This window comes from Melospiza melodia, chromosome 11 (genome assembly GCF_035770615.1).
Source record: "Melospiza melodia melodia isolate bMelMel2 chromosome 11, bMelMel2.pri, whole genome shotgun sequence".
NCBI lineage: Eukaryota > Metazoa > Chordata > Aves > Passeriformes > Passerellidae > Melospiza > Melospiza melodia.
The window spans coordinates 27,424,931-27,565,938 of record NC_086204.1 but is presented as its reverse complement, the minus strand read 5'-3'; the positions used below and the strand labels follow the sequence as shown (position 1 = coordinate 27,565,938).

The following is a 141,008-nucleotide window of genomic DNA, read 5'->3' as shown; positions in this document are numbered from 1 at the left end:
CACCTTCTCTCTTGCTTGTCCATCACTGCACTGCTCCAGCCTGAAAGGTTGATGGGGAAGAGTGTGAAACTGTGACAGTGTTCACAGGGGTCCCAGGATGAGGGAAGAGATGAGGATCTGACTCCATGTTTCAGAAGGCTTGATTTATTATTTTATTATATATATAATTATTTATATATATATAATATTATTATTTTATTATTATATATATTATATTATAAAAATATCTTATATATATTACATTAAAACTATACTAAAAGAATAGAAGAAAGGATTTCATCAGAAAGCTAGCTAAGAATAGAATAGAAAGGAGTGAATAACAAAGGTTTGTGGCTCAGACTCTCTGTCCGAGCCAGCTGACTGTGATTGGCCATTAATCACAAACAACCACATGAAACCAATCCCAGATGCACCTGTTGCATTCCACAGCAGCAGATAACCATTGTTTACATTTTGTTCCTGAGGCCTCTCAGCTTCTCAGGAGGAAAAATCCTAAGGAAAAGATTTTCATAAAAAACGTCTGTGACATGAAACTGTTTTAAGTCCACAGATAATTGATATTCTCATGGATGCATGGATGTGTAATAGAAATACACATTAGAAAGCTGTTTCTGAGGGCTGCACTGACCAAACCCAACGTTGGACCCCAGACAGGTGGAAATGAGTACATGTCTCCCAAGGCAGATGGCAGAGGTGGGCTGAAGGCTCTGCAAGGGAGGCAGGATGTGACCAGTCCCCAAAATGCAACGTATCCAACCCCACCAGGGCTGGCAAGAGACAGAGCAGAGCACTGTGAGTATCTCATTGCACCACCGAGCGTTTCCCCAGTCCCCAGCCCCATCTGCCGCCCAAATGTCTCTTCCATGTGGGAATGTTAAATTTGGATGCAACTCTTGAACCAATTCAGTTAAACCGGGGCGAAAGGTTGCCCGAGCGTTTGTGTTCTGGTGTGGATCATTTATTTTGGCTGTGCAAGCAGCTTCCTGAGCTGGTTAACCATCTGCGCGGCCCCGGCCGAGGTGTTTGTTTTCCTAGCAGATTGCCCTTACCCGTGAGAGCTGAAACCCATCTCCTCTGCTCCTCATCATTCATGGGCTCTCAGGGAAGGGGCTGGCCAAGCCTTGGGGTGGAAATGAGCAGGGTGAGAGCCTGGATCCTCCCTCTGTGCCTGGCTGTGAAGGGTGAGCATCTCCTTGCTCCATCTCCTCGTGGTGCCAGGCTGACTTTGGGCTCCTTTCTCTCAGGATGCTCTGAGGCAGTGGCCAGAGATGCTGAAAGGCCCCTCAGCTGCACAATTAAACCAAATCACATCCCCTCTGCAAGCACAACTTCAGCTGTAAATGTTCATGGTCCTGTTGTGCACAAGCTCTGCGAGCCACTGGTGTGATATGGGAGCATTTCAGAGATGAAAGAGAGAAAAGTGGCTCTGTTGGGCTCTGTGGGCAGACCAGGAGTGTGAAGGAGAAAGTGTAAATTGACTGTGACCGTGGTTATTTTTATTGGTGTGGTTCTCAGGTATTTCTTTTTTTATTTATTATTATTATTTTAAATCACCTCATAATAATTTTCTGGTTTGGTTGCTGTCTGTTTCTGTAAAAGATCTTGCTGGTTTGCTTGACCTTTGAACAGCTGGAGGTAATTTCTGCTGGGATTTTTTTTTTCCCAAAAGTGCTCCTGGTGAGCCTCCTGCTCCAACAGAGAGGCTGATTTGGAGAACTGTTTGGTCCACCACTTGGCCGGCTGAATTTGGATGTTTTGCAGAAGTTTTGGTCTTTAGCTGGACCATGCTGAGGTGGTGCCTGTGTCCAGCAAGATGCATTGCATGAATCAGAATGGTTTGGGTTGGAGGGAGCTGAAATAAATAAGAAATAAATGAAATATACTATAAATAAATGAAATATATTATAAATAAATGACAAAAACCATTTCATTGTTCCTCTCCTTGCACCCTCTGCCACCTTCCACTGTCCCAGGTGCTCCAAGCCCTGCCCAGCCTGGCCTGGAGCACTCCCCTTGCTCATTTACAAACACTGTCTGCTTTTATTTTTGTGGCTGCATTTCTGCATTGCTCCAACTCTCTCAAGTCAATTTTAACGTTCTGACATTGCCACTTAGGAGTTCTGCAGGAATAATCTGTTTCTCACCTCATGAGGTGCAACTCCCAGGCCTGATTCCAGCCCTCAGTGAAATCCATCCCAGGGGTGCTCATCCTCCTTGGGTCCTTCCCAAGGTGTTGATTTACAGGTGGATTCCAATGGAATGGTTCATTATTTGGTTCTTAACATTTCCACCAACCATGCCAAGCTCTCCCTCCAATCCCTCCCTTGAGATCCAAAAATAATCTCTTGGATGCTTTTAGGTGAGGAAGATTTGGGTCGGAGTTGCCACAATTGAAAAAATCGACAGGCATATTAAGTTCTTAAAACATAAAATATTTTTACAACTTTTAAAGCTACAAACTTCGAAAATTGTTCACTTTTGTTTCTTGAAGTGTCTCAGAGCAGAGAATTTTTTGGAATGGAAAATATATTTGCAGGCTCTTATTTGTGGTGTTACCCTCAACAGTTTTCCTTTCTCTGAGAGGTGTTCCTCAGAAAAGCTCCTAAAGGAAAGGTTTATTTCATTTCTTTATAATATATTTCATTTCTTTATAATATATCTCATTTCTTTATAATTTATTTCATTTCTTTATAATTTATTTCATTTATTTATTTCATGTATTTATTTATAATCCCATTTCCAGGCCACAGCATGGGTATTGGTGCTCCAAAGCCACAAGGATCAGCCTTGGGCCAAAGCCCTGGGCAGTGTCTGCAGGCCCCAGAGGAGATCTATGATGATGTTGAGGAGCTGCAGGACAGACTGTGAGTGTGGCCCTGGGCTCTTGCAGTACCTGTGCCTAGGAAATGTCATTTAAAATCCCTCCTGCAGCATTCCCCCATGTCACACTTGTGTCTTCCAGCAGCCACGGCTCAGATGCCTCCAGTTCCTTCACTTCAGACAGCAGTAAGTGGGGAAGCTCAAGCAGAAGCTGCTTTTAATTTGGGCTGGTCCCTGGGAGATGCTGGGAATGGTTTTGTTTCACTTTCAGCATCTCCAGTGTCTCCTCCTGGCTGGGTTGCTCTGAATTCCCATTAAAACCAGTGGGGAGTAGTGTGCATGTCTAGCATGGAATTCATTTGAGCAGCCCTGAAGAGTGAAATGGAAAAGGTCTGGGTGCAATTTGTCCAGCAAACCTCACCTTATTGCTACTGAACTTGTCCTAATGGCATGCCTTGGTTTTAAGTTTCAGGAAACAGCTACGAGGAAACGTATGAGGATGTTGAGATTGGGGGTGATAACCTTGCAAAACCAGAGTAAGTTGCAATTTCTTAGCCTGTACTTTGAAATTCTGGCCATTCAGCCTTGATCTCACATGCCAGGTACTGGCTGCAAGCCTTTTTCTGTATTTTTTTTCCCTGACTCAGCTGCAGAAAGCTGTTGTGTGGGTGGGTTTCCTCCCTTCTTCCTCCCTCTTTCCCCTTTAGCTAACACTTTGGGAGCAAAAAGCCATTACCAAAATTAAATCCCAGAGCAGTGAGGGGGATTTTTCTTCCCGTAACACTCTCCATCCTTTGGAAGTGCTGCCCTCCCAGACCCATTCCTGCATCAACAGCACAGCCTCACTTGCCTTCTCCTCGTCCCAAGTGTAGCTCAGAATTGGCTGCACCTTTTTTGTGTGTGCCAAAAGAGGGGATGCTCGAGGGACAAACAGGACAAAATGCTCACATTTGAGATCACAGAAGGCTGCAGAAGAACCTGATGTGCTGCAACTAACCTGCAAACAGCTCATTTTTTATGTAGCCTCTCAAGATATTTGCTTTCCACGGGGTGTGTTATAAAACCAATGAGTTTTGCAGCCTCTGGTTTATGCGCTGCCTGAGCTTCCCAAATGGATTAGGAGGTGTAAGGTGAATTTTAGTTGTGTTTTGTGGGTTCCCTACCCTCATGCAGTAAAAATTTGCCTTTGAAAGGAGCAGAGGCAGCCTTTGGGAAAGGCATCTGTGGCACAGGATTGCTTGGAGTGCATCTGGTGGCTCTCTCCTGAGCAGCAGTGTGGGAGGAATAACAAGGTGTTGCTGAGCATCTGCTTTTCCCTTATGGATGAGGAGCTTGCACTGGCCTGCATCTGCATCCCAGCCCAGCCTGTGTGTGACAGAGAGAGGGAGGGAAAAGGGAAAGCTGAACCCCCTGGAGGTGGCAGGATGGTTATTAAAAGAAGGAAATGTGATGGTGTTCACAGGGGTCTCAGGATGAGGGAAGAGACGAGGATCTGACTCCATGTTTCAGAAGGCTTGATTTAATTGTTTTATGATATATATTGCATTAAAACTATACTAAAAGAATAGAAGAAAAGGTTTCATCACAAAAGGCTGGTTAAGCTAAGAACAGAAAAAGAAAGAATGATAACAAAGGTTTGTGGCTCTGCTCTCTGTCTGAGCCACCTGTGATTGGCCATTAATTAGAAACATCCAACATGAGACCAATCCCAGATGCACCTGTTGCATTCCACAGCAGCAGATAATCAATGTTTACATTTTGTTCCTGAGGCTTCTCAGGAGGAAAAAATCCTAAGGAAAGGATTTTTAATGAAAAGATGTCTGCGACAAAGGAAGTGTCATTTCTCTGCAAATTGTCCGTGGGAGTCGCGTGGTGGGGGAGCAGCAGCTCCTCCATCCCAAGGGAAAGGTGTTCCCACATGGATCAGGCACATCCCCTCCCCTGGCAAGAACATCCCTGCCTCTTCTTCACCCCCCTGCACATGGATGCAGGAATTAAACTCTCTGGTTGACTCACAAAGGGAGCAGAGCATCTTGCTGGGGCTGCAGAGGAATTTCAAGGTCATTTGGGACCAAATTCAGAGGTTTCAGAGGGCAGGGTCCTAATCTCCAAACCAGCCTTTCTGTGATCTCTCTATTGATCCCACGGGCAGGATTAAGTGTGCTGAGACACATAAAAGGTTTTTAATGGTCCTTGTGCAGGGTAATGACCCCCAGGGGAGGACCTGGGCTGCCTGCAGATGCTTTACAGGAAAATTGCAGTGTAGATTTGCAGCCCTTTGTAAACTTCAGAGAGAAGTGTGTGCCTTGGACCATCCTCCTCAAGGACACACACACAATGGAAATGTGTGGTGGAGGGTGGCCCAGAAGGTGCCCCTGATGTCCCCTTTAAAGGTCTCTGCAATGCTTCTGGGTAATGCTGCCCTTTCCTCAGGAGTTTTCACTCCAAAGATAACCTGGATCACCCTCTGGTTGTTGGGTCAGAGAAGAGGAGCTTCAATTAACACAGAAAAATTTAAAGCTAAGCAAAAATATCATCTTGGACTTAATAATTAAGCACCTTTTCCTGTGCTGGTGCTGATCCCAGTGAGTCTGTGATCCATAGGATGCTGTTAACACTTAAACTCTTCTGAGCTGAGGTCCAGGGTCTGCTGCCCTTCCTTTCCCTGCCCCCAGAATCTCTGGGGCTGCTTCTGCACCTTCTGTCCCTTTTAATTTAAAAGCTGTTTCTCTTTTGGACAGAACAGAAAAACAAAAGAGATTTGGAAACCTGTTTAAGATAGAAAAGTTGAAGCTGAACAATTTCAGGCTCAAGGACAACCTAAGGTAAGAAAATGCTGGTGGTCCCATCCCTTCCCCCTTCAAACCTGAGCATTCCTCCTGGCAATTATTGGAGAGCAGGAGGTCTAGGAGTAAGGAATACAGATATTTTTTTGGAAACATAGGCCAAAAGTGCTTCTATCAACTCACTAGGAGCTACTATGGTCAATGGTCCATCTGTGCGGCTTCTCCAGAACCTTTAGCATCAGGAATCTCCTGGAGCTGGTCCTACAGCAGTTTCCAGGTTTTCATAGATTTTCTGTGCCTTTGGTACCTTTCTGATGCCTCAGCATGGCACAAGGTGCACAGGGGAATGTAGGAAGGTGATCCCTGCTGCCAGGATCAGGGACAGCCTTGTTGATCTGGGGTTTTATTCCAAGTTCCATTCAGAGCCAAGAGCATCTGCTGGAGAAGTTTAACAGTGAGTTTTCATTCTAACAGGGTGGGGAATATGGTATAACTTCCTACAGTGCCTTTTTGGGTATTCTAATATGCAAAACTGCCCAAAAGTTTCCAGGGAAATTGCCTTTTCCTCAGGTGTGCAGAACCTGCAGATCCTGTCCTCCACTGCTGCCTCCTCCTGTGCACAGTGCCTGAACTCCAGGAAAATGCTTCCTTTTCTTATTTCTTTGGGAATTCCAGGTTAAACATTTCCTCTTTCATGTCAGGAAGGTTTTCCCTACAAACCTTTTCACGTAAGATGCCCTCCAGCAGCTCCTTCAAATACAAATATCATAATAGGGAAAGACCCACCTGATATTGTGCCATTCTCCTGTTTCAAAGAGCCCTTAAAGCTCCTGAAATAATCTTAGATATCTACAGAATTGTCACCTTTAAATTCTTGGACAACCCCTGATGTTGGCAGACTTACAGGAAGGAATTGCCACTGACTAAAAATTCCAATTGTCCAGCAATCCCCTTGCTGTTGAGAAGGGCAGCAGGAGTTTGGACTGTTCTTTGGATGCAGTGTAGACCTTTCCTGCTTGATAAACATGTGGCTCTTATTGCTGGAAGTGCTTATTTAGCAAGGGATATAATTTTGGGAAATGCTGTTGGTACCGTGGAGCCCTCGACCTGTCTCTGTCTCTTCAGCAGCATCACTGACAGCTTTTTGGGGCTCCTTGTGGCTTTTTGGGCATTGCTGATGTGCAGATTTGTTTCTAAAAGCCTTTTTTCTATCCACAGACTGGTTTCCATTTCAGTACCAAATTTAGGTAAGCACATACCTGTACCTGACTCCTGGGGATTTGTGTGGGTTTGAAGAGCCAAATGTTTTGTACCATCAGCCTGGTGCGCTGTGCCTGTCTGAAAATCATGTATTGTGGCAGAGGTAGCTTTGAAGACTTGACAGAGATTTGTGTTTCATTTGAGAGTGGGGGTTTTGTTCATTTTTGGGTGGTTTTGCTTTAAAGAAGAGGATTCCTCCTGCAGATTTGGGTATATCCAGGAAGGTAAAGTGTGAAACACTTACCCATGCAGAGCTGCTGCTGGCAGTGGTGTGTGAGCCCATGGTACTCTAGCTTAAAAAAAAAATAAATAAATTCCACTTTACAAAGAGGTTTACTCTTTGTAAAACTCTTTATTCCTGCGTGCTGGAGAGTCAAGTTCCTCTACATAAACAGAGTGGACACAACCTCAACCCTGAGAAGTTGAACATTGGAGTGAACATACCCAAGTCCTTGTGTTGGGAGCACTGCCTGGGCTGGCTGCAGTGCAAACCTGGGGCTTTGCTGCTGCTCCTGCTCCAGCCATGGAGCTGGATGGCCAAACCCATGCATAAAACTGCCCACAAACACAACTAACCAACCCAAGCATCATTCCTTGTGCTGGACCTTTGCTGGGTGTTTGGGAGCTCCGAGGTTCCTTTTGCATTTCCTTGGCCCCTTTGGGTTGAGCAACAAGCAGCAGCCCCAGTTTTCCTCTGCAATGGATTATTTGGAGTACCAGGCTCAGAGGGACATCTCCTAATCATTTTCTGTCCTGCATTTTGGTTGACAGCAGCTGTGTCCCAGGAGGACAACGTGTATGATGATGTCGAGGTGGAGCAGAGAGAGACCAGGTGAGGAGGGTGCTCTGTCCTGGGATTGTCCTCAAGCCAAGGAGATTTTCCTCCTGGCACAAACCTGTGCCTGGTACTGTAACCCACTGAGGGTCATGATCTGGTTGGGATTCATTCCTCTGGAGACAGTCCAGGTGCCCTCCCTGTGTGTGTTTAATTTGGCAGGATCTGTTACCCAGTTAGCGCCAGAGACGTGAAAAGGAGAGAGCAGCTCCCTGAAACACGTGAAAAATCTGATCTTTTTCCTAAGGAAGGAAAACTCCGTCTCCCAGACCCGATTATCAGCCCTGTCCTGGCAGGCTCCCTGTCAGAAAAATTACTTTTAATAGGAACAGCATGTCCTGGTGTCTTGCTGCCAGATGACTGCGGTGGCTGCGCGTGCTGGTGTAAATCACAGCAAGTGTTTGCATTTCAGTGCAGGGTGTGGGGGGGAGATGGAGAAAAATCCAGGCCCTGTAGGCACACAGGGATCTGGGGAGGGGACACAATCTGCTGGGAAAAACCTGAATTCCTGCCTGTTTGCTCCTCTCAGAGGGAAGGATGACAAGTACAGAGTCCGGATGCCAAAACTTTGGGTGGCAAAAGAGTACAAGGACAAGAGGAAAAGCATCGACGGCGTGGAAAGGTCTTGATTTCCATTCTGTGCTCCCATTTTGTCTGAATTTGTGCGCATCTCTGAGTGCTTTCAGAAGCAGGATGTCCCTGACTGCACAGGCATTTTGTCCTGGTTGATAGTCCAGGATTTCAGGAGTCTTTGCAGAAAATATCTCAAGGGTGAAGCAAACCCTTGGATCTGAGCTGAGCATAAGGGGAGGATACCCAAAAGTCTTATCCTGAAGTTTTGTCATGACTTTCCACTGAGCTGAGCCAAAAGTTGTTACTTCCTACATATTTGGCTCCTTTTTGCTACTTTAGTAGATTTAGATTAGATTTTTGGAAGGACTTCCTCCCTATGAGGGTGGTGAGGCCCTGGCACAGATTGTCCAGAGAAGCTGTGGCTGCCCCTGGATCCCTGGAAGAGTCCAAGACCAGGCTGGACAGGGCTTGGAGCAACCTGGGATAATGAAAAATGTCCCTGCCCATGGCAGGAGGTGAAACCATTCTATGATTGTAAGATGCTAGGATTTTGGCAAGAGCCTTGTATTTTAAAGTATTGATTAGTTGGGCTGAATTCATTGACTCTTGTGTGCCATTTGTGCATAAAAGCAAGATTTTTTTTTTGTTGGTTTTTTTTTGGTTTGGTTGTTTTTTTTTTTTTTTTTGTTATTGGTGCTGCAAAAATTCACATGGAGGTGAAGGATTTCCTTTCCCTTTTAGACCACAAAAACGTGCATCACGATGACCTTTTTCATTACCTAATACCTGGGAATTTGAATGTAAATCAAAGACCCATTTTTGGGTTCTCACCACAGAGTTCCTGCTTGGGGCTGCTCGAGCACCACTGGTTGTGCTGTGCAGAGTCTCAGATGTAACTTTACAGACCAACACAGAGTCCATGCAATTTCAACCTTCCCTTATTGATCACAGGTGCTGCCCAATGAGGAATCTCTTCACAGCTTAAAAGTCCCTAATTTCAGCTCTTGTTTCCCTTCCTCTTTAATTTTAAGTGCATCAAAATGAGCCAAGGATTAATAATTTATTACAAATGGGTGGGGTTTTTTTTTTTGTTTAGTGTTTGTTTCCTTAGTTTTAAAATGAATGCTGCAGCTGTAATTTTGTCTATCAGAAAGAGTGGCATCCCCATATGCAGGAAATGCCCCACTCCCTTTTAGTGGGTTATAAGAACTTGTTTTCCACTTTACAATGCCATATAAATGTCTGCTTGGGGCACTTTCTCCTCTGTGTGCTAAAAATCCCAAAGAAAATCTGGAGAGCTGTGTCAAGCCCCACTTCCATAAGCGACTCAGGATGAGAGTTATCTGGGGACCCTTAATTTCTGAGCATAAATAAAACCAGAAGGAGACAAACTGCTGGGGGGAAAGTGAATTGTTGACTTCCATAAAAACGGGGCTGATTTGAAACACTCAATAGAGAGTTTATTTGTTCCCACGCTGCTTACAGAACAAAGAAAAAAAAAATTATCCCAAATGGAGATAGAAAATGGCTCAAGTTGTGCCTCACTAAACTTGAGTTGTCTATTCACCCTTTTCTGAGAAATAGGGATGCGAACTTTGTGTGGATTGCTATTCCAAGAGTTCCTTGCAGACAAGGCTGGAATCAGGCTCTGGGTTGCAATTTCAGATGTGCCAGGAGTTATTTAAATGCAGCTCAGAAATGTAAATGTATGTGTGTGTCTCTCTCTCTTGTTGCAGAAATATCTTCAAATTCAAGAAGAGCAGTGAAGAAAAGAGCAAGAAGATGGACAAAGAAGAGAAGTTGTTTAGAGAGACATTTATGGTGAGTGTCTTTCTAGCTGTGTCAGGGGAGGAAAGCAGCTCTGTGGCTTGTTTAAACTACTCATGTTGTTGGTCCTCAGCTGTGCTGGAGAAGTTTTCCACTGACCTGTTGCCTTCTCACCTGATCTGGGGTGTCCAGAGGAGAAAAGCAGCTCTGTGGTTTGCTTAAAAGACACCTGGTGGCACCTTCTTGGTCCTCAGCTGATGTGTTAGGGTTTAACTGTTGTATTTTCAAATCCTGTACTGCACTAGTGTATGACTCTAAACTCCATATAAAGCATCAGCTAACTGTGTTCACATTTTGGTCAGACAAAACAATCCCTCTAGGCCTGATTTTCAAGGACACCTTACTGCCTCAGGCCCAGAGAAGTACAGACAAAAGTGAATTGAGGGGGAGCAAACTGGTGCTGAGTTATCTCCTCACATGGGGCACCAATTTGTCAGATTAAGCCCTTTTCTGACCCAGAGATGGACAACTGAGAGGTGTTTTAAAAACTTTTATTTCATTTTCAGTCTCATGCGAAGGGTGAGACAATACAACTGTTATAATTCACTCCATCACTATCAGAAGCCAACTACTTCCTAACTACAATATATTATAAGTGTTTTTTGGCCTATCAGCTTTTGCCACACCATGCTGTAAATGCCCTAAAGCCAATCATCTAAAATTACCCCTCATGGGTCTTACTTCAGTGCATCTTTCATAGTTCTATTTCCCAAAAGTATTTAGTCTTATTTGCAAGGCCATCCTTTGAAACTTTTTCCTAGTTCCATTTCTCTCTCAACAATGTCTGTCCTATTCCATGGCATTTCTAAGTCAGCATTTCTTGTCTCAAGGTTTACATGCTGTGTGAGCCTTCTGTCAGGCTTTGAGAATTTTTCTACAAATCCATTTCCCACAATTACCTGAGGGTGTGATTGGAGGACTAATTGATATTTAAATGGACCAAACTTGTAATTGTCTGAAAAACTTGTGACCACTGTCCATCTTGGGTGTAGCCTCAAGGAGGCTCCTGACTGCCCAACATGTACCTATTGAAGGCCTGCAATAATACAAAAATGTTGTGGTGTTGTGAGTCCCAGGACGAGGTGAGAGATGAGAATTAACTTTAAGTTCTTAGAAGGTTGATTTATTATGGTATTATATGGTATTATATGATATTATAGCATAGCATATTACAGTATAGTATAGTATGGCATATTATAGTATATTATAGTATGTTATATAGTATAGTATATTTATTATAATATATTTATTATAGTATATTAAAAGAAAAATATACTAAAACTATTATAAAAAAAGAGAGGAGCCATCAGAAGGCTAGACAAGAATGAATAATAAAAACCTGTGACTCACCAGAGAGTCCGACACAGCTGGACTGGGATTAATCATTAAGTAAAAACAATTCACATAAAACCAATCAAAGATGCACCTGTTAGTAAACAACCTCCAAACCACATTCCAAGCAATCAGATAATTATTGTTCACATTTCTTCTCTGAGGCTTCTCAAGAGAAAAATCCTAGCAAAGGGATTTTCCATAAAATATCATAGGAACAAATACCCGCTTTTATTTCTTCAGGTTTTATTTCTTCAGATTTTATTTCTTCAAATATTATTTCTTCAAATTTTATTAATTTTGTCTAGCTTCAGTTTTAGGTAGCCATTTCAAGGCATCAGTCGCACTGCTCTCACCTGGATCTTCATCAGAGGCGTTGTTGGGGTTTTTCTCCCCAAAGCCTCACGACCCACCCCGAAATCTCCTCCTCCCTCCCTCCCTCCCCGGCGCCCTGTGAAAGCTGCACACACAGATACAGAATAACCCCTGTCCTTTCCTGCAGTACCACGAGGAGATCCGCGTGCTCGCCAGGGCCCGCGCCGCGCGCTCGGTGCGCAGCCAGCGCCGCGCCGACCTGCCGCTCACAGCTGGGGAACAGCTGGATGTCATCGACACGCACGGCGCGGCCCACGGCGCCCAGGGCCACGCCGTCATCTGCCGCAACGCCCAGGGCAGATGTGAGTCTGCAGCCCGGCTCCGGGTGACAAACCACCTCCCAAACCACCTCCCAAACCACCACACGGCCTAGTGAAGCTCAGTGCTGTTAGGAGTGATAGTGGAGCCCTGGGAAATGTTAAAGATAGTCTTTGAAAATGTGAGGCTTTGTGTTTTCTCAGATCACTGCACCTGCGTAAGCAGTACGATGAACAATATAATTGTTAGATGTGATGATTGTTTAGTAATTAAATATTATGTAATCATAAGAAGAATCATGAGAAACTATGTTGGAAATTTAAGGGGGCTATGTTTAGCTGAAATCTGTACAATAGATTTTTTATACAATCTGTATACAATAGAACAATATAAGTTTAATAACATGAACGTTATATAACGATAGACTATAAAAGCATGATCATCTCAGATGTATGGTTGGAATCAGATTTGGGTGGAAAACTACCCCAATTCCCAGAGCTCTTAATAAAAAGCACCACATATAATCGATTATGTGTTTTTGAACGCTAACAGGAGGGTAGCTAGTCATACAGGGAAGTATGGATAGTTTATACAGCAAGTTTATGGATAGTTGGGTGGTTGGGGTGAATGTGTAGGGTTATAGTCCTGAAAGGTTGATGAGCAGGAGGAAGATCATGAGGGATGTTAGAATCAGGGCTCATTTGTGTCCTTTTTCATCTAGAGGTATTATTAGTTGTTTTGTAACTAGGTTAACAAACCATAGCTGGAGGGTTGAGAGTGGGTTAGTGATTCATCGGTTATCCAGGGATGGTAGTAGGAGGGCTGGGAATGTTATTGAGGTGAGGATTAGTGGGATTCCTAGGAAGGATGGGCTTGAAAACTGGTCAAAGAAGCTGAAGTTCATGGTCAGGTTCAGGGGGTGGTGCTTGGAGCGATGGGTAGTTTGTTAGAGGGGGGATTTATTGATACGAATGACAAAGGTTTGGGCTGGATGATTAAAGAGAAAGTGAGTCATGAAGTGAGCATGATAAAAAATCAGGGGTTGGGGTTTAGTTGAGGCATATAATTAAGGGGGGGAGGGTCCCTCTTTCTTTTGCTTAAAAGGCTAATGCTGGTTCATAGCTTCTTAATGATTAGGATTAGGATTTTGCTAATTCCCTTCCTTTTTGCTAATTCCCTTCCTTTTTCCTCCTCCCGCAGATGGGTACGTTCTGGTGGAACACTTGAACTTCAGGTAATCTCTGGTTTTTTTTTTTTTATTTATTATGATGCACATTTGTCAGAACCCAGGAAATTCCTCTGGCTGCCCTGGAGGGCTCGAGCCCTTGGCACAGAGCCCAAGACCCCTGTGCCTTTGATTTAGCCCTTGGAAAAAACAATTATCAACCTTTATATGAAGAATTACAAGTCAACAAAGTTTAAGTAGAATAATAGTTAGTTTGTCACGGGGTGAAAAATAGATTTTTGAGGTTTTTGAGTGGGGGCTCAGGGTCCCAAGGTGGAGGAATTTGGGTGTGCCTTGTCCTTTTTCCTTCTTTTTCTTGGCCTCCATCTTCTGGGTGATGTTGGCATTTTTAGATTGGTTTAGGGTAGAAACTCACTGTCTAACATAGATGATAGGTATTGGGAAGTTATTGTAAATAATGCACACGTAGTTTTTAGTATAAAAGATAACTCCAGTGTGCCTCAACCCGACCTGCCAGACAGACTTCATCGGGTCAGAGAAAGAATTTTATAGATAAGAAACAATAAACAACCTTGAGAAGGAGAACAGAAAAATCCTGACTCCTCCTTCAACTGCCAGGCTGGGAAAAAAGAAGTTTGTACATATCTCAGAGTCACTGTGACCAGCAGAGATTCTGAGACATATTCTCCTCTCTTTCCTGTGTGGGGATAGCTGGAGAAACGTACTTAAAACTTCTGAAGGCAGGGGGAGTTAATGTAAACAGCCAGTATGAAATATTAAATAAGTATTTCCAGTTGTGCTCTGCTGCTGGACATGTTTCCAGTCCAACTGCAGCTAAAAAAAGCCCTGTCCAGTCATGACTTGTGTAAATTGGAGATTCCTGACTTGCCTTCAGATATGCCATATTAATCCACATCTGCTGCAAACATGGGCCACTCGTGCCTTGCCTTGCCAAAGCACGCCCTTAAATTCCCTGCTGCAGCATTTCCTTGCATGCTCATGCATAATTCATAGAAATTAGCCTCCTCTTACCCAGGTGGCCCTTGCTGGGAAAACTCCTTTATTTTTTTTTTTCTTTGAGACAGACAGTACTAACTGCCCTGAGAGCTGCTGTCCCCTGGAGCATCCCTGAAGGTCTCCTGTGCTTGCTGCATCCCTGACAGCCCATGTTGGTCAGCTGTGGGGTGGTGATGGGAATGTAAATAAAGCTGGAGTTTTGTACACTGTTTAATGTGCAAGAGATGTTTCCATTTTTTTTTCCCCCCTGCCATTTATAACATGACTTCACTGATTATTAGTTATTTTCAGTATTTCTCACTTTTTGGAGTACCTTGTTAGTCAGCTCTGAAATAGCCAATTTATTTCTACATTTTAAGGAAAAGAATAGTGCAGTTTAGTGGCTCAATCTCATTTCTGTCAGAACTGCAAGTTTCCCCAAAAGATTTGCTCTTTAAAAAGCACACCCTATAAACTGGAACTGGTTTTGGTCTTAAAAGTATTGGGAGCAGTAGTATGTATCACCAATCTTGCTGTGTTAAATATATAAAATAGTGGAAAAGTTGACTCATTTCTTTGCAAAAATAATATGAAAAAAGAGTAAATAAAGCATTCAGTCAAAAATGACTTTATTTTTTTAAGCTAACTTAGGCATCCCAGATATGTAAAAGCTGACTCCTGGCTCCCAAGGACTCACAGCAACAGGGAATTGCCCAACAGTTGCCCCTGTGTTCAGGCTGCTCTCTCTCCACTGTGGGCCTGGAGGATGATTACTTATTTTCAGAAAAATGCTCCTAAATGTAGGAAGAGAAATATAAATTGCTAATGGCTTCTCCTCCATGTATTCAGTAGATACCTTTTCAAAAGCAAAAAAAAATGTGGATAAAGTTTTTACATGGCTTTGAAAGAAAATAAACCCTTAAATCTGACTGTAGTATACAGCTTTTACCCCTTCCTGGCTCATTTTAGGAGCCCATATCAGTTTGCTCATAAATATCCTAAAAATGTAAGATGTTTTAATTAGAAATTATTAAATGTTCCAGGCTTAAGAAAAATAAAAGCCCTGTTTGCCACAGGGCCATTTCAAAGCTGGCATAGGAGACATCAGTAAAAAAACCAGAGCAAATATTTAACATTTACTTTTAAGTCTATACAGGCGTTCTTATTTATTTTACCATGTGGTTACTATTAAGTGCATTGGCCTGCATCCATCCTTGCAGCAAAAAAAAAATAAAAAATAAAAAATAAAGCACTGCCCTGTAAGCATGCGCAGCTTTGCAGCCCTGCCAGCCCAAATATTTGGATTTTTCTGGTGGAGAGGGAGAGTTTGGGGAGCTGGCGTGCGTGTTTGGCTTTGGCACAGGCTGGGACGTGCTCTGTGCCCTTCACCTCCATCCCTTCGCAGGGAATTGGCCCCAGGGAAGTGATGGAGACGGTTTCTCCTCAGGTTTTGGTTTTGGTTTTTTTCTCCATGGTGATTTTAGGATTAGAACCTTGAAGAAAACACCCCCTTCCTCCACTCCTTCCTCATCCTCCGCTCATTCACAACACATGAAGTCTATTCATCACCCCCTCTGTAAGCACTAGGGGCAAATCCCATATTAGCCACATGTGCAATCTCTTTTTTGCCTCCCAAGGAAGTTATTTAACAAGTTTTTCTTATTTTAAACGAAGGGGTTTTTAGGAATCTCCCTCTGTATCCTGTGACAGACGTGATGCAGCCCCAATCCTGTTGGTTGTGGGGTTGTGCCCAAATCCCTGTGACCCACAAACTTCTGCACTGCCAGGGGCAGCTGATTTAATGCAAGGACGCCTTGCAATACCCTTAGAAATGCTTTTTATTCCTCATGGACACATTCCAGTGCATGCAAAGAAGAAAAGAGCTTGCTATGGGCTGACTCCAGACAATACAAAAAATGCTTTAGATACAGCAACTTAGATTTCCTCAATTAAACCACAGGTTGGCTATATTTAGGTCAAGAGATTGGTCAGGAAATTAAACTCATCCTTTTTTTTTTTTTTTTCCTCTTTTATAGTCTTATTGGTACATCCTAACCACATCAAAACTTACAATAATTCTCATGTGAGGGCTGAGCCCTGTTCCTCCACGTTTCTCCTCAAAGGGGAAATAATCATGATAACAGCTGTGAGTTGATGAGCCTGAGGGAGAACTGAAATTGTGTAAAAAGGGGATAATTTAGGGACAAATCTGGGGCACTCCTTGCAGCTGTGTGCTTGAACTGGCGTTACATCCTCCTGCATCACAGGCACAGAGGAAACAAGTGCCCAGTTTTGTCCCCAGCACTTTCTCTGCAATGAAATGTTATTTTTGCATGATGTCTTTAAAATGCTTTCCTCTCTTTACTCCTCGCTGTAAGGAGTGAAGATCTGAGTCAGCACATGTGAATACATGGGCCTTGCTCCTGGCATGGATTTTGGGTTGGGGAAGTTGTTTAAATTCATCATGTGGAAATTTTAACTATACCCCTTACCCCTTTGCCCCCCACCAAACCCTAAGGGTATCTGTGGTCCCACAGCTGGGATGTGCAAGGATCTCCATAGGGAAACCCCACCAGCCAACCCCAGCCTGCAGGAAGGGACTGTGCAGAAAGGAAATCCGAAGGATTTGCTGCTTTTATCTCTTTTCATCTCTGAGTTTATTAAAGTGCAAATGTCAACCATGGAGACAGCTATCACATGCAGTGCAGTACACCGAGAAACACTTTCCACACCATAAATGGAAGGAAAAAGGCTTCGTTGTGATTATCTGATGCACAAAGGACAGAACTGAACCAGGGCTCTGTGCCCTTCCATAACAAAAATACTACAGCCATGAATTGGGAAAGAAAACCCTCTCCAGGCCCTCAGTTGATAAAATAGAAAATATCGAGAAGGATGGAGTGTTTATTGAGCTCAGGTTTTTTTTTTTTTTTTCTGAGATTCATCCTAATGATACGTTTGAAGGGATGCTTCTACTCAGAACTTTTTAAAGTTCAGTATCTTTTTCTTAAAATCATAATACATATATTATAAATCATAAACACTCCTTAGAGTATGAATTTAAGAACTGCAGAGTATGAATTTAAGTCCAGTTTACCTCTCTCATAGAGCTGAGGTTTGTCTGCCCAAAGATGCTGGGCCAAGGACACCACAGAAATCCTGGGATTCAGTTTTGCTTTGTGCTCTAAAAGAAAAAAAAAAACAAAACAAATGCATTGAGGTACAAACCACGTGAATATAACATGATACAGAACACATGAACATGCTTTCAGCAACAAGAATAAATATTACCATGGCTACAGGATCTACTTCACAGCTTTGTGAGATGAGGATAAATAAACTATTTCCAAACTTGAAAAAAAAAAAATTATCAGAGATGAGTCTTACAAATAAACTTTGATTTTTAAATTAAGGCAGCTTCAGCAGGAACTTCAAGGCTTTTGTTAAAAACAGACTTTTTCTAACACCAAAAGTGTACTCGTGCTTGCAGGTAGAGCTCTGATTCACAGTCTAGTTCTCCTAATTCTGACAATTAAAATGACAATTAAAAGATCCGTGCATCGAATACCAGGTGTGCTCTCTGCAAAAGTCAGTGTTCCATCAGTAGGTGTCATGTGGGAACTCTGAAACCCAGTTCACCTCTCAGGCATGGGACTGAGGTACCTCTGGCTGAATCATTAACTCCATGGCCGAGAGGCAGACTGGGAATTCAGAATTACAAGAAGCTGTTGCAATTTTTTTTTTTTATAAGCAAATGATGAAAAAAGGGATATATAAGGGGAGGGCTAAGGAAGCCAAAGGAAAGCACTAAATGAAAAGCCCATACCAAAGTAAGACCTTAAGAAAGGTGACTCTAGTAAGGTCCATCATATACCTGGAACAAAACCAGACCCTAAAACTTTCCAGGAAAGGAACAGCAGGAGCTCGAGCGGGGGTTGGCTTGGCTCATCCAGATGTGCGATTCTTCTTCCCTCTCTCCTCTCAGCTAATAAAAGGGTGAAGCCAAATAATTGCACAACAAATGGTACTTCAAGTATTTAGAAACACGGCCTGCATGTCTCAGAGGGGGGATCCTGCACGAGCTGGGGAAATTGTGCACCTCGTGAAACAAAGCTGCCACTTCCAGCAGCCGCGGCGCGCAGCGAAGGCACGAGTTCATGTCCTGCACTCAGCTCCCTCCTCCTCCTCCTCCTGCAGGGCTGCACGCTGACAGCAAGAGCAGTGAAATGAAAAGGAGTAGACAGAAGGGTTATTTTGTTCAAACCTCATCAATTCCAACACAAATGCCACTATGATCATGCACAGAAATGTATACGCAGCACACGCTAACCAGCTGGTTCGCGTTTTTACAGCGCTGCCCGTGGACTCCCCTGTGCTTGTACACACCTCGTGAAATGCTGAACTGGACACACAGCTCAAGATGCATTTCTGACCCATTGAAGAAAAAAAAAAAAAAATAAAATATCCTGCTGCCTTTACCTGCTCAGCTCCAGCTCCTGAAAATAAACCTGCCCCAGACCCCATCAGCAGCAGGGCTTTGGCCAGGGGGGTGGAAGGGCAGGATTCTCACAGGGCAGGACTCTCACAGCTCCTGATGCCACTTCTCCTCCCATCCCTGGCCAAGGCCATGCCGAGCCTGAGGGGGTGAGCTAAGCTACTCATGGGCTTTACCTAAAAGAGGGTGTAAAAATAGCATTCCCTTTGTCCAGGTCCTCTCAGAGGCTGGGATTAGTGAAGGGTGGCAGTGTCCAGGGCACAGACCTGCCCTGCTGGAAGAATAAAGCTGAGAGGTCAATGACAGGGATGCCACCTACATTTTATATATATGCATATATAATATTTACATATACATAGCTTCCAACAAGAACAGCACAAGGTATTTCTGAATTAACTCATCCAGGAGCTGGAGGTTTCTGTTGGAGCCTATCTGAACTCTTCATCCTTTGCATTTTGTCTCTCTCCCCCCTCGGGCTGAAGCAAAATTTGGGTGAGCTTGTGGCTTGCAAAGCACAGCTGTTCAGTGGCTTCTGAAGAATTGCACTTGGAGTAATTCAAGTTTCTGTAGTTCAAATATTGTCTACCCTGCTTTTCCCGACGCTTGTGCATGCACCAGCATAACTCAAAAAAGAGCTGACCACAGTGTAGCAGTGTGGAAGTTAAACTCTTCCTCTGGAAAATGTAACTGGAGGTCAGCAACTCCTCTGTAGCTGGGAAACACAACACAGTCTATTTGAAGGTAAAATAAATAATAAAAAGAAGTGAAAGTCCTCAGAGTGTTCCAAAGTGCAGCACGGATTTGGGCAAGGCTGTGATGGACCAGTCAGTCCAATGTGGTCACTGGGGAGGTGCTTCCACCAGTCCTGCTCCCTCCTCTGCCTCTGCTGACCCTGAGCAGGGAAGGGCTTCATCTCTTTGTGCCTCTGCATATGGAAAGCTGAATAACTCTGCCCTGAAGGACTGGTTCTGCAGACCCACACAGCAGTTAATGTTTGCACGGGTCAGAGGAGATGCCAAGTGCCACAAGGGGCTTATTCTACAGCCTAGAAATCCCACCTGCCTCCAGGAAGGAAATATTTCCTCCCAGGGGCATTTGCTGCTGCTTAATACTATTAGTTCTGCTGGGTAGGAAATCCCAGAGGACAAGAGTCAATTTGAAAAAAGACATCAGTACATCTACCTGCTCCTGAGCCCCAGACTGGAACACACCAGCCCCTTATCAAGGGGGCTGCAGGTGCTGCCAGGGCTTGGCAAGATGCTCAGCTGGGAGTGAAGATGTGAAAAGCCTTTAACATTTGAAATACATTTCACTTCATTTCATTGCTGTGTCCTGGATGGAAATTAATGCCTGGCCCTACAGCTGCTCCTGCTCCTCTGCAAAGGGGTTCATCCCCATCACCCCAAATCTCAGCCTTGATACAAAAGCTGCTGAAGGGCAGGGGTGCTCCTCAGCTTTGACTCTGGGGTGGGGTTTGGTTTTTTTGTTTTTTTTTTTTGTTTTTTTTTTTTTTTTCCATGCAGGAGTTTGGATTCTCCATCCAAACTCACACCACAGCACTGGGGACACAAATCACCTGGCAGCCACCAGGCACAGCACCAAAGCCATCCTCACCCCAGAGTAGGTATTTAATAATCATACTGTAATAAAAGGCTCGCTACAAAACCTAGGAGCACTACAAATATTTCCAGTATTTCTTACAGTCCAACCACTGCTGTGTTGGATTTAGTGTTCAAGAGCAAAACTGATTTTTTTTTCTTTTTTTTTCTTTTTTTTTTTTTTGGAAGCTTTCTACTTTGTGCGGCTTCTGGAAAAATTGCAACTGTAAAGTCACGTTAGTGAGGATCCAAGCACAATCTGTAACAAAAGTAAGGCAATTTTGTGGTTCTTTTTAAAAAAAAAGGGACTTCAAACTGAAAAAGTCCATTTAACTGCCAGTAGATGGCAAAAATATCCCATGTTTGTCTTGATTACCTTAAATGATTAGTAAAAAAGGCTTAATTTGTTGTTCTTTTCCTTGCTTCTCATACAAACTTGCAGAAAGTATAAATTAAAGTGCAACTGTACAAAAAAGAAAACCCTAGGAAAAAACCTCAAGGGGTCATATGAAGCTATCAAAAAGACAGATTACATTTTTTTTCAAGTCGAATGACTGCATACCTGGGACCAGCAAAAGTTCTTTGCTTTGTTTCTTAAAACAGAACACAAAGGAAAAAAAAAAACAAAACAACAGAACAAAACCAACCCCCCCACCCAACATATTTTTGGCAAAGCTTTCATAAAGCATTTGTTCCTTGATTAGACTATTACTTCATAATCAAGTAAATGGAATTAAATACCATATCAAAGCCAAGCAGATGCCAACGCTGCCCATTAGATTAATCCCGTGTAATAAAAAATAATAACTCTTTTAAACAAAGAATTTATACATGCATTAGGGTTTACCCTTGGGTAACAAGAATTTAACCTTAAAAATCCCCGCAGTTCATCTTGAAAAATAAAACCCCATCCTTCAGACAGCCAGTAGCAAAGGAACAGTAAAATTCCGGGTTGGGATATCCCTGCCTGGTCAGCGGAGCAGCGAAGGTCACAGTCCAGTGGGCAGCAGCACAGGACAGGAGAGCCCTTGGGCAGGGGCAGTGAGTGTCCAGCAGCAGGGAAGGCAGATTTGGCAGTGATTTTGGGGAGGTGACAACAGGCAGAGCGTCCTAGGGGAGAGGTGAGAGGTGAGTGCTCCGGAGCTGTGCGCTGCTGATGCCTCCTGCCCATCAGGGATGGTCCCAGCGCTGGGGGAAGCGCTGGGTCCTCAGGGGGGTGATCCAGATCCTGTCCTCTGCTCACCTGAGCCCTGCCTGGCATTCAGCCCCTGGAGCCCGTGGGGAGGCAGGGCAGGGGGAGCAGGCTGCAGGGAGGGGAGAAAAAGGCAATCCGCCTTCAGCTCCGAGCGTGGCGAGCAGCTCAGTGCTGTCCGGAGCCCTTGGGCAAAATAAAGCACCTTAGGGACACTCCCCTGCAAAGAGTGGACAGGGACAAAGACTGCACCTTAGGGACACTCCTCTGCAAAGAGTGGACAGGGACAAAGACTGCACCTTAGGGACACTCCTCTGCAAAGATTGCACCTTAGGGACACTCCTCTGCAAAGACTGCACCTTAGGGACACTCCTCTGCAAAGACTGGCAAGTTTGCACCAGGACCTTTGCACATCCCACCTTCCCTGCCCATCTTCAGCAGAGGAAAAAAGAGAGGGGAGGGAGGTCATATTGCACTAGTGCAGAAGCATCTAAGCAGCTGCTGCTTTGGGGAGGAAAGTGTGAGAGAGGCTGGCAGCTGGGTGTGAACGCTGCAGAGCTGCTTCATCACCCTCCACTCCATCTCACAGGGCTCCTGGTCAGCCCCTCTGCCCTGGCTCAGCCCAGCTCTGCACAGCATCAAGGAGAACATCAAACTCCCTGCAGGAAGCGTGGCTATGCCTCCATTACCTCAGGATGAACCAGGGGGGAGGTGTTTTCCAAAAACTCAGTGATAACATTTGTTACTTTACAACCTTAACATTTCCCATGGGGTTCACAAGGAAAGAAGAAAAAAGAGTATTGGATACATTTCGCCAGGCACAAGGAGAGAAGTTAATTTCCTTGGTGCCTTGCTAGAGGGGAGCATGTTTTGGGTCTGGACTTGGCTCTGTGGGGCAGTGAGGGGAGGAGGAGGAGGAAGAACAAGGAAGCAAAAGAAAGGAGGGGGCGGACGAGTCGGCGCAGATCCTCACGGTGCGCAGAGGGGGCCGTCAGCGGGCCAGGGCCATGATGAGGCTGGCACACATCTCAAAGAAGTCCATGGTGTGGCTGCCCAGGCGGGGGGGCACTGAGGGGATGCTGCCCACGAAGGAGCCGCTCAGGGAGCCCATCAGGGACTGGCACTCGGTGGCCGCGGCCGCGTCGATGCTCAGGCGCGGCCGGTGCAAGCCCGCGGCCGAGCAGGAGCGCTGGGGCGTGGAGGAGCCGGACCTCTGCTCCATCACCTCGTCTAGAAAGGCCAAAAACAAAATAAGGGAGAAGGGAGAAAAAGTGGGGTTAGTTCTGCAGCTGCAGTGCAGGTGTGGTAATGAAATGGGAACAGCAGCAGAGTTTGAGAGGCGCGAAAGGGCCCCTGCTGAAATGACATATGTGTAAGCGCTTCAAAACACAGAGAATGGTTCTTAAACTTCCAGCCTCGCCCTTCTGCATGTTCTCCATCTCCTACTCACCATCAATGCTTTTGAAGTCCAGCAGATAGCTGCGGTTGTCCACCTGGTAGAGCTGCAGGCTCATCTTCACGTAGTTGCCGGTGACGGGGTTCTTGCGGCGCACCCGCAGGTGGTAGGCGTTCACCACCTGCAAGGGAAACCTGCCCTCAGCAGGGACACTCCAGGCACCAACAGGAACACTTCTTCCCTTATTTTTTCTAAATATGAGTAAGACATCTTCTGGGAAAAACAGTTTCTCAAAAGGACAACCACTATAAAATGAAGCAAGCGGCCTTGTTTCCTCCTGTCTTTAAATATTCTTCTTAAGGCTGTGATTCACCAGCTGCTGGCTGAGGAAGCTGCAGTGACCCATCTGCCAGGCACAAAACTGATGTTTGCTCCCCACCTCAGCAGCAGCCATGGCCACATGGACCAAAAAGTCCACTCGTGGGCCCACATACATGGACAGTGCTCGTGAAATCAGGACAAGCTCTGAAATCAGAGCAGCCTCTCCCATCAGCACAGCCAAACCCAGTGCCTGTGGATCAGCCTCAGGCTGAGTATTTCCCCTCTCTGCTTCCCACCTCACAATCTGCTGCATCTCATTTACAATGAGATCTTTTCTCTGTGCTATATTTATGAAGCAACTGTGTGGATGGGAGAGTTAATTCTGATGAAGAGTCACATCTGAAGTTATTCTTAGGGTGGGAAAGGCTATTGTGAAACCTCCTCGTATGAAATAAGCTGCACTGCCTACACACAGAGATGTTGGGCTGAGTTGGTTTTTGAGGCTGTAGCAGAAATACAGCAGGTTTGCTCACTCTCTGTAAAACCATGCAGCTAAAAAATGTCTGGCTGGTGTAGGCAAATGCACCTGGCCATGGTCCATCTCCTGCCTGGTGCAGGGAAATGGGGTTTCTGGAAGCTACTTGGTTTTAAAAATGCAATATTATCAAAAATAATGAGGAAGCAGGAGGTTTCAAAGAAGTAGAACAGTGAAATTCACACAGTACAACACTTAGGACCTGGAGGGAAGAGGAAAGCTCCTCTGGTGATGAAAATCTGGGATGAAATTCTCCTTTCCTGGCTCTCAATGATGCCAAAGGCCACAAGCCAGGAGAGTTCACTTCAGGGGCTGCACCAGGATTTGGGGAGTCAGGCACAGCAGCAGAGCTCCAGGGCTAACTTAGGGATTTATTATTCCAACTTTGAAAAGGACTGTGACTAAATGTTGCACAGCCCCGGAGAAATACCTGCAGTGAGTACTGCCAGCTAAAACATCTGGATTTAAATCAAGAAGCTGAGCCCTAAACTGAAGAAGCAATAAGTGTCTGAATACACATCTGGTCTGTGAGCACGCTCCATCTCCATCAGGGAAAGGCCACAACATCAAAGATACAAATTCTGCACCCAAGGCTCCCCTGCCCATCATCTGTGCATCCTTTAGGACAATTTGCACTGTACCATTTCTGTCCTGACAGGACCAGACAGAAATAATGAGAGTTCCTCTGCTCAGGAGCACTCGAGATGACCTCGCAAGGAATTAGCCACTAAAATTAGAAATGTGAACAGCTCCTCTGATCCCCGCAGCTAAACAAGGCAGAATCATCTTTCCAGCTGAAGTCTTGGGGCACCTTATTGCACACCATAAAGAAACACCACAGATAAGCACAAATAAGCACAGCTGGCACCTTAATTCAGTGAGTTTGCCTTAACAAGGAATAGCAGGGATGATTGCAAGTTGGGGGTATTTATCTGGTGTTACTGTCATAATTTCTGGAAAAATCTCTTTGCCCGGGATTTTGCTCCTGGGAAGCTGAGAAGCCTCAGAGAAAAATGAAAATAATAATAATTATCTGATTTGCTTCTCCTGTGTTTTGCTGCTTTGGAATGTGTTTGGACATTGTTTACCAACAGGTGCTTGTTTCATTGGTTTCACGTGAATTGTTTTGACTTAACGACCAATCACAGTCCAGCTGTGTTGGGACTCTGGAAAGAGTCACTAGTTTTCATTATTATCTTTTTAGTATTCGGTCTGTATTCTTTCTCTATTCTTTAGTATAGTATTCTGTAATATAACATATATATTTAACATATATATTCTACAACATAACATTATATCTATTTAACATATATAGTATTATATATATAATATATAATATAGAATATAGAATATAGAATATAGAATATAGAATATAATATTATTATAATATAGTATATAATAATATTCACATAATATTATATATTTAATATCATAAAATAATAAATTAACCTTTTAAGAACATAGAATCAGATGCATCATTCCTTCCTTCCTTCCCTTGTTGGGAGTCCTTAAAAATACAACAATCTGGAAAGAGGTGAGGCATTTATCTGGAAAGAGGTGAGGCATTTGTCTGGAAAGAGGTGAGGACTTTATCTGGAAACTGGTGGGGGCATTTATCTGGAAACAGGTAAAAATTAAGGGTAAAATTAAATGCATTAAAAACCTGGAAACAGGTGAAGCTCCCTGAGTTTATGGAACAAAGGATGCTGTAAACCCCTGCCAGCACTCCCTACCTTCCACTCGAAGTCCAGCTGCTTCATAGCGCGGTACACCTCGGCCATAATGTCGTAGGGCTTGCTCTGGCTGCGGATGCCCAGGTGCCACTTGGCCTTTTTGACAGTCAGGGGCTTTGGCTTGGTGGTGTTGAGGGCGTCCAGGGGGCAGCGTGCCTTGGGGCTGTCGGCGATGAGCGGCGGCATCCGCTCGGGGTGCGGCTTCACGCCCGGCGGGATGTGCAGCGCGCTGTCGTCCATGAAGGAGCCCGTGGGGGGGCTGGAGGCCAGGTAGAACTCGCTGGCCTGGTTCATGATGCGGCGGTTGTCGATGACCAGGTGGTAGGCCACGGCCAGCTGGTCCTGGGGGTCGCCGCTGTACAGGCTGTTCATCACCTCCGACTCGGTGCACTCGAACTTCTCGCACACCTCGCGCACCGCCTCGTCGTCGATGACCGTGGCGTCGTAGGAAGGGTCCTCCGGGAACAGGTAGCTGGGCAGCTCCTCCTTGAACCACTCGTGTTCCCTGGGGAGGGCAGAGGGGAGCCTTGGTGTGAGAGGGGAGGTGGGGAAAGCACCACCAGACAAGAATAAACCCTAGCTGATGAATGGGGAGCAAAACCCAGCTCGGTACAGGGACATTGATGGCACTCTGCACACTGAGTTTGAAGTGAGACTCAACACTTCCAATATTCCCTTTTTTTTTTGATACAGAGCATCAAACCTACCCAATTCCCATACCCAATACCCAATTCTCACTAATTTACAATGAGGTGAATGATAATTGCCTAAAACACACACAGTGCCTTGTCTATAGGCTCTATGTACTGACAGCAATATCGCCTCATGTGCTGCCTCTCTAACACGTAATTAAGTCCTCTCATCCTAAGTAATTAAGGAATAAAATAAGGAAGTTTGCATGGGTTTGCTTGAAGGGTAAAATTAAGGCTGTCCATTGAAAATGCATTAAAAACCTGAGAATTCCTGGAAGTCCTAATAGGGTTTATGTTCATGCTTAGCACATAGCTACATGTAATTTACATATTAAGTTAGTAACTCTTGGGTTTCTCCTCCTTTTCTTTTGGATATACATTAAGTACAATGATTATCCCCTTTATCTGGTACCCATAGGGATGTGGTCCTGAAATATAGAAATGAAAAATGACTGTTGGATATTATAAAGTTCTTGGGATTATTGCATGGTATAGCTGCTTTTGCTAGGTGCTGTTAAGAGATTTTTAAAGCTAGTTTATAATGAAATAAAATAGAATTTTAAATATTTGCATATAAAATTTATATAAAAAATCCTCATCCTGTTCATCATCACCCACTTCCAGCCAGCACAGAAGGGGTGCAGGGCTGTATCACCTGGGACAAAAGCCATCTGGATTAGCTGGCTACTCCTGAAAACCACCCTGCCAACAGGAGACCCTCAGGACAGCCACCAGAGAGCCCCAGAAGCAGCCAGCCCTCCCCAGCCCACCTGATGTCCTTGATGGTGGCTCTCTTGAGGGGGTCCACCTGCAGCATGTGCATGAGGAGCGTGGCCACGGAGCGGTTGAGGTATTCCGGGATGTAAAACACCCCCCCACGGATCTTCTTGAACAGGGTGGGGACGTGCTCGTCATCAAAAGGCAGAGTGCCACACAGGAGGGCGTAGAGGATGACACCACAGCTCCAGATGTCCACCTCTGGGCCAGCATAGAGCCTGCACGAGGACAAGGACAGGAGAAAGATGTCATCACCATCCTCTCCTTAGTTAGGGTGCAGGTTCTGTGTCACCCCATCCTCTCCTCAGTCAGGGTGCAGGCTCTGTGTCACCCCCACCTTCTCCTCAGGCTTTGTGTCACCCCATCCCCTCCTCAATCAGGGTGCAGATGGGGGGAACCCCTGCCAGCTCCAGCCCACACCAGGGCTGCTCATGTGGCTCCCCCCAAACCAAATGTGCCTCAGCCAAAAGTGCTCAGGGAAATGCATGGCAGGGCTGGCACTGGCTGCCCACACTCCTGTGTACAACCCTGCCTCCACCAAACTCTCCAAAAAGCCAAACCTCCATTTCCAAGAGCCCTGCCAGGCTGTTTGCTCCTTTGCCCCAGCAATTTCTGTTCATTGAACGAGGCAGATCAAGCAGCAACAGATAATTCTATCTCCGAGTGTTTATTTTTGGTGTGCTGGTATCTAAATGCTCCTGCTCCCTACAAGCTGCCAAATGTGCTCTCTGCCATCACCAGCTCAGGACACCCCAAATAATACAGCTTTGCTGCTCCTTCTCATCTCTTTTTGGCACATCTGATGGCTCCCCAGAGATTTTGGGAGGCAACACTTGCCCTTGGGCTGTGAGGCCCAACCAAAACACAGAAGTTGAAATGCAACTACAGAAGTGTCTTCATGAAACCTCAGCATCCTGCTCTTGCTCCTCCTGAAAAGCATCACTGCAGAGAGAAATTAAGGCTGGTCATGCAGGTGACCATTCTGTGAACACCCCAAAACACTTGTTCTGCTTGTCCAAAGGTGAGAGTTTCCCTGCTGAGGCCAGGAACAGCAGCAAAGCCATTTTGGAAAGGCAGAGGCTCAGCCCTGCCTCCACACCCAAGCCCCACAGATCAGAAACCTGATTCTTTCACTGATAAAAGCACTGCCTGAACAGTATTTTGGACCTTTAAGCCCACATAAGATGCACTTTTATGGCTCTGAAATCTGAGCTGCCACACTCTGCTGCTTTTGTGCTCCAGCAGGGCAGGCAGCAGAGAGGAGGGCAGCTTGGCACATTGAGCAGGGCCATGAAACTCAGGCAGCCCTGAGCCTGCAGTGAGTGTGGTGAGGGAGGGATGCAGCTGCAGCCAGCCAAAAAGTGCAACATGTGGGCTTGGTTTGGGTTTTCCATCTTGCTTTTGTTGTCACTAAGCTGCATTGCCTGTACTCTTGGAACACTCAAGGACTAAATCCTCCTTGCTGATCTGCCATGTGCCTTGTCTCCTATACAAATTGAAAAACACATGTCTGGCCTTCACTGAGATGGAAATACTATTTTTTTTTGGCATCCCAGTAGTTTCTTGCTTTGTCCCCTTCTTGACAATGAGGATTTACTTGGTTTCATTTCACACACAGAGCTGTAGTCACAACAGGGCTTTTGGATGCTAGTCTAATTCCTAGGATGCTCTGCCAACACTTGCTCTGGTGTAAAGAGGGATAAAATAATCAAAATCACAGCAAACACATTCTGAACAAAATGCTCTATTTAAAAGCTACAGATATAGGCAAAAATACACTGGATTAGGAAAAGTAAAGCTCATGGCAAAGGGAAATCAAAATTAAAAAGGAGCAGATAGTGAGATGAGCAGTTTGAAGGACCATTCAGAGGAGTGAAAATTTGCAAATCTATATTTGCAATCTTTGCTAAGGTATTACAGAGAGAATTAGAGCAAAATGTACATTCCATGTAATTTCTACTCTTGACAGCAAAATACAGGAGGCAACAATTCTGTATCAACAACTGGAAGTCCAGTTCAGCCTTGTGGGGTGTGCCCAGCACTCCATGTGCTGTACAGATGCAACCACAGAGGAGGTTTGTCAATTCAATGAATCAGCTCAAAACAAAGCTCTGAAGGTTGAACCTACTGCCACAGCCAAAACCCCAAGCTCAAGGAACCAGAAGACAAGTATTTTCTTTACCAGTGTTGGGAAGGGATTAAAGATCTTCCTGCTCCTTTTGTTAGTGAATGGTTTTCCTCATTAACACCGTGTTTTATATTACAGGTGGGCAGGAGAGAAGGGGGTGGCCTGGAAAAGCCTTTCAACCTGGAATCTCAGTGTTTGCATCCAAAGAGTCATTTTCACCCTCTTTAATTAGCAATATAAACAGTCAACATCTGGTATTAATAATTCCTCCAAAGTAGCAAAACACAGTTTGCTATTACAGCTACTGAGAAGTAAAATAAGCAAGAAAACCTTCAGATCTTTGCCAACAGATTCACCCAAACACAAAATCCAGGCTGGAAGGATTCAGCTACTTTTACTAGACATGCAAAGCTGTTTCCAATACCAAGAACAAATTTAAATTCCATGTGCTCACATAGACTCTGATGAGAAATGGAATGTCTCACCTTCCAGAGATGACTTCAGGGGCTGCATAATTTGGGGAACCACAGCTGGTGCGTAGAAATTCACCATCTGACATCATGTTGGACAGCCCTAAAAAAACAAAATGCTTATTATACACTGATGTTTGATCTAAAGGTCCAGACATGCTGTGTGACATATGTCACAACAGAAGAGGCAAGGAAGTAGAGTGGGATATTTGGAAGGGAACTGTTGATATAATTTAGATAGACTTCTCTGAACTGATTTGAAAATTATTACTTTTGTTATTATTGTTGTTGTTTGTTATTTTGTTGGGTTGGTTTTTTTTTTTACATCCAACCAAAAAATTTTCACTCCAGGCTAATTTTACTCCTCTAAGTTGCAAATCCCAGAGCACAGAGGACAAGAGATATAATTCATCCCAGAGCACTCACTTCATATGGCAACTGGGGCTGTGAAATGAGTAAATCTTCAGCAGGATTTACATTGCTAGAAAGGACTCACCAGGACAGAGTTGGCAGCCCGGGTATTTTAATGGATTTCAATTCCTAATGCCACTTAGAGACTCCTGTTACTGCTGGTTGTAAAATGAGCTGAGGCCAAGAGCACATGGCCAAACAGAGGGAGAACATGCACAAAAATAAACACACACAGCAGCTCACCCTGAACCAGCTGCACCCGGCCTGCCTCAAACACAAATTAGGTAAATTTGATGTCGAGAGATTACACTAAAACACAGCAGAGATCTACAAATTACTTCTCTGCTCCATTCTCAGTGCCACTGCAGGAGCAGCCTGCAGCAGGTAATCCCTGTGCTGCTGCTGCAGGAAGGGCAGTGTTTGTGAGTGTGTGATTTCCAGGTGCTTGGAAGGGCAGTGTTTGTGAGTGTGTGATTTCCAGGTGGTTGGAAGGGCAGTGTTTCTGAGTATGTGATTTCCAGGTGGTTGGAAGGGCAGTGTTTGTGAGTGTGTGATTTCCAGGTGGTTGGAAGGGCAGTGTTTGTGAGTGTGTGATTTCCAGGTGGTTGGAAGGGCAGTGAGTGTGTGATTTCCAGGTGTTTGGAAGGGCAGCGTTTGTGAGTGTGTGATTTCCAGGTGGTTGGAAGGGCAGTGTTTGTGAGTGTGTGATTTCCAGGTGGTTGGAATGGCAGTGTTTGTGAGTGTGTGATTTCCAGGTGGTTGGAAGGGCAGTGAGTGTGTGATTTCCAGGTGTTTGGAAGGGCAGCGTTTGTGAGTGTGTGATTTCCAGGTGTTTGGAAGGGCAGCGTTTGTGAGTGTGTGATTTCCAGGTGTTTGGAAGGGCAGCGTTTGTGAGTGTGTGATTTCCAGGTGGTTGGAAGGGCAGTGTTTGTGAGTGTGTGATTACCAGGTGGTTGGAAGGGCAGCCTTTCTGAGTGTGTGATTACCAGGTGGTTGGAAGGGCAGTGTTTGTGAGTGTGTGATTACCAGGTGGTTGGAAGGGCAGTGTTTGTGAGTGTGGGATTTCCAGGTGGTTGGAAGGGCAGTGTTTGTGAGTGTGGGATTTCCAGGTGGTTGGAATGGCAGTGTTTGTGAGTGTGGGATTTCCAGGCTCTGCTGCTCCCTGGCCACGCTCTGGCAGCTCTGGAATGCTGCTGGGCACATTCACATACCAAAATCAGCTATCTTTGCATTCATGTGTGCATCCAGCAGCACGTTCTCTGGCTTCAGGTCCCTGTGCACCACCATGTGCCTGTGGCAGTAATCCACTGCAGACAGGATCTGCTGGAAAAGGCGTCGAGCTTCTGCCTCCTCGACCTGTGGGAGCAGCAGAGGGAACAGTGCTGGGCTTGGTGTGCACTCAGCCAGGGGAAGGCTGCACTTAGCAAGGAGCCAAAAAAGCTTCCAGAGTGCAGAGGGAAAATCCCAGCCTGCCTGAGAGCAGAAGCAGCAAATAAAGCAGATTTCTCACCTTTGTATTTTACAATGTGCCAGCGTTTGAAAATGATACAGCCCCGAGATGAAAGGTGAGACCTCAGTTCAGGTGAGATGTCAACAAGAATTTAAAGGTGGCACCTATCAGACTAGGGCCTGCTGGCCCAATGGGACTGGTACAGATCCAGGCTGGACAAAACACCACAGAGGATGCTGCTGGGAGCAATTCCTCATGGACTTCCTCTGGTGAAGCTGGATATCATTGTGATTTTAATTATCTATATAGCTAATAAAGCTGTATGAGCTATATCAGAGAAACTGTATTTTCAATTATCATTTTAACTGATGAATTCCAAAAGATTCCCTTCATGAAAAATGGAGTTTATGAACGCAGAAGTTCAGAAAAGATCCAAATCAGTCACTGAAAAGATCTAAATGGGCAAAATGTGTGAGAAATCAGAACTGTACATAGAAAAGAAAACTGAGTCAGGTCCATTGACCACTACACTAATCTAACCAAATCTGCAGTGAATTTATTGATTTTGTAGCACAGAAAGGAACATGTGATGGGCTGATCCTTCACCTGAATCCTTTTTCTGGATGTCCACTTCGGCCCATTTTTACCTCCTTGTCCTCCAATTGCTCCATGGGGCAGACACCAGTGATTTTCCTTGTAACCAAAATCTCACATTTCACAGGTGATTTACACCAAGTGGGACTGCTGGCATTTGAAAATGTTGCTCAGATAAGCCACATCCTTGAAAACCTTCAAAGAACCTGACATGGAACCAAGAAGGGGCTCTGGGAGAGGTGAATGACTGGAGTGGAGACCACACCAAGTGGTTTTCCCCTCCCAAGCTATAAATTTGCTGCTGATCATGGGGTTTTGACAGGCAACCCATAGCTAAAAATCACAAAAATAAGCCATTTTTCCAAATATTTGCCCTAAGCAACACGTTACCTTGCATATTTTGGTTTGAGGGTCAAAAACACACCAGAGACCGCTGCGAAAAATCACACCCAAGTTTTGTGTGAGCCAGTACGAGACACCCCAGACGGGGTTGCTGTGAAGCAACTTCTATTTTGGGCCTTAACCTTAACTGTGCTCCCTTGAGCAGTGATTTTGCTCCTCTCCCCACCCAAGTGCTGGGGCTGGCTGGGGACTGGCACTTACACGTCCGTGCTTACAGATGTAATCAAACAATTCCCCCCCGGACACGTATTCCATGACCATGAAGAAGTCTGTTGGTGTGCTGATCACCTGGTACCTTCAAAAACACAAGCAGATTTAAAAAAAAAAAAAAAATACATGATTAGGAATAGGGAAAGGCTTTTAAACAGATTATTAATTCCACATCAACACTTCAAATAAGGATTTGTTCAGATCTTGCATTTGTAACCGCTTTCCACTCCTGAAAAGTTGTCTCTTGTTTCCAGTATAACCTTTCACTTGTCTGTGCAAGGACCTCTTTTCCAGACCTATGAACTTCCTTCAGCCCTTTAAATAATCCTCTGAAATATCTGCCAGGCAATCTTACCACATTTAGGACTGCCCTGACTTTCAAATTTCCATTTTGGGTAAGAGCTGCAACAACAGCTTTAGAAATGAAGTCCTGGTTAGCTGGGGGCAAGGAGAGGATCCATGTGGTTCCCCTTATATCAAAATAAAAAAAGAGAGAGAGAGCTCTAGGCACTAGAGAGAACTTCCTCTGGACAGGTACAGAAACAAAAAGGAGACCCCCTGAAGTTATTTTTCAAATATTAAATCTCCATAGAGATGGGGTGAAAATGCTTCTAGAATGGGGGAAAAAATCCAGAGTATCACCTTCAACTTGCAGATTTTTTTCTCCATTTTCCTTCAAAATGATCCCTGAGTGCTGCAAAGACATTTCAGTGTCCCAGCTGGAACAAACTGCCAGTGATGAGCTGAGGTCAATGCAGCCCCAGGAATTCACAGCAGCACCAGCTGGGACCTCCCTCTCTTTTATTTCAGATTCATTGTTTTGTTGTTGTTTGCTTTTTTGGTTTTTTTTTTTTCAGATGAATTTCATTACTTTTTACAGGACTGTAATTTGAAACAAAGAGATTTCAGCAATTTTTAAGAGGCTGGCAAGGGAATGTGGGATACTCCCATAAAAATCAATACCATCAACCTCATTTTTTCTGAAGAGCTTTGGGCCCAGACATCTAAGCTACTGTTAATTGCCCCAATATTTCTTTTATATGCATTTAAAAACTTATTGAAAGAGGTTTGTGTGCCCCAGTCTCCTCACATCTTTATCACTGTATTTCATGAATGCAACATGTATCACAGGACACAGATATTGTCAAACTGGATTCAATTTTTACTGCTTTGACAAATGTGTGAACAGGATTTGACCTGCAGGATGCTGGGCACACAGCTGAGGAGTCTTGCTGGTGCTTTTTTCATTAAATAATACCAATCTGTTCTCCAATAAATCCATGGAACTGTGAAGTTACTCTAAAGTCAACAGTTGCTGCATGGTTAGTTATTTAACTGTAGAGAGAATTTGTTTTCCCTTGCCTCTAAGTCCCAGGTATTTGCTATATCTCATGCCAGTTTTAAGGCTGACCTAAATGTCAACTTACCCTTGCAGTTACCATTCAACAGCTTTCTTTTATAGGAATGCCAAAGATATTATCGAGTGCCTCATTAATGTGGGCTGGCTGCACAAGCTGGGGATTGAGCAGGAATCCCAGAGGCTGCAGTGCAGGTGCTGATTTACGACCCCAACTCAGGTTCATCAAAGTGGAGACTTTCAAAACTTATGTCTGAATAATAAATTTTGAAAGAAAAAAAAAAATGTTCTTTTAAGCTCTGGCTAATCAGCGCATTAAAACATAAATCCTATTGAGTGGGGGCCAAGGTTTCACTCTCAGAGCCTGACCATGCTGAAATTCATGGAATCTTGGAATGGTTTGGGTTGGAAGGGACATTAAAGACCATCCAATTCCATGGGCAGGGACACTTTCCACTATTCCAGGTTGTTTAAAGTCCCATCCAACCTTGCCTTGAACACCTCCAAGGATGGGGAAGTACAGCTTTTCTGGAAAACCTGTGCCAGCAGATCACCTAACACACAAAAACCTGAGCAAACCCAATTTTCAGTGCCCTAATCCATCTCCTGCAGCCCAGCCAGGCGTGTGAGAGAGGTCTTTGTGCAGAGAGGAGCAGCTGCCCACGTGGCAGGGAGGGTACTCACAGTTTGATAATGTGGGGGTGCCGGAAGAGTTTCAGGTTTTGGATTTCCCGTTTGATCTTCCCCACCACATCCAGGCTGCGGATTTTCTGCCTGTTCAGTATTTTCACTGCCACTTTGTGCCCCGTCAGCTGGTGCTCACCAACTATGAGAGGGAGAGAGAGAGAGCATTGCAAAGTCACTAAACAGTGCAATGAGAGCACTGCAAAGTCACTAAACAGTGCAGCAGGGTTCACACAAGAAGTTTAGGGCACTATAAGCAAAAAGCCACTTCTGAAGGGAAAAAACAGCAGAAGATGAGGGTGTGAAATATTTTAGTTTTTGTCTCTTCACTGTTTTCCCAGTGGAGTCACAGAAGGCAGAAGAGAGAGGACTTATCTGCCAAAAGCACTCCACTAAATAAAAGAGTGAGTTGCTGGAGGAGGTCATACCCCAAGGTAATTTGCAAGGATTTATAGCATGTAAAAGCTAGATTAATCAGAAACAGATATATTTAAATGGCAGAGGAGAATCTCCACCATAACACACTGGTAGACAAAATCCCTCATAAACCCAGCCTTAAAACTAGACCATCACACTTCTTTTTTTTTTTTTTTAATGGTATGGGGATTTTCCTTGCCCAAAATAGGACTGCGGGATTTGCATTACTAAAATGAATTTCTATTTATACTTCCCCCAGCGTGCTTCTTGCTTTGATGACAAGCTGCAGGAACACTGCTGGACTGCAGGAGCAAACTCTGCTTTTAGGAAAGATGCAAACTCCAATAGAGTTTTTTAAAAAAAATGCACTTGGTGCATTCAGATGCTGATGTTTATCTCCTGTGTTCAGGGAAAAAATCATACCCATAAACTGGGAGGAGCAGACCCACTGTCACTGGGGGAATTGTAATTAATGATGTGAAACTAATTCAGCGTGGGATCTATTTGTTATCAATAAACAAACCACACAAAAAAAAAAAAAAAAAAAAAAAAAAAAGCTCCCAAGGAAGCAAGATTTATATTGAAATTGAGAGGAGAAAGAGCTTAAAAACGTGGTGTTTATACCCAAAAGGGGTTCTCAGAATGAGCTGCCCCTTCTCAGTATTTTCCAACATGCTATTCAGCAGAGTGACACACAGATGGTTTCCTAAAGCCTGCACAGCAAAACCTGCTTACAGTAAATATTTGTGCTCTCTAATTACCAGCATCACCCTTGCAGTGCAAGGAGTTAATTATTGCCAGCAAACCTTGTTATTACATTATTAGAGGCTGTAATTTTGGCAGCCCTAATGAGCTGATCAGCAGCACCCGGGGTGAGCAGGAGGTGTGAGAAGGGCAGGGCAGCAGCACTCGGGGCACACCAGGTCACTATTATTAGCCACCAGATAAGACCTGCCAGAGATTCTTTCCTCAAGAAGAGCATCCTAAAAATAAAACACTTGACTGCCCTTGAAAATTAAAGCACCACTTTGCATGTCCATTTTATTCCTCGTAATACTTAAAACTACTAGATGATGGAATGAAAATAAACTCAGCTTTGCAGCAGAGATGCAATTTAGGGATTAGCTGAGGGCTGGAGGAGGCAGATAATTCCTCAGAGGGCTGTAAATAGTCCAGGGAGGCATTTTCCCTGGTGAATCCTCAGGGAGAACAGAGCAGGGCAGTGCTGCAGGGAGGTAAAACAAAGTTTTTTCCCTGAACTAGGAGGAAAACCCTGATTTCTACCACCCTTTGTTTCAGGACAACGCTCAGCATATGCTTTGAAATTTTTTTATTATACACTAGGGGGGAAAAAAAAATGGCCATGCCCAGAATGAATAATTATTGTTTTTAATACTATTGCCAAACAGTTCATCCCCTTCCCATCCGTGACAAACAATGTGTAACTCTGCAAAGGTTTGCTAGCACAAACACATTAATAATTGAAAATAAACAGCCTGTTTTGTAATCCATCTTTTGCTTACAGTAAGCATTAGATACAGAGATATTATTGTTTCTGTCCCCAGTGACTTGTTAAGCCTCCTTGAACTCGGTGAGAGAGAGGGAGACAAAGAGGGAACACAATTTCCTATGTGGTGGGAGACTTTTTAAGCCTTTGAGGGCTCTCTGGACTGCAGGAATTTAGACATGGGCAGTATGAACAACCCTCCCTCTGCTCACAGAGTCACTGTCTCTGAAACCCAGGATCATCCCAAAAGTGAAGGGCAGGTCCCAGGTCTCCCACAGGCATGGAAAAGGATCCTCAGCCTGTCGCAGACATCGTTTCATGAAAAATCTTCTCTTTAAGATTTTTCCTCCTGAGAGGCCTCAGGAACAAAATGTAAATAATGGTTATCTGCTGCTGTGGAATGCAACAAGTAGATCTGTGATTGGTCTCATGTAGATGTTTGGAATTAGTGGGCAATCTCAGTCAGCTGGCTCAGACTCTCTGTCCAAGCCACAAACCTTTGCTATCATTCTTTTCTATTCTATTCTTAGCCAGCCTTCTGGTGAAACCTTTTCTTCTGTTCTTTTAGTATAGTTTTAATGTAATATATATCATAAAATAATAAATCAAGCCTTCTGAAACATGGAATCAACATTCTCGTCTCTTCCCGCTTCCAAGAACCCTTGTGAACATGGTCACACTCACCCCAAGGTCAGGCCACCTCCTTCCCTCTCACTGCCTCCCCACATTCAAAAAGTTAAAAGGAGACTCTTGACATTCACTTATTTTTATAAAAAGAAACAAAAAACCAGGAGGAATAGTGATTATAGCACCAAGAGCACAGATAATAAATAAACCCCCTTGACAGCATGGATTTCTGCATCACTTTCTTTATCCTACCAGCTCAGGCAGCACAAGCAGTTAACAATTTTGCAAATGCTTCAGGGCAATGCAGAAGCTCTGTGGAGGGGTGAGGAAACTCCTTTCCCTATCAGCTCTGCTTGCCCTTATCTCAGCCCCAAGTTAAAAATGAAATCCATCCCAAGCATATATTTAGCAATGCTGCATTAATTCTGCTTGTGTGCTGTCCCAGCCTCTCCCTGCCCTTCCTCTGCTCAGCCTCCTTTAGTTTATCTTCCCTCTGACACCAAGTTTGCCTTTCAGCAGCAATGCCACAGTGCCTGGGAAAAATGGGATCTGATCCCAGCTGGAGCCCATGGAGTGACACAAACACAACCCAAGTCCTGGAGGGACCACAAATCTGGCACTTTTGTGGCAAACAAGCCAGGCAAAGGAGCCACCAAAGATGCCATGGGGGGCATCACACAGGGAAAATATCTGGGTTAGTACTGTGAACCTCACTGCGGTCACAGCAGAGCTTTTGGGGACCCAAAAAGCTTTTGGGGACACAGGAGAGCTTTTGGGGAGCCACAGGGTGGGATGTGCCCATAGCAAACACAATTTGCCTCATTGTTTCTTGCCAACGCCCTGGGAAGGAGACGACACCTCCTTCCCCCAAGGCTTTGTTAAACTCCCAAATCCAAGACCTTCTCCACAGTTCTATTTCTGCAAATTATGTGGATTTTCTGCAAATTAGAATTTTTTTTTTCTGCAAATAATTCCATCATCTGCAAATTATCCTTGGCCTGGAGGAGAGGGAAAATAACTGTATTTGGCAAAAATGCTATGTGGTAACTTCAAGTCTTGACATGACACCTCCTGTCCATCCACACCACATCAGCTCCTGCCACCTTCCTCTCTTCTAACAGATGCTGGGTCCTCACTCCCATTTCCAGATGGAATTTCAGTATTCACACCAAAATCCTGCCCTCAGCTGCCAGCCTCTTTGCTCCCCTCCATGCCTTGAGTGGACTTTTTGTAAATGAGATCAAGAAACTGAATGGGCTTAAAACAAAACAGCTTCCTGCAGCATTCAGCCAGTTTTTAGGAGGATGACCCAGGCAGTCAGGGATATTTTTTTTGTCGTGTCTCTGGCTCCTGATGGCTCCAAATGACTCCTCAGCTCCAGCCATGAGTTGAAGCACTGGTTTGTACCCCATGTCACTAAATCCTCCCTTTCATTGCCATTTCTTATGTCCCTAATGACAATAATCCTGAACAACTGTAAATTATGATTTCTTAACTTTGACGAGTAAGGCAACAAAAAGCACCAAAACCAAAACCTTGTGCAAGGCAGAAATTGAAGAAAACACATCAGCAACAAGAAATGTCACTGATTGCACTTGACTTCTCCCTGAAAAAGCAATTATTATACCCAACACACAATGCTTGAATCAATCAACAAAAAACTCTACTTTTCTCAGTTGAATACAAGTTTTTCTAAAACTCATTCGACTAAAATGCTGTAATTCTATATAAATGGGATACTCCATTCCTTCATTTCAGTTCCCAGTCTCAAGAACAAACTTCACCTGTCAGTTGCAGGCAAAATATTAAGGGAAAAAAAACATATAAAGGGTACTACTCACCTATAAAGGATTTTGAGCTAGGAAATCTCTTTTAAGTTATTTGAAATATTTCTTTGGAAAATGTCTGTTTTTACCACACTCGGGTCATACGTGGGGTAGGGGGTATCTGTGCTAGTTAAAGATAAAAAAGGCTATTGTTTGCAGGATTAAACTGGTCTGCAAGGAAAAAACCTGCCTTTGGAGCAGTTTTGAGGTCTGCTAGTACACAGGAGTGATTTAAATGGTCCTTACTGTTAGAAGTATTTATTCTGATAATTCTTTAGACAGTAAATTTGCGGTTTGGGATTAAACACAGCAATATATTTTTAGGGGCGTGATTAATGGCCACAGGTGGACTTAGCTGCAGTGGTCGTGGTGGTTTCTTTCATCTGCTCTCAATTTGGGTTTATTTTAAAACTCCAGGAACTGAGGGCAGGCACAGCACCCCTTTGCCCAGCCACATCCCACTGGGCTGGGGGGACACAGAGTGGGACAGCTGCTCCCCCAGCTCGAGCTAAACCAAATTCCAACTGGGAAACTCAGCTTAGACACTGAATTTTGTCGGTTTTCTGGTTTTTTTAGTATCTTGTTTAAAAACTGAAATTTGCACGTAATGGCAGCAGAATCCACGGGGAAAAAAGGAAATACAAATATTTGCAAACCTCAGAGCCAGGTAAAGCAAAGCCCTCAGGATGTGAGCTGGCTGCTCTGGCATGGCTGGACAAGGAATCCCTGTGTGGAGCCCCCATCCTGCAATCCTAGAATTGTCTGGAATGGAAGAAACCTTAAAGTTCATCTCATCCCTCCCCCTGCCGTGGGCAGGAACACCTCTGACTACCCCAGGTTGCTCCAAGCCCTGTCCAACCTGGCTTTGAACACTTACAGGGAGGGGGCAGGCACAGCTTCTCTGGACAACCTGTGCCAGGGCCTCCCCACCCACACAATTTCTCATTTTGAGACAATTTCAAATTTTGAGACACTCTAATGACTCATAATGCCTCTTATTTGCAGGTAGCTGATAATTAATTAGTTTAAAAATGGAATTTGCAAACTGGAAGCCTTTTTGAGAGAAGCGCTTGATTAAGTTATTGCAATGGAATCTTCGCACAACTTGGTCCACAAGGATTAAGGATGACAAAATCTATTTATATGAATAAAACACTGATTTCATTGATGATGATAATGCTGAGACTGAAATAATTAATTCACGATTATTTACAGCACAATACAGATAGTTATAACTAGTAGCTATTACTAGTAGTTTCTGTCGGGAACAATTTCTCCCCAGTATTCCACCTAACCCTGCCCTCTGTCAGCACCAAGCCATTCCCTCTGCCCCAACCCCTGCCAGAAGTCCCTCTCCAGCTCTGTTACAGCCCCTTTAGGCACCGGAAGGTGCTCTCCGGTCTCTTTGGACCCTTCCCTTCCCCAGGTGCAGGCACAGCCGGTCCATCCCTGCCCGCCCGGCCCCTCCATCCCGCGGGGCGCGCTCGGTGCGCGGGGCGATGCTCGGACCGAACCGCCTCGGCTGCGGCTCCAGGAGCACCCCGGAGCACCTGCGGGTCCTGGGGAAGGACAGCAGCGCATTCCCGGCACCGAGGGGCAGGATGCCGGTGCGCCTGCAGCCTCCCCATCACCTCCCTCCGAGCGCGGCAGCCAAGTTCGGGTGGGTGCTGCTCGCAGCACGGGCTCCGGGGGCTGTGACAGCCCGGAGCACCGAGCGCTGCATCTCCCACAGCCCGGAGCACCGAGCGCTGCATCTCCCACAGCCCGGAGCATTGAGCGCTGCATCTCCCACCGCCCGGAGCACCGAGGGGCGAGCGCTGCATCTCCCACCGCCCGCCCGCCACCGCCGCATCCCCGCCCGTGCGCCCCGGGCACGGCTCCGCCAGCCTCTCCCCGCGGGATGCTGCCCAGGGAGAGGAGCCGAGGGAAGGCAGCGGAGCCGAGGGAAGGCAGCGGATCCCGGGGAAGGCAGCGGAGCCCGGGGAAGGCAGCGGAGCCTAGGGAAGCAGCGATGCCGGCGCGGAGGCCGCGGGAGCGGGAGGAGGGAGGCGGCGGCGAGGGGCGCTCCCGGCCCGGCCCGGCCCCGCCCGCGGCCGCGGTACTCAGCTCTTGACTTTGCCGAAGGTGCCGACCCCCAGCGTGTCCCCCAGCACGTAGTGGCCGATCTTCACCCGCCCATCGTGCTTCTGCTTCTCGGCCATGTTCGCCCCCCGCCGCCGGACCACAATGCACAGGGCCGGGCCGGCACAGGGGCGGGGAGCGGCGAGAGCCGAGCGCGGCGGGCCCGGCCCGGGGGCGGGGAGCGCCCGGCGCCGCCAGGTGCGGCCGCGGGAGGGCACGGACAGCGCCCGCAGCGGGGACACCTGCGCGACACACCCACCGGGGCGGCAACGCCCTCCCTCCGCGGGTGGCACCGCTCGGGGCGCGTTCGCTATTGACAGGCACCTGTCGGGGTGGTGTGGCATCCTTTAGAGAGGGACCTGCCGGGGTGACACTGTTCGGAGGGTACATTGTCTATTGCCATGCACCTGCCGGGGGTGATATCTTCCCCGGGTGACACTGTACTCAGGGTACATTCTCCATTGCCACGCACCTGCCGGGGGTGGCGTGGCATCCTTTAGAGAGGCACCTGCCGGGGGTGACACCCTTCCTGGGTGACACTGTTCAGAGGGTACATTCTCTATTGCCGTGCACCTGCCGCGGGTGGCATGGCATCCTTTAGAGAGGCATCTGCCTGGGGGTGACACCCTCCCCAGGCGACACTTTGGGGGGTTACATTCTCTATTGCCACCCATCCGCCAGGGGTGATGCCCTCCCGAGGTGACACCGTTCAGAGAGTGCATTGTCTATTGCCATGCACTTGCCGGGGGTGACACTCCTCCGGTGACACTGTACTCGGGGTACATTCTCTATGACACTCACCTGCCTGGGGGTGACACCCTTCCCGAGTGACACTGTTCACAGGGTACATTCTCTATTGCCGTGCACCTGCTGGGGGTGACGCCCTGCCCCGGTGACACTGTACTCAGGGTACATTCTCTATTACCATCCACCTGCCGGAGGTGACATCCTTTAAGAGAGGCATCTGCCGAGAGGTGACACCCGCCCCGGGTGACACTGTTCAGAGGGCATATTGTCTATTGCCATGCACCTGCCCGAGGTGACACCATCCCCAAATGACACTGTTCAGAGGGTACATTCTCTATTGCCATCCACCTGCCGGGGGTGACATCCTTTTAGAGAAGCACCTGCCAGGCTGTGGCACTCCTCCGGTGACACTGTACTCGGGGTACATTCTCTATGACACATAACTGCCTGGGGTGACACCCTCCCCGAGTGACACTGTACTCAGGGTGCATTCTCTATTGCCATCCACCTGCCGGAGGTGACATGACATCCTTTTAGAGAGGCCACCTGCCAGTGTGTGACACTCCTCTAGTGACACTGTACTCGAGGTGCGTTCTCTATGACGCTCACCTGCCTGGGGGTGACACCCAGTGACACTGTTCAGAGGGTACATTCTCTGATGCCACGCTTCTGCCTGGGGGTGACATGACATCCTTTTAGAGAGGGACCTGCCTGGGGGTCACACCCTCCCCAGGTGGCAATGTTTGGGAGGCACATTCTCTATTGTCACACACCTGCCTGGGGTGATAGCCCTTCAGAGCAGCCTCTGACACAAGGGACATCATCCTCTGGTGGCACTGTCCTCTCTGTGCACCTTCAATTGCCTGGGGGTGACAGCCTCCTTTGGTGGCACTGTGCTCAGGGTACACCCTCCCTGTGAGCAGTGACACCTCCCTGGGTAGAACATAAACTCTGTCTGGGCCACATGAATTGTTTACATTAAAAAAAGAATGGATGCTCATCCCAAAAAAGCACGAGCACGATTGAACACCAAAATCGGCACCTAGCCCATCTGGAGAGTGGTCCTGCCACATTCTAATAGTGTTAATTTGTAGCTCTTTGTTTCTCATACAGCTGCACAAAGTAGCAGAAGGCAGTCGCGAATGCAATCTGTGCTCCAAGGTAATAAAGAGCTGTTTGGGAAGCTGGAACAGTGTGTGTAAACACAGGGTCCCTGATAAAATAATGACCAACCTATGCAACTGTGCTATCATAAATAATAAAACAGCAGCTTAATTCAAGAAATCCAATAACATAAATAACTACAATAAGCTGGGGGTAGAACAGGAAGGTTGCTGTAACATAAAACCGTTTGTAGGATAATGAAACCATCTCTGTTCAACCAGAACAACTGATGTACATGAAGGCATAAGAGAAACAGCTTTTACAAACAGCAAACTCTGGATAAGATACAATGCTACAATCTCCTGGAATGCCTGAGAAAGCTCTGCCTTCTTCAGGCAGCTGCAAAGCTCTCAGCCCGTGCAAACCTCTACCCTGCAAGCTCTGGGCAGCTCTGCTCTGTCTTTGGGGTTTGTTTGATCTCCCCTTCCAGTCCTGGCAAGCCCCGGCTGTGTCTGAATGAACCACCACACAAAGAGGTGTGAGCTCCAGTGGTGTTTGTTTAATGGTTAAACTAAGATGTTTAACAAGAGCTGCTGCATGGATATGCACTGTTGTGCTGTCCTGCTTGTTTCCTGAAAGCTGGAAAAGAGGTTTTTCACTAAATCTCAGAGCAAGCTGATGCCCTGAGTGTTTCCACTGCCTCTTGACACACAGGAGCTGTCTATTAGAAACATCAAATTAATATTAATCAATTTTTAAACTTACAGGATATATTTTGGGGGTTTAAGGTTTGCAGAGGACTCACAGAAAGGATTTGCTTGGCAGCAAGGATGTCCCCAGTGGGTCAGTGCCTTCCACCCTCTCCCCTGTTGCTGAGAGCTGAGAGCAGAGCCTGGGATGCTCCTGGAAAGCAGTGCCAGGGCTCAGCCTTGAGAAGGTTTGCTTAATTTCCCTCTGGCTTTTGAGAACCTGCATTTATGTGTGTGCATCTGTACCATGGGCTCCCCACTTGCAGACACGGGGGAAGGGAGCTGTGCTGGCAGGCAGGAGCTGCTGAAGGGTCTCAGGGAAAGGCTGGGTGGGGCGTGTTGCTAGGAGATGGAGACTCCAGTCTGGCAAAGTGGCGCTTTTATTTTTGGTGCAGATCACACAAAATGGTATTTGACTGGGAAGCAGGGTAGAAATCTCTTCTCCCTGCTCGCATTCATCTCTGAGGGATCTGTTTTGGGTAGTAGCGTTGCAGCTCATTTAAAACACAAATCAAACATAGACTGCACGGTGTTCAGTCCAGCTGGAGGCTGGGTGTTTGCAATCTCAGATTATCTTTTCTTTTTCTATTTTCTTTTCCCCTGCTCATTGATAAATCCCTTGTCTGAGCAGCAGGATATATGTCTCTCTTTAGGGGAGGGCATCCTCACATGCTTCTGCTTCCTTTGTGGCTGGTTGTCTCTTGTTTTTTCAGTCACTGTGAGTTAGCAATTGTGTTTTCTGGGTTTGGGTTTCTTAAATCCATCCTGCCAGGGCTTGTTCTCCTTCGCTTTGCTGCCTGTGCCTCTTGTTACACCAGGAGCCCTCCATCCCAGCTGGCTGCATGTCCACCCTCCTCACAGCCAGGGACTGTGCCATGGCACAGGGAAAGCTGCCATGGAATTCACCTGGCCCTTCCCCCTCCCTGGCCTGCTGCCAGGGCTGGATTTACAGGAGAAATTAGGTCTGAGTGCTAAAATGTGGGATTTTTTGGCACCCTTTTGTGGGATGCAGGAGTCCTGGGCAGAACACAGGTGGGTCCCTTGCAGCTCCCACAGAGTCTTTGCTCATACTCACATTGTGCTGGTGCTCCTCTCAGGCACCAAACTGCTTTCACTGGACATTCAAAGGGAATTGTTTTGGAAATGCAGGGCTAAGCAGCAGAATGCTGAAGGGCTGGGAGGGCACCAAGGAAAAGCTGGGTGCTGCCTGTTGCAACACTTGGCTTCAGCTACCATTGTGAACCTGCAGCTATCCAACCCTTGTAAGTGCCCTAAATCTGTGGATTTTCGGTAGGATTTGCATTCTCAGTCTGTTTTGGGTTTGTAGCTGAACATCTCCAGCTGTGCCCAGCCTCTCCCTCAGCACCCTGCCCCTGTCACCACATTTAGGTGCTGTATTTTTCCAGTTCAATGTGACCAAAAAAAAAAAAAGCCAGGGGTGCTGTGCATCTGTTAACACAAAAGCTCAACTTCTGGGGCATGCTCTCCAACCCTTGTAAGTGCCCTAAATCTGTGGATTTTCGGCAGGATTTGCATTCCCAGTCTGTTTTGGGAAGAGATAGTTAATGAGATAATGCAGCAGTGGGTAAACTGTGACACGTGAAATGGGATTTTTTGAATGTTGGAGAAACTTCATGCATCAGAGGCAGCTTATGCACATCAGATTTGTAACCAAGCAATTCCCATTTATATTATGTAAGTGAGGCCATTTATCAAACCCCATGTAGCAGGCAAGAGCAGATGTTGAACCATTTGTGCTACAGTGTTGGAAATTAACTTTTCTGGGGATTATTAAAATTACTGGTTATTCAAATACAATCTTGTGAGTGTGATATAATGGAACAACAAACAGCATTATTTAAAAAATGTAATTGGTGTGGGTCCAGAACTTATTATGGCCTCTTGTTGGGTAAAAATCTGTGTGGCAATATGTGATGCCCTGGTGGGGATGTGAGCTGAAAACTCTGTATGAGAGAGCTGAAAACTCTGTATGAGAGAGGGGAAGGAGGGTGGCATTTCTTGCATTGAAAATAGAACATTTTAAGCATGCACATGATAAACAGTTCATGAAGAGGCTGCTGAGGAGACACTGCCTGCCTGGGTGCACAACACTCCAACCAGCAGCAAGAGAAGGACATTATTTCTGAGAGGATTACTCCTACATGAGAATGAGACTTCTGGATAAGATTTTATTAAGGGTACAAATGAGTAATTGGATTCCTCAACCCATTAGAATGTAACAGTAATGAATTCCTGCTATCTTTTTATATGCCCTGTGATTAGTGTGATGGTTTGGTTGGGGGGTTATTTTTAAAGTAGATAGTTGTGGTTGGGCTCTATGATCCTAGAGGTCTTTTCCAACTTTAAAAATTTCTATGCACTAATCCCTTTTGTGCAATCATGCAATCAATCTTTTAGGCTTTGCCCACAAATATGAAGCCCAATATGGGGTGTAAGGTGAGCTATATGGAAAGGTCAGGGTGTATTTTTTTATTTTCATGCCGTTTCACCCTTCTTTTCTTTACAAATTATGGGCAGTACAGTTCCTACAGAAACTCAGCAGCAAATTCTGGAAGACAACTTTCAGCTGGGTGAAGGCAAAATCAGTGGCTGTGAGCTGCTTGTAGTAGCATTTTTTTCCGTAGCTTGCCAAGTATGTTTTCTTTTGGGGCATAATCTGTGAGATAATCCCAGCTCCTCTGGGAAAGCACTTGCTGCTGAGGAGGAGCTGGAAGTTTATCCTCACCCTTCACTTAGCACCCATGAGCATCTATTCCAGGGACAGACTGAGGAAGAGTTTAGGCCTGTGCAGTAGATCCAGCCTTTTTTGACCTTGATATGAACTGCTGTTTAAAGATCTGTGACCTTGCAGCCTCAGTCCACTATTTCCTTGCCCCATCTGAAGCATTTTCTGTATCCACCAGGGAGGAACAGCATGTTCTCCACGTCCACAATGGCCAGGACAAGAATAGGGCTAAAATTAAACCACACACAGATGGCATGAAACGAAGAAAAACTTGAAGTGAGGCTTACTGAAGTGTCAGGATCTGTGATTTGGATGGGGCTGTGGTGTGCAGATGTTCCTGCCTGGGGTGGAGGGATGCTGAGAGCTCAGTCCCTGCACGTCCAGTGCCTGCTTTGTGTCTCAGCCAGGACCTCAGGATTTGGGTTCATCCCCTCTGGGATGCTGGGAAAGCTGTCAAGTGTTACATGCAGTTAAGGGTTGGAGTGCCCAAAGTAGGAGAAATGGAGCTGAGCTAAAGTCAAAAAATCCCCATCCAAACCTTCCACTTGGCTGCTGCCAAGCCCTAATCTTTAAGTGGCTTTTATTTTATTTTTGCTTTCAAGCTCCCCACCTGGGAATCTGCCAAAGTTAGACCTCTCTGATTAACCCAAACTGCTCTGCTTTTAACAGGGCTGAGCTGTGAGGTCACTAAGCCCAGAATAACCCATGGGCTGATATTCCTCTGCATCTTATGAGCATCTTTAGTGCCTTGTGCTACCTGCAGCTCAGGGCAAAGCTTTACCTGGGGGAAATCAGGAGTCCTAGTTCCCATTTCCAGTTGTGTCAACATATCACCTTCAATCACCATTTTTAAGCAAACCTAGGTATTATATTATTTTTATTTAGCCCTCAATCTGTCTGTGTTTGAGTTCCCCATCCTCGTAACTCATTCCTCCTCCCCGCCTGTGTCTGAGAGGGCATTTTAGGCTGGAAACTCTCAGACCTGTTCTGAAAAATGTCAGTATTTATGGCAGGGCATTACACTGGGTGGCAGGCTGTGAGTATGATGGGTTGGCTGTACCTTTGACAGATTTGTCCCCGCTGTTGTCCCTGGGCTGGGCTGTAGCACATAGTCCTGTTTGTGTGTGTGTGTGTTTTTAATAACCGTGCTGTTTTAACTGAAATGCCTCTCTCTCCCTGGCCCTGGCACTCTCAGGGAATCACTCTGGCCCTCTCTCATCACAGTGGCAAACTGAGAAAGGTTTCCTTTAGTCAGCTGGGGGAGAGGAGGAGGATTTATGAATCGGAGAAACACATTCCTGATGCAGAATAGGCACATTCCCCCTGCCCCCCACCCCACTGCCCCCCGCTCAATAAAAGCACCATTTGTGTGGCAAATAGCCAAGGAGTTTTATGAATACAGCCCTTACTTTCCCCAGCTGCTAGGAACCTTTCTGAAATATGAATTAAAATAAAAAGCCTTGCTAGACACTTTTAGCGCTCGTAATTCTGCTATTTTGGGTCTGCGGTGGGGAGTTCTTGCATCAGAAATCTTGGTTGGAGAGGCTTGAGTGGCTTCTTTCAAATATTATTAAATTGAAAAAAAAACTCTGGAAGATGTATGACTTTATATAATCTCCCACATTATAAGGATCATCAGGAACTCGATGTGATTATGTCCCTAGATTTGATGCTTCCCTCGCTGTTATGGCTGTGAAATTCTGTGAAATTCTGTCTCTGATATTTTATGGAGGCTTCCCCTTCCCTCAGAAGCCATTGGGGTGAGTTCTTGAGGAACTGGTCCAATTGAGATTAAGTATTTTTAATAAATCAACTACTGGGGAAAAAAGGTTGAGATATTCCATGCATAAGAATATCTTACAGGTTTTAAGAAAATCATTTTAGGTTCCATCATAGGAATGAGTTTTGGTAGGAGATGTGGGAAACCACAGTAGCACTAGCAGGCTGGTTGATTAAAAATCAAATTAAAAATCCATTTTTGACAGCAGAACTTCTTGCCCCTCCCTCTCACCCCCTGAATACACTTTTGAGAGGACAGCCTGAATAACTCTGGATATCCACAATCAGTGTCAGGGAGATCACCTTCCAGGAGGGAAGGAGCTCACACTGTGGCCACAGGCTCATCAGGACCCTCCCAAACATTTTGTGCATCTGTATTCCAGCCATGTGGCAGCCAGCACGGCAGGGAAAAAAGTCTGGACAAATATAAAATCTCACTCACTCAGATTTTGAACATGAATCAAGAAAATGTGTCCGGGGAGTGGAATCTAGCTGTGTGTAGGTTGCAGTGGCATGAAGATGGAGTGGGTGTAAGTTGCAGACATTCATTGAATGGTCTCTCATGTATTCCTAGACCTGTGCACAGCAAAGAGAGGTGGAACTGAGAGCAAATCTTGCCTTATGAATTAGAATGGCATGGCAACAGGATGGCTCGATTTATTTGCAAGTTTATTTACAACAAAAGTAGAGATTTTCCCCTTCTGTTGCATCAGCCTGAAACCCAAGCAGATCAGAGATAAATTGCAGAGTCTCCTAGAGATGGAAAAACCAGCCAAAATGGCCTTTGCATTGGGATGTACACTCACAAATTCAGATTTTTGTTGACTGGTAGAAAACCGCGCATTCCCCTCATTGCACATCAATCCTGGTGGGGTCACCTTTGAGGATGAGAAGTGGCATGTCGGCAATGGCCTTCCAAGGCTGCCACTAAACAGATTTTGGTTCCATGAGTGGCATTGCAGTGTGGCTGTGAGCTGGAGGCTCCTCCAGGGCTGCAGCAGCACCGTCTATGTGGGTCACTGAGCTCGGCACGGCCGCAGTGGGGAACGTGTGAGAGCTGCCACACTCATTTGGAGAGCAGCCTTAATTATCCAGCAGCTCTGATGAGAAATAATTGCTCAAGGCTTTAGCTCAAGTTGCCATTGTCCAAGAAGTTGTTGTCCCTCGGCTGCCCCGCAGGAATTTTGTGCGCCCAGGCTTTCCCTGGAGTGGATGGAGCCTGGAATTCCTGGGCATCCACAGGGAGGTGAGACCTCTTCCATGGGCAGTGATAACCCATCAGCTAAGGGGGGAACACTTCTCAGCAAAGCACCCTGACTGTGTACAAAACCCTCTGAAATGTGTGTGCAAACACCAACTTGCAGCATTCCAAAGGAAATTCCCCTCCAGCCCGTGTGTCCTACTGCCATGGAAAAATCACCATGAGTTAGGGCCAAAGGGCCAAAGTATTGTCACCAAAAGAACATTACTCTTATTTTACCAATCAGGAGATTAACCACAAACCACACATATTAAAGGGTGTCTGCCCTGTTTCCCAGGCTTCTGAGTTAACCTCTATCCAATTCGTTCTTTACTAACCCAGCAGCATATTGGGAAAATAAACATAAATTTAACCATCCACGTTAAAAACAAACAACCCAAAACCTCCTCCACGAGAAATAACAATCTTTGGTCTCTATTTTGTGTTCCTAAGCAGCAGCCTCATGACACCCTAACTAGATGTGTGCAGCAGTAGTGCTAGATAGTCAGGCATATCATATTTTGTTTAGGCTGTATTGAGTGTTTGTGCATCAATTTAATTTTACAGTCTTGCTATGGCTGCTTTTATAAGCAGGGATATCATTTTACTTGTGTCCTATTACAAGCCTGTGCATTAGGATAATTTTCCACTTCTTTATCTATTGCCTGCTGAATGCAGTTGGCTTTTCCCATGGAGTTCATTGTGTGTTGTGTCAGGAATTTACTGATTGATTGGAGAAATGCTATATTATAAGAGTCCTGCAAATACTTTCTAACCAACCCATGTGATACCAGACATCATCCTACAGTAGCATTTTTGGCCCATTCTTGTGCCTTGTGTAATGAAAGCAATTTTCACAGCTGGCCTTCCCATCAGCTGCTCCTGCTGCCTCCAGATTAGATCTCCTAATCTGGTTTTATCATTTCTGTCAGTCAGCCATCCTGGTTTAATCCCTCCTGCTCTGCTGAGGCCATGGAATGCTCCCAGCCTGAGGATGCCCTGTGGGATGGGAGCCTTGGGGCTGGTGTGGCCGTGGGAGCCGTGCTCACATCCTCTGCTGAGGTCTTTGGAGACCTGCTCTCAGATGAGAATCTTCATTTTTCACAGCCCACTTGAGCAGAAACCAAAATGTTTTTGCCAAGTTTGCTGGGCCGAGAGGGAAAATCTGGAAGGTGCAGATGTAGGTGGAATCTTGTGGGCTTCCCCTGAGAGCTCTCCACCAGCACGTCTTGCTGTGCAAGAATTACAGTGACAAAGCTTAATTAGTACAATATGAGGTCTCGTTGAGTCACTCAGTGACATATCTGGACCAGGCTGGGGTGTGTAACAAGCAGGAATACAACAGAGGATTTTGGGTCTTGTATGCCGGCACATGGAAAGGGAGCCCTGCTGTGCTCCCCCACCATCTGAGCTGCACATGTTCATAGAAGGTGCTTGGGATTTGGCTCTTATCTGTGCATGGGAGGAGTGGGAGATAAATCTGAAGGGTTTTCCAGACAAAAGGAACTTATAGAGCAGCACTGAAAGCAGAGGGCGCGGAGCCAGGCTCGGATTTGGCCCCTGCTTTGAGCAGAGTGGAAAGAAACTGTGGCCAGGGATCAGCTGGAAAACCATTTAACCCTCCTTGAGACTGAACAGCAGCTTTGCTGAGAAAGTCTGATCTGCAGTGCAAGCATGAGAAAAATAAAGAGGGCAATGACTGACACAGTGATTGACAGCATGTCTTGTAGGACAGCCTGCAAACTCGGCTGCTGAAGGTTATCCCATGTGTGGGCTCTGATGAGGCAGAGCTGGAAAATACGAGAGGTTATAGTGGAAAAAAGCGCTGCTTCTGATGCTTTTCACCTCTTCTGGTTTGCCTTTTCCTTGCCCTGCCTGCATCTCAAATTCTGGTTTAGTCATTAAATTAGTTAGGGCAAATAGAAACAGTGGGATTAGCTGAACAAATTAATGCATCCTAACACTGAGGGCTTTTTCATTTGTTGAATTCCTCATTGTGTGTTACATCTCAACTGTCTTGTGCTCTATGTTCACTTGACCATATTTGCTGTGAGTCTTTATTCTCAGTTTATAAAGTGTCCAATCTGACCAGTTTCTTTCATCATTATTTTTTTAGCTGGCCTGCTCCTTCTGAAGGTCGTTGAATGTATCCAGAGGAGGGTAAAAAAGCTGGAAGGCACATCCTAGGAGGAATGGATGGGGATGTTGGGCATGTCTCATTTGGAATCAAATTTGTGGGACATGGAAAGGGAGGTGCTGAGCTCTTCCCCCTGGTGTCCAGTGATAGGACACATGGGAATGGTTCAAAGCTACACCAGGGGAGGTTTAGGAGGAGGTATTTCTTTACCAGGAGAGTAATTGTGTTGAGGAATTGTGTTCACAATAATAAATGATAACTAAATGGTGACTGCTGCTTTTTCTCCTTTCCAATTGATTGCAGCTACACATGTGGGGGATGATAGATGGGATTTTTGGCTAATGTCTGCTTATGCAGTTTAAAACAGGTTTGGGCTATTGTACAGAGATGCTCTTGGGTCTCCATATGCAGTAGGAGCAATTTTTACTCTTAAGGCAGCCCTGGTGCTTCTTGAGCCATAATGAAGAAAGCCTGTGGGGTTTTTATTGCAGAACTCATAGCTGAAAGTTTGGATTCCTTGCTGCTTATCCTTCATTTGGAGTCCAAGGCTTTCCTGTTTTTATGAACGATGAGGCTCTGTATTATCAACACAGTTTTCAGCACAATCCAAAACACAGCTCCTACGAAGAAAATTAACTCTACCTCAGCTAAAGCCAGCACAGAATCCTAAGAAAAAATCCCACAAGAACTAACCTCATATCCCATCCTACTCCAGCTGCAAAGCAGAGGTTTTTGGTCTGCCTTCTTTGACATAAACACTGAGCAGTATCTGTTAAGACAGCTTTCCAAAACAAAACCCCATTGAAACAGAAGGAATTGTGTATGATATTTCCAAGGGCAAAAATGAGACTCACTGCTTAGGGAGAGTCATTTCAGTATTCAAGATATGCAAACCTGTGGGACATGTACTTATAATTACTTGATATTTCCCAGTTATTTTTAACTGATGTATCATCTGATGTAAATCTCTTTTTCATAAAATGCAGAGTAGCTCGAAGAACAGAGCGCCTCAAATCTTGATTCAGGCAGCTTTTTATCAACCTTTGGAATTCAGCAACAAACTAAGAAGAAATTAAGGATCTGTGTCAGATAAATTGGAGATGTAAACAGCTGCTGGGCTGCCTTTTGCATCCTGTAGGGAGTTTGTCTGCTTTTTATAGCAGCTCTTGTCACCTAACACAGAAGGATTTTGAGCCATAGCTTGGGATCCCTCAGCACTGTTGCACAGCAGTCAGTTAATAGAAGACATTGTTCCCTGTAATGTAATGCTATAATTGTTTCAACTGTTTTGTTCAAGTTCTTTAATCTCTCCTCATGATCATCCCCTTCTGCATTTTTAATTATCAGTGCTTTCCATGAAGAAATGCTGAAGTGTGAAAGATTAGATAAGGAAACATCCAGCAGCCCTTTGCTCAGAGGGGCTGTGATCAGGACTGTTGCACTGATTTGTTAAACCACAGCCTGTGTTTTATCAGCGACACACATACCAAATGCACTGAACACAACAAATAAATACAGCTTCCAACAGGAAAGAGACCCCTTTCAGCATGGTGCTTCTGCTTGCTGGCTCATGTGAGAGAAGAACATTTTTTGTAGATGAGGAATGATGGAATAGGTCTGTGAGAACAGGATCAGGCTCATTTCAGGTCTGGGGGTGTCTGGTTTGCTCCTGACTCAGAGTGACCCTGAGCTGTCACACAGATGGCCTCAGCCAGCACCCAAGGGAGAGGACAGTGCTCAGGGACCCTGTTCTAAAGGGCAGCTGACTCTGATCCAGCTGGGACACTCTTAGGATCTTCTCCCGTGCCCTCAGGCTGGGGATTCCAACCATGCCCTCTAGAGACCACGTTCACATTCCAATATAACTGATTCTGTGCTGGCTATAGCTCTGCCCATACCCTGTTGTTTTCCTGCCCAGAACTCATGTGCAGAAATGCACCTGTTTCTGACAGATCTGGCTTCATTTTATCGTAGAACAATTCCTAAACAATTTAAGCCAAGCTTTCCTATGGCCAGAAATGAAGTCTCACTACCCTTCTGTGCAGGTTCACCTGAGGTTAATCTTCAGCCTTTGCCCAGGTGCAGGTTCTGCTGCTCCTGATGTGTTGAGTGATGTTGGGCAACGTCTACCAGCATCTCCAGCTGCCTGGGAGGTCTGTTCCACCTTAGATGGGGACTTCAAAAATTGAAGAGAAAAGACATTTTAGCAGGGCCTGTTGTGACAGGACAAGGAGTAGTGGTTTAAATTAAAAGAGGAATGATTCAGACTCGATATAAGGAAGAAATCTTTGTATCATGTGGGTGGTAAAACACTGGCACAGGTTTCTCAGAGAGGTGGTGGATGCCCCATCCCTGGAAGTGTCCAAGGCCAGGATGGACAGGGCTTGGAGTAACCTGGGATGGTGGAAGGTGTCCCTGTTCATTGCAGGGGGGTTGGAAGTAGATGCTCTTTAGGTTCAATCTAAACTATTTTATGGTTCTCTGATAGCCATGACCCCATTTAAAATCTTCCTATCCTGCAGAAGCAGGGGAGGAAAGGACACACATGGGACTGTTGGAAATGTGTTGAAGAAACAAGACTGAGTGTTCACAACATCTTTAAACAAATTGGAGCTGAGTATTGCTCCAGGAGCCCAACACAAACATTCCTCTTGCTGGTGGGAGATGGAGCAGCCCCCTGCCTTGTGTCCTGCCCTCTGTTTGTCCATTCAGGACCCTCTCCAGCTACTCCTGCTCTCCTCAGGCCAGGGGGAACTGCAGCTATTTCACAGGCAGCACCATCCACTGGGTTTTCTTAAACACTCTGCAGGGCCTGGCCTGACCAAGATCAGTTGAGCAGGTATGTTCTTCCCACATTAAAGCCAATTGACTCTGGATGGGGATGAGTGAGAGCAACATTTAGTCCAGTTTTGCCTTCTCTGTGGATGGGTTCATGTTGGCTGAGGCTGAGTCTCAGATCTTTCCTGGAGGCAGAGCCTCCTGTGCGAGTGAAGGCCGGAGCCATTAGAGCAGGGCAAGCCTTTGATCTCAAAATTGCACCACTTGAAACTGCAGATGAAAAAACCTGAGTTAATAAAGCAGCAGGCAAGCCTGCAAGTGAATCACTCCAGCTTCTCCAAAAGGATCAGCCCTTGTGCCTCTGAATTAGGGGGCAGGAGCCATGCACCACCCCAGAGGCACCGCAATGCTCCTGAAGGCCTCGGCGCAGAAAGAGCAGGGACCTGCCACCTTTGGCAGGGCAAGATGCCAGCAGAGGCAGGGAAAAGCAGGACAGGGGTGGGTGGGAGTGTGCTACAGCTCTTGGGGAGCAGTGGAGGAGCTGTGGAGGAGCAGCTCTGTGCAGCCTGGCCCCGAGCTGTGGAGCCGCTGCGGTCGGCACAGCGCCCGGGCAAATGGGGCTGGCTCTGCAGCCCGGTGCCACCCAGCAGCTCCCAAACCAGACCTGACTTGCTCCCTGCCAGCTCCAGAGCAGCCTGAGCAGTGTGGATAGACGTGCCCCGAGGATATGTCTGCATTGCAGTGCAGAGGTGAGGCCTGGGCTGGGTGAGACAGAGCTGGGCTGCTCCCTGGGAGCCGTGGGGCTGCCGAGCACCCAGGACATGGGAGGTGTGTGCTCCTGGCTCTGGGATCTGCAGGAGGAGGAGGAGGAGGGAGGGTTTTCACCTCAAAGAGCCTCATGATGCTTTTGGGAACTGAGTCTGGATGGTGGAAAGACTTTATGGACGGGCATGTGTTGTTCTAATCAGTGGGGTAGCCATTCTGTAGAGATTACATGGAAAAAATTATAAATTATGGAATCATTTAAGTTGGAAAAGCCTTTTGAGGTCACTGAGCCCAGGACTGCCAAGGTTACCACCAAACCATGTCCCCTGCACATCTTTTAAATCTCTCCAGGGATGATGACCCCATCATGGCCTCAGGTTGCCTATTCCAACACCTGACACCTTTTGGTGAAGATATTTTTTCTAATATCCAATGTAAACCTTCCAACCATCAGCACTGGGAAATGGACAAATTGGTGAAGCTGAAATTGGGAGAAAACCACTGCCCTCTTCCTTAGAGTTCCTGGATCTTTGACTGAAGATCCTCAGCCCCTGCAACCTGGCAAAGGGACAAACCCCAGCCCTTCAGCTGGGTGGTTCATCTCCAGGAAAGCAAAACCATCCAAACAGATTCTGGATGACTCCAGAAAATATTTCCTTTTAATGGTGTCCCATCTCCTGAGTCTGTGCTGCAAATGTGGTTGCTTATTCCTGAAATTCTTCTGTACTAGGGAGAAAAAAAAAAGAAAATAAAAGGTAGATAAAGAAGTGGTCAGAAGAAACTTTATCAACCCAAATCACAGGTGATTTTCAGTGGGGTCTTGGGTCTGGCACGAGTCAGCAGTCCCTGGAAGAGGAGTGGAGATGATTTTCCTCCAGGCAGCTGCAGGCACCTTGGGAATTACCTCTGCTCTCAGCATTCAGCACTAGATGGCATCCAAGGTGGGAATTTGGGCTCCCAGATGCAGTCCTGGGCTCTGAAATGATAATGGTAGCTGGATTAAAAAAATGAGGATCCCATCTGGATGACGGGAAAAAATCAAAGGGCAGAGGAGGTGGAGCTCTCCCATCTCCTGCTGCCATCTCACCGTGGTGCAGCCCCCTCCAAGGTCTGTTCCACCACCTCAGTGAGTGCTGGGCCACCAGGACAGGAAAATAATGTGACAGAGGGAAGAGCAAAGGCACCATCCACAAGCCAAGGTGCATTCGAGCCTGCAGGGATGCACTCACCTATCCTCTTTTTCCTGAGAATGCTGCCAGCCCCGTGGGTGCTGGGACACAGCACACTGCACACATTGCTCTGTGGGGTCCCTCTGCAGCCTGGGGTGACTGGAAATGCAGCTACTCTGAGCTGGAAAACATTTCCCAATGAGGGAATTACCTTTCCATCATCTACTATGTTTACTAAATAAACCAAATTGTCCCTAGGCCATTGATGGGACTTCGGAGAGAGCAGAAGCACCATGAGAGACAACAGACAACCCTTGCCTGAGAGATTCTTCCTCCTCTTCACCTTGCAGGTGTCTGCGGGATGAGGAGGGTGCCCAGCATCTCTGCCTGTCACCCATCTGTGTTCTCTTAGCTGGAAGGTGGGATTATCCCCCCCAGACTCCAGCTTGGGGAGCAAATTATTCAAATTATTTGCTTTTATCCCCTCTCAGCTATGCCATGGCCACGAACAGGTTCCTCAGGAGAGGCAGCAGCCAGGAAGGGGCTCAAAAGCACCCAAAGGTGTGAGGAGCAGCCAGGTAATGGTTACATGGCCCTGGGGGGCTGCTTGGAGGTGCAGGAGCTCCAGCAGAGACACAAGACTCCCTCCCTGCCCTGTCTGCACTCTGCAGGTGACCTCAACAACTCAATGAGCACTGTGGGACTGCCAGCACCATCTCCCGGGCCCTGGCCCTGCTGAGGTCCAGGTCCTGGAGGTGACTTTACAGCCACCTCTCCTGATGGTTTTTACTCTGTCTGGAGCTGCATAAAGGGTTCTCAGGTCTGAATATCTCACTACTGCCCAGAAACAGTTCTCTCTCTGAAACACCTTTGTGCTCATGCCTTTTGTTTTTCTTCTCCTTTTGTGTTTTCCTGGTGTGAACTCAGCAAAAGGCAGGGATGCAGGAGAGCTTTATTGAGGTTCTGCTGGAGGTTGAAATACTTCTCTTCCCAAAAGTATATGTACCTACAAGGAATAGCTTCAACCCAAGCCCTGAGTAGGCAGAGGCACTACAGACTGCTGTTTGTGTGTCCATTCCCTGTGCCTGCAATTATGGGGAAATTGCCATCGTGTAAGCAGCAGCTGTATGAATAACTCTATTATTTGTTATTATTAGTCCTAGACGTGTGTTTTTCTTGAGATCATATCTGCACAAGAAGGCACATTAATAATAGCCTTTTGAACTGGCCAAGTTTAATTTCTATGGATCGTGAAACTTTTGAAGCAAGGTGTTGTTTATTGCTTTCTTCTGAAATCAAAGCTCTTGAGAGGCAGCAGAGAGAGCTCTGTTGTGCTGTTCCAGGCTGAGTTCTTGTGAGGGCAGGCGGTCATGTTGAGCTCACCCTCCTCATCTGGCATCAGCAAAAGGGTCTCATGTTACAGCCTGGTGCCAGCCTATTTTAGGAAGCAAGATTCCCCTTTTATTCAATTATTTTTCATGTGAGTTCAAGTTCTGTTCTCCTTTGCTCTTTTTTTCTGTTTTGGTCTGTTTTCTCTCTTGCCTTCAGGTGGGGTGTGTGATACAGAGAACAGCAGCTTCCCAGCCACCAAGGTGCTGTGTGAGTATGGAAAACAGGAGCAAGAATGGGTCAAGAAATAGGAAAAACCGTGTGGAGTGTTCATCAAAGGACATGGAGCTGCTGGAGTGAGTCCAGCCACAAGGATCATCTGAGAGCTGCAGAACCCTGGAAGAGCTGTGGGTGTTCAGCCCAGAGATGGTTCCAACAAGATCTTAAAGTGCCTAAAGGGGATCCAAGAGAGCTGGAAAGGGACCTGGGACAAGGACAAGAGGCAATGGCTTCACACTGGCAGAGGGCAGGGGTAGATTAGACAGCAGGAAGAAATTCTTCCCTGTGAGGATGGTGAGGTCCTGGCTCAGGTTCCCAGAGAAGCTGTGGCTGCCCCATCCCTAGAAGTGTCCCAGGCCAGGTTGGATGGGGTTTGGAGCAACCTGGGATGCTGGAAGGTATCCCTGCCATGGCAGGGGGTGGAACTGGATGAACTTTAGGTCACTTCCAACCCAAACCATTCTGAGATTCATGTTTTCTCTTTGAGGGCCATTATTAGGAGCTCTTCATCTAAGTACTGTAGAAAAGAGTAAAATCAGGTTCCTTTATGCCCATCATGACCCAGCAGTATTTTCTGGGCTGCTTGTGAGGTGCCCACAGAAGCACAGGCAGTCACAGAGCCACCCAGGCTGGCAGAGAAAACAAACCCAAATGAAAGCAGTAAAACAGTGCCTTCTCAGACTTGTGTGAGTTGTGCTTTTGCTCTTGGGTTTGTCACCCCAAAAGCATTTCGCCCCACTTTCCCAGCAGCTGATGGCCCGAGGATTTGCTGAAGGCAGGAGGGTGTAAAGGTGGGAGAGTGCCTGGGAAAAGGTGAGGACAGGTAAAATGAGAACCCCAAATGCCTCATTTTGAGGAGGGGGAGGTGTCTTTTTCTTTCGTTTTTGAATCCCAGTATTTCAAAACAGTCCCGTGGTTTGGAAACAGGAGGATTTTGACATTCAGTGTTTGATGTTGGCAATTCTGATAAAGGAGATAAAGGGTCTGTGGTGGAGCACAGGAGTTATTTGTGGGCTGTTGGGCAATGACTGTCAGTGAACCTGTGTCTTTGTGTGTTTAAAGTGTAGTCCCTGACATTTACTGCCAATTTTAAAGGGATTTGCTCTTTGCTATATCATAATCCCTGATTCAGAGCAAATTTGCAGATTTTGAAGATCAGAAGAGGCCATTAATGCCCTAGTCTGAGTCACTGGATAGCTGAAGCCACCTAATTTCATCTCCTCCTGTACTACTGAGCCAGATACTTTGTGTTCAGATGAACCACAAAGCAAGACATGAAAGTAGAAAGATCAACCACTAACCCAATAGTCAAAAATGTGTTCCAAGGTTTGATCATTGTCACTATTTAAAATAAAGTGAGCAATGTGCTTCTCATTTTCCTTAGTCCACCTTCAGGTAGAAGAAAAATTTTTGCCCAAAAATTAATGTTAAAGCAAGTATTTCTTCATCCTGTTCAAAATAAAGGAAAAGGTAAACTGGATATATATCCCAGGGAATCTGCTTGTCTTTACAGGGAAAATAGCCTTCTTCTAGTGGTTTGATGCTGTGGTCCATAATGCAACTTTGTGTGCATTTGTAAAATCATTTGAGCTGCAGTAAGCTCAATATCATAACTTGAACAGATTTTTTTTCTTCTTTACAGACATTTCTTCAGCCTTTGGAAATCCAGCATCCCAAGCAAAATTAAACTGGCAGAGAAAACTGAAGCAAGAAGGGAAGTCTGTGCACTTAGAGAGAAAATTAAAGTTTTTTTTAAACTGGAATTGTCTGTGACAAGTGTGACAAGGCTTGGCTACTAAAAGGCTGTGTTGCAAGATAATTTTTGGGGGAAAGAATTGCAGCTAGAAAGGGGGTGTGAAACAACTCCTTCATGCTGAGTCAGTAATTTGAGTGCTGTAGTTTTGTAATTCACTACTAACCCAAACCGTGCATCCTACCACTCCTGAGTTTTTGGGCCTGGCTCTTATCACAGGAGCAAACAGCCCCTGTGAAAGGATTCAGAATACAAATGGGGGAGCAAATCCTTTTCAGAGCTATAAAACCCTCTTGTGTTTTAAGGAGCCAGAGCGTTTCTGGCAAGGCTTTCAAAGCAAACAGTGTCGAGGTCCTCTCGATGAATAGAAACATTAATATATTAGGTGTGTATTATGTAAATCCATGCTTCAGTGGAGCACTAGATAAGATAAATGGGAGCAAAGAACAGGCTTTGAAGGCTGCTGGTGAGATTTTGTGGGTGTGCTGTGCCACTTGAAGGCTTGGTGCAGAACTCAGAGCCCACTGAAGTCCTGCCCTCCCCTCCTGCTCAAGCGGCTGCTGCTGTGGAACCATTAAATTTTGTCACCACGTGGCACCAACTTGCTCAGCCACAGCACTGCAGGGCTGTGCCTGAAAAGCCTCTTTTCTCCCTGTTTTGGTGCAGAGGCAGGGAAGATCCTGCATGGCAGAACTGGGCTGTGCATCTCCCTTACATCCCCCTGGCACTGATGGCACAGAGGGATGAGCAGGTTACAGGAAACCCAGTCTGTGTGCTGGAGCAAATATTTGGGGAGGGTCCAGCCTGGCCCTGGCAAACACAATGAAATTCTTGAGGCTGGTGGACAATGACTTATCAAGATAGAGAGCTTTGGGAGCAGATAAGCCCAGGGACTTGTGCATTGTATACAAATACCTGGCCTGGCCCTCGCTGCTCACATGAGGAGTGATGCTGGAGCTCTGCCCTGGTGAAACTCCATTTTTTATTCTATAACTGTGCAAAACACGATGGACCGAGGGTCCCCACAAATGGGGCCACATGCTTCACTTTCTTCTTGTGCTGTTTCATCTCTTGATGAGCCCCAATCTTGCCCTACTTTTTTTTTTTTCTTTTTTTGCTTGTGATGTCTTTCAAAAACCTCTCCCAGTTACACACCCAGATCCCTCCAGTACCATCCCATCAAAGCAGAGTCTTGATTCACTTTGGGAAGACACAACCTCATGTTCAGCATCCCTTTTCCTGCTGCCCCACCACACACCTGCCCCACCAGCACCCACGTTCATCATCAGGGTTTCACGCTTTGAAAGTGATGCCAAAAGCTGTGGGGTGGGCCATAAAAATGGCATGGTCTAGACATGGAAAAAGATATTAATTTTTCTTTCACTTTTCACTTGCACGCGGAGCATTTTCAACCAGGTCATTGAGACAGTTTGCGACCAGAAATAAATCCAAGCCGAAAAAATGTCGGCGGACCTGTTTACTTTATAAACCACAAATGTTTGTATCCTGCAACAAATACCTGGGAAGTGCCTGGACCAGACATTACAAACGTGTTAACTACCCCGAGTTAAGCAGTAATCAATTCGGGGAGAAAAACCCGAGCTGGACCTCTCCTCTGAGACTGCTCTTCATAACGGGGCTTTCATTTAGGCCCCGGCCTAGCGGCGCAATTAAACCGTGGCACATTCTTGACTTTCAAACAAACTCCTGGGAGCTGGCCAGCCCCGAGCACAGACCTGGATTTCACCAGGCTGGAAACCAGGGTGATGTTCCACGTCTTTCACGAGCTGTTGTCGACGGTGGAAACGCCTGCCCGCGGTAGAAATTGGGAATTCCACATACAGCCCCTCAAGGCTGCGCTAATAAACACGTGAAGGGATTTGGGGGAAATACATGAAAATATTGGTCTGTTGAAATGCTTTTTGCAATGCCACCATTTTGGGAGCACGGTATATTATTAAGGACTGAATTTTTTAGTAATTAGCATTCATCAATAGTAATTTAGACTGCTGATTTTTGATTTTTGCTCGTTTCTCTGACAATACCGGGCCATGACCTGCAGAGGTGCTTTGGTGGAGCTGGAGTTTGGCATTCCCCAGCGAATGCTGAGGAATGGCAGTAGATGGTGCTGTTATTCTCTTTTTTGAGGACAGGGATGGCAGACACAGCTCTGACTGTACACAAGGTGTTACCAGTCCCTGGTGTCCCCAAATTATAAATCAAGCTCCTTCAAATAATGGGATTTGGTCTTTAGAAAATCTTAAACGTCCTTTATTACAGCTTCTGTGTTTTGATCTTTCAGATGAGATTTCAAACTCACATTTTCAAGCTGTTTGCTGTGATTGTGTAATTTGAAATTTATTTCTTTTTTTCATTTTTGTAATAACGTGAATTGAAATCCCCCAATCATGTCAAGAGCCAGCAAGATTTAGGGGAAACTAAATTAAATTAGGGTTGTGAAACTTGGCAGGAATACAGATGCTGGTTTCAAAACAGACTGGACTTTAAGTTGTTGGCAAATTGAATGTTGCTGACCCCGAGTGATTTGTGATGCCAGGAACAGGTCCCTGACCACAGAATGTCCCAGCCCTCGGGTCACTGAGGCACGTGCCTGAGGGCTCACCCTCCTGGCCTGCATCAGCCTGGATCCCCAACTTCCAGGACAGCACCAAAGGCTGCATCAGGATGATATATTTATCAGCTAATTCTTTTTAATGACCTGAAAGTTTATGAGGCTTGATCCTTCCCAGCTGCACTGGGGAGGGCAGAACTGGGCCCCCCTTGGATTTCACTTTTATTTGCCTTTCTCTGCAATGGCAGGTCTAACTCCAGCCTTTGTAAAAATTTAACAGGGCAATGTTGACTGTGCAGGTTGGACAACCTGGCGCCAGGGATGGTGTCCAGCATGGGGACAGGGCAGGGGACACAGCAGGTGTCCTGCCCTCAACCTCCTCCTGCCATGGGCTGGGCAGGGCAATGCCCCCACTCCCAGCCCCTCTGAGGGAGTTTTCTCCAGCAGAAGCAGCTGGTGATGCTAAAAATACCCCTGAACAGGGTAGTGGTGGTTGAGCTTTGGACTTTTCAGAAGTTTACTGGTATTTTGGCCTCGTGACTCCAGGCCAGGCCACCTGATGTGCAGCACGTAACCCGTGCTCCAATTTCCCCCCTCGGTGGGGAACAATCTCAGATAACGGATAACAATCAGCTCACTTTCTTATTTTAGGATTGCTGCAGCCATGGTCATTAGCAGCTCCAAGAAATACAATAGGCAGGGCCTGGTCCTCCCACACTGCGTGTCCCCTCTCCACAGGAATTGCTGCCAAAATCCTCCCTGTGACAGAGAAGCAGAGTGGGTTCCCAAGGAAGAGCTGGCTGTTGGTCTGAGGGGAAAAGGGTGGCATGGCACTGGGCAGTGCATCAAAATGAGCATCCCAAAGGGCACACTGCAGGCACCAAACTGCTCTGCAACAGCATCTGTGTTTGCAGCACATCAGGAAGACCAGAAGAGCTGCAACCTGGAGAAGATAAGGCTCCAGGAAGACCTTGGAACTACTTCCAGTACCTAAAGGGGATCCGAGAGAAGTGGAGAGGGACTTTGGACAAGGACACGCAGTGATAGAAGGGGGAATGGCTTTGAAGTGACAGAGGGCACGGTTACATTAGGTATGAGGAAGAAATATGAGGAAGAAATATAGGTATGAGGGTGGGGAGGCCCTGGCACAGGCTGCACCATCCCTGGAAATGCTCAAGGCCAGGCTGGACGGGGTTTGGAACAACCTGGGATGGTGGAAGGTGTCCCTGCCCATGAGGAATGAGATGATGTTTACTGTTCCCCCCAACCCAAACCATTCCAGGACTCTGGGACACTCTACACTTGTGAGTAGAGCAGCCAGGAGCACCAGGGCCACATCCTGCCCAGCCAAGGAGCAGCTCCAGAAGCAGAGGGACAGTGCTGGCCGAGGGCAGTGCTGCTGCCCAGCTGCCTCTGTACCCCAGAGCTAGTGCTGAATGCTGGAACATCCACATCCACTGATGGAACACATTGCAGGGACACCTTAAAGCTGTGCTGGGCCAAGGGGAATGGGATGGGGTAAGAAGGAGCATAAGGGCAGGCTACAGGTTCACTCCCTGCTCCAACAAATAGTTCTTTTATGTTAGATAATGTGTGGGATAAACTACTTCCATGAGCCTCAGAGCAGAATCTGTAGCCTTCTCCCTTCCCTACTCTCTCCCCGGTGGAAACGCAAGCTCTCACAATCTCTCAAGAAAGAGGTTTGGGCTCCTCTTGTCCCAAACCAGACCTTACTGTCCCATTTGAGCACCCTCTTCTATGGAGAAAAAAAAAAAAAAAAAACGAAAAAAGTAAATACAAGAACATTTTTACTGTTGATTTTTAGTTTGGTTTGGGGTGGGTTGTTTTGGCAGATACCCTTTTACCAGGATCATGTTGAGTGAGTAAGGTGCAAATCTCCTCTCAGTTTTTAAGTTCTTCACACGTCGTGAAGAGATTTCCACACAGTCCAGTCCCACTGATACAAAGGTAAAAGGGGCAGCAACAAGTTCATGCCTCTTCACCCATTCCAGGAATAGCCCTAAAGAGATGATTCTCTTAAAATGATGAGACTGAATGAATAAAACTCAATTCCTCTTTTCAAATTGTTGGGTTATGAAATAAATCTGGGAAAGAACCAGTGGTACAACAATTTTTGATCTTCCCAGAAATTATATCAGCGTATTCTTTGTTTACCAGAAGTTTAGTCCAGCTGGGGTGAGAAGGTGGTGAAAATCAGTTCTTCTTCAAAAATGCAGAGGAAAATTCACAAATAATACAAACTCAGTTAGTTCAAATTATTTATATAAAGCAAAACCTCAGTCCACAATGAGAATTTCAAGTCTGACTGAAAGGAAAAGCTGAGGTCTTGAAGGATACTCTTGCATGGCATATTTGATAATTCCATTTATGAATAAACAATTATTACCAATGAATCTCTTGCATATTATTGACAAAGGCACAGAAGCTGCTTTTTGGCACTGCTGACTTAGCCATTGTCAAATGTGAACTGGGCAATTGTGGTGGCTGCTGCTCCCTTAAGAAATTGTCCAAGATTCAGATTTGTGTGTCCTGGCTTGCATCAATTAACAGCACAATCTTTTTGTTATGAAAATGCAAACATAAGTAGCCTGAGGGGTCTTGTAAATGCAAATACAAAACCATAATTTCAATTTTCCTGAAAGTACAAGAAAGCCTCTTTTTAAAATTTTATTTGCTGTTACTATGATAAGTTTCAATTTTTGTTGTTTTTTGGGGTTTTTTTTCTCCTTGCTTTGAACGCAAAATGGAATTTAACCCAGGGAATCAGCAGATTTGGGGATGTGGGGAGGATGGAGGCAGCTGCTGGAATCTGTGGGCTCCTCTAGGCAGGGCCAGGCTCTGAAGGGCGAGGGAAGGTGGATGCTTGGCCCCACAGTGGACATGAGCTGGGCTGGGCAGCGTGCCCACAGCTGGGGGAGAATTCCCACGTGAAGATTCTTTCCACTTGCTCCAGGCATCCAAGGAGCCTAAATTAGGCACCCACACCTCTGCCACGCTCAGGGGAAAGACAGAGAGACCTTGAGATGTGTCCTTCACAGCCAGCTTGGTCCCTGTGGTGGGTGATTGGCACCATTTTGGGCCAAAAGTGATGCTTTTGTATTCAGTGCCATGGGGTGATAATGGGCAAAAGAGTTCCCTCAACAGCAAGGTGGGAGGTGGCACCTGATTTCACATCACTGAGGCTTAATGAAAGAATTGGGGGGAACGTCCAAGGTCTGTTTTCCCCTTTCTTTTCACACCACACATATAAAAGTAAAATTTGAAAACAGCCGCTTCACTTTCTTCCTCCCTGCCAGGCTGGCCTCGGTATGCCCGTGCATGTGTCTAAACAGATTCCTGGAAAACCTGCCCTTGCCCAGGCTCGGGCTGCAGTCTGCAGCTCCGGGAGGAGCAGCAGGGAAGGGTGGCCTTGCTGGGGGCTCTCCCTGCCCGGGAAACTCCAGGGATGCAGCAGGATATGTGCCAGCACACAGGTGAGAGGCTGAGGTCTTCACTTCTCCCCAAAACAAAGAAGAGAAGTGGTTAAGCACCATCCTGAGCAGTTCCTGGGGTAGCAGCTCTCTCCCCATCTCCTGCAGCCCTGCTCAGAGCACAGCATTGCCTTCCTGCCAGCTCGGGCTCCTGGGAAACCTTTCCTTTACTTCCTTGATGATTTTTAATTAGACCAAACGAGCGATCAACCAACACAACAATCCCTCACCCAAGTCTCTCGTTACGCTCGTTTGATGAAGGTGGTGCTGTGCTGCGGGAGGGCGAAGCTGCCACGGTTCGGCGGTGGCACCTGGCAGGGTGGCACAGCCAGAATTCAGTCCAGGGTCACCCCGCTGGGGTCTGCCAGGGTGTGTGGGTACCCCACACGTCATGTCCCCATCCCTGCCCCAGCACACGGAACAGAGCCGGAGGGCAGAGAGAAAAAAAAAAACATGAGAAAAATGTTTATAAAGTTATTTGTTGCTAGTTTTCTGCCCCTTGCACCGTTCCCAGCTTTCGGGAGTCCTGCAGCCTTGGATCGGCTGGTTGTTTTCCTTTCCCCCCTGCACTCCCGTATGAACGAACGCTAGAGGCACCCTTCTTCTGGTCTGCGAGAGAAAACTTAGCTCCTAACTTTTTTCTTTTTTTTTTTTTTTTAAAACTTCCCTCAGGAAAAAAATGTGGACCTAATTATCTATGTAAAATGTCAGATGCAGGAAAGGGGCTGTGCTTACTTGGATATCCCATCCGAGGCAGTGACTGATTTTTTTTCTTCCCCCCTCTTCTTCTTCTCCAGTTTTTTTTTTTTTTTTTTTTTTTCCTGAGGGGAGGAAAGCGCCTCTCGGAATAAAAGTGCAGAACAGAGCCGGTGGCTCCCAGAGCGGCCGGGGCGGGCGCGGCGGGAGCCCCCAGCGCAGCGCAGCGCAGCGGAGCCCAGCGCGGAGCCCACCTGCCCCCGGGGCAGCATCGCCCCGCACCTTCTCCCGGACCGAGACCTTCATACACACACAGAAACACAAATATATATATATATATATATATAAAATATATATATATACACTTTTTTTTTTTTTTAATCCTTCCCCCCGGCTTTTCCTCCAGGACTTTTCCACCGCCTTTGGGACAACCCGCAAACTTCTCACTCGCTGCCCCTTCGCTGCTTTCCCGGTGATTTGGGGTTGTTTTTTTTTTTTTCCTTTTTTTGGGCTTGTTTTGGTTTTTTGTTTTGCTACTTTGATTTTTTTTTTTTTTTTTTGTTTTCCCCTCCTCTCTCCTTGGGAAGACCCGCCTGCCTCTCTCGCCTCCCGTGCCCCACCGGAGAGGCCGGGAGCGGCTCCGGCGGCGCGGGCAGCACCTCCCCGGCGCACGGCGTGCGAGCCCGGCGGCGGCGCGGCTCGGCTCGGCTCGGCTCCGAGCGGCTCCCTGCGGCCCGGCACGGCACGGCCCGGCTCGGCTCGGCACGGCTCGTCCCGGGCGCTCGCCCCCGATAATGCAGAGCTACAAGTACGACAAGGCGATCCCGCCGGAGAGCAAGAATGGGGGCAGCCCGGCGCTCAACAACAACCCGGCCAAGAGCAGCAGCAAGAAAGCCCTGCTCATCTGCCTCGACTGCCTCTGCCTCGTCATGGGTGAGCACCGCGGGCTCCGCGCCCCCTCTCCCCGCTCCCGCACCCCCTCCGCTCCCCGGGAAAAACTTTGGGGAAAGTTGGGCGGCGGGCGGGCAGAGCTCGGCCGTGCCCCGGCCGCGCCGCTTCCCAAACAAAAGCGCGGAGCGGGGCCGCCGGGAGAGCCGGGCCGGGCGGCGAGCGGGGCAGCCGGGGAGCGGCCGCGCCGGGCCGGGGAGCGCGGGGGGCGGCCGGGGGTCGCCGCGGGGCGAGCCGGGCACGGCAGCCGCGCACCCCGGGGCGCTGAGTGCGGGTGATTCGCTGCTGCTGGTGCCCGGCTGCCCCCGCGGCCCCGGAGCGGCCCCGGAGCGGCCCGGCGGTGCGCAGGGGGCACTGTGGGCTCGGGGATGCGCCCCGGGGCTGCCCCCGGCGCGGGCCCCGCTCCCGGCGCTGCTGCCTCGGCGGCGCCGGGGCCAGCTCCAGGTGGAGGCAGCGCTCTACGCTCAGCCCGGCTCGTGTTTTGGGTAATAATGGAAAACAGCAACTCTGGCCGCTCCGGCTGCCGTGTCGCTCTGCTGGCGGCTTCACCAGCGCTCCTCTCTTTCTCCCGTCTCGCTAAACTCATTCCGGAGCGCTCTCGCAGCCCCTGGCAGAGGTTTGGGTTTGCCTGCCTGCTCGGTATTTTTGGGGATGCGATGGCTTTTTTGAAGATGCTGTGGCATGGAAGGGAACTGTCAACAGCGCATCTCAAAAAAAACTTTTTGCATTCCAAAACATCAACCCTTCCATTGTGGCTGCGATGCTGAATGTTTAGTTGACAGACACGGGTAGGGGAAATCAACCGGCTTCCAACAAAGAGATTAATAACACAACAGCACGTGAGTTTAATACTCCAGACACCACAGTCTTTAAAACAATTGTTTCTGCTTAGAGCCCATTTTTTAAAGACTGTCAGTTTGATTTAATTTTTATGCAGTTTATTGATCATCTGGTGTATATTAGGGGGCACTAATACATTAGGGGGGGAGGCATGGTTTTCTCTTTATATTCCCACAATAATAGGGGCCAGTGCAGAAAGCTTCATCTTCTCGGATCTGGAAAAAATAAAAATACTTGGTATATGAAACTACTATAAGTAGGAACATAACTAGCTGGACTTACCTCACTTACTTGAGCAGAAAATTGAATTCCTAGTAAAACATCTCCTAGGAGTCAGAACTTTTAAACTTTTATTTACCCAAGTTTTCTTAACTTAAGGCGTTCCTGGCATGAGTAGGTGCTATTTGAATGGGGAAAGGGTTTTGCTTCCCCTTCTCTGGGCTAAGGGTCCTAAATGAAAAAGCAGTTGGTTGACATGTGTTATTCTACTTGTGCTAGTTTGGGTAAACAGGACTTATCAAGCATCACTGGAAAGTATTGTTGGCAGGGAATAATGTGATACAGCAAAACTGTGATTGTTGCTTTGTTTCAGGTTGCTACAGGTGGAAATCGGGAAGTAAACACTAGAGTTGGCTTGTTTAGGGGTTTTTGTTGGGGTTCTTCGTTGTTGCTTTGTTGTTGGGTTTCTTAGGGTGAGGAGCATTCAAATGCAAGAGCATGAGTGCAGCAGAAAGTTTAGGTCTGACTGATCACTGGCAGGTGAAGGGCATGGGTGGGACATGGTGAGGGAGATGATTATGGGATGGAGAGCCCATGATGTGTGTTTGGGGACGGACAGTCCATGATGTGTGTTTGGGGATGGACAGTCCATGATGTGTGTTTGGGGATGGAGAGTCCATGATGTTTGTTTGGGGACGGACGGTCCATGATGTGTGTTTGGGGATGGACAGCCCATGATGTGTGTTTGGGGACGGACAGTCCATGATGGGTGTTTGGGGACGGACAGTCCATGATGGGTGTTTGGGGATGGACAGTCCGTGATGTGTGTTTGGGGACGGACAGTCCATGATGGGTGTTTGGGGACGGACAGTCCATGATGTGTGTTTGGGGATGGACAGTCCATGATGTGTGTTTGGGGACGGACAGTCCATGATGTGTGTTTGGGGACGGACAGTCCATGATGTGTGTTTGGGGATGGAGAGCCCATGATGGGTGTTTGGGGATGGAGAGTCCATGATGGGTGTTTGGGGACGGACAGTCCATGATGTGTGTTTGGGGATGGACAGTCCATGATGTGTGTTTGGGGATGGACAGTCCATGATGTGTGTTTGGGGACGGACAGTCCATGATGTGTGTTTGAGGACAGACAGTCCATGATGTTTGTTTGGGGATGGACAGTCCATGATGTGTGTTTGAGGACAGACAGTCCATGATGTGTGTTTGGGGATGGACAGTCCATGATGTGTGTTTGGGGATGGACAGTCCATGATGGGTGTTTGGGGACGGACAGTCCATGATGTGTGTTTGGGGACGGACAGTCCATGATGTGTGTTTGGGGACGGACAGTCCATGATGTGTGTTTGGGGATGGACAGTCCATGATGTGTGTTTGGGGACGGACAGTCCATGATGTGTGTTTGGGGACGGACAGTCCATGATGTGTGTTTGAGGACAGACAGTCCATGATGTGTGTTTGGGGACGGACAGTCCATGATGGGTGTTTGGGGACGGACAGTCCATGATGTGTGTTTGGGGATGGACAGTCCATGATGGGTGTTTGGGGACGGACAGTCCATGATGTGTGTTTGGGGATGGACAGTCCATGATGGGTGTTTGGGGATGAGCTTTGCCAATACACCCGGACCAGGACCAGGAGTATTGGACCTGCCGGCTGGGCATGACCTGCTGTCAAAGCTGCCCCACTCATGGGAGGCTTGGCTTGCTCTTCCCTCTGCCTTTTGCTAGGGAAGACTATCAGCTTGTAGTTTCCAAGTACTTGATTCCCATTTTCATGTTTGAAAAATCCCAAAAAATCTACTTGGGAAGTGGAAAATAAGTGTCCTAGCTGAATCTTCATGTAAGAGAAAGGTGCACAGGTACAAGTTGATGGATATTTACATATAAAGTGGGAAAAAAAAAACCCAAAACAAGTCCTATATAAGATAATGAAGTGCAGAACTGGGTAAAATGACTCCTTTTGAGGGGGAGGGACCAGCAGAGATGTAATGCTGGTGCATGTGGGCACATGGCCAGTGGCCTCCAGTGCCGTCAAACTGAGTTACGCCTCTTGAGCTGCTGCCCAAAGACATTCAGAGAAGCAGGGAAACAGAAGGCTTTTTCTCATTTGAGGACCACTTTAGGAAATATTAAAACTGGCCATTTGATTTGCAGAGGCCTGTGACGCTGCACTGGCTTCTGCTGCAGGTAATGCCATAATTCGCCCTTGGATTGGTTTTCTCTGAGGGGAAAATGAAAAGAGGGAACTATGGCTGGAATGTTTTTCAGAAGTGACACGCTCTGTGTGGGGCTGTAGATGTGTACAAACCCTTTGTTTACACACAAATTTAAACAAATTACCCAGAAGACAATTACCATAAACATCTAAGAAAGTCTGAATTAGTAAAGCTGAGCTATCAGGAGCTTCCTTCAGCTTTAATTTGGTGAGAGTAGTTAGAAAGATCCACTTTTGTCTTTCATCCTTAAGCAGTACAATGGTTATCTTGATAGCAAATGCATAAAAGGAAGATTTGTATCTTTTCTTTCTTGGGGAGCAGGCTCACGAGCCAGTGGCTGGTGGAGTGGGTTGGATGAAGATCACTGCACCAAACCTTCCGTTTTTCCTGCATTTCCAACTTGAGTTGAGTTGGCAGGGAGCTGGATGTTCCTGAATGACCAGCCCACTCCTCTAATGAGTGCACTTGGCACTCATAAATCCCTGGGCTCTTGCATGAACAAGAGGTTTGATCGCCGACACTGCGAACTTCCCAGAAATTCCGTGCCCATGCTTAACTCAGTAAAAAAAGGCAGAAAAGAACTGAGTGTGCATTTATTAAAGCAGGTCATGCAGGGGGGGAAAATAACTTTCTCCATCTGCTTCCTCCTCTTGGGAGGGCTCTGTTTAGAGCATTGGAAGATGCTTCCCGAAATTGTTAGGGCCACAGGCGAGCTTGGTGGTGTGGAAGAGTCCCTGCTGCCCTGTCCCTGTCTCCCGATCACTGCAAAACATCTGAAAATGTGATTGAGAGAGTCTGGACAGGTCTGAAGTTCCCCCTGCTGAGCTGGTTGGTGTCTTTGTAGAGCATTGGGGAACTCTCCGAGCAGCAAAACAAGAGGTGTGACGGGTGGACCTCACTCCACCTTCATCTGATCATCCGCATCCCTCCCTCTGCCAGTTTCCTGCACCGCCTACCTGGAGCTTGGAGTTGTTATCTGGGAGAACTGGGGTGATCCTGGCTGGGGCAGATCTCAGGGGGCAACTTTCCCTGGTGCCATGGGGTTTTGCTATCCTGCAACAGCCCCAAAAATTCCTCCTGATGGAGGAGACGTGGCCAGGTGGGGAAAAGCCCCCTGCCCTGCCCTTGAGGTGGGATGTTCTGGAGCCTGGCCCCGCAGATGTAGCATCTAGGGTTAAATTTACTCCTCTCAGACCTGCTGTTTTCCCTTGGCAGGGGCTCCTGGTGTTCAGCAAGCTCTGAGCAGCCACCTGTGCTCTGCTGACGGGTGCTAAGTCAAGCGTTTAATCTCGGAAGAGGGGAAGGCTGTGTCAGCAAGGGTGATAGGGCAGATGAGGGTCTTCAGTAGCTTGTATTTGTGCAGCTTGTGCAGGTAAAACAGCTTCCAAAAAGTCCTGCTTGTGCCATAAAATAGAAAGATTTCATCTGGCATACCTGCTTCTGAGGCTTGTGGAAATTGGCTTTATGGGAGCATATGTTTCAGGCTGGTGGGATGTAAACTGCACATAATTTACTGCCCTTCTTCTCTTCTGCCTCTAATTTAATTTTCTCTCTTCTGTCAATCCCAGTTAATCTGTGCAGCACAAGTTTTACTGCCTTGGGAAGGTTTTTTGAAGCAACAGATGGATAGACCTCTTACAACCTTAATATCTCTGCAGCTTTCTCACAAATTTGGCATCTCCTGTAGCGAGCTTGATGCTAAAATGAACTTTGAAAGTAAATATTTATGTTAGCTGGACCTTGACATGTTTATGTAAGTGGGTATATAATCTTATAATTTGGGCTAACAGTTTAGATTACTCTTGACTTCCCTCTTCTGTGTAGAAAATTGTGTAGTTCTCCAGCTCTCAGAAGCAAAAAGGATTTGAGCTCTGCCAGGGGCCCTGTCGCTTCATCACAAAAATTGGTGCAAACAGGCCTGGGATTGTCATTGAAGTGTAAGGAGTGGGAGGAATTGGAGATGAGGGGTGAGGTTAGAATTATTTGGATGGTGTAAGGCTGGATGTGTTGAGCTAAGCAACTTTGCTTTGTTTGGGTTGGGGCTGTTGTTTTTATTTTTAGGACTGCCCCACTGTGCACCACTCACTTGTCCCATGGGTGACATCTTTCTGTGCACCCGAGGAAGACACTGAGCCAACCATTTCTTGTTTCCTGCAAGGGACAGCAAGGCCTGGCTGTACCAAAGCAGCTGGACAGTCCCAACCCCTCGGTGATGCCTTCTCCATGCTGTGTCTCCTGTGCTGAGCCCACACCACACTGGTGTGGGTGGAGAGTCGTCATCGTGTTTTGAGCATCCCTAGGTGGGGTTTGGTCATTAATGTTTATGTGTCTCTCCACAACCTGTAGGATCTCCTGGTGGCAGCCAGCTCCTGGCCAGGGATGGCTGCTCTGGAGGTGCTCTGGCACAGGCAGGTTGGCAGAAGTGGCACCTTGGCGTGAGGTTCTTGTGCAGTTGGACTCTGCCAGAACTTGGGAGTAAAGGAGCTTTTTTATTTTGAGCCTGGAAAAGCTTCTTATTGAACCAGCAGTCAGCACCTAAAGTGTGATACCCATCTGTTGTGCCTCCCTTGAAAGACCAAAGGAGCCAAAGATGACTGGAAGTAAAGGCGAGAGAAATATTTTGGAGGTGTTTGAAATCCACTTTTTCTGCATTTGCTTTGTGAAAACAAACAAACAAACAAAAAAAAAGAGAGAACCGACCTATCAAAAAGAGATTATTAGTGACAATTATACTTGAGGTGTTAATTGCAGAACAAGGAAATGCTGTACCTATGGCAGACCGAGTCCTCAGGGGTATAAATCTGTTGGCTTTCCTGAGTTGGTGGAACTTGGCCAGCCTGAAGATGTGTCTCCAGGAAAAGCAGAATTACGTGCAACTGCTTCATGGCCAGGAGTGCTTTGAATCCTGTGTACCTGTTGCTGAGACAGGCAGGAGATGGGAATCACAATTACAGCAGATGACATTTTTTTAATTGTCTGTTTGTAGTGAGCACGGAAAATAATATAAACATCACTCCCAGATCAAACGGATTATTTTTATACCCTTTAAATCTCCATTTAATATGCATGCCTTTCCTGGGCTGCTTTGGTCTGACTCTGTCTGGATACAGGCTGGTGGTGTCTTCTCCAGATGCTTGTGCTCTGTGTACCACCCAAAAATGGTTTGCATACCACAGCTGGGGAACCTCTGGCAAGCCAGGGCCCCTGTTCAGCATCTGAGATAGGCAGGGTGTTTGTGTGGCCCCATCTCTGCCTGAAATGCCTTCAGAGAGGGGGAGGCAAAGGCCCAGCTCAGCTCTGGCGGAGCAGGCTCCGTCCTCCCCGTTCCCTTCATACAATGCTCCCGCTTCATCCATAGTAATCCAGAAGGGACCCTTGTGGTCTCCCGGCCTGCCTGTGCCTGGAACAAGGGCCTGCCTGTTGAAGGCAGCGTGGGGAAAGGCAGCAGCCTTCAAACCCTCCTCTCCCAGCGTTCACACAGCCAGAGCTGGGAACAGCAGCTTCCCTGGCATCCCAAGGGGCTGTGTCCCAGCGGGGGAAGGAAGCAGGGAAACCCCCTCCCAGGATGTGGCTTTCCCCCTGCCAGCTGGGGTTTTGTATGAGTGCTAACATACACATACATATATATATATAAATTTTTTTATTTTTTTTTTTTACATTTTCTTCCTTTTGTTTTGTCTTAGGGCCTTTTTCGGCTCTTCCGGTAGGTCAGGTTTCATCTTTTAAACAAACAAACAAAAAGGCTCAGAAATGAGAGTGATAAAGCCTCAATGAAAGAGGTGAATTAAAGTAATCCAGCGCTTATCCTGTAATTATAAAAGTCTGAAGTCAGTTTTCTGAACGCTGTTCTGTGCTTCCCCCACTGCCAGCGTGTCTGGAGGCCCAGCCTTCCATCTGCCTTCCCAGATACCTCAGCTGGGTGGGTTTTGCCAAAAGCTGGGAGGTGGGTGCCCTGTGTGTCACATCTCTTATGGATCAGTGGCTCCCTTTCCCAGAAGGGCATTTGCATCCCTTTCAGAGCCACCCCATCTCCATTTCACTCTCTCCCATGGCATCCACCTTGGAGGGGCACTACCTGCTCCACAATTTTAGAGCAGGTGGAAAGTTCCTTCCTGTAGATCAGGTGTCTGTGGCCAGGGATGTGTTGGAGCAGCTGTTGGGAAATTGGAGAATCCCTTCTTGCCTCTTAGCTGCACGCAAGGGCTCAGTTGCAACAGTGGGATCGTGATCAGCAGAAGCTGCTCCGCCAGTTTGACCTGAGGAAGCAGAGTGCCACGAAAACCAGAGAATTTGAAGTGTCTTTGTTTGGATTTTGATGCAAACAGCTTGAAAGCAAGCCTTAAGCATAAGTTTGTTACCAAGAGAATGCATGAATGAGTGTGAAAACCAGCTTTGTCGTGGCAGGTTTGGAAGTACCAGAAATTCCTATGGAACTCCATCCTTTGGAGTCAGTCACTTAAGTGGGCTTGTTTTTCACATGTGCTGGGTGTTTTGGAGACAGAGGGTTGGAAACAGACTCTGCATCAAGTCAAGTTATACTCAGAACATGTAATTTAACTCCAGAGCTTGTGATGCTCTGCACATGCCTGTGCTCTTTGTGCTGTGTGTTCCTGTTCCAGCCCTGGAGCAGGGCTGCATCCATGCACGACCTTGTGTTCTCTGAGCACATGGTGCCCTCCTTCAGGGCCAGGCTGGGGCTGCCAGCCAGAGCCCAGATGGAGCTGCAGCTGGTCTGACACTGGTGGTGACACTGACTCCATGGAGACTGCTCACAATCCTCTACTGCTTTCCCACATCCCTTGCCCAGAAAGATGTGAAAGAGTGTTGGTCGTAGCATTGAGGAGCTTGGGAGGTGCCTCCGGGTTTTCTGGTCAAACACACCAGTGGGCATAGCCTGTGATGCTTGGAAAACACAGCAAATTGAGGCTGGAGCAGTTGGCATTGCTGGGTTCACCCACAGCTTGTCCTGAACACCAAAGGTGGCTGTGGGACCAAGCTGTCCTTCACCCCTTCAGGAGCTTGCAGTTATTACAGTGCACCTCTTGGAGCCTCATCATCTTTTCTCGCTGCTGAAGCTAAGAACAGCATGGTTCTTCCATCCATGGCTTAAAGAGAAGAAGTAGAAGTTGCTGGTGAGATGTTTTGGGCAGCCATCTCTCCTGATAGAAATGATACTCCTTCAGAGAGCTTCTGCCTCCCAAAAGTGTCACTCTGGTGCTGCACAGAAGAAGAAATTCGCTGCTTTCACCTGTAAAATTATAAAAAATTACTGCCATTTTTGACCACCCTGTGTCTGACCATGCATGCAGGCTCTGCACACAGATATTAGTTACATTTCTGTTAATTGAGCATTAATATGAAGCTGAGACCTCATCACATCCTCCCAGTGCTAAGCCGCTGAATTTGAAAGCCAATGTGCCAAATGGGGTCTGGGCTTCCTGTCTCCTTGACACTCATCAGGTTATTTATGACTTTTTTGGGGGGATGGTGTGATGGGCTTTCCTTTAAGCCTGGAGGGAGCAGCCAGCCCAGCCTGGTTATCATTCCCAGCCAGCTGACAGTGAGGTCTTTGCTCTGGTCTTTGTAGCAGCACAGCAGCCGTGGCAACCAGTCCCACGTCCCAAGCATTTTGAGGGCTTCCAAGGCTTTCCTGCAAGGCCCACCACCCTTTAAAGTGCTATTTTCCAAAGGGAAACTCGCACACAGCTTGGTGAAATGCTGATAAGCAGGTCTGGTCAGTAACCACTGGGTGCATTTGTGTTCTGAGTGATGCTCAGGGAGTAATTTTGGATGGCTGGCGAGCTGATGGCAGGCAGCAGATCTCCTTTGAAGTCGATAGCTGTGAATCAGTTTGGTGTTAGCAGGTTTCTGGAGCGCCGCTTTGATCACTGATCAGATGGCCCTTGCTTTTTGGGGAGCTGCTTCTCCCTGAATTCAAGTGCTGGGCCGAGGATCCCTGTGCCAGGCTGTGCTGCCCTTGGTCCTGCCCGGGCACGTCACGGGAGGTTTGTGCCTCTGGGAGTTTCTAATCTGGGGAGCAGAAGGAGCAGCATCGCCTCGGTGCGTGGGCAGGCGCTGGAGCCCGGCGAGGGCACACTTTGAAGGCAGTGTTTCCAGTACAGAGGTGCCCAGTGGGGCTTGCAGAGCTGCTCAGGCACCTCTGATTCCTTCCTGAACTCCCTGTTGGAGCTGCAGACTTCAGTACTTCAGTGCTTCTGCCAGGCCTCCCAAAGCATCTTGAAATCAGATCCTCGGCGACTGTGGAGGAGCCTGTGACTGCCGGGGCTGGGGCTGAAGTGTGTCCCTAGGACATGTGTGCACCTGTCCTGGGGCTTCCCACCTGAATTCCTGTGAAAACTTACCCAGGTGCCTCTGTTCTGGTGCTTCCATGCTCTGCAGGAAAGGGAAACAACCTTGGATTCACCCACTGCAGCAGGAGCTGGCTTGTCCTTTCCCAGAATAAGAGCTGGAGTTTTTCAGGTTAAGGAGTGGAGGAAAAGCTGCACTAAGGCATCTGCCAGTTGATAATACATAACACAAATAGATGATTCTCAAAGGGAAGGGCTTGGAGGGGCTTTTATCCTATTCCTACTTGCCAGGCTGAGAGAAAGTTCCCTTTGCTGCCTGACCACAAGAGGCTGTGCTTTTTGTAGAGGAATCAGGGGCTTTTTTGCCTTTTTTTTTTTCTTATTAAAAGAATGAGAAAATTTTATTTTCATAAAAATTTACCCCATCAGTTACTATCCTCTCAGATAATCCCATTTTTTTTCCCACATAATCTGGGCCAGATATTTTTTCATCCAGCCCTCCTGGTTTCTTGACCATCCCCGCAGCTTTAGCATGCAGCTGTCATTCTGCTGCAGCTCCCACAAAGCGGCTGAAAACCAAGGTAACAGCAACATTTTGAGTGAAGGGGATGAAATGTGGGATAGGTTCAGCGTATTTCTTTGTCATTGTTGGAGTCCTATTCAGTCTGGGACTGAATAGGAGGCTGATTAGCATGTGGAAGCATTTCTAAAGCATTGGGCTGTGAGGGTTGGGTGGTTTGGTTTTTTTTTTTTTCCTTAAAGGAGAAGTTTTGTGGCATTTCTTTTTTCTGACTGAGCTGGTACAAATCTTTGTCAAATGTAAAACCCTTGGAAAAGCTGGATAGCATTTTGGAGAAAGCCTGTTTTGATAAATCACCATGGGCACAAAGAAGTTTTCCAGTGTGTAAAACTCTCAGAGCCACTGCAGAATCTAGGCATGCAGCATGTTTGAAATTGCCAGACAAGTGGGATAGTGTTTGGGATACGCCAGGATTGTGGATATAACAACAGGTACTTTGCTTTTGCTCTTGCTGAAGTTTTCTGCCACAAGTGGGTATTGGGTCCACAGCCTGAAAATCCACCTGCTTAAATCTCAGGGTTTTGCTTTCACAGGGAAAGATGTAACACTGAGGTAAAGTAAAGCTGCCTGCAAGTGAAAAACATCTTCTTTCCCTGTGCTTTAAGTCCTGGGCTGGTTTTGGAGGAGAGGTTTTTCCCTTTAGTGTCAGGGTGAGGTGTCAGGCTGATATTCTCATTAACACTCCCTTGCTGCAAGATCTGCTGTGTTTTCTCTGAGGGGTGAAATTCCCACCTTGGTGCTGTTTGTGGGTCTCAGCTGGGTCAGTGCAGGAGCAGAGATCCTGCCCTGGGAGCACCATATCCCTGCCTTTTGTGGGAATGTGGGATTTTGGGAGTTTGCCAGTCCCAAGGGACCTAGGACACCCCCTATTGCCTGTCTGTATGGATGTAGCAGAGTTGTGTCCTGAGCTTGCAGTACAAGAAAATGCATTTTATTTCTGTGTACGGTGAGTATTTTATTCCTGTGTACAGTGAGTGATGAACATAAGGTCTGTCTTGAAGGCCTCAGTGGGTGATGGCCTTGGGGTTGTATGGAAAGCTCACAGCAGTACTTGGAGTCAGACCTTCTTGGTGATGTATGCATGGCCTAGATCTCATGCCTCAGTTTCTTTGATGCCTTGTCTGGTTTCCTTTCAGTTATGCCAGTTTAAGAAAGACAAAATGGTCAGCTCACTCATATGCCTCAGAGTCGCACAATGGAATGGTTTGGGTGGGAAGGGACCTTAAAACTCAAAATTCAAAACTCCCCTTCAGAAAGTAAATTATCTTGTTCCAACCCCCTGCCTTGGCAGGGACACCTCCCACTATCCCAGGTTGCTTCAAACCCTTTCCAACCTGGCCTTGAACACTTGCAGGGATGGAGCAGCCACATCTCCCCTGGACACCCTGTGCCAGGGCTCACCGCCCTCTGAGTAACACCAGCTATTGAAGGCTGATTAAAGCTATTGTTTAATTAAGGAGAACTCAGCTCCTCTGTTCACAATCCATGATTAAAGGATCTTTTGAAGTAATTCTGCAGCACTTTCTCGTTGCCTGCCTTTCTCTCCTCCACCGTGGAGAGAGTTCCTGGTGCTGAGGGTGCCGGGCTGGGCGGGCCGAGCGCTGTTACCGCAAACCTGCTGGCAGAGCCGCCTGCTGCCCAAGGCACCCCAGCGTTCAAAAACCCTGCAGAGGGGTGGAAGGGAGTTCAATCTCAGGATACGCTGATTTGGAAAGGGAATCCAAACAAAGAGGCTTTTCAGCAGAGGCTGAGGCTTGGCTTCTCTCAAGGGCAGTTTGGGCTTGGGGAAGCATCCGGGAGGCGGCGAGCGGAGCAGGAGTACATGAGCTGGATGCCGCGTGGTGTAAGGTTTCCCAGCACAGCCTGGTTTTGTGTTACAGGCTGGGGAACTGGCTCTAAGCTCTCCTCTCCTTTCTTTTCCTTTTTTTTTTTTTTTTTTTCCTCTTCACCCCCCTTTCTTTTATTTCTGTTGGAAACAAAGGAGAGGTTTAGATTCTTTTGTTGTTGTTGTTGTTTTTTAATAAAGGTTCCCATCCCCTGCAGGTTTGGCGGTGCCTCTCGCTGTTGATGCTGGAGGGGGACCCGTTGGTGACTGTGACCTGGAGAAGCCCTGTGCAGGGTCCCACGCAGGCCTCACAGGGATGTTTTATTTTGCTCAGAAAACTCAGCCCTCTCAGGGGCTCTCTGAGGGCGCTCTGGCAGGAGCTGGTGTTCCTGAGGGGACAGGCACCTCGTAAAGGAGTTCTGGCTCAGATAAGAAGTGAAATGAGGTGGATGCTGGGGCACCTTCTTTGCAGCAGGAGGGATGCAAAGTGGAGGGGGTGTCTGCCAGGCCCCCGTTCCCATGGCAGCCCTGTCCCTCGCTGTGACACCTCTGGTGCCACCGTGTCCCCGTGAGGTGCCAGGAAGAGCCGAGTGGGGAGGAGGTGCTACCAACCATCCCAACCAACCAGTTGGGGTTTTTTATAGGCACCAGATGGTTTTAATTGAGGAAAGCTGAACTTCTTATGACCCTTCCCCACAGACGTTGTTTGTTGTTTTGTAATTGTGGCCAGGACAAAACCCTGTTCCAGAACCTGCAGTGAATCGAGAGCTTGGTGCCTTCTTCTCCATCCCACCATAAACCCCCCACTGTCCCCAAACTCCTCTGCCTGCCCTGACTCCAAATGATCCAGGGGAAGCTGCTGGGCATGGAAAACTTGAGGCTTTCCACTGATCCCTGGCTAAAGAGATTAGCAAGAGAAGAAACCGAAACATCTAAAAGCAAAGCACAAGGAAGCAATAAAATGTCAGGCCGTGTTTTCCCTGCTGGTTGATTAAAAATTCTCCTGATAAGCAGGAAAGCTTTCATGGCTGGACAAGACCTGTATTGTGTCAAATGCAGTGAAAGGTTTATTGGAGAAGGATAAAGCGGTGCGAGCGTTGGGTTGTACTTGCAGCCCTCCTGGAATTGTTATCCCTCAGGGCTGAGGAGCAGTGTGTTTTGGAAAAGAGAAAGTCAAGCAGAAGGAGATGAGGCCTGGGTCTCCATTCTCCCCATGGGAAAACCATCAGCAGTGGCAAGCCAGTGAGCTCGAAGACCTGTGCCCAGCCGGTGCCAAGATGCTCCACTGGGCCCATGGTTTCCCTCTAGCCTGAGAAATCTTGGGATCAAACACAAGACAGGAATGACAAAACAGGAAAACAAAAGGCTCACTTCCATGCTGTTGTGTTTGACTTCCCAAGGTTTTAATTGCCAAGGGCTGCATGGGGAGCCAGCTGGCTGCAAAGGGATGCAGATCTCCAATAAGAGAGGCAAAGGGATGCAGATTTCAAGCAAGAGAAGAAAGGCTCTTTTTTGTTGTGGTTTTTTTTTTTTAATCTTTTGTCAGAGAAACTAACAACTGTTATGTTTTCCTACAGGAGATGCAGTTTTGCGTACATTTCCCCTTCAAAAAGTAAATTATCACTTTTAGTTACCTGCTTCCTCAGCTCCCCCAGCTGCTCTTGAAGCTTCTACTGTTATTGTTTTGCTACCTGTAGAAGTAAGAGGGTGCAAGCAGCGGGAAAGCCAAGTATAGAGTGCAAATGGTGCCTCAATTTTATAGTTTTTCTCCTTGGAGCAGAAAACCTCTGCTTTTTACAAAGGGAAAACACAATAGGTGGTTTAACTTGCAAGCCCTTGGCCCATGGTCCAAGAGATGTGCATTTCCCTGCAGATGTGGTACACAGTGTCAGCAGGATCAGGCCCACCAGTGTGTGGCCCTGGGAACAGGCTGGACAATCCCAATTTTACTGCCAAAACCTTGCTTTTATATGATAACTTGGAAAGAGGGGGAAAAAAGGCCAGCTTCAAGTAATAATAATAATAATATTAATAATAAAAAAGCATGGGCTATTTGGCACGCCGGGTGTATAAATCTCGACATTAGCTACCTGTGAATCATCCAGCAGCACGTTAATTGGTGCCCCTCAGTAGATGAGGATTTGGCACTGGGTCTGCATGTAATTACAAGCCACACACAGAAGGACACAGGCAGCTAATGAACTCCTGCCAAACTCCAGCTCCGCTCCTGCGGCTTTTGAAGCCCGCTGGTCTTTCAGCGTTTTGTATGGTAAGCACTGAAAGGCATCAAATCACTCCTTTGACAGTGTTTAGAAAGGGTTGGTTTGTTGAATAACCCCAGTCCCTCCAAAGTCCCAAATCTGAGAACTGGAGCATCTATAGGCTCCTTTCTCAGCAGAGCAGTAAATAGGCTGGAAATAGAGGACACCCCTGAGGAGCTCCTGCCTCGCTGACAGGAGCCAGAGGGTTCTGGTTGCCACGATGGGCTGCAAGAAAAGAAACTATTTCCACTTAAAAAAAAATACTTCAAAACAATCCCACCAATTGGATGCTTTTTGTTCCCAAGCCCTGCTGTTTAGAACTGAGGCTGTGCACAGCATCTCTCATGGGTTTGCAGTTGCTCTGGTGTTCTGAGTGAGGTGGTAAAAGGGTTTTTGGAGGGTTTCTGCCCTGTTGGGAGGGCAGGTTTTCATGGGGCTGGGTTTGGAAGGTCGTGGTACTTTTTCATGGATGTTTTGTTGCTGGGATGGGATTTGAGCCTGAGCCCTTCTCCTCCTCTTTTCATGTCTGAGGTGACAAAGAGAGTAGTTGTTGAGATAAAAACAATTTCCATGAAAACCTGAGATTTTCAGGCAAGCATACCAGGCGGGTCTCATGGCAGTACCATGGTGAAGAGGAATAATGCAGCTTGGCACGAAGCCCTTCCAAATAAAAAAAAAAGGGGGGAGGAGAAGAAACAGAAGAGCCTTTGTCAAAATTAACTGCAATAAAGAAAAAGGGACTCCTATTCCCTTGGGCTTCTTTAACCTTCTTTCCTCAATTTATTCACACGTTCCTTGACAGCAGGGCACAGCATTGTTGCAGGAGGCTGGAAATGGAAATTTGGAGTTGTCCATTTTTGGTTTTAAAAGGCATGGTACATGTTGTGTCCCTCCAGTCATTGTGAATAGAGCCTTGGCTCTCTCTTGTGCCATTCAGATGTGGCCCAGTTCATCCTGTCCCTTAAAGAAACAGGGTTATGGGATGTCACCTGGCTGCAAAATTCAGCTTTTGTGGGCAGGTGCATGGGAAAGGGGCTGGGGTGACAAGGTGGCTGTGCCCGCCCTGCCTGGCCCTGTGCTTGCAGGACACAGTGATGAAGTTTTCAGTGTTACACTGGATTTGCAAAATGTTCAGTTTCTTAGAGGGATAAAAGCACCCAGAAGTCTGAGATGGTGTGCAGCACGGAGCCGTGCTGTTCCAAAAAATTTTGTTTGGCTTTCAGGGGCACAAATAATTCACAGAGGCAGATGGGCAGTGACGGGTGGGGTGGACACCTCTGTCATTACAGGTGATGTCTTGCCTCCAAAATACCCCACTCCCAGCTGCTTTCCATCAAAACTTCTGTGGGCAGGGAGGTGTCAGCATGGCCAAGGCAGCAGTTATCATTCCTCCTCCTTCCCCTGCAAAGTCTCCTTTCCCTGTAATACAAAGCTGTTTTAATTAGGAGCATGGATTTTATTTATTTTTTTAACATTACCAGCACAGTCTCAAATACATCATGTGTTGCTATACATTAGGATGCCACTCTGTGCAGTCAAAATACAGAGAGGAACAAGAAGAATGGTAATATTACACTTTTTTAACCCATTGATAAATAGGCAAAGCCTTTCAGAGCTCTGCTCTGGGGACCACCAAGATCAACCCCCATCACTTTAAGGGTCTTTGGATCACTTCCACCCACGTCTCTCTGCCTTTCAGCACTCTGGGCCGTGCTTTATGTCCTGGAAACTCTACCAAATCGCGACTACCGAGGGGGAAAAGCTTCATTTCCAGTTAATCAAGGCAGTTGTGTAATACCATTTTCTCCTGGGGAACTTCCAGAAAAAAGAAAGGAGGAGAGGAAGGGGGGGGAGAAAGGGGAGCATTACATAAAGCAAGTATATTAAGAGGAAATAAATTATGAATTAAAAGTGATTAGTGAACTTTTAAGGAAGAGGTCAGAAGTGCTTTTTGGAATACAAACTTTTTAAGCTTCCAGTGCTTGTATTGGGTTACAGAGTTATAACCCGGCCTTATTTGTGCAGGTGGCTGCTGCTTCAAATCCGAAGAAGGATTTTGCATTTACAATAGGTACATTGACAGAACTGGGTCAAAAAGCTACTGGTGGTAGGCTCAGGGCTATGGCAAGGGGCTCTGCTGCCTCCTGCACAGGGGCAGTTGCTCCCAAAAATGTCCTTAATTACAGTGGCACTGCCTGGCCATGGTGCTCAGGAAGGTGTTTAGGAAGTTCAGTGATGAAGTTTGATGAATTTTTGTTTAAGAGACCTAATGCTGACTAAGTTAACTGGCTTTATTTTTGCTTCATATGGTTTGTGTCTTTACTGAGTTAAAAATAATACACTTTTGTTGGCTGCATTACATTGGCTTCAGTTTTATATTTCTACCTGTTCTTGTTATGGTTTGGGGTGTCTGTGCAAAGAGGAGGAGCCAGGGTTTCTGTGTTGGGGTGTTTGGAAGCAAGAAGCTAAGACAAGGAATTTTTGCTTGCTATTTTATGGATTAAAACAGCACCTACATCTCACAAAATTTTCCTTTTGAGTAGAGAGCAATGAATTGGATGGATGAGGCCCTGAGCAACCTGATCTATGGGTGACATCCCTGTGCATGAGTTGCAGCTAGGTGATTTCTAAGGTTCCTTCAAATCCAGTCTTTTCTATCATTCTGTGATTCCATATGAGCAGAATACATGGGGAAATATTAGTGTTCACCCAGCCAGTGGAATGACAGGGACAAAGGGGAGCAACTGCTTTCCTCAGCCACCGGTTTAGCAGAAATCCCTTAGATTCCCGCCAAAAGAAAGGGGGTGTTGAGTGTTGCTGGGGCTGGGCAGTGGCCTGAGCCCTTCCTCGAAGGCAGAGCCCAGAGGAGTGGTGTGAGAGGCTCATTCCAAACCCTGCTGACCAGCAGAGCAAGCCCTGCTCGCTCCATTTGTAATTGGAAACATCACAGTCGCCACAGTGCATTTTTCACACGAGCTGTTGGCCTTCACCATTGCAGAGTTCACAGGCACATCTTTATTTTTTTAAATTTTTTCCCCCTCTCTTCAAGCTGGGTCATCCTAGGTCAGGTTTGTCATATCTGTGAGACTTTTAAAGCACATGGATGTGCAGAGGTGCCTCAAAAGGTGTTGACACTTGGGGATTTTCATGGGTGTTGCATTTTATCCCTTGCTGTAGACAATAGGAAATGATGGCTTTGTTTCCATCAAGTTTGGCTGGAGCTGGCTCTGGATTCCTCTTGGTTATGTCTTTTATATTCACCCTCTCCAAATTTGCTCTTTCCATCATGTTCAGCTGGCTCTGGATTTCTGTTGGTAATGTCTTTTATATTCACCCAGTCCAAATTTGCTGGTTGGCCAGTCTGGTTTAAATCTGTTTTATCCCACAAATGCAGAATTTTTTAAGGAGCTACATATTGTGGCTTGGATAGGACCTTTTGTTCTTATTAATGAGTTCTGAGGTTATTGAAAATAAATGTGCACTTTAATATAAAGGTTTTTTAATGCATCAGCTCACGCCAAACTCCCATGAAGAACAATTTAACACTCTTTGTAGAATTCCCTTGTTTTTCTTCCTCTGTATGTGGTCCTTATCTTTGAAAATAGGTGACAGCTACTCACTAAAAGCACTTTTTCTCCCAGAAAAAACCAATGGCAGCATTCCTGTTGATCTGGAGCTCTTGGAGCATGAGGCTGGCACGTTGTGCTCCAGCCACATGAGGAAGTATTTCTACCCTTGTTTCAAATCCAGAGGAATTTGCAGTGCAAGAGGATAATTTGGCATTTGGCTTAAAGTATCTGTGTGACCTTTTCATAATGATATTCTCCCAGGATGGCTGGGTTAATAAACATGCTCCAGGTTGCACAGGGGGGATATTAACCACAAAGGATGAGTGTCATGGAATCATGGAGTGATTTGGGTTGGAATGGACCTTAAAGCTTGTATTTTTCATGGACAGGGACACTTTCCAGTAGACCGGGTTGCTCAAAGTCCCATCCAACCTGGCCTTGAACATTTCCAAGGATGGGTTTGGGCAGCAGGTGGGGACTCTTGTCACTTTTGACATCACCTTTGGTTCCTTTTAAAGGCACTTCTCAAATACCACTGCAGCCTGGGGTCATCGATGTTATGGGGTTGTCCATATAGAAAATAAATATTTTTTGCTTTCTTCTTGTTTGCTATTGCACTAACAGGCATGAGAAGATGTTTTGCCTAGTGTTCCTGATTATCCATCTAACAAAAACCAAAGACATAAACCCCAAAAAAGTAAGAACCCAGAAAATACTATCTAAGTGAAAATGAACCTGTGTCTGCCACTAGGAAGTCTTTTGGAATCTGTAGCATCTGGCGGGCCTAAAATGGTGAAGTTTGCTTTGAAGTTTCTACAATTTACCTGAAAAATAAAAATAGTGAAATGGACAACAAAAATGTCACTCTCTTCATAGGAAGGATGCCAGACAAATTAATATAGATGGGGCAGATGTTCATGGGAGTTACATGAACAAACCTACAGCAAGTAGAAAATTAACTGACTTTAAATTTGTATTTCCTTTCCTTTTTTTTTCCTTTTTTTTGGAAAGCAACCCATTGTGCCCAAGAACTTTTCCAAGCAGGTCAAATTAGAGAAATGCAATATATACTGATCCTTGTTTATAGGTTCTTCAGTTCTCTAAAGCAGGTACCTGTTTTACCATAAAGTCTAGGGTTTGTTTGTGTGGAGAATTTTCTCTCCTCGTGTGTCAGCTGAGAGTAGTGGAACTGTAATCGAGCTGAATGGGAATCTGTTTTGCAAACAAAGATATTAGACATGTTTCCAAAATACAGGCAGATGCACAGATCAGTCTGCTGGACTGCTGGAATCAAGGTGAAGAACAATTAAGACTGTGCAGGTAGTAAAATAGCAGAGCTGATGGTTAGCCCAGTTGTCCTCCTTGTCCTAGTGAATATGTGGTCCTCAAATATCCGGATTCAGTCAAAAAACATTGGGATGGAGACACATCACTGTTGCTTTCAAGACCTTTAAAAATCTGAATTTAATAGCTTGATCCAGTGTGCAGTAGGATCCTTATTTTGGCTGATACTGGGCTGCAGATCTGATCCCTTGGGATTATTTTTCAGCTGACCACGCTCCTCACATTCCTTCAGATACACCCAGTGCTGGTGCAGAGCTGGCTTCTGTTTTGATTGACAGCACATGCCTGATATGGCAGAAATGTGGAAATACTTCGATTCTCTGGGTTATTAACTTTTATTTATGTGTTTATATATATATTTATACATGTACAGTGTAAGTTGGCTCCAGGAGTTGCTCGCTCTCACAGCAGTTGCCAAGGCTGCCCTTGCAGTGCTGCAGTTCTTCTCTCAAAGTTTTGGGAAGCCAGCTTTTAAAGCCCCAATAAAAGCCCACCATAGCCTAATCTAGTTTATATGCATTTTTAAATATGTACAAATATTGTAAACCAAATAAGGTTTGTATGTACCCAGGATCAGCCACTAAGTACTTCAAATAGAGAGCCTGTCTCTTGTAGGTACCCAAATATTTACAGTGTGACTTGAGTAAGGAATTAGATACCCCACTCAGCCCTGCCAAATTAATTAATGGTCTTTTACACTTATTTAGGTAGATGTCTGATCTACTGAAACCCTAAGAACACCCAGAGTCTGGATAGTGGCAGGCAAAAGCATCATGGAATACTTGTTATAAATTACCATTGCTTTGTTGGGATAGCCAGCAACATCCCACTGACCTGCAGGGTTAAAGAACAAAGATTTAACAGGGAAAATAAACCTAAACCCTGTCAAAACCAGACATTTAAAAAGGAGAAGGTGGTGATGGTTCTTATTTTGGTGCAAAGGTGAAGGCTGGGCTGGGAAGATGAGAGTGGCCTGGGTGGGTTACTGCCCAAATGCCTCTTGCCTTCCTCTCCTTCCACTTTTTGATGAGTGGCCAGTGAAAGCTTATCCCCTTTTTAATTTTTTTTTTCCTCCTATTAAATCTGCACAAGTGCTAACTTTTCAAAGACTCTGAGATTCAAAGTGCCGTACCCAACACAGAGGCCTTTTTTCTCCTGCCTTTGATTTTTATGCACATTTCAAGCTGGTCAGAGAGTACACGGGGGTTTTGTTTAGGCTTGGTGCTGGGGTTTTAGCTTTCAAGCTGCCAGCCTTCCCAGGATTATTGCCTATTAACTGCCTCTTCATAAAGGTGCTGAGCAAAGAAAGGAATATTTTTTCCTTGGTGCTAGCCTTCCAAACTCGATTGGCTTTATTAAATGGAAAGACAAATAAATGTAAACCGTGCTCTGAAATACCTTAGCGCAGGACACCAGCAGTTAGGGGTCACCAAGTCACTTGGACTTCCTCCCAACAAAAGCAACATCATTTTTCAATGTCCAGCCCCCCAGCATCCCGCAGTGCCTCACACAATTCCTCAGTGTCCACACCTGCTCCGTGCCACTCGGAGCAGGGCTGAGCCTGTTTGGATGGGGCAGGATCAGTCCCCAAGAGAATTCTGTTATGGTTTGGAGCCATGTTTGATCTCTTACAGCAGAGCTGGATAAAAGCTTGTGCTTGGGGTTTCCTTGTTCTGTTATTAAAGCAGAAAATCCCCGTTGTACAAGGAGAAGAAACTTTTCTTCGCCTTGTGAAGGATGTTACAGGTCAGAAGGTAATTTCAGCACTGTTTACCTTTATTGCATTGGAAGAAGCAAATCCCTTTGTTTTATACTTTAATTTCCCATGACATGAGGTAGCAGCCCTTCTCTGGTTGCACAGCTCCCTTTGGATGTGCCAGTGTTGTGTCCATGCTTTAGGACATGGTCCACAGGCTTCTGTTGTCCATATAGAAAATAATGGCCTCATATCCTCCTTAATACCAGTATTTCCATTTCTCAGCATGGAAATACTGGTATTAAGGAGGATGTGAGGCCTTTCTGCAGTATTCCTAAAGATTTTGCGATTGGTCTGCACATGACAGAATGACCAGACAGTACCATTTTTGGAGAAAATTGAGCATCCCAAAAATCAGTGTCGTTTTTCTGCCTGCCATGTACATCTGTCATTCACTTCAGTGCAGGTCACTCCTGAAGTGAACCTCTTGTATCCTCAATAGTTTGGTACCATGTGTAGGGATGGGAAGTGGTGGAGGTCAAAGACTCAACACCTTTATGGGGTTCAGCAGCCAGGGATGCACACTCTGAATTCCCTGTTGAAATGCTGACTCAGAGAGGCAGACTGGGGCAGGAGAGGTGATGAGGACAGATGTTCCATCCTCACAGTACAGCCCTACTCTGCTTGCCTTCCCTTTCCAAGGTGTGTGGGCTGTAAGCCCCACTTCTGGATCCTTTTGCCTCGGGCAGATCTCCTAGTGTGAATAATGTCTTGTGGTGTTTTGTTTGATGCCCAAAGGCATCTCCCCCTGTGTTTAATTTTCTGTCTCCTTCCAGATTTCCCTCTGTAATGTTTTTTCTGCAAAGCCCATGCTCTGCCAGCCTTTTGGCACCACCACAGGTTTCTCCATGCTGGAACCCCCTTGGCAAAAAAAATGTGGGTAGTGACATAGTCCCTCAGACAGCCCATCCTCCAAGAAATAACCTCGTGGAAGAAGAGCCATCTTGAGCACAATTTATTGTTTGCCATGGGCTGGGGTCTTCCATTCCTTGGGTGAAAGAGCAGCCTCTCACCCAGCCCTCAAAATCAAAGGCATGTTATGTCTTCTAAGTAATATTCACTCAGTTATAGGGAGTGTGTTTATGTTTCTCATGTTAAAAAAAGGGGAGGGGAAGGAAAAAAAAAAAAAAAGGGGGAATCTGAGGTTAGTGTTTTGCTGGAAAAATATCAAGACTTGATTGGCAATATCCCACTAAACCACAAGTTTGTAGGAGAGAAAACAAACCCATTGGATTTTCCAAACTATGCCTATGTGCTTTATGAAAATGTGTCCCATATAGGTCACTTACACTCTTATTATAGCTGTGGCAAGTGTACATATAATTGAAACACGGAAATACTACCCCAAGCTGCTCAATGAATGAAGGAGAAACAAATCTTTATTATTCCTGGGTTCACAGAATATATAGGGACACTATTGTCTCTCTTTTTTTTTTTTTAATTCTATTTTTTTAATTTGTTTTTTTTTTTTTTAGGGCCGGTTTTAGCTTTCAGGTGTATTTTATTGTCTGTGGGAACATGTGTTTTACAGACCTGTCATGTGAAAGCCATTAGCAAGAGGAACTGGAGGAGTAACAATGAGCCACGTAACCGTGGTGTGTCTGCTCCCCGAGTTCAGCCGGATCGCGCTTCTCCCCTGCCATTCCTCACCGGGAAACCTAAGGATTTTTTAAGGATTTTTTAAGTGACCCATTAAAAAGGGATTGCTGGCATCACAGGCAGGCTTCTGGGGCCAAGCTGGCTGGGCATCAAAACGGTTAAATCGTGGAATGAAGATCAGCTGGATTCACACGAGGTGTCCGGTTTTATTTACCAAATCTGAGCGGGGCAGGCAGTTCTGGAGCTGTTCCTCGCTAGTTCACACATGTGGTGGAAACTGTCCCGCCTTGCCAAGCAGATCAGAGCCCAGAACTTGAAATTAACCCATTTCCAGAGTTTTTGAGAGGATCTGAAAGTGGCCCTGAGTGGTGGCCTAGACCACTATGGAGTGCCTGAAAATTTCACTTCAGTATGTGTTGTCCCTGCTCACAGGCAATGGAGTTTGTTCTTAAGACTAACAAAACCCTGTAGTAATCCTGGCTTAGGCAAACCCATTAGCATATAGGAAAAGCAGCCAAAGGGGATTGCGCAAAGTGAAATCCAGAGAGTGGTTCATGTGGAGAACATGGGGAACATTATTTTGGTGACACTTCTGAACAACGTGCATGGTGCCCTGGCTAATCACATCTAGCAGGTGATGTTCGCTACAAATGTGCTGTGGACAGCTTTGGGTCAGACCCAACAGCGCTTCATTTTTTATTTATTATTTTTATTCATTTTAGAAGGAAAAACCCTCTGATGTCTTTGACTGCTAGCTGTGTAAACAAACCCACAGATACTTAAGCCAGTTAGTGGTCGACAAGTATTCCCTAATGCCTTCTGTAGGATCTGGGTGTGAGACCTGTTGTCTTGGCCCAAGGACAGCTGGAACCACTCTGCATTTGTTTTTCCCCTTACCTGGGTTTCGCTCTGCAAGTGGGAGGAGGGTTTCCTGTACCTTGTGGCTTGTGATTTACTCTGAACATGGGTTTCAGGGAATTTGGGGCTTGGTTTTGTGGGGATGTAGTGCTCCTCTGGATGATGGGCTTGACAGCAAACATGGATGGGGAAACTGAGGCAAAGGGAAGGAGGGTGCCCTGTGCAAGGTGACATTGTTGTTGGGAAACACCCTTCTAGGTTTGAGGCAGTGCTGTGTTTGTCTGAAAAACTTTAAAAAATGTGGAGTTATGGATGTGCCACAATTTCCAGGTGTGCCCCCCATAATGTGTGTCCTGACCCCATGGTCTTGAGCAGATCTGCTTCCTGCCTGGTGCAAAGATCCAACCAAGCTGTCCAGACACAGGAATCCTGCACAGAGGGTTCCCAGATAGTATTTAAAACCCAGAGTTCACGTGGCTTTGTTGTGATTGAAGGTGAACAGGCTCGGATGGGAGTTCATCAGCTTTTGTGAGTGCTCTCTCTGGTCCTTGCATGGATGTGTGTCCCACAGCTGCCCAAAGCACATGGTTGGTGCAATAGTTGGTACAAACAGGAAACTGTCAATACACCCTGCAAATACAAAGAGGAGTGAGCCAAGGAAGGCTTCAAAGGCAGGGAGGTGATGGGGATGGAGAATGGCTGGCCAGGGAGGAGAGGAGCCCTGCGGATACTCGATCCTGCCGTGTTTGTTTGCACAGCTCTGGGCTGCTCTGCCCGGCGCGCTGGGAGGAGCATCGCGCCCTCCCCGGGGGAAAGGGCCAGATTGGCTTTCATGGCCTTTTGCAGAGGGATTGCTCCAGGGGTCTGTTCCTGTAAGTTAATATTTGCAGCGCGCAGGGCTTAACTGGAACCAGGCTGCGCAGACATCTGATAACCATAACAGAGGAGATGCTTTTTCCCTGCAAGAGCAGCTTGGAAAAACAAATCCCAATGCTATTCCCTTTGGAAAGATAACAAGATGGAAAGAAAAGCACCAGGAACGGTGATGCGTGGATTGCAAGGGTTTTTCTAGCTAAATCTTGGGGGGTTTTTTGTGAACTGCTTGTTTTTGCCTGTATTGCTGATGGGTTTGGTTGTCTCCCTTTCTTTGTAGCCGGGTTGCCTTTCCTCATCATCGAGACAAGCACAATCCAGCCCTACCAGAGGGGCTTCTACTGCGACGACGACAGCATCAGGTACCCGCAGAAGAACGTGGAAACCATCAACGACGCGGTGCTGTGTGCTGCAGGCATCCTCATCGCCATCCTCGCGGTGAGTGCCACCTCCAAACCTCCTCCTCAGTCCCAGCAGGGGCTTTTTGGCACCTCTTTGTCCTGCTAATGCTGCCACGGTGTCTACCGGAGCACATCTCCTCTGCGGATTGTTTGACTTTTGTAAGCGTGGAGTTGCAAATATTTACAAATGAAAGCTTGTAATGAGAGGAATGAGATTACTCTTGAAGCCTGTAAACAGGCCCAAAGCTGTTTGGGCAAGTCTGTGAGCTTCACAAGAACTTTTCCACCCTCCAGTAGAGAGTTCAGAGTAGAGGCAAAAACACTCGAGTGTCAGTAAGGACTTGGCATGGTTTGTCACTATTCAAATAACTCATGGTATTTGCCTATTTTATAAGGTTTAAAAAACAAAGAAAGGATACATCTTTTCAGCTAACCAGTGCCTGGAAAATTTAACAAGTTAGTGTTAGGTTTTTAAGAGATTGCATATTACAGGCATTTTTAAAAGACAATTAAAACCTTCCGTGGGGAGCATGTTCCCAGAGTCCTACTTTAAAATGTAGTTAATGTCCCACCTTCCCAATGCCTCTTCATTCTCCTTCTGCCAGTTTTTCTAGAGCTGTGCTAGGAAATGATTGCATGGTAAGAGCTTTATTTGTCAGCCAAAAAGCTGAACTCAGCTCATAAGTTGAGCCTCCTGATGCCCATGTGTGCCTGGTCTGGGGCAGAAGACAAGAGCTGCCTCCAGGTTGTTGCTTAAACACTTCCAGCTAAAATGAAATTCCCCTATGAAAAGTACCTACATTTTTTTCCTTCTCACCTGCTGCCAGAACAGCTCAGGTGCTTTCCCAGAAGTGCCACCTTCCTCTTGCTCCTTCAGCTGGGAGGGATGGAGATGGAGAGGTCAGAAGCATTTGTTCTCCTTTCACCTTTCCTTTCATGGGCAATAGATATTTTAGGATGGCACAGTGCCTGCTTTGGTAATACTCCATCCTCAGCCTTGTGTGATGTGAATAACTCCATAATTTCCTCATGTCTCCATCATTTCCTCATCTCTCCATCATTCCCTGACCACATACACACACCCAGCAAAGCAGATCCCCAAAATTGCCCTGTCCCTCTGCCCCCTCCCTCCCCAAAACAAGCCCAAAAGGTGCCAGGCCCCCAATTCTATAAACACAGCAGAATTTCCCCCTGCAGGTGAATGACCCCTGAGTGTGGAAAAGCCATAAAAATGAAATGAAAAAACCTCTCATTTTCGCATTACTGCCGGAGCTATCGGCACGCCAGCTCCACGCAGAGTGTGCTTCTGATCCCTAATGAGGCAGTGGCAAATACAGGAGTTGGAACAGAAACTGGAAACATAATCAGCTGCCTGTGTGATCCATCAACTCTCTACCACGAAATAGCAGGTCAATTAAAAGAGAATGAAAATCCCCAAAGAATTGGATGTTTCTGCCCTGGTTTCACTGTGCCCACAACAAATGTAACTTAATAAGGTAAATTCGAAAGCTCAGTTATTTGCTGTTGAGTGACACAAATGGCTAACGAGGAACTGAAGCAACAGATTTCTTTGCTATGGCAGCCTGCATGGAAAATTCAAGTCAGCCTGACCTCCTTTTTCAGATGTAACCCAGATACCAGAATTACTGTAGCATAATAAGAATTCCTTCCAAATCCACAGAGCACTGAGTGCACTCCTTTGGAAGGCAGGGCAGTGGTCATGAGCACTTCCAGGGAGCTGGCTTTTGGGATGGAGCAGCCAAAATTCCACACCCTCGCTTCACGTGGCGTCACAGGCAGTCTAGCCTGGGGTAAAAAGGTCCAGGTCATGTTTTAAGTGGCTTGAGGACACCCAGAGAGTTTGTTAAGTAAACGGCACAGGAGAGACCTTTGCTTCCTTCAGGATGGGAGAGGACATGCATTTGGTTTTAATATCTGTGTATTTACTGACTTCAGGCAAATTTCCATGCAGATGGCACTGGAGAGGCTTGTGCCCCTGGGCTGTGCACTCTCACCTCTCTCCTGGCTGCTCTTTGGGCTAGAAGGTGGTTGGTATGATGTTGGTGGTCTCTTGGATGCTGGGAAGGGGAAGGTGATACTCCTGAGCTTTGTAGGGGCACCCCTATCCCCACATGTGATAGGTCTTAAAGGGCTATGAAAAATTCCTAATTAAATTAATTTGCTAGGTGATCTAAGTGACTCACCTGGATTAGCTGGCTGTTTTACAATTGAAGGTGATATGCTGCAATGTGATTAGCACAGAGAATGTTACACCAAAAGCAAGTGGCTAGAAAAGCTCTAAAAGTAATTACAGGCTAATTGGATTGCTGGTGATAGCTTATAATAACAATAAAATGGACTTGACAACTGAAAGTCTGCAAAAAGCATTCACAGACAGAAAAATTTGATACTGGCTTCTCTCTAATGACCAACTTTTTAAAATATATGTGCCAGGGAATTGTGCCCATCACCTGGGAATGGCACATGTCCCAAGTGGATGGCTCGCCAGGAGTTCAAGGCATGAGAAGCAGCTTGATATCTTTAAAACTTGTTTTCTTTTCAGGATGTCCTTCCAGTCTGTGCACATCTGTGCTGCATTAGTTTTTCACCGTCCTGCTTTATCTGGGACAGCACTGCCAAAAAAACCAAGTTTACCCAATTTTTAGCTACTCATTAAGTTGATCCATGGCTTTCACTAGCTGGGGAGGGTTCCTGGGTACCCAGCAGCATTTTAGTGAGGGAGTGAAGGCTCCAATTTACAATCTGCTACATGTGTGCAATTACCCAGACCACCAACGGTGAGAGAGAAATATTAATCCCCAGACTTTTGTTGGTCCCTGTTTAAAATGGTCACATGCCTTTCCCCAGGCCAAGAGCCTCAGGTTTGAGTGGATCTGTTTGTGAGTTTGCAGTAATGGCACATCTCCCAGTGTCAGATATCATCCTTAATTTGTCTGGTCTTCCCTCTCTGAAAGCCATGAGTTTTGAGCCTCAGAGTTCCCCTTCTTGTGAATTTAGGTTTTGGGAGTGCAGGAGCCTCCGTGTCCATCCAGGACAACCTCCCGCTGCAGGCCTCACGCCAGTAGATTTCCTGTGCTGGAACAGGGTTCAAAATGGAGACAAACCATGGTCTTTGGAGACCGTGAGGATTAAAATGATGCAGCTCCCTAAACAATCCTTGGTCACGACTAGATTTCCAAGAGGAAATCTCAGCTGTGACGTTTAAACCCCAAACAGTGGTGCAGCCACTCAGAGAATTTCTGTGCATGGTAGCAGAGCCTGCTCTAGCTTGGCATTTATTTTCTGTTATTACAGTTGTATCTCTCTTTGATAAAGCCTGCTTAGCTGCAATTTCAGCTGCCTTAGGTCAACCTTTGTTTTTCCAAGCCCCGGTACGAGTGAGTTCAAACAATGATACAGCTTCAACTCTTCTTAGTCTAATTGCCATACTTTTCCAGTTTATTAGTTTCCAAAGGTTGTGCCAAGCTTTTAAAAAAGGTAGGCAGGGGAGCCTCGTCTCCTGCTTATAGCTGGCGGGCTGCCACGCCAGGAGGAATATTGCTGGCTGCTCCAGAAAGGGATTAACATGAAGGCATTTTTCTTGACAGTTAATTTTACATATCACAGTCCCCGTGACTACCAAGAGGCAGGGACAAGGGGGCATCCAAAAAAAAAAAAACAACAAACCCCACAAAACCTCTGCCTTGATTTATTACTCAGGTATAAAAACATTTAGAGTAATGAATGAAATCCTAAAGCTGTAAATCTAGAGCCTAAAATTTAGGTGCGTAGCATGACGGAGAACAATTTAAATCTTTGGCTCTTTGTGAGAGGTGTGACATTTGGACTTTGTTTCACAGTCTGATTTTCATTAACCTGCCTCTTAAGAGCCATGAGTGTGAGAAGTTGGATCCTCTGCTCCCTGACAGTGATTTATGGCAGTACTGTCAAACCTCAGCACCCCTGACACAAGAAAAACATAATCTGCTGCCAGGTGATGGCAAGACACCTTGAAATGCCCCAAAATAGCTATACTTTTTGGAGGCCTTGAGAGGTCTGAATTGGGTCTTCTGGCAACAAGTTTTGGGCCAGAAGCTGAAAAATTTGGGGCTTTCTGTTTCTTTCCTTGTTGTGTTAATGATTTTAAGAGAGGAAGATAAGCAGGATGTAGGTTTATTTTCCTCCAAAATCAGTTTGATAAGAGGGTAGTGGGTCTGGCCTCTCCTTCCCAACACACACTAATTCTTTATCTGGTTTATGTCAATTTTCTTTTCCCACTATGCTGGGATGTTACTTCACTTCTGTAAAGATATGCCAGTGTGCCAACCCAAAATTTACTCTTTTGTTTTGTTTATTGGATTTTTCCATAAACAACATGCTGAGCACTGGGAGGGACAAGGGGTAGGATGGAGAGATACTGAGCCATGGGTTTTCCTTCCTCAATCCAGAAGCAGATTCCTGACTTGACATGCCAGAGCTGTCTCAGCCCTGCATTCACACCCAGCCCTGCTTTTGCCTGTTGGAGCCCTGGGTGCTGAGAATTTTAAACTTTCTGTGCTGAAAGGCACAGACCCTCAAGAAAATACTATATTTGACCTGAGGCTGTGGAGGAGGCTTCTAAAATTGAATTATAGAACTGCGACTGTGGGTGTGGAGTTTGAATGGGAGTGTGTCATATCACATGGTGGAAAACTTAAGAGTTCAAGGTTTTAGAATATAGCAGTATATATGAGACAGGATGGAAGTTTTAGGGTGGCTGGTCCTTCTTCACCATCTTCTTCTTCACCTTCTTCTTCAAGGGTTTGGGTGTTGTTTTGTAATTGGTCAGAAAAGTCCGCATTGCAGGACATGATGGACTGGTTATTGGGTTAAAAGTAAAAATAATCTAGGTGTCATTTCTTAATTGGAAAGTTTAGCCCTAAAAGACTTTGTAGAGAAAGATTGTTAGCCATTTTGTAGCTTGTTAGTAGAATGCTGTAGAACTCACAACTTGTAAGACTGTAATATAGATAAGAAATAATAAACATTTGAGCCTGAATACAAAACACCATCTCCAGATAGATCTTCAATCCATCAATCAATACAAATACCATTTCCACATGAATGGCTTCAGTCCCAACCTTGACAGAGGCAGAAAGGAAGTTAAAGAATTGACATTTGCCCAGCGTTTTTCCTGCTCTCTGACCTCTCTGTTGTGCTTCCCCCACAGATTATAACGGGAGAGCTCTACCGCATCCACTACCTGAAGGAGAAATCCCGCTCCTTCATCCAGAACCCCTACGTGGCAGCTCTCTACAAGCAAGTGGGCTGCTTTGTTTTTGGCTGTGCCATCAGCCAGTCCTTCACAGACATTGCCAAAGTGTCCGTCGGGCGCTTGCGGCCGCATTTCCTGGCGGTTTGTGACTTGGATTTCTCCACCATCAACTGCGCCAAGGGAGTTTACATCCAGAACTACACCTGCAGGGGGAGTGACAGCAGGGTGCAGGAAGCCAGGTGAGAGCCCCTGGCACCAGAGCCAAGGGTTGCTGACACTAAATGTGGCTTGGGTTTCTCTGTCTGCAATAGAGGATGTGAATCTGAAACTGAGAGTGGGGTTAGTTTGGATGTTAGGATGAAATTCTTCCCTGTGAGGGTGGTGAGGCACGGGGTGGATTTCCCAGAGAAGCTGTGGATGGATGCCCTATTCCTAGAAGGTCATCTTAGATGGGGATCAAAACAACCTGGTCTAGTGGAAGCTGTCCGTACCCATAGCAGGGGGGTGGAACAAGCTGGTCTTTGGTGTCCCTTCCAGCACAAGCCATTTTAGGATTCTATGAAATGCTGCTTTTTCTGCAAAGGCCATAAATCCATTTTCCAGTGGGCAGCAGTTTCCCTGGGGAAGTGTGGCACTCAGCTGAACAATATTTCTTTTCCTTTCTCTTTACTCCTACACCATTGTTTCCCTGAGCTGCTGCTCTCTGTGGGAATTCACCCCCAGAGCTGAGCTCATGGTGAGCAGCCTGAGCTGTCCCGTGTGTGACAGCAGAGCTTCTCCTCAGCAAAGGCTCCACCACACAGACAGGGCTGCCAGTGCCTCCCCTTGGAGCTCTACCACATCCATCAGATGCCAAATTTTGACTTTTCCAGGGGCACATTCCACACACTGCAATCAGGCTTCTAGAGAAGTTGCTCTATTCTCATTTCTTCAGGGTTTCCCGGTTATTTGAGGCGAGATGATGAGTTATTGGGCTATCCTGGAAATAACTGCTGTCCCCTGAGTAAGCCAGGAAGGGACAAACAATGCAAGCATCCTGTCCATCCGTTTGCTTTCTGCCTCAGCAGCAGGCAGGGCGGATAACAGGGGTTTTATAACCAAAAGGATTGGGGGTTGTGAGTCCTTCTGCTCTGGCACCCTCAGATGCCAAATCACCATATTATAGGGAGAATTGTGATATTGAGGATTGTGCTGGCTGGTTCTGATCACCTGCTTTGTTTTGCAGGAAATCCTTCTTCTCTGGGCACGCGTCCTTCTCCCTGTACACCATGCTGTACTTGGTGGTAAGTGAACTAATTGATCCCCTGTCCCCCATCCCACATTCCAGTAATGGCAGTAATGGCAGGATGAGCGTTGGACATGGGAAGTTGGTTGGAAAAGAAGAGTCTGAGCTGTTGGTGGGAGGATCCACCCTCAGCTGCTGTGGTGTTTTTTAGGATAGAGACTCTGGGATGATAGCTGAGCTCTGTGTGTGCAGCTTTGGGATGTGGCCAAGGTGGCAATTAAATCCAAATCCTGCTGCATTTGTGGATGGCCTGTTTGCACACTGAGGAGAGTTTGGGGGGAGCCAGAATGTTTCATGGATGGAGGGGCAGGATGTGCTGCGTGGCCATGTCAGGAGGTGATGCCTGGTTCCGAAATGTGCCAGCAGAGCAGGTGGAGCAGCCTCTGACCGCCCGGTTCCGGAGGGGAGGGCTGGGACTTGTTTTCCTTTGTCAGTGAGAAATGGCTCTGCCCTTCCTGCGCCTGGGCTGGGGCCGGGGTGGCTGCCAAGGTGCTTCCTGCCAGGACTGCAGGAGGCAGCGCTGCCCACACGGGCTGGACACACACACACGCCCTTCTGAGGGATTCGTGCCTGCTTTTCCTCTTTTTTTACGTTATTTATTTCATAGAAAATCAAGTTTTGTGTTGCTTTTAAGATTTGTGCTCCTCCTCCGTCCCTGGTAATCTCGGATTTGCAAGCAGAGGAACAGCACTGCGCTGATAAAAACATGAAACATTATCAGCAGTGCTCCCCCCAGCCCTTACCCTCTGGAAAGATGAGTGGCCACTGCTCCCTCCTGCCTTTACAGCCTTGGATCCCCTTCCCTGTGAGCAACTCCTGTAACTGAATCACTGGGCTTTCCAGGCAGCTGTGGGCGGCGTATTAAATTCTTTCTTTGTTTTCCCTCTTATTTTGTTCTTGGAAAACTTCTGAATTTCTCCAGCAGACATTTTGGCCGTTTCCTCCCAGCTATTACAATGAGGAGCTGCCTTGGTGATGCTTCACAGGACGCTCAGCCCATCATAAAGCTTTCTGAGCTGAGTTTGGAAGCCATCGCTCACAAGGGCAGTCATTTATTCCTGGGGAAGTCTCTGAGCAGTCTGATAAGTCAGCCCTGAGGTATTTTCAAGCCCAGCATCTGGGAACAGCAAGGACTGCCAGTCCCTGTTAAGGTGGTGATGGCTTCTCTACCAGGGCTTGACCCATTTGCTGCAGGTTGCTGGACAAACATTCTTTTTTCATGCGTTTTCTGAAATTCCAGCACTTTGGAGCAGGTGAGAAGCAAATGGGAGTACAGAGCTCAGGGGACAGAGACCCCAGAACTGCAGAGTGCATTCCAAGTTCCCACAGGATGCACAGAAAACCTGCAGGGCTCATTTCCCATTGCTGCTTTGCACCAGTGCCTGCTGCCTGATGTTGTTTTTAACTTTGCAGCAGGCTTTAGAAGTGGTGTTTAGCTCCTGTGTGGTGCCTCGGAGCACAGAGATGCTTCTGGTCTCTCTTTGCTGCCCTTCCCTGTCCCCATATGGCAGCACTTGAGCTGTCAGCACTCCCCAGACTTTGCCCCACACTCCCACACCCCCCAGGACAACAGGCTGTTCCACTTACCCCTCTCTATGCAGGGGACAGTCCCTTTAAAATTATTTTATTTCTCATTTTCACCTTGTCCCAAAACTGTGATATGGCTGGTAGCAGACTCTGCCTGACCAGCTGTCCAGTTGCCTTGTGTCTTAAGAAGTCAGGAAAAATTACATCAAGTGTTTGGTGAAAAATTGAAGGGAGAAAAAGGCAACTTGAGACAAGACAGGTGAGGCAACAATTTTAAGGCTCTCTTACACCTAAATCATCCAGTGATTCCAGCTTGTCTAGCAGCACCCTGCTCTCCATCACTCCAGCTCCCTGGTCACTGCCGGAACCTGACAGAGAAATCTCATAGAAAAAGGGAGGCAGAAAATCTGACACATTGGAGAGGCTGATAATATCAAAACAATAATTACAAGAAAAAAGAGATTATAGTAAGCCAGAGGGATTTTATTTGATGCAAGATAAACCCTGCTGTCTTGCCCACCTCAGCGAATGAGTTGGGGTTTTGAAAGCCTGCTTAGAAACGTGGCATCCACCATGCCAGTGCCTGCAGGAGGTGTTTTTGATGGGTTTAATCAGGGGACCATCTCAATCAAGACAAAATGATTGATTGACTGTTCCTGGGAAGTGAGGGCTGTGCTGCAGCAGGTTGCTGCCTACACTTTGGATGGCAGGAGTGTGCCAGGAGCTGCTGCAGAGCTGGGGGATCTGTGGGGCTGAGCGTGTCCTGCAGAGGCCTGGCAGGTCAGCGGTGTCCCGAGCGTGTTCCTGGTTGAACAATACTTCATATTTCAAGGATAAGTCACTTCCCGCCTTTCCTGGCATTCCCTGGCTTCACTCTCAGAGCCCATTCTGAATTAAAATGTTTTCAAGTTAGCTTCACCTGGTGGAGACGGGTGCCAGAAAATTCCAGTCAGGCTGTTGAGAAGATCCCTGGATTCCCACGCACCCCGCAGGGCTTTGGGGCTGGATTTGTCCAGAGGTTTGGTGTGCAGTGGCTGAGTGACCACAGCTTCCCCATTTCCTGGCACAGCAGCAGAGCCCTGTGCTATCCATGGGATCCTAGCAGGAAAACACTCATAGATGCCAAGCCCTGGAGGGCTTTGAGGAAAAAGTCCCAGAGAAAGGCACTTGCAACACAGTGAAATCCCCTGGGATTTGGTTCTGAATGCTGACACCTCAGGGCTCAGTTTCTCGCAGCCTTCTTGTCACCAGGAATACTCAATTAACATCAGGCCTTTGTATAAAAAAATTTAAAAGGGGAAATAACTCTTGGGTAATCCTCTTTGTCCTAATTTTCCTTGCTTTGTTACCCCTTGGCTGAGCGAGCTGTAATATGTATTTATAGCAGGCTGAGGGAAGAGGAGGTATGGAACAGCTTATTCCATGCAGCCCTCTGGAGCTGACCTACACCTCTTTGTCTTGTTGCTCTGGATGTGGGGGAGTCTTTGCAGAGAACAGTGGATGCTTTCCACTCCCCTGGAGCATGTGAGACCATAATGCTGATTTTTTGGCATCATGAAGTTGCCTGAAATCACACAAAGGGTGCAGAAAAGCTAAATTTAAATATCAGGAAAGTTGAATTAATATCCCTCAGCAACATTGGCTGATTCTGGATAAAATACAAGCAAACCCTATGTGTTTAATATGTGTCTGTGGGTGAGGCAGAAGGCTTCAGAATGGGTTGTGGTGAGTTCTGCTGGTGTAAATGGAAAATGAGAGATGGAGCTGGGTTTATGTTTTGGGGGAATGTGAGGCCTCTCCCTGGAGCTCCTTGCTGAAGGGTGGAGAAGGTGCCCTGGTACAGCTGAGCAGTGATGTGCCCTTGTGAAGGAGCCTCTGTGGTGGTTGTGGACTTGGAGTTGAGTTTAGTGGTGACCTAAGGAAGAGAATAAAATGGAATTACATCAGAGGCCAAGGCTGAGCTGTGAACTGAGCCGCTGGGGATATTTCTGATGGGGTGAGAGGGTGCTATGCACTCAGCAAAGGCAGGGAAGAGGCAGACAGCACAGGCTGAGAGGTCTTTGCCCATCTCCTGTCCTTCCCTTGTGGCCAGCTTGGTGCTGAAAGCCACATTGTGCATTCCCAGCCTCCAGCTGGCTTTGTCCAGCCAGGGCAGTGCATTACAGTGGGATGAGTTTGGGCTGGGGAGGTTTTGGCCCTGTAGCACTTCGGGTGCCTCTCTGCTTGCAGATGGGGCTGAGAAGGAATGGTGCAGGAATGGAGAAGGAGATCACTTGGGGTCAGACAGCCAGGAACAAGCCCAGCTGTTTCCCAGAAGGAAACTCCAGGTGTGCCTGAGGGGGTGATGGAGTCCAGCCCTGCTGCAGGAGAGTGTGAAGGGATTTCTGGAGAGCAGAAAGCCCTGGAGGCTGGAGGTGCTGCTCTGAGCCTGTGTCCCCTGCCAGCTCCTCCTGGCTTTGCTCAGAGGCTGTGTGTGCTGTGGGCACTCCCCAGCAGCACTGTGGAAGTCCCCTGGCACAGGAAGAGTGATGTGACATCCCTCAAACCATGTGCTTTGTGGTATCCCAGCCTCTGCCAGGAGACAGCGGATGGGAACTCCAAATCACTCCCACTCTGTGTGATCCCATTTCTCCCACCCTTGCTCCTGTTGGTGCTCCTGGGTTTTGCTGCCCTGTGATGATCTGTGGTGGAAATAACCCTGGTTGTGGTCTTGCTCTTCCACCCCCTCCTGGGAAGGGCTCCATTCCAGCTCCACATTCCCATCCAAATCTGTCAGTCTGTAGCAGGCAGCATTTCAGATTTGCTCCCAGGAGAAAAAAAACCAACAAACCAACCAAATGAAAAAAAAACCCCACCAAAACAGCAAAAGCACCTTCATAAGCAGATTTTCAGATAAATTTCCAGGAACTTCCCATTTCTTGGTAATAGCACTAATTCCTGTATTAGGGAAATTCTGATCCTTTCAGCCCCTAAATTCTACTTTCACTTCTTGACCTTGTCCTAGTAACTGGGTTTTTCTTTCATACCATGGGCAGAGGCAAAGTTTGGAGCACCCCAAGTCTTACCTTGAAAGTATTTAGGGGATCCTGGTGTTTGAGAGCAGTTTTTGTAACACTGCATGCTCATAAAATGCCTGTGGAATAGGAGGAGTGCTGTTATGCTCTTTTTTTTTTTTGTCCGTATGAATGGGGAATAAAGAGCAGTTTTTCCATGGCCTTTATTGTGGCAGCAAAAGGAACTCAGTTGAGCTTCTCACAGTGGTGTTGCAGTGTCTGAGGAGCGCAGGACTAAACCTGTGGGCTTTAGATCTCCAAGATACACAGATGTGAGTGTGACATGGGTGGTGAGGACTTGGGGGACACTCAGCACACCCCCTATGGTGCCACACTGCTCTTTGCTCCTTTTCCAGGGCTGAAGATTGCACATGAGGGACACAGTTCAGTACCAGAAGTGCCTACTTTATTGTGTCTTCAAACTTGCTGTTTGCTTTTATTGCTAATTTTTAATTGATACTTTTGCACCCTCACCTCTAGATGACTTTTTTTTAGTTCAGGTTTGTGGGGTGGAAAGATTTGAGAAGATGTCCAGATTGTGCAAAAGTGGCAAATGTCAGGTTATACAGCAGCAAATTTCCTTCTTAAGGGATTTGATGGGACAAAAACAGAAGATGAAAATGAGACATCAGGTTTCAAGTCTTCCTGGTAGAACTGAGTGATAGTTTATAATGTATAATGCTTGGAGCTAGTTTTGCTCTGCGGCAGCAGCGGAACACTGGAACCTGAGTTTTGCAGTGTCACCTGGGCTGAGTTGAGGCTCTTGAACATGAAAATGGAATCATGGAATGGTTTGGGGTGGAAGGGACCATGGTGTGGGGTGTGAGATGGGCTCCATGGGGCTGTGGCTCTGTTCCCAGGCTTGGGCTGGTTTGCAGATATATCTCCCAGAATCACCATATGCATTAGCCAGCACTGAGCTGTTCTGGTGCTGCTCCCTTCCATGTTAATTGGCTAACAATCTGGATAATTTGGAGCATCTGCTCCATTCAGACAATGGGATGTTTCATTTCTTCTGTAGAGCCCAGTGTGTGTTCTTTCCAAAAAGGGGCAGATACAGTGTTTATGCAACAGCCAAACATACTGAATTGGCCAAAATGATGCTTCCCCCTTATCAGCTTCCCAGTTAGCTCTGCTTTTACAGGTCATTTTCTGCTTTTATGTTGTCATTAAGTTATTTGTTGTTTCAGGGAACCCAGTGAGAGCTTCATCCCCTTTCATATCAAGGCGGTGCAAACTGCTCTGGGTGTGTAAAAGGGATCATAAATGGGGAGTACATCCCTTTGCATCCCTCTGATGTAGCAGAGCCCCTTGAGGGACAGGGGTTTGACTCCAGTGCTGCATTTAGGAGCAGAAATTGAGAGAAAACCCCTTTGCATCCCTCTGATGCAGCACAGCCCCTTGAAGGACAGGGGTTTGACTCCAGTGCTGCATTTTGGAGCAGAAATGGGGAGTAAACCCCTTTGCAGCCCACGGGGTCTGACTCCATTGCTGCATTCAGGAGCAGGCAGAGCAGGCCTGGGCTGCAGAGGCCGAGCAGCATTTGCCAGCACTTTCACACCCTTTGAGCCTGACTGCTCCCCGAGCCTGGAGGCTCCTGGGTGTCCCTCCCTCCCTTCCCACAGCCTTCCTCCCTGCCTCATCCCCGGCAGGAGCTGCTGTTTTCCTGCCCTCTCTTCCCGCCCCGCTTCCCCGTTCCCACAGGAACAGGCCGTGCCCGGTCCCGCGGCGGAAGCGGGCCCGAGATAGTCACGGCAGGGCCACAATGTCTGCCTGACATCACCCCAGAGCCCTCCTTCAGGCTGGGCCGGGGCTTTGCTTGGCATTCCCACCCAGGGAGGGAATTCCCAGGCCGTGCAGGGGGGCAGCTGCTCCCTATTTCCCTCAAACCCTAGGGCTCGGGAGGGGAAACATGGTGGGAGTGTTGGAGGGTGGCATTGTGCACATTGTTGGTGGTTGTGGCCATGTGTGGCAGTTCTCAGGATGGCTCTGAAGGTTTAGCATGATGCATTGATTCTTCCTTTCCCTCTGAGAGATGGTATGAGTCCTGAATACCCCAGGTGTGGGACCTTGGTTTTGTTATGTTTAGTAATGCTGGGGAAGAATGTCTTTGCTGGGATGCTGTGCTGTGTGGAGGCTGAAGCAGAGCTGGGGTGCAGGGGGTCCCAATCCCCTGTTTCTGGCTCACTGAGGAACGGCTGTACCCATCCACTCTGTCCTCATCCCTTCCATGGGTTAAAAGTCCCTCCAGAGGCCACACAGGTGCAAGGAGCATCCTTCCATTTTATCAACTCCCCCTCCTTTAGCCACAGGGCCCCATAGCCACCCCCACAGCGCAGTCACTGCTGCATTTTGGGTGAATTTGTGCAAACCAGCTCAACCTTTTTTTGTTTTTTTGTTTCCCTCTCTTGTCACAGTTCTATCTGCAGGCCAGATTCACGTGGAAGGGAGCCCGGCTGCTCCGTCCCCTGCTGCAGTTCACCCTGATCATGATGGCCTTTTACACCGGGCTGTCCCGCGTCTCCGACCACAAGCACCACCCCACCGACGTGCTGGCAGGCTTTGCACAGGGAGCCCTGGTGGCTTACTGCGTGGTGAGTGGGGGAAATGGGCAGAAACAGTGCTGGGAAGGTCCTGGGGGAATAGCAGGGCCTTTGCAACCCACTAGTTCAGCTCAGGTGGTTCCCTGTTACAGCTGGAGGCTCCAAAGGCTTGGTCCAGGCAGCTGGGGGCACTGAAAGATGTTCAGCCAAGGGAGGGTGTTTCCCTCTCCACCAGAAGCTTTGGCTGTTCTCAGTGGCACTCAGCTGAACAATATTTCTTTTCCTTTCTCTTTACTGCTACACTGTTGTTTCCCTGTGCTGCTGCTCTCTGTGGGAATTCACCCCCACAGTGCTCTCAGTTAGGCTCCTTAGCAAGGTTTTCCACCAGGAGCTGAGCAGAGAGTCTGGAGTGCTTGGCATTATGGCTCTTCCACACACAATCCTTCCACAAACTGGTGTCTGCTTGACATGGGGAGGTGGCTGATGGCTGATAGATTTTCGGGGGTCTAAAGGGCTCTTGAAAAAGGGGCCCACAAAAGCTGTGCCCATTTCTCTTCAGCTGCTGGGCTGGTTCTTGTGGCACTTGCTCTCCAAAGGGTGACATGATTGCACAGCCATATAATTCAAAGTGACACGTGAAGATGTTTTAAGTTGGCAGGATGGGGGGGAACCTGGTCAGGCAGCTGCCTCAGACAAACACAAAGGAGCTGGGGGCTGTGGTAGTTCTTTGTGTCTGTGTTAACTCCCCAAAAGCAAGATTTTAATAGCTCACCACTTTTTGTGGGTTTTTTTTTGTTTGGTTTTTGTTTTTTTTTTTTTTTTTTTTTTTTACTGTTCTAAAAGTAAATCAGCCTTGGGAACAAGGAGTTCAGTCCACCAATATTACATTTTGCAGGGAGAGAAAATAGGTTATTTATGTACTTCCCACTCATTGATAATATTCCAAAGCCAAAACAAAAATGTCATTGTTGGGACATTTTCATGGAGTATTATTAACTCCGTGAGCAGTAGCTGTTGGGTTCTGCCTTTGCCTGGTGCCCACGTCCCATGCAGGGCTGGCAGATCCCGAGGGGATGGTGGGAGAAGCCTTTGTGGTGGGAAGTGGGCTATCAGGCACAGTGTGGCAGGGGAGTGGGGAGCAGGCAGTGCATCCCTGGGTCCCAGCAGTGGTTCCAGAAGGACAATAGCTCTCCGGATGGAGCTTGGGATGGGTGTCCGGATGCTTCCTGGCTGGGACAGAGAGCAGCAGGCCTGGCTGTCCCCTCCCAGCCCTCCGGCAGCTGGGAGCTGTGCTGGGAAGGGGAGGCTGTGGCAGGGCTGGGATAGTTTTCCTGTGTCATAGGAAGCAGCTGCCTGGAGTTTCCCAGGCAGGCTCAGGTTTGAGAGTCTGAGCTGCTGTCCCAGCCCACTGGTAAAAGGGGCAGTTGTGTCTAAATGCTTTGCAGGAATGGCTTAGTAACCTGGAACATCTCAGGCTTCAGCTTAGGACTCAGGGCAGGGTTTGAGCCCAGCCCTTATCCCATTCCATCACCCTGCAGAGAACCATCTATTCTCCAGAACCTGGCTTTGCTGGCGGGAGTCTTTGCCTAGTAGGGCCTGGCAGATTTTCCTCCATTTTGGGAGGTTGCAGCAAGGGACAAGAGGAAGAGTCATCCCAAAACACCCTAGAGTTTGCACTGAAGGAGCAGTTTAGCAGCTTTTTGCTGAAATTCCTGGTATGTCCTGGGCGTTCTTGCCCAGCTCTCCTGCACAGGCTGCTCTGAAATTGAGGGACCTGGAGACTCCTCACCTCCCACCCTGGGTGCTCCCAGCCACCCCTTCCCCCAGCAAAGCCTTCAGGGTCCACCCTGGTGATAGGCAAGAGCTGTAAAAACACCACAGTTATCAGGCCATAATTTTCAGTAGAAACCAATTGTGGATTTCATCTCCAAAGGCTGCCCAAGCTTCAACCCAGGTCGTGCTGCAGCAGACACGTTTGTCTTTCAGTGCCTGAAATAACAAGCAGAAGACATTAATGTCAAGCACTTCCAGCTGATGAAACATTCAGAGATGGAGCCAGGGTGAAATACAACGAGGATTTCTCAAATAGAAATAGTTTCTCTGCGCCTTGCAGGCAGCTTGCTGTGTGTTGTGTGGTTTATGTCTCATCTGAGGGAGAGGGAGAAGGGGAGATGTCAGGAGGACATGCTCCCAGGGTTGCTCTGGTTAGCTCAGAGGAGTTGTTTTAACCTCTCTGTATATGATTAAAAATTGCTTCAATAGGATGAAAAGTAATAGGAATTGTTAAGTGGAAATGTGAGATATTGGCTTAAAATGCTCTCAGTCTTCTCCCATCAAGTTTTCTTTATGGGTGGAGAGCACCTTCTACAGGAAATGGAGCTAATCCAAGTGAAAAACTTAGCACGTTTATTAGTCCTTTTTTGTGTTAAACAGTTCAAGCATTAGGAGGATTTAACACACTTTTAACCCCCAAAGATCAAGTTTCATGATTCCTATAAATGTTTATATAACCTCCAGCCATGTTAAAGTGAAATACAGTTTAAAGAGAAATGAAACCCCTTAACCAGCCTTTCAATGAAACCTGAAAAGCAGCACAGTAAAAGCAAAAATACCCAGGATGACAGTCCACCATAACTCATTCCTGTCAAAAATAAGGACCAGACTCAAAGCACTCCCCAGATGCTTCTTGCACTCAGCAATCCCCTCCCATAAATTGATTTGTCATGGCTATCTTGGTGCAAAGTTGGACACCTTTTTGATTGAATCCAGCTCTCAGAGGTGGACGAATGAGCAAGATGGCACCAGAAATGCACCAAACCAGACAAATGGGGGGTTTGCAGTTATCAACAGCCCAAAAGAAAACCAGTGCCAGAGCAGTTCAATGTAGTTTTACACTGGGATGCTGCAGCAAGGGGCCAGACTCCAGCTTGTGATCCTTGGGAGCATCAGCTGGATCCTGTTATTTACCCAAACCTACAAAGGCTGCCACTTGGATGCCCTGTAAACAACTTTATCAGCTCTGTTACACAACCAAACAGCCAGCAACCAGCACATATATTGAGGAGAGAACTGTTTTGTACCTCAGCTCCTTCTCTGCCTTCGCACAAAGCAGCACCAGCCTCCTTCATCCCTGGTTAGAGCTGTAGGAGTAAATTGCTGTGTGCAGCAGCTTTGCTCTCTGTCCAGCTTGAGCCTTATCTGCTCTGCTGATAGGGGCTTGCAAAAGTTGTTTGCAAGGACAACTTGACCTGCTGCACAAGGCTCTGGGTGGTTAGAAAATGTGGAGATGCAGGTAGACCAAACCTTTGCTTTCTCCCTGTGTTACTCAGCCTGGAAGTCATAATCTAATATTATTTCTTTAAACACCTTGGAATTACTTTTTCCCCTGATTTATCTGGGTGATTAAATGTAGCATTTGAGTGGTGTGAGAGAAGAAACAAATGTACTGCTGATTGCTACATCCATGTGCTGCTCATCCTGAGATTTCAGCTCAGCAGACCCATGGCTTCAGTTGTGATTATTGGGGTTTAAGGCTTTCTGAGATGAGCTGTCAAACTTGGGCTGGCAGGGACAGTCAGTGGCAGGACAGAAGTTCAGGGCTGTGGCACGAGGTGACAAAATGGTGAATCCTTGCCGCTTCTAGCTCCATCCAGAGGATCTGTGCTGTCTGACTCTTTTCCCTTCTGGCACAGGGCTGAGCTTTGGCAAGGGTGAAAGTGTCCCGGTCCTGGAGGACTGATAAGCTTCGTGCTACTGCCAAAGGAGGATGTGGAAGTTTCCTCCCAGCACTTTGTTTCTTATTGTGTTGCTGCCTTCCGAAATTGCCAGGCACTGGCTTTTTCACATCCCGGAGAGGGGTTACATCACGGGACAATTAGGAAGAAGGAGTCAAGAATAGATTCTCCTCTCCTTAGCCTTTGGCTTCCACCAGACCCCAGCTCTGTACTGGTGCCTTGGTGGGGCATGAGGAGCATGGCTCGCCATTGACTCACTGCTGATAGCTTTTAACACAGTTTTAACTTGAAAGCTTTTAATTGCCTACCTGATGTCTGTCTGAATGAATTGTTTCACTGACTCCAGGATGAGTCAGGCCAGCCCTTTGGAGACCTTTGTTATTTTATTGGAGTGCAGGCCGTGGATCTGTTTCCTGGCTTTTCAACCCATTCAGCAGAGGTCTGGGTGTTGCACTTGGTGATGACGCAGTGAGAAATCAAGTTGTCCTCTCATGTTTTTACAGTTTTGTGAGGTCTGAGCCTTTTACTCTGCTGTACAGAAAGGTGGTAGCAGGCACTTGGGATTTCACAGCTGTTACAGGCAGGCATTCAAAAAGTGCTATTTTTGCAGCCTAAAGATGTGTATATATTCTGTAAACCAGCTTTTTGAGCAAACCGTCACCCACGGTGGCTAAGTTTGCCTTTTCCACTTACTCCTGCAGGTGTTTTACGTCTCAGATCTCTTCAAGCCCAAGACAAAGACTTGCCTGCTTCCACCTCCCATCCGGAAGGAGATCCTTTCACCTGTGGACATCATTGAGAGGAATAATCATCACAACATGGTGTAAAACTTCGAGGAATCAGATGGGTGTTGTATTTTAAACTTTTTTTTTTTTTTGCAAAAAAAAGTGACTGCTGACAGCAACTACCTGCTGCTCTCAAATCTCATCAGACAGTAGAATGTAGGGAGAGACTTTCTTGCCCGACCAGTAAAGTCTTACTCTGTGGTCTTTTCAACTTGCGACATTTGGATGAAAGGGGTGGTGGTGGTCAACTAAGGCAAAGGTGACAATGACAAAGGAGAAAAACAAAACCCACACTACACAAAAAGCCGAACAAACAAAGAGAGGTGCCGGAGTTCTGGATGTGCAATTGGTTTGAGTGTTCATGTTGTAGTGAACGCCAAATTGTTCCCAGCCCAGTGAACACTAAGGGGTTTTTGGAAAGCTGGCCATCCTAGGTTTTTTTCTGACTACGAAGATTTCCAATGCCTGCGAGAAAAAAAAACCAACTCACGACTAAGTTGTATAGCACTACGTATGAGCAACAGCACTGAGTCAAGACCTGGGATTGGTTCATAAGAGTTGCTTTTTTCTCTTCTTGATCCTAGTTTATTTTTGCCTCTTCTCTTCCATACTGTGACTTAATTTAGAAGAAGCTTGCCCAGTCCAAGGTCTCCGAAGGGTCTCTGCTCTCTCTGCTCACACTACACGCCTTTAACGAGCGGCCCGAGACGCGCAGTGAGGCCGGAGATCTCCTTCCTCCGCACAGAGAAGCCACATTTCCTCCTCCCCGCTCGCTCCCTGCCGAGGGCTCATCCCACCCGAGCCTCCCTAAATGAAAAGAGCATCCTCCACTTCCCAGCCATCCCATTTCCCCCAGAGAAAAATCCCAGCAGGTTCCATGCACGGGAGCCGCGGTTTGCGCCGAAGACTCGTTCAGTTCGCACTACGACCCCGGGGCTGAGTCCTGGGGAAACTTTTATTCTTCAGTTTTGGGACGGGCTGCTGGGCGGCACGTCCCGGCCTGGGTGTCAGTCGGTTTGTGCATCCCCTCCTCTCCTCCTCATCCTCCTCCTCCTCCCTGGCCACCCCAGGGTGCGCCATGGCAGTACCAGGCCCTGTGCTCCGCTGGGTCACTCCAGTGGGAAATCAGCTGTGCCTCTCTTGGGTGTGATGATGGCATTTTTTTTTTTTTTGCCCAGAAGCCACAGGTGCTTGGTTTGCAGCCCTTCCACGAAGCGCATTTGCAAAGGGATCCCGCAGAACACGCAGAACGGCCATTTGCACATCCTTCTCACAGAATCCGTCCTATCATTTCAACTTATAGCAAGCTATGATTTTTTTTATATTATAAATATTATATAAATAATGTATAAAACCTTAAAAATTAACTATGTAAAATATTATTTCTGAAACAATTTTAGATATATCCACTATGACTATAAACTGTGTCCTGACCTGTGTTATTTACATTTTGCTGCTTAAAAAAGCATTGAATTAATTTTTTTATAGTCGACTAAAATATTGTAGTTCTGTGGTAGTAATATTTTAATGAAAATAACTACAATTAGAGACATTTGTATAAAAAAAAACATATTAAATTGTCTGTATTTTTGTAATGTTCCATTTTGTAAAGAGAAGAATATTCAAAGACTTTTGTAGAATACAAAATTGAAGTTTGTATCTGCGAAATTATTGCTGTATAAATGTGCTTTTTAAATAAAAGCTCATAACACAACTAAACATCCTGGTGCAAGATGCATTCTGTCTTTGGGTTGCCCTTTCCTTGATGGAAAAAGAGGGTCCTTGCCCAGTGGGACAGTTGGAAGTGTGATGTGGATGTTGGGTGGCATTTGGGGATGTGATGGTACAGAAGAGCAGCTGGATAAAAAGGACCAGATGCCATTTTTGATGGGAGGGATGAGAAGGTCCCACCAGCTCCTGGCTTGGGGGCACTTGTGGGTTTGCATGGATCTTCTCTTTTCAATGTCCAGTCTTAAAGCAAATATCATTTTACTTAAAGCACCCGTTTTACTTTAACAATCTTATGAGCTTTAAAGAAATGTTTTGGAAGTAAAATAAAATCTGAAGAGCCACAGCTCAGCTGCTGGTCTTCCTGGACAATCCCTGGCCTAGGAGGGCTCCCAGCTGTGCTCTGCACCAACACCTTTCCCATGAAAAGCAGGCACTTGGCAGCTGAACCAAACTCTTGCAGCTTGCTGGGTTGCAAATGTAGATGGGAGGGGAAAGAAGAAAAAAGAAAAAAAATCTCACAACAACATGTGCTCAGAGAGGCACATGTGCTCAGCACACAGTTATGAGGCAGCCTGGATTTTTTATTACTGTTTTTATTTTTTTATTATTGTTTTTATTTTTTATTATTGTTATTTTCCTCCTCCTACAGAGGCAAATGAACTTGTTGGTGGTGACACACGGTCAGAGCCGCGTTTCGACCACTCCTTGAGCGAACCACATCAGCGAGATAACACGGCACAGAAATAATATGCAAGAATGCATGACAGGAAGCAAATACCACATCAAACTGCAGAGAAAGAGCAGGTGGAAATTAAGCCAGCAGAACTGAGCTAGCACTTGCTATTATTATCCTAATTAGGAGTAAAATTTTATTACGCGTGGAAAAACTTCGTAAACCCGCACCTGTCCCAAATGCAAAGGGCGTTTTCATGGTGCCACGTGTGATCTGAGCCTGAGTGTTCGGAGGTTGAGTGTGTTGCAGAGGTGAGACTTCAGCTTCGGGGCAGTGGCTGTGAGGACAGGCTCTTAATCCCCAGTTTATCTCCCAAATGCATTGCCTGGGTGTAAGTAACCCCCACGGGAGGAGGAAACGCTGCTGTGCCTGCCTGTGGAACCCTCCCTGTGCAGAGCCAGCCCCAGTGCAGCAAGCACCAGGCTCAGGAAAGTGTTTGCTTGCATCTTAACCCCAGCTACTTGGAAAAAGGCAGGAATACAGATGTCTGGGGGAAAGAGGAGGGCTTGGAGAAGGGTCAGAGGGGAAGCGGAACAGGAGGTGATAAGAGCCCGGGCAGCAGGGCTGTCAAGTCATGGGATCTCACTCAGGATGTGTGGGTCAGCCTGGAAAGAGGGAGAAAAGGCCATGGATAAACCAACAGGGTTGAACTCTATAATGTAGGGCTGAGCATCAGCAGTGCCAAGTCCTATGTGTGGATGGTTGAGCGACAGTTGTTTCCTCCTCTGCTTCCTGCCCGCCTCTCCTGTGCTGTCCCACTCCATCCCATCCTGGGGAGGGTAAGGGCAGCTTTGCACAACTCGGTGGAACTTTGCTGGGGCTCACCCCTACTCACTGCCTAGGGACTAAGAGAAGTGATCAGTTCTGGCAGCATGGGTGGAAAAAGGCAAGGTCCACGGAGATCTCTGGGCTAGCCAAGCACAGAGGAACATTCCAGTGCTACAGGAGGAATAAGGACTGATTTTAAATGAGCATTTCAGGGAAACCCCACAGAGAAGTGAAAGCCAAAGGAGCACAGTTGTAGGTACTGCAAACCATGAGTGTGGTGACAAGATGTATCTACTGCCACAGCTTCCTGAGAGCAGGAAGGAACAGAAAATAAATAGGTGAAATGGAAAAATACCCAAACCCAAATCCACATGAGCGCTGGCATCCTGAGGCCACCACTCTCTGCAGTGTCTGCAGGTGCAGATGGAGCTTGCATTGCTGTGCTGCTTGGTCCTTCCTGCTGGGATGCTGAGCAGCCAGGACACTTTGGGGTTTGCATGCTCCCTCTCTCTGCAGCTCTCCCAAGGAGACAGACAGTGCTCAAACCCAGATGCATTCATGCAAACAAGACATGTTGCTGGAGCCCGGGGCTGGGTGCTGCTTGTGGCCTTTAGTGCTGCAAACACCGGGCTCTGCTCATGCTGATGCTAATCAGGGGCTGCGGAGCACCCAGCTGTCTGCCTTTGATGCTGGCAGAGCCTCTCTGCACAAGGGGACGTTCTGGTCAAACCTGTCTTTTTTTGCACTGGGACCGGTTGAACACGTTTTCAAAGGCAGGGATCGGTGTGTGCACCTGACTGCCATGGGAGCAGGTCTTTTGTTCCAGGGGAAGGGAGGTTTACGAAAGCCCCAGGTCCGGCCGTGTCTGGGTGCACCTAAACAGCTTCACTCAGCAAGAATGCCTTGGCAGCCTGCAGAGGCTGGAGCTGTTGTACTTCTGCTCAATGATTTTCGGATATGAAGCTCTCAATCAAGGGAGGGGGAGGGAGGAGATTCGCCCCACAAGCAGAGACCTGTTTTTCTCATGCTCCAAGCCTGCCTTGTTTTGGGTGTCCGAAGGTTTCACCCAGCTCCTGGTAAAGCCGAAACCAACGCTTATCCATGGAGCCAGAGGATGTGTTGGGCTGAGGTCCTGCTGCACAGGAGGGCTGGTGTCAAGCCCACATCCATGGCTGGGGTGCAGCACCTCTGTCCCTGGAGCCAGCACCGCACTTCAGCTGCATTTTCCCCCCTCCATCTTTGCCTTAACACACCCTTCATCCACTGTTCTCTCAAAAGGCAAGTGATTCCTCCCTTGTGTTTACCTTTTCCTCTGGACACCAGATCAGAGGTTCAGATTTTTAGGAATGAAGTGAATCACTTGCCTCCTGGCTTCTGTAAACATGGTCCATGCACCTGCCCTCAGATAGGAGCTACTGCCCATCTCCTCCAGACGTTCCTACCCTCGTTCCCTTGGTGCCAGGTGATGCTCTGGGCACAGCCCTGACTGCTTGGATTACCCAGCAAAACCAACACAAGCTGTCACCTTCACTGGAGGAAGCAGAAGGTAGAAAATAACCTCCTGTTGACTCAGACTGGGGGGAAAAAGACACACAAACAAACCCCAAAACCCAACAACTTTCAATTATCACCTTTGCACGCCACCCCCACTGGCACCAGCCGGCGCAGGAGTGCCTGCATTAGCTTGTCTCGAGTTACAATTTCCTCGGGGCACAGACTACACCTATGTGTGTGTTTGGGTAATAATGATCCGACTGGTTGTGATGAATCCACGCCCCATCCTATCTGTAGCTAGAAGGGAGCGAAGTCCCCGGGATCATCTCCCAGTTTCCTTAGAAAGTCTCGTTCTGCGAGTTCCTGCCACCGTGACGGCACCTCGCAGGCAGCTCTGCTTTTAATATATAGTGCTGTGGCCTGGTGGAGCGTTTAATTCTTGTCTTGAACCCAGAAAATAACCGTCTTGGCTTCTTTATTTATTTATTTTTTATCCCAATTTCGCATCAGGTCACTCTCAGAGCTGCGTTTTGGTGGAGTACCCGGTCATTCAGCGCTGGTGGCAAAAGGCTGAGGTGTCTGAAGGCCTGAACTCTGCCGAGTTTGATCTTTGTGCAGAGGGTTCATAACTAGCAGGAACAATGGGCTGCTATTGAGGAAAAACTCCTTTTAGTGTTTCCACGTGTCAGCAGAAAGCTGAGGAACAGAACCACCAAAACACCAAACTGTGTACACAGGCATCCACGGATGGGATGAATGGGAATTGTGGCGGATTCAGCTCGCTCCCGAGGTCTTTGAAATGATTCAAAATATACCAAAACTTGAAATAAAATGTGGCTTCTCTTTCCCACCTGAAAAATGAATAAATTGAAACAAAGCCATCTGTGCATTTGTACAGGAACCGGTGTGAAAAGCTGGTCTTTCCCACCATGCTTTGACATCTCCATTTCCAGGTGTGTGGTGTGAGTGCATGTGAGCTGAGGTCAGCCTGAGATATAAATTAAATAAAGGAGCATTTAATTCTTGCTAGGCTGATCTTTCCCCTGGAGAAACACTGTGAACGAAACAGAAAGAATGGTGCTGTTTCAATAAGGAACTCAGAAAGAAAATAAAATGTTAAAAAGAGAATAAAAACTCTTTTTATCCAAAGAAGAAAGGGAGCCAGATCTCCTGTGAGCACCATCCTTTCAAAGGAATCTGCCTTCTGCACAAGTGCATAATTTGCTTATTTTCAAAGAAATTTTGGTGATGTTGAAGGCAAATTAATAACACCACTCCAGCCTCCCAGGGCTTGTCTGAACAAGAAAAGTTGTTAATGTTTAATATGAGGTAAAATTTTAATCCGTTTCATTAAACTGAGTAGATATTCTTAGTCCATTTTTAAGCAGGATTAACCGTGTTTACCTCAAGTCAAGTAAGCACAAGTATAATGTCAACTGATACAAACCTTGCTTAAATTAAAGGAAGAATACTACCAAGGCTTAGGGGAGGGAAAAGCCTGTTGAAGTTTTCATTTAAAACAAAGAAATGGGGAATTTTTTTTTTCTTTACAAGGTATTTCTTTCCATGGGAAAACAATAAAACCCAGAAAAAGTCTATGAAAGTTTTGCTTGTAAATGATGAGACGATTGCAGCTGAAAAAACACTGCTTAATTCAGGAGAGGTAATTCTTTTCAGCAGGGCCAGCCTAAGCTGAGTGGATCTGGGGGGAGTATGGGCCTGTTTGGCTTAGCAGTTCCAACTCACCCATTTGAGAGTCACCAACAGTGCCCACCAACAAATTAATGATGCTCCAGCCTCTCTCAGGAATCACCCAGCAGCTCTCAGATTTAGCTTTGCAGCCTATGGCCAAGGTACTGCAAGTCCTTTAGGAAGAAATCCAGGCTCAGTGTGGAGGTGCCAGATTAAAAGGGATTTACCACATCCCTTAGCCAGCTGTCCCAGCAGCTCGTTGGCCTCACTGTTAAAAATATGTTAATACTTCCCTTTCATTATTAGCTGCTTTTGTGTTCCCATGCCCCATATTCCTTGCCTTTTATTTATTAAAAAAAAAAAAAAAAAAGAAAAAAAAATAAAGAAGCTTCTTATTACTAAATTGTGCTATTTTCCCACAGCTGAATACCCTGGTTAACTAAACTTTTCAGGGGTTTTCCTCACAAATAATGCTTCTCGCTTTAAAACTTGCTCAGGTTTTTTGCTTCCCCTACAAGAACATAAGAAATGCTGCAAGTAAACACAAAGTCAGTGGGGGAGGGACCAGCTGGGGACCAATTTTCCTTTGAACAAACAATTAAGTAGGAACACCTTCTGCTTGTAGGTCAGATCTAATCTGATGCTCTTCTAGAGGAGATTCCTTATGGGGTCTTACCCCCTCCACCTTCCAGGCCCTGGGGAAATAAAGGCTTGAATAAAGAATTCACCTTCCTTCAGTCAGGCCCTTTATCTGCCAGATCTGGGGGTACTTCTGAGCTCAGGGTACCCCTGAACTGCAAATAACCCTCCCCATTATTTGTTTTCTGTAGCTGCTGAAAAAGCCCCTTTTAAAAGTGAACATTAACAACGTCCAATGTGTAAGATGAGTTTCACCAAGAAGTGTTGAGGGTGGGCAGCGTTTCCAAGCTAGTGTGAGGTGGGATAAATCACTTTGTACTTGGCATAAATTAGGTAGGACACTGCTAGGCAGGTGAACTGGGCCACTGTGAGTTAGGGAGGCTGCATTTAGCATAAATCCTTGAGGTTTGGAGGTGACTCCTTGGGGTGATGTGAAGCTGCAGGGTCAAGTCATGGAAAGGAGGATTGACAGGCACCTTTAAACTCACACGGCGCAGCTGTCTCAAAACCACCTCATCTTTCCAAAGGAGGAGCTACAAAGCAACTGGAAGTTACCTCTGCGCTAAATTCTTGTATTGCAGCTGATATTCCTGCAGAGAGAAATGCAGATGTGACCTTGCAGCGAGCACAGAGCAGCACCCTGGGCTGAGGGTGAATAAACTGCACAGGCACCAGTGAATGCCAGCTGAACACAAGGCTGCAGGATGTTTTCCACCCACCCCGTGCTGCCAGGCTGGAAGGGATGCTAAACACGGGCTTACCTCTTCGCTTTTATTTCTTATGGACAAAACATTCAAATAACTGTGTGCCTGCTCCCTGTCTGAACTGGCATGAAAATAGGAAGACAATTGCCTGGCTGAGCTCTTGGAGGAAGATTTGAATAAAGCAGGCAAGTTTACTGCAGGCACTATGCCATGCATGTCTTATCTTGCTGCGAAGCTCTGGGTTAGGCACCCAGCAGGTGGATTAACTGTTCAGGGCAAAGACATGGAAAGCAGCTTTCTTGCAGGGCAGGTCTCCAGCCAAATGAGTCCAGGGCAGCGTGGATTAGTGCTCAGAGTGATGGAGGAGCAGGCAGAGCTCCCTGGGAGGGATGTGAGCACATAGCGGGACAGCCCTCGCCAGGCTGGCACCTCTGCTCGCAGCCAGAGGCTCCGGCAGGGAGCAGCCTGCCCAAAAACACACATTGTGCTTTAATGGGTGCCTAACACAAACACTGGACCTGTAATGAGCTTCCAGTTTGCCTCAGGACGTTTGCTCCCAATTTGGTTGTATTTATGAGCAGCTATTTTTGCTTAAGTGGAGAAATGGGGGGGAGAAATGGCATGGGCAGAGCTCTGCTTACCCCTGAACCCACAGTGGTAGAGAGGTGACCTTTCTGGGTGGTTCATGTCCTCTCAGCATCCATTGCACTTTATTTTTATTTTTTTTTAGGAGGGGAACTATATACATTTTCAGAGATGAAAGCCAGGCAATCACAGAATCACAGAATTTCTGGGTTGGAATAGACCTTTAAGATCATTGAGTCCAACCCATGTTCCAACACCTCAACTAGATCATGGCACCGAGTGCCACATCCAGTCTTTTTTTAAACACATCGAGGGGTGGTGACTCCACCACCTCCCTGGGTAGATGATTCCAGTATTTGACCACTCTTTCTGTGAAAAACTTCCTCCTTAATTATAGCCTGTATCTCCCTTGGCACAGCTTGAGATCAGGGGGTTTATTGAACACAAAACAAGCTCAAGAACAAAGAGAGGCAAAATGAAGGTGCCAGGGTGGGCAGGAGTGGGTTGAGGCTGGGGCAGGGAGGTGGGTTTGGCTGTAAAGGAGTCATCCTGCCCCACCCATGGAAAACCTTTGGTGGGAGGCTTTGAGCTCTCCAGGAAACAGGGGAGGGTGGCAGGAGTCAGTGGCATTTCCCCCCATCTGCATTATCAGCCAAGGTGGGTAACCTTGTGGGGGGGAAGGCAATCTGCTGGTGTTTCTACTGACCAAAACTGCTTGGGGTTTCCCCACCCTATTCCTCACATTATTAGGGCAGGCTTGAGTTTGGGCTTTTCCCTTGAGAAATTCCAATATTTCACTGTGTGCTTTCCCTCTGAATTGAGTCAGAAAATCAAAATATTAACCTTTTTTCTTTTTCTTTTTTCCATGGAGTGAGAAATTCCAAACAATCCCCATTAGGAAATGTTAAACATTTTTTGTGCAAATATATTTGCCCATCTAATGCAGCCCCACATAGCTCCAGACACTTATCACAGGAGAAGTGTCCTTGACTGCAACATCACTTACAACCTCAAAGCAGTCAAGGAACACATTTTTTCTTTCCTTCAGTGCTTCAAGACACGGTAGAAAAATAAGATTAATTATTTTAAAGTGCGGTGAGCTCGTGTTCACCGACAGCAGCTGTGCAAGTGCATTTGCTTACCACCACCCTGTGAGACATTTCCTGGAGTGTCACTCCTGAGCTCAGGAAAAGCTTGGTCCTCCTGGCCTTGCCTCTGGGTGCCTCAGCAGGGATTACCTGTCTCCTTCTGCCCTGGAGCTGTGCTAATCCATGCTGGGGTTCAGGGGATGCTCAGCAATGGTGAGGCCATCCCCTGCTAAAGCCTCTGAGGAAGGTGCTTTTGTTGGAACGACCCATTTCCTCTCCCTGGAGCAACACAGGGAGGTAAAGTGGGAGCAAATATTCCAACAATAATGAAGTGGTGGGGTTAGAATGACTCCTGGAGTAACACAAGTCACCCAGCTCTGGTTTCACCTTTACTTTGCTGCGTAGCATCTGCCAAGCACCTAAAGCTGAATCCCGGTGGTGTTTTGTGAGGTTATTCAGGCACTCTGCTCTTTCAGATTTTATCAGGAGCTGGTGCTAACTGGGCAAAAGAGGTCTAAACAACCTTTTCTGTAGAGACCCCAAGTCCTGAGTATGATCCCTTCATGCTGCACCCACACTCTGCTGCCATAAACAGCATGAATCATCGGGCGCTTCGTCTGCGCAGCCCATCACAATCTGATAAAAGTCAAGCAAAACATCCTTCACCTCCTGCAAATAACTCAGAACAGAGTCAAAATAAGTGCCAGCAGAAAGAGCGTGTTCCTGCAGCAATGGGATTTCCAGGAATGCTGCTCTCCTTCCCCAAACCCCTGTGCTGTCCGAGGGCTCTGGGTGTTGGAGGGAGCTGGGGCTGAGCCGAAGTGAGAGCTCGCTGCCTGGCCCAGCAGCACATGTTTCACATAAGGAGCTGTTTGAGGGGCCTGTGTGGCTTGGTGGATAAATTGTCAGGTTTGTCCCCTTGCAGCTCATGCGTCCAGAACAGCCTGTGGTCCTAAAGGAGGAGAAAACCCTCACCCTAAGCTCAGCAGGTTTCCATCGCGCAGGTTCTGCTGTGGTGTGAAACAGCCAGCGGGGCAGAGGCCGAGACTGCAAGGTGGATCCATGAGAAACCCCTGCCCCACCTCGTGTGGGACCTTGGGAGAAGTTTTAGGATGTGACAGTGCCAGTCCTGCCATCCACAGCTTCTCTGGGGGTGCCCTCATCCATCCACAACCTCGGGAGCAAGCGGAAACGTGGGAAAAGTGATGAAAACTCATTGGAACACGAGCTCAAGGATCCAGCACATAAATAGCAAGGGAAGGAGAGATAAATACTGGGATAGTCTTTAAATATCTGCAAAGGAAACCAGCCAGGAGCCAGTTTGGCTACAGGGGGAAGGCTGGAAGCTAACATGGATGATCCCGATCTTACCCAGTGGCTAAGTGGATTTCTAACCACCATTTTCACATAAAAAAAAATTAAATTAAAATAAAAAAGAAGCTGAATGATCTGGTTCATTTTCCTGGGTGGGGGAAAGAACTGCTAAAAGCCTTTAATAGCTCCTGTTCAGGCAATCGTGATGATGAGCAGCTGGGAGAAGTCAGGCCTGAAGTATGAGATGCCAGACTTGAAGGTGGTAAACAGGGGCAGGGGAATATTTGTTTTGACAGCACACTGCTCAGCACACAGGAAACATCCAGCAATGAGAGGGACGACTCTGCACAGGAGTTCCCAGTCCTATATTTAAGAGCAAATCAAACTAAGGGAGGACCCTGCAAATTACAGACATCTACAAATAACCCCAGACCTTTTGTCTCAGCTGTGGGAAGATCCTGAGGACACTGATAACAGACACGGCATTGCACAACCTTGGGAAAGAGGGGGCCTGGTGGTGTGTCCACTCTGCCCAGGATCTTGCCTCTTGACTCTGGTTACAGGCTGCAGGGGAAGGTGGAGAAAGCCCAGGAGAGGATAATTATGGAACAACCTGTTGATGGAGGAAGTGGCTTCCCAACCTCCCTTTACTTAGGGCCTGAGTTCTGCTCCAAAGCAGGAAGATTTATAGCCCTCCCCATGGCTGTGTTGTGTTCTCCTTCTGGCCAGATTAGTTTAATGAATGAGAGGTAGGGAAAAAAAAACTGCTGAAAAGCAAATCCCCTACAGCCATGCTGTGTCGCATCATTAAATAGGGACACTTTTTACTTAAGAGGAGTTGTTTGACCCATAATTACAGCTAAACTCCCATTTGGCTTTTGCTCCATGAGGGCTTCTCCTGTAATTTTAACTGGATGCAGTCTATGAATCCTCACCCTCCACTTTCCAGGGCAGCAAAAAGTGATTATATAATATTAAACAGCAGCTGTTTTTCAGGCTGGAAGGGGCTCTTCACTGCTGTTATCCACAGTCTCTCTCTGAAATCAAACACTCTCTGTAAATGTCAAGTAGCACTGGGCTCTCATTCCTGAGGTCTGCACACAATTCGTTGCGGCAAATACAGGCTGAAAGCTGACCTGGTTTGTGTGACACAATGAGTATCGACTGGGAATTTCCAAATCCCAGCATCACTGGGGAATGTGGAGCTCAGGAGATTGTGAAGGTGTCACAGTGTCCTGAAGCGTGGGTTAACAGCAGTATTTACTGTCCCCCGAGACTGGATTGGGCATAGCAAGAATGCAGTGGCATGTTTAGCCTTGTTGCCTCATCACCATTCTGATCTAAACCAATTATGAATCTATAAATCAGCTCTGAGGTCAGCAGGCAGCTTCTTTGGTGATAATAATAATTACATTCCTTGCATTTACACTGTATTTTTCACCAGCAGATCACAGGAGGCTTCATCAAAGCAGGCAGCAGTCATTGCTTCCCTTTATTAGCAGCAGGGAAAATGAGGTGCAAGGAAGGTAAACACCAGTTTGTCCCAAACTTAGGGTCAGGTAAGGGGGATGGCAGCAATTAGGAGCTCTGTGGGACCATATTCAAAGGAGAAACCATAGCTGCTGACCCACTCTTTCAAGAGGATTAGCATGGTCTGCTCAAAATCTAATGGTGAGAAGACAAATGCGAAGTCCTGCATTAACTACTTCAGCTTTGCCCTTTACTTGTTCTTGTTTTCTTCCAAAAGAAACATTTCATGACAACCAGCTCTTTCTAACTCACCTCCCCTGAAGAAAGGTTTCTTGGCACCACAAGTTGCTTTGTGGTCCAAAAATGTGAGTATTTGGCCACAAAGGCCTTTGGTGGAGATGTGGGAACCCCAGACCTGTGTCAGAATTCGTGGCCAAATCTCCCCATCCTTGAAGAAACTTCTGGTCAGGGTCCCACCACCTTGGAGCAGGTGGTCTGCTCACAAAAGTCTGGTTCATCCAGCCAAAATAACTTCATTATTGCTTTAGCTACTGCTAAAGAAAAAGGTATTTAAAATTACTTGATCCCCCAGTGTTTGGATTGTGACCAGTTGTGGGACAAGACACGAGCTGTCTTCCTTTCTGGAAGCTTTGAAAGGTGTTGGTCTCACATTCACTTCCCGGAGAGCAGGGCTACGTTCTGATGCCTCAGCAAATCTTTCTGCCCGTCCTCATGTGGGAAATTTCCTGTCCATATTTAAGCCTTGCACAGCCTCTTTCTGCTGTCACTCCCCCTAACAATAGAGTTGCAAAAAAGGGAGTAAAACCCAAAAAGACAAGCCTGTTAAAATGTCCCCTGCATTACACCCTTAAGAAAAACATTAATAGTGCATTATCCAATTGAACATTTTCCTTTCACATCACTTTTAATCAGAACTCCAGTCTCATTTCAAATTTGAGGTCTGGGAAAAATAGCAATTTTTTTAAATAAGAAAATGTTGTGTTCTTGGGGAAAAAAAAGCCCACCCAACCACCAAAAAAATTCCTCTTAATTCTTTCAGAGCAATTCTTCAGTACTTGATCTGGAGTACTTTATAATGCATAAAGGCATTTATATTTTGCATGCAGCCATCTTTGGGCTTTTTCCTGTAATTGAACAAAATTCTGACAAAAATATCCCCAGCAAGAGTTTATTTCAGTTTTTGATTCACATTTTGGTGTCAGCAAGGGACTGAGATCTCAAAGATGGAAAGAAGTAATTTCTCATAATTTTGCAAGTCTACGTGTCATTTATTTGTCTGCATCAACTCTATGAAAGCTTTATTGCTATTATTGTCCTGGCCTCCTTCACTGGAACAGTATTTTCCTAAAAAATGAGGAGAGAAAGAGAGAAATTAGGGACAAGAGAAAGCCCAGCATCCCAACTTTTTTTATACACAAAGGTGCAATTTTCAACTTTAATTCTTCTAGGCTGGTTTCTATTCCTTAAGTTTTGCATTTGAGGAGGGGTAGGTTCACAACAAAGCCAAATTACCTCCTTAGAGCTGTGTGCTTTGCATTGGTTTGATTTTTTTTCTTTTCCCCCAAAAACAGCAAACCCGCTGCAGGGCAGTTCCAGGCTCACAAACTCCGAGCAAACCCTGGCCTGGAGGCAGAACCCCTGGTGTCCTGCAGAAGCAGCGGAGCGTTTTATGGCGAGGTGGAGCAGCGATTCTTGGGGTGCTGGAGCTGCTCTTGCTGGCAGCTCCCAGGACAGATTTGTGTCTCCACCGAGTTTTGTGCAACAATCGCCAAGTTTTGTGTCCCACAGAGGACCTGCTGTGTGTGTTGTTTTCTGCTTTCCACGGGCAGGGAGAGGAATCCATCCCCATCCTGAGCAGGCTTGCCCCCACTGGAGGAGGATCTGGCATGGAGGTGCTAATGTGCCAAATAAAACCATCACGGTGCAAAGCCCCTTTGTCGATGGAGCCCATCTAAATACCAGCGCTCTATGACAGCCCGTGCTTAGGCTGTAAAAACGAGCAGAGAGAAGGATCTTTGCATTGATTTCACTTCCCTAAAGAATATTCCATCTCAGGAGCTGCCCAGGGAGCCAGTGCCAGAACTGGAGAACAGCACAGTGGTGTGCAAAGCAACAACCAACTCCTCCAGAATTTGATGTGGAGGCAGAAGAGAGAAGAGGAGCCAGATTTTTTGTGGGAGATAGGACTGGCAGACCCAGGGATGGGGGACAAATCTTCCTGACCTGGCAGGTGATTGCCATCGCCAGAGGAGGCTGCAAAGAGAAGCCCCCGACAGCCAAGCGCCTCCAGCCCTCCTCCACTTCCAAGGAGATAAAACCAGCCCATGGACAGTTTAAGCTGATATAGACACAGCTGGTGTGCTGGGAGCTGAAGGTAATTTATTTCTCTTGGCTGATGACCCGCTCCCTCCGAGGGCTGCGTTTTCCAAGCGCTCTCCGCTTGGCCGCAACGTTTGTACCTCTGGCAGTTATTGTTATTTTAATATTAGGCTAAAAGCTAATGCATTAGGCTAATATATTAAGCTGGTAAACTCTTTAGCCAGCCTGTCCTGGTGACACATGAAGGAGATTTTATAGATAGGCTTTTCAAACCCAGCTCAGCCCTGGTCTGGCATTTAACCGTGGCCTGCAGAATATAATGGCTGAATGCATTTCGCTCATGCCCACAATAACTCTCTTTGAGAAGAACTTCCAATAAATATGTCATTCAAATGCGGATGTATTTTGGTAAAAATTAGTGAAACTGATGCTATGAATAACCTGCAGAGCAGTTTCTGTTGCTCTCCCATCAGCCAGGACAGAGATGATTAACACCAGACCAGCCACGATATTTATATTGCTCGGATCATGGTGTGTCGTGAGCAAATGTGAAATTGGGTACTCTATCAGAACAGCAGGGATGGGAAGAGCCACGTAATGAGCTGGTTTTACAAGGAGAAACAAATGGGATTGTAACACAACCCTGGAAACAAGGCAGGGCTTCCAGGAGGGGTGGGGGAGCAGGGCAGCGGTGTGTGAGAGCAGCGCTGAGGATGACTTTGGGGTTAAATCAAGTCATTTATACAAACAGAGGTGTTGGGTGTTTTCTTTTCTTACCATGACATAGCACGCATTTGAATAAATGCTGTGAGCAACATATTCCCAGACCTGACCACCTTGGGAGGCATTTTATTAAGTCAATTATTTTTGTTTACTTCTGCTAAAATAATCCCCTGCCTTTTTTTTTTTTGCCCTATTGTCCTCTCTCCGTCCCTTCTGTTCCACCCATAATGGGGTTCCTGTGATTCTGCCCCTGCAAGCAGCGGTCCCTCCCCCACCTGTGGCCCCTTTCCACCGAGTGCTATTTTGTAAGATCTCTTGTCACCAGGACTCTGCGAAGACTTAGGCATGTAATGGGAAACATGTGTCTTTCCCTGGCTCTTGCAATCTTACCCCGAGGAGCTCCAGCGAGGGCTGAAATGGGAGTGCTCTCTGTGGAGTCAGGGAGCTGACAGGGGGAGAAAAGGTTTGGAGCCAGAGTCTGCAACTTGGGTGTTTTTTTTTTGTTGTTTGCTCCCAGAAGTGAAGGATTTCACACCAAAATGATAGTGGCAAACGGTGGTTTCTGCTCAGGAGGTGGGGGGATTGTTGGGCAACAGCGTTTGTGACGGGCAGCCCAGACAAAAGGGAGCAAGGGAGACATAAATGGCTTTTTGGAAGATGGCAAAAGCAAAATGATGGGAAAACAACCCCCAGATTGGAGCCTCAGCCCGCCACAGTTTTGCACATTTTCCTGAGCAAGACAAAAACACAGGAAGGAGCTGAAGAAGATACAGAGAGGTTGGGAAATCGCTGGGGTTGTAAAATTATGTTTTTGTGAATCATCACCATTAAAAAGAAAAAGTAAAGTGGTCATCATGATACTACACGAATGGTATATGACATATATCATATACATAATATATGGGAGAGCTGGCCTCATTCCTCATTGTTATTCCTTCTGGGTGACTTAATCTGTGCTCTTCTGGACAAAGCTGATCCTGCAGAGAAAGTGGTGCGTGCACAAGGATGTCAGGCTCAAAGTAGATGAGGTTCACTCCAATGATTAAACCTACTCATCACCTCGGCCTCCTCCTTCTATTTTTCTGGGGTGCCAGCCAGAAATACAGTCCAGAGCAATCAGGACCCAGACCCAATTGTCATATCTAAAATCCGAGTGTGACTTGGCCTCATCTGGGATCAAACACCGGAATAACAAAGCACGCAGGATCTGGCTGGTGTCTGACAGCCAGTGCTTCTGGGCTTCCAACAGCCAAATTCATTCTGAGGGAAAAAAAATACAAAAAAAAAAAATCAGGCTAAGGCTGAGGCACGTTGTTGTTTCCTTACGAGTTCACTTGCAAAGGTCACTGCTCCTCTCCCCCTCCCCAGTCTCTCCCTCTCTTTCTCTGCAACTCTTTTGTTTGTGCAAGACTTCAGGAATTAAAACCTCATTTCAAGGGTTATGAGTAGACCACAGCAGCGATACATTGCCCTGATTATCAGCAGCAGGCGAGCTGTTCCCCAGCAGCCCTTTTGCTGTGCAAGTTCTCTGTGGCTTACGCTGATTTTTCCTGCCTGTAAATTTTTCTTTAGAGTTAACAGGGACCCCATTGCACAGACTTACAGTGATAAATTACACGGGATTATATTGTTACAGGGAATTGCCATCACCTCAGCAGTAATAGAAAGGAAAGGTTAAAAAAAAAAGATAAGTAGATAAAGAATAGCAAGATGGCTGGGAGTACAGTGAGAAGAGAAATGGCCCTGGTGGGGAAGCTGATAGATGTCTTCCTCAGGTGAAAACATTCATTTATGGACAGAGCACTCTGGGAAATCTTTGGATGGAAGAGCCAAACTATAGGAAAGTCATTGTCTTTATTTAAAAAAAAGTGGAGATTTAAGGGTTCCTAGGGGCTTAAGTTTTCTATATCTGGAGTTCATATTTTGGTGCAGTGATGGGAACACCATTTTCAGAAGTAAACAGCAATTTTCAGTGGCCTTACATCTGGGCAGATAGAGGGAGAGACCTTGGAAGATGCTGAATTTCCCAAAAGAAGCTGTTCCCTCCCTTGGGAAATTCAGGCTTCCTGCAGCACGACCCCTGGAAACCGAGGGAGCCCAAGATCATTCAGTGCTTTTGCAATGGGCACATCATTGATTAAAGGCCTGGCAGAAATGTTATCTTCCCTGGCCTCTTGCATAAGACAGGCTAGATAATTAAATTGTATAATCTTTGCATCAAGCCTGTAATTCGCTGATTGCATTAGAGTATGTCCTGGTGAAAAAGCCCCAGCCTAAATGCCCCCAGAAGCATTTTGCTTCCCTGAGCAGTCTTTACATTAGAAGGGGTCAGACTTTGCCATTTCCACCTCCCATTTGCACTGATTTTATCTGGGCTCAGCTTCCAGCCCTGGCACCATTTCTGATTCTCAGAGAAAAGCTGATTTCCCACCAGCAGCCCTTTCCCTTCCCTTCCATGAGCACCATCCAGCTGTGATGGGGACACCTCTCACCCTCCTCGGGGCACTCAGTGGGTTTGAGATCCTCACGCAGCCAGGTTTTCAAACGCCTTTTTCCAGGCTTGCTTTCCCAAACCCTCAGTAACCCACTGATGTCCTCTCCAGAGCCCAGCCGAGCCAGGCACGTTCCCAGCAGCTCCAACAGGAGCAGCGACGCTCACACGCTCGTAAGGCCAACCTCTGCCTCTCTTTTATTTCTCTATATCATTATGGTGATGTAATAAATATGCAAAGGAGCTCCAGGCACTGGCTGTCTCCTTTGTTGGAAATGCTGCCCCACGTTCTCCAAGTGGGAATTATCCTCTGATTATACACACGCCAGGGGAATGGCTCCCGATGTCCGTGCAGCTTTCGCACCATGTCCCTGCCTCCCTGTCCTTCCCTTTGCACTTCCCATCCCACATTCACACGCTCCCATTACATGCCAAGCCTGTATTTTACTCCCTCTGTTCTTGCTGAAGCCCTTCTTGGTAAGGGAAGTCTTGATTATATGTTTGGCCAAGTGACTTAAATCATAGAAGAAAAAAAAAAAGGAACATGCACGAGCGTTGCCTTGAGGTCACAATCCATCAGGATTTAACCTCCATCCCAGGAAACTCCAAGCCAGCCCAGGGTGAACTGGGTGGAGAGCAAAATCTTCCACATGGGCTGCAAAGTTGAGGCACTGGGAAGATTCCTGCCTATTTCCAGCAGTGGGAAAATGTCCGAGTGGGGAAGTCGTATTTACATAAGTGAAGGAAAACACTGTTTCCTTCTTGGGCAGGAAACAGAAGTTATTCTCAGAGCTTCAGCAAGAGAACAAGAAATTAAATAAAGTGCTGGCAGCCTCAACTTGTTTTATTCCTGTGGTTTTACAATCTCTGAGTAAAAATAAACACATTTTCAATCTCAGGAGAATTATTACGGTAATAATAGCAGGGGGGGGAGTTATTTACAGGCTCCGATGGAATCGCTCAGTGAATCATGAGAACTGTGACAGCAGATCCAGGGCAAGAAAATTCATATTTCTGCAACTGTCTGGTCTGAGTCTTCTGTACTGGGTGCTCTGATGCAGCAGTAAAAGGTTGGGCAAGCCTTTGGGTGCTCCCAGCAGGAGTTTTGCCTGGGAGAAGGGTAATGATCGATACTACAGCACCCAATTTCTGTGATTTGGGAGTTTTGATGGATTTTAGTGGTCTTGTACCCCTTTAAGCCTGGGATGGACTCCCTTTGGTGGGTAGCAGAGCAAAGTCCCTGGGAATCCCAGGCATAATATGGTGCTAATTTATATTGCCTTGTGATATCCAAAGATTAAGTGCAAATGAGGAATTTGAACACTCGCACCTTGTACTTAACATCTCAGCTATTAAAAATAACCCAATTTGGCATTGTTTATCCTCAGGTCAAGAGGCCAATAGTCCACATAGTCCTTCATCTTCTCTTCTGCCTGGAACAGTTGTGTTTGCCCAGGATATGACAAGGACACCCCTAGGGGCAGCACCTTCCCATCTCCTCCAATGTGTGCTTTTCCCATGAAATTCTATTGCAAAGACAGTTCTTTTTGGGGTTGAATTCTCTGTACCACTGTGTATTTTCTATGTGCCCAAAACACTCATTGTGAATGAATGGAAGAGTTAGATGTTTAATTTATATATATGTATGTAACACACATAGATGTATTTACCCTGCATGGTTTAGGCATTTAGACATAAATATATTTATCATAGGCATCATATAATCTGTCTACAGCCAGCAAGAGCTGCAGGTACAAGGACAACCTAAAGCAATTACAAAAAATAGCTACAAGAGGTAGTTACAAGGGAAAATATAAGAGATACAAGTGCAAAGGTAATTACAGAAGGAGGTTCAGGGCTCTCAGCCCTGGGAGGATGAGGGGCACGGGAACAGGAGCCTGGTTTTGGATGCTAGGATGGGAATGATGCAATCAGAATCCTGCAGCTCTCTGCCAAGCTCTCACCTTTCTCTGGGACCCCAGAGATAAAAGCAGATAGCAGCTAGGTGAGAAAATCTTCAATTGTTCACCCCTTTCAAGCCCTGGGGAGCAGCTCGCCCTGCACAAAGCAGTTCCTAAGCTTAGGCTGCAGTTCAAAGGGTAGGGGTTAAACTCGGATGCAAACCTGTAATTTTTATAAACAAGGCTCATGTTTCCCTTCTGGCAAAACATGTATGGAAGCCCACGTAGGTATGGAGCAAGACATGCAAGGGAGGACCATTGAAGCCTCGTTATCTTTGCTTTTGTTCCCCTTTCCCGATGCTTTTTTAATCCCGGCACTGCCTTGGGATCGACTCCCTTTTCCAGGACGAGCTTTTCCAGGGCTGAAGAGCTCTTTGTTCTCCTTGGCTGCCCCTCGGTGCTGTTTGTTGTGCAGTCCCTGGGGTGTGCTTTGCTCTTCCAGAGGGCCAGGAGTGGAGAGGAAGAGGCAGAGGATGTGAACTCCCATGCTGGAACACAAAGGGAGAGAAAGGAGGACCTGTTTATTCTTCTGCTAAGTGTGAGATTTCCTCGTGTTCACAGGATTCACAGAATGACTGGGTTGGAAGAGACCTTAAAGATCATTGAGTCCAACCCAGCCCCAACACCACAAATAAACCATGGCACCCAGTGCCACATGCAATCTTTTTTTTAAACACATCTAGGAATGGTGACTCCACCACCTCCCCAGGCGGCCATTCCAAAACTTTATCATCCTTTCTTTTAAAAACTTTTTCCTAATATCCCACCTATATTTCCCTTGCTGCAGCTTGAGACTCTGTCCTCTCATTCTGTCAGCTGCTGTTCAAGAGTAAAACACTAAAAAAAAGTGGTAAGGGAGAGGATGTTGTGAGTTGTTGGGATGTTGTGGTGCTGGATTCCTCCCCATGGGTTGGTTTGCAGCCCTCACTGGCTCTGTCATCCTCTCAGACTTGTGTGGGAGTCACCTGTGGGACTCCCAGGTACAAAAGCTGCTGGTTTCAGCAGAGCTGCTGCACACACCACGGCAGGGAAGGTAAATTCCTCCGTGCTGATGGCTTGGGAGGGAGCCACAGGCATTGCCAGGCAGGCAGGGCTGGCAGAGACCACCTGCGTCACGGGGCTCCGTCACCAGGCCCTCACCAACACCTTCCTCAAGCTGGTCAAGCCCCGGCTCCTCGGTGATTTCCTGGTTAGCCCTGCAGCTGCTCCCCCTCACTTATTAAAAGCTTGGCATAAAAATTGGAGTTCTTCAGTTTGCCTCAAAGTTTTTTTTTTTAAGTAAAGTCCACAGAGACTTTTTTTTTTTTGAGGAGCACCCTGAGTCCACCATCCGTGTGCCATCACCTTTTTTATTTTATTTTTTTAAGAAAACTAGAAAAACGCAGCTAGGATGCACACCCACTTGTTGCACTGTTTTACTGGTTGGTTGTTTTTTTCCCTGCACTCCAGAGAACTAATACCTGGTGAGGATTTTGTGTTTGGTTGTCCACCATAGGGAGGAAAGTCGTCAATCATTTCACAGCCCTCCTCTCCACGTCCTACGGCCCTGGTGGTCCACAGCTGAAGCCTGAGGACTGTGGGGTTGGTGGTTAGAGCCAGCCAAGTGCTCTTGTGCTCCCCCTCAGCAGGTTGTCGTGACTGATTGAATCATTAAAGTGAGTAATTTGTTGTAACACAAGAACAGCTGAAACACCTTCTGCATCTTCACAATGGTGCTGCTCCACCATCCCCCTTGCCCAAACTGCACAGCCAAGGTGTGAGTCAGATCTTGGAGGTGATCTGGGCTATAAACAATATTTTAGAGGAAGAAAGAATTAATTTCAGTGGGGGCAATTTCTCCACAGCCCGACGTGCAGTTGGGAGAACTGGCAGGAAAGGGCAGGAAGGAGTTTCTTACTTTGGCTCTCTTTGCAGGCAGGGCCACCATGAAACCATCATCAAAAATGGGTATTTCAGGGGAAATAGATATATATCTTTGCAGGATTGAGCTGGAGGTGGTGGCAGCCCTGCACAAATGTCATCCTGGGGTAACAGTGATGGCACTTGGGGGCTCTCATCACTCAGCGAAACTGGAGTTCCCTGGCATTTATTGTGGATGAAGGTGAGGACAGGCACAGTTAGTCCATCACAGATTGGTGCTGTCGCTGCCTGGTGGGAACCTGCTGGAGAGGCTGTACCCATGGAAGGAGTGGACAGTGGTTATCTCAAGGTCGGGCGTGCAGGAAACAACCAGAAGCACGTGAACATTGTGTAGGTGGGAGCTGCTGGGTTGGCTATCAGAGCTTCCCAGGTCAGGCAGGACACACAGGGAGCCACCCTGTCCCAGGACAGAGCAGGAAGGAGTGAAGAGGGCGCCAGAAATTCTGCAGAGAAGGTTCAAATTCTGGTCAGAGCAACCAGCTCCTGTCAACAGAGAGGGACACGAGCTGAGCAATGCCCATCTGCAGCTCACCCTCTCAGGGTGCCCCTGTCTTGCAGAACCTGCCCTGCTGAGGCTGGAATTCCAGAATATTTCCAGATTCTGTAAACTGAGCACCTTCTGACACATCATAAACTGTCTCCTTGCTTGATATCTATTTACTGCTTCATCTGAGAGTATCGCGGTCCAAGGACGAGCTCACAAGCAAACAACAACAGGAATGGTGATAAATCCACCAGCAGCATCTGGATCTCCTCGAGGGTGAAAACAAACCATGATGAGGCTGCACAGCCATGAAATCAACAGCAGCTCCCCCAGAAAAAAGCCTGAGGACAAGGATTTTGCTGGAGCACCAGACATCAGGGACGTCTTTAAGGGTTAAGGTAGAAAGCTGACAAAACCCTTAATGTTTTTACAGCACACAGACATGTAACATACAATACAGGACAATTCGTTCTATTGATGTCTAAAAATTCCTAATGGAGAAACAGGCTGTTAAAATACAGGATACTTTATAGGTTAGCTCTTCTCCATACTTCATCCTCAGGTATTTGCCAAGTTAGCAGAGGATCAGACTTCAAGTCACATTTAGGCTCCTCTAGAGCAGTTTTTCCACTAAAAGCTTAGCTCAAAGACATACATATTAATGAAAAAAAGAGCCATTCATTCTTGTCACACATTTTGTCCTCAGAACAGTTGAAAATCCTGCATATCATTTTTTTTCTAATCAAAGGGAAATAAAACATCTTTTATATAGTTAGACAATTGTCCACAGTCTTTCCCTAGAATGGAAAAATGCCCTAAAAATGGAAAGCAGGTGGGGTTTCTCAACAGCAACTTTCTTCTTCTGCTCCAGAACAAGATAACTGCATCCCTGTTTACTGTTTTAAAAATTCCACAATCAGTGTGGCTACTAAAAGAGTCCTGTGAGCTGGGGATCTCTTGGAAGTGCTTTTTGGTGCCTGTATTAGCTATATTTGTCAGCAGTTCCTTTAACCAGATGGAGAAAACTTTCCTGCTTTCCTACTGTACCGCAGCAACCTTGGCATCCCACCTTTCCTTTCCACTGCTGCTAACTTGGGAAGCTCTGCAGATTTCTTTGATGTTGCTGTTGGCTTGGCAGTGTCACAGCTGAAGAAAAAACAGGGGACACCTTCAGAAATTGTTGTTGGGGTTGGGGGAAAAGAAGCAGTTTGGGTTGTGCTTTAAAGGCACCAGAAAAATGCAGAATATAAGGGGAGAGGGGGGAATGCTCAACAAAATAATCCAGGACTTGGGGTCTGAATCTCACTGGTATTTCACTGAGGATTTGCTTCATTACACCTTCAAGAACTCACAAGTCTCCTCGGTAGGAACAGAGATGGCGAAATTTCACCCCTCTGGCAAATCCTTTTTTCCACACCCATGTGGATCCCAATGAGGCACAGAGTCACACCATTATTTCAGACATGGGTTATCAGCAACACACACAAAAACACGGGGTTAGAGGAGCAACTTCCAGAATAAAAGCTGCTGATAAACCTGGAAATACTCTCAGACCTCCTGTAGCACAGGAACAGCCAGGAATAGTTAATTGAGTGCCAAAGCAAAACCCTTGACCTGAACAACTGCATATTTCAGAGACATTTAAAACAGAATCTCAGGCTGAACTCAGAGGCATGAGAACAGGATAGAAAATTGAGGTGATATTAATGGGGCACAAAATAGGTCAGAGTTTAGTTTGGGGTCAAATTTTGGGGCCTTCCTGGCTTTTCTGGATTTTTTTTTTTTTTTTTTTTTTTTTGTTTGAGTGCTCTAACTTAAATTGGGAAGTGCTCAGTGAACACCTCCAGCTTGTTTTCCATTCAGCAGCCCAGCATCCCTTGGAGATAAACCAGTCTGAGCCACCCTTGCTTGCTGTGACAGCTAAGAGAGGGATGAAGGCAAGATGAGATGGTTCCATTTTGTTATTTTTCCTCCCACCTTTCTTCTTCACCGCCTGTCACCGATCCCCTTTCCTCCCCCCATGCTAAACCAAAACATCTGCCACGGTTTTAAGACACTTGGGGCCTTTTCAGGCTTCTACCAGCAAGGACAGGGCTTGGCAGGGAGGGAAGCTGAGCGAGAGCCACAGCAGGTGAAGGGTTTTCATTCAATCCGCTGCCACGGCCACGGGAGGCAGCAGTAATGATTCCCAAACCCAAAAGAGAGCCCTGGCAGGCTGGGCTGGGGCTTGGCCCCATCCCTCAGGGCTCTGCAGAGCTCAGCTGGCGACTAGTCGCTGCGTCACTCCTTTCTGATTAAATTCCCGTTCAGTTTGAAATAATAACACGTCCTGAGTGCAATAAGAAACTCTGGGAGAAGAGAGAAACCAGCCTTCGTGGGGGCTTTTTTGGCCAGCCCTGAAGAATCATATGGGAAAAATGGCTCTCTGACCATGCTTTTCTGCTGTTAAGGCACAGGGCTTATCCTTGCATTTTCTGTGACCACAGAATCCAGATCCACCGGTGAACTAAGACCCTTTAGATGATTACGACAGGGAAAAAATGCTGGACAAGGCACATAAATTATGAAGTGTGAACTATGAGGCACAGAAGCGCCCAAGTCTTTCAGCAGACAATTTCTCAGAGGGGTTGATCAGAACAACCTGCACATTTCTGTCCAAGATATTTTGGTCTGACATTCTGTTCTCCCAGCTCCCTGACCCTTTTTTTCATTATCTGTCTGCCTGCCGTCCTGTGAAGGAGCCAAGCAGATGGAGTAGAGGGGTCACCAGCTATTCTGGCATGCCCAGTCACATTCCCTGAAGGAAAATAGGTCCAAGCCACTGGATCCCAGGTCAGGGAGGTCCCACCACCTTTATCACCAGGATTTGTCCATGTAAAATGTTATTACAGCTGCAATATTGATAATTATACTCATAATTAATCGCCTTTTCTTGTCTCTTCCCTTATAGTTCTTACAGTCCTGCTGGGGAGGGACTATTGGTTTGTGTCTAGCTCAATGATAATACCTTGCTTGTTTTAGGACTGAAATGGAAGCAGCAATCCTAGAAACTTTCATTAGTGGGTTTAAAATGAAATTTTTGGCCAGACGTGAGATAAAACTCCTGACTTCATTTGGGGGCAGTATAATCTTTTTGGATAACTTTCTCCTTCTGTTCAAGTTAGATTTTGAAACTGAAGCATGATGAAAAGCAGATCTGAAACAGGTGAGCACTCAGAAAAAACAACAAAATGGAACACTGCGGGATTTCCATGGCCAACCTTTGCATTTAAGAAGCACTGATAGAAAAGTAGAGATGCTTTCCACGGCTCTCTCTTTTCACAGGAGCTGCCCACCAGATTTGAATCCATTCACTGATTTTTTACTCTTCCCAAAGCCTCATTTGAAGGGATGAACTTATGGTAGAACTTTTCCAGGAGCAGATGTGGCTGAGGAACTTTGGGTCAGTCCTACCTCCAACACCCCACACAGACCTCCCTGAATTTTGCATGGTGAATAACCATGTGCATCATATTCCTAGAGGAAAGAGGAGGAGCTGCTGAAATTATGGGGGCCATGAAAATAGGAACACCATGCTCAGCTAATTACACCAGTCTATCTGGTGCTTGGGTCCAAGGTGTGCAAAACAGGTGGAGGAAGTGTAAGACCCTGGCAAATACTCATTTTTGCTTGTGGTTGCTCACATGACTTCCCTACTCACATCAAAGTCAGATTACATGGGAAAGGTTTTTAAAAAAAGGCAAAAGAAGAAGCTGTAAATCATCTGGAGATCAGGTGGGATTCCTCAGGACCATAGGGTTGTGGCCAAAGGCAAGAATGCAGCCTTTGCTCATCTTCTCAGTGCTGTATCCCAGAGTTCCTCATGGTGTGCAGTGACAGGAGCACCAGCTTGAGGGACAACACAATGAAAGAGGGTCCCTGCTCCAGGCAGCACAGCCAGGTCACACCAAGGCACCACAGCCTCACCCCTGCTGCCCAAAACCACATCCCTGCTCATCTGCTGCTCCCACCCTGCATCTCCTCTGGACACTGATGGCTCCTGGGATGGTTTGGCTCAGGTTATTAAGGAATTATAAAGCAAGAGAGAGCTCCTCAAAGTCCTGGGGAGCTCTACCTGGCATGCACAGAGGGGCTGGTAACACTACCCTCTGCACATGCAGGCAGGGGGGAGAAGGAGCAGAACTATTAATCTTCTGTAATCTAGCTGGAATTAAGTGACAGTGATGGAGTGCTTTGTAATGGACTTCCTGAATCCTCATACAAACGGAGGAAGTGACCACCCTTGACCAGGTTTCTGCTCATGTTGCCTGTTTCCCTGCCTGCATTGCACATTTTCCCCTTTGCAATCAGCTGCGACCCCGCTTGAGCAAGGCCAAGGAGTTAATGCTCGGCCAGCCAAGGGAATGGCTTCTGGAAGGGCCCTGAGGAGGGGTTTGTGCAGGGTGCCATGGAGCTGACAGCCTCAGAAAGGTCTGCTGTGTTCCAGGAACCAGCTCTGGGAAAGCCAGCCTCAAGTCCCCACTGCCTGAGGACAACACTGGGCTCTCCTGGGCACCCCAAGAAATGCTGTCCTTGGGCTGTCCCTGTGACATGGAGAGTGTCTGGCATTCCTGGTGCCTCTGGCTCCTCCTCAGCAGCACAGACATGTCCAGCAGAGCCAGCAGCACAGGAGCTGCTGGAGCCTTTCAAGCCTTGCTGGGGGAGAGGATGGCTTTATTTTTGGAAAGCATCATTTCTGCTCTATTGTCCCATGTCACAAATCCATGTTGGGGACACCTCCCTGCCTCATGCTGGGCTTGCACAACCCTCCTTGGTGTTGACAAGGGACCATGACCTTCCCTTTGAGGAGCAGTGCTGTCCTGCCAGCTGGGAGCTCTGGCAGGCAGGGAATCCTGGCAGGATTGCGAATTCCCTGCTCCCACCCAACGAGCCAGCCATGGACAGACCCCGAAGGCTCCTGTGGAGGAGTCAGTGTGGAACAAAAAAGAGACCACAGCCCGTGGGGACTGCCAGCCACGCCAAAGGAAGAGCCAGGGGATGCTGCAGCCATAGAAGGGCACATTTGGAGTCTGTTCCCAGCATCCCAACCTTGGGCTCGACACAGTCTGGCAGTCTGTGTGGGCTCTGCCTCTGGCACCAGGGCTGGCAGGAGGAGGGAGAAACGGAGCTCAGAGAAATAAATTCCTTTTCCAGCCCGGGCCTGGGAGTCTCACAAGCACAGGGACAAAGGGAGGGACACAGAGAGGGAGCAGAAGTGACCTCACAAGGACAGTGAGATGTCTCACCAGCCAGCCTAGCCATTATATCATTAATATCACCTTCCAGAACAACAGCTGGCCCACCACACCTCAGCTCAGGTGTGGGCTTTGATTTTTGCATCTTTTCCCACATCAAACTCCCAGGCACACCAAGCAGGAGGGGGTTCGAGAGGGGAACACTCCTTGACACCAGCTCTGGATTTGGCCCCTTGGCCCTGATATGTTCCAAAACAAAAATGGTGTTATCAGTGATGTTTTGCCCCTCTCCTGCAGCCCATGACTCAGCACAGAGCCACCTCTGATCTCCACAAATGTGGATTCACTCCCGCTGCAGTGGAGGGTCAGAATCAGATGCTCAGTTTGGGCTGCCCTACAGTCCTTTGTTCTCTCTCTTCCTTTTTAATCTTCTTTTGGTCTTCCCTCAGCTGCTTAAACCCCACTTACTTGCTGCCTGAATCAGGAAGGTCTGAAGCTTTAGTAAAGAGTTCAGGCTACAGTCCAGTGTTTTTTGTCACTTACTTGTCTAAATAATGCAGGAAAAGCTCCTGCTTTGCAGGCCAGGCGCTCCATGAAAGGTGCAGAACAGCAGAGGTGCAAATGGAAACCTTGGTGGCATTAGGTGTTGTTTTTCTAAACATTCCCCATCAGTAAGCACACAGTCTCTCAGCGCTGCACGGTCCCACCGAGGTCTTTAAATTGTATTTCTAGGATTTCTCTAAAACAGGCGCCTCAAGCTTTTAAATACAAAGGGAGCTGGGGAATGGTTTCTTTAGCAAGAGATTTGAGCAAATCAGTGCTTTTTGTCTCTCTCTCCTTTTTTTTTTTTTTAATGGACATCTGCTGGGGTTTGTATTTTTTGAGTCATGGGGGTGAAGGAGGTTGAGGGCAGAAGAGAGGTTTGCAGACAGGGTGAGCACAACATATACTGGAAAAAATCCCGGATGCTATAAATGGGAGCCCCCTAACAGTGCAGCTCATCTGAAGCAAAATGAAAATATCAGGCATCCAAGAAACATATGTGCAGATGGCTTGGAGCCCAGTCTTCGTTCTAGGGCTCTGCATTAAATAAAATGCACCAGGTCATGTTGCTATAGATATAAGAGATTACTGGGTGCAATGTGCACTTCGCTGTGAAGCTGCAGGTTTTTAAACAATTGCAAATACAGACCTTGTTTATGGATCAAGCAAATGGCTTCAGTCAAGCAGAGCAGCCCTTATTTGAGTTTTTAGTGGGTTTTTTTTTTGCCAGGGTTGGGGTCAGGAGGCTCCTACTCTGTGAGATTTTGCTGCAGCCTCTGCTCAGGAGGAGCAGCCCCACCACTCACGTGAGAAGCAGCATCCAAGAGGGCTCTTGACTATGACCTGTATTTTTGAAGGATGATATGAATCAACCCAGAGCCTTGGCAAGACCTCGCTGCTGGGGCTTTTGCTTTCAGCCAATGTCAATTATGTCATTACTGAGCCTGCAGAAGCTATTACTAATGTTACTTTTACAGTTCACTGCCGACCAGAGAAAAGAGTTTTTCACACTGTTGTCGTTTTGTTGGAGCAAGACTATACGAATCACAGATGGCTTCCCTGCCAGATGTAGCCTCGCAGGACGGCAGTTTGGGGTTTACAAGAGGTTTAATGAAAACTTGGCACTTTACCAACTTTTGGCAAATACTCCTGGGCTGTCAACTCACACACAAGCAAATCAAGATTCTAAAATAAAAAAAAAAAAAATGCCTAATGACTTGTTCTCGCCGAACGAGGAGGTGAAAAGTTTTACCTGAGAAACAAAACCCAAATGAGCAAACCAATAGTCTATCACACTGGGCCTGAGCTGGTGATCAGTGAGGTTACTGAAAGCTCTCACTGCACCCTGGATCTGTTCCCAAGTCCTTGCTGTTGCACTGGAGGGGTCCAACATATTTCTGCTGACACGGAACACGGATGGTGAGCTCGGGGGGGAGTGACATCCAGGTGTGTGGAAAATCACCTCATCCTTGCTTTGATGTCTGCTGCTCCTTTTTCATTGAGTTATGGCTCTGCTGCTCTGCCCTGGCTGGGAGTTCCTTGGCTGGCCTTTCCTCTTGGTTGGTTTCTTGCATGATGACATGAGCAGCTCATTAAAATTCTGCTAAAAGAAATTCTCAGGTGTGTGCCTTCGGATGTAGGACTCGTCCCCTACTAAACATGCTGAAATTGTGCAGAAATAACCAACATCTCCGGATGCAAGCTGGAAACTCTGATTTTTTTTTTGAGTTTTCAGGCTCAAAAAATGAAACTCAAGCATCATATTGCTTCCTTTCCTCCATTAATGAAAGTGTGTGCTAAGTGAGCCTTGCCATAGCACAGTGTCACTGTAGGCACAGCTTTTCTTAGTTTATGAGTCTCCACATTTATCCACTCTCATCATCCTGGGGCAAATGTCATCCTGATCCCAATGGCCAAATGGAGTCAGCTGCAGTGATTTGGCTGTTAAGCTTCTTCAGTTATGGTTTAGATGAGAAATTAGTTCTTAAATCCCAGTAGCCCCAAAGTGCTGCCTAATGGGTGCAGCTTGTGCACCGGTGGGATTGAGCATAAAGGTGCCTGGACATATAAAAAATGCATTTGAGCCATTCAAAAAATCAAACCCTGAAGCATTATCCACACCAGAGCTCAAAGTCCCATCTGTGGGCCTTTAGCAGTCTCCCAGAACCAACTGCCTTTGCCTCAGCCTGTCTGCCTGCCTTTAAATATCTTCATCCTGAGCCTTACTTGAATGGTAGATTTTTTATCACCACTGGTGCACAAACCAGATGACTGAATTCTCTGGAGGGGGGAGGAAGTAGCAGTTTACATCCAGGTGGCAAAGGAATTAATAAAAGGGCTGGAGAAACATAATCACAGAGATGTCATCCTTTTTCCACTGGCTGAGGTTTGGATGCAAACCTGATACCTGACTCTCCTTAGAGTTCCTGAGGATTCATCTCCTTCAGAGTCTCTCCTAAAAAGAGTTATTCTGACTTTTTCTGTGCTGGGTGCTCTGAAAATTTACAGAAATTAAGTTGATTTATAAGATGCAGATTGAATCAGCATCCCTGAGACAAAGATCACCAAGCACTGTAGATCTCCCTCTTTTTTCTTTGGTGTTGTAGATCACAGAATCCTAGAGTAGTTTGGGGTGGAAGAGCTCTTAAAGACCATCCATCCCAAGCCCATCCAACCTGGCCTTGAACACTTGCAGTGATGGGATGTTAGGGAAGCTATGATGGAATGTAAATCTCACTCCTTCTCTCCTCCAAAAAGAAAAACTGTAATTGTCA

The 141,008-nt window shown here is 46.8% G+C and overlaps 3 protein-coding genes and 2 long non-coding RNA genes across 11 annotated transcripts in view; 4 read left to right on the top strand and 1 right to left on the bottom strand.

Annotated features, from left to right (window-relative positions):
• FYB2 (FYN binding protein 2) overlaps positions 1-12,594 on the top strand; it is a 25,434-nt gene extending 12,840 nt beyond the window's left edge. The window contains exons 9-18 of one of the 5 annotated variants that reach the window (XM_063166179.1): positions 651-792; positions 2,744-2,864; positions 2,966-3,006; positions 3,287-3,356; positions 5,562-5,645; positions 6,825-6,853; positions 7,638-7,698; positions 8,231-8,323; positions 10,011-10,095; positions 11,936-12,594. In XM_063166179.1, the coding sequence (XP_063022249.1) occupies positions 651-792; positions 2,744-2,864; positions 2,966-3,006; positions 3,287-3,356; positions 5,562-5,645; positions 6,825-6,853; positions 7,638-7,698; positions 8,231-8,323; positions 10,011-10,095; positions 11,936-12,181 (972 nt within the window). In that variant the 3' untranslated portion in view covers positions 12,182-12,594. Of the gene's footprint in view, positions 1-650; positions 793-2,743; positions 2,865-2,962; positions 3,007-3,286; positions 3,357-5,561; positions 5,646-6,824; positions 6,854-7,637; positions 8,324-10,010; positions 10,096-11,935 lie in introns of those variants that run through there. The other 4 variants (XM_063166178.1, XR_010029043.1, XR_010029042.1 and 1 more) reach the window with 4 other exon arrangements.
• Positions 12,595-12,687: 93 nt separating this feature from the next.
• Positions 12,688-14,478, top strand: LOC134423290 (uncharacterized). The gene is made up of 2 exons (XR_010029044.1): positions 12,688-13,300; positions 14,338-14,478. It is a non-coding gene; the product is annotated as an uncharacterized LOC134423290 (long non-coding RNA).
• A 2,395-nt stretch (positions 14,479-16,873) lies between these two features.
• On the bottom strand, positions 16,874-41,317 carry PRKAA2 (protein kinase AMP-activated catalytic subunit alpha 2). Of its 3 annotated transcripts, none has more exons than XM_063166175.1 (10): positions 41,178-41,317; positions 34,694-34,835; positions 32,644-32,737; positions 31,208-31,352; positions 29,601-29,688; positions 26,981-27,205; positions 25,519-26,023; positions 22,984-23,110; positions 21,893-22,763; positions 16,874-21,832 (listed from the first exon to the last, which is right to left on the bottom strand). In XM_063166175.1, exons 1-9 carry the CDS (start codon positions 41,269-41,271, stop codon positions 22,525-22,527), a joined length of 1,659 nt encoding a protein of 552 aa, XP_063022245.1. In that variant the 5' UTR covers positions 41,272-41,317; the 3' UTR covers positions 16,874-21,832; positions 21,893-22,524. The 3 variants fall into 3 exon arrangements, with proteins under 3 accessions (XP_063022245.1, XP_063022246.1, XP_063022247.1); XM_063166176.1 differs by having other exon boundaries at positions 16,874-21,785; XM_063166177.1 differs by lacking the exon at positions 41,178-41,317 and adding an exon at positions 35,122-35,602.
• Positions 41,318-57,899: 16,582 nt separating this feature from the next.
• Positions 57,900-59,832, top strand: LOC134423287 (uncharacterized). The gene is made up of 2 exons (XR_010029041.1): positions 57,900-58,090; positions 59,656-59,832. It is a non-coding gene; the product is annotated as an uncharacterized LOC134423287 (long non-coding RNA).
• Positions 59,833-67,266: 7,434 nt separating this feature from the next.
• PLPP3 (phospholipid phosphatase 3) lies at positions 67,267-112,035 on the top strand. The gene is made up of 6 exons (XM_063166173.1): positions 67,267-67,458; positions 92,019-92,176; positions 97,349-97,632; positions 98,619-98,676; positions 105,676-105,852; positions 110,237-112,035. The coding sequence occupies exons 1-6, from the start codon at positions 67,320-67,322 to the stop codon at positions 110,360-110,362; spliced, it is 942 nt and encodes a 313-aa protein (XP_063022243.1). The 5' UTR covers positions 67,267-67,319; the 3' UTR covers positions 110,363-112,035.
• Positions 112,036-141,008: the final 28,973 nt, after the last annotated feature.

Excerpts from the sequence above, each read along its gene's own strand:
- PRKAA2 (XM_063166175.1), bottom strand. The coding sequence starts at position 41,271 with ATGGCCGAGAAGCAGAAGCACGATGGGCGGGTGAAGATCGGCCACTAC. Across the intron at positions 27,206-29,600 it reads CCTGAAGTCATCTCTGGAAG|GCTCTATGCTGGCCCAGAGG; the intron begins GTGAGACATTCC and ends GTCCTCGTGCAG. Across the intron at positions 23,111-25,518 it reads AGCTGGACTTCGAGTGGAAG|GTGGTGAACGCCTACCACCT; the intron begins GTAGGGAGTGCT and ends TTTCCCTTGCAG.
- PLPP3 (XM_063166173.1), top strand. The coding sequence starts at position 67,320 with ATGCAGAGCTACAAGTACGACAAGGCGATCCCGCCGGAGAGCAAGAAT. Across the intron at positions 67,459-92,018 it reads CTGCCTCTGCCTCGTCATGG|CCGGGTTGCCTTTCCTCATC; the intron begins GTGAGCACCGCG and ends CTTTCTTTGTAG. Across the intron at positions 92,177-97,348 it reads TCCTCATCGCCATCCTCGCG|ATTATAACGGGAGAGCTCTA; the intron begins GTGAGTGCCACC and ends CTTCCCCCACAG.